Raw genomic sequence first — 144,179 nt, 5'->3', positions numbered from 1 at the left:
TCAGGGTCTGGAATGGAAGCAAACACTTGTTTATGAGTGTGATCTAACCTTTCAGTAAGGGCCTTTATGTATCCTATATCCTATATCTATACTAGAACCTCCTAAAAAAACTGCCAGGGCAGATCTGCTTCTACAAACCGGATTCCAAAAAAGTTGGGACACTAAACAAATTGTGAATAAAAACTGAATGCAATGATGTGGAGATGGCAAATGTCAATATTTTATTTGTAATAGAACGTAGATGACAGATCAAACGTTTAATCCGAGTAAATGTATCATTTTAAAGGAAAAATACGTTGATTCCAATTTTCACGGTGTCAACAAATCCCCAAAAAGTTGGGACAAGTAGCAATAAGAGGCTGGAAAAAGTAAATTTGAGCATAACGAAAAGCTGGAAGACCAATTAACACTAATTAGGTCAATTGGCAACATGATTGGGTATAAAAAGAGCTTCTCAGAGTGGCAGTGTCTCTCAGAAGCCAAGATGGGTAGAGGATCACCAATTCCCACAATGTTGCGCAGAAAGATAGGGGAGCAATATCAGAAAGGTGTTACCCAGCGAAAAATTGCAAAGACTTTGCATCTATCATCATCAACTGTGCATAACATCACCCGAAGATTCAGAGAATCTGGAACAATCTCTGTGCGTAAGGGTCAAGGCCGTAAAACCATACTGGATGCCCGTGATCTCCGGGCCCTTAAACGACACTGCACCACAAACAGGAATGCTACTGTAAAGGAAATCATAGAATGGACTCAGGAATACTTCCAGAAACCATTGTCAGTGAACACAATCCACCGTGCCATCCGCCGTTGCCAGCTGAAACTCTACAGTGCAAAGAAGAAGCCATTTCTAAGCAAGATCCACAAGCTCAGGCGTTTTCACTGGGCCAGGGATCATTTAAAATGGAGTGTGGCAAAATGGAAGACTGTTCTGTGGTCAGACGAGTCACGATTCGAAGTTCTTTTTGGAAATCTGGGACGCCATGTCATCCGGACCAAAGAGGACAAGGACAACCCAAGTTGTTATCAACGCTCAGTTCAGAAGCCTGCATCTCTGATGGTATGGGGTTGCATGAGTGCGTGTGGCATGGGCAGCTTGCATGTCTGGAAAGGCACCATCAATGCAGAAAAATATATTCAGGTTCTAGAACAACATATGCTCCCATCCAGACGTCATCTCTTTCAGGGAAGACCCTGCATTTTTCAACAAGATAATGCCAGACCACATTCTGCATCAATCACAACATCATGGCTGCATAGGAGAAGGATCCGGGTACTGAAATGGCCAGTCTGCAGTCCAGATCTTTCACCTATAGAGAACATTTGGCGCATCATAAAGAGGAAGGTACAACAAAGAAGGCCCAAGACGATTGAACAGTTAGAGGCCTGTATTAGACAAGAATGGGGGAGCATTCCTATTTCTAAACTTGAGAAACTGGTCTCCTCGGTCCCCAGACGTCTGTTGAGTGTTGTAAGAAGAAGGGGAGATGCCACACAGTGGTGAAAATGGCCTTGTCCCAACTTTTTGGGGATTTGTTGATACCATGAAATTCTGATTTAACATATTTTTCCCTTAAAATGGTACATTTTCTCAGTTTAAACTTTTATTCCGTGATTTATGTTCTATTCTGAATAAAATATTAGAAGTTGGCACCTCCACATCATTGCATTCAGTTTTTATTCACGATTTGTATAGTGTCCCAACTTTTTTGGAATCCGGTTTGTATTATGGCACACGAAGCAGCTCATGTAGGCAGACCAGGGTGTAGCTGGCCAGCTAAGACCTGTCCTAGGGTTCTAGTATAGCTTATATGTGTATACAGCTTAACCTGCCAATAGCCTTAATACAGTTCTTATGTTTATGTGTTAAAGACAAAAGAACAGTTATTTACTGTGACATCATGTTTTGGATGTCATATTACTGTTATATTTTGTGTTCACAGAAGCAGAAAAAGATAATATGCCTTTAAGATTAATTTTGTAATGTAAGGTAAACTCAGTGACACAGCAGAAACAACAGAAAGCATAGTGTTAATCTGTTGTTACTGGGCAGAAGTCTAGACCAATCACAGCCAGCTTCTCATACAGCAAGATTTTCACCAATCACAGCCAGCCTCACAGACAGTCTGTCTGGGAATTCCCCCAGCTCCTGCTGCTAGAATCATTATTCACCAGAGACAGGAGCTGAAGAGACATTCACTCCACTGAGAGCTGAGTTTTATGGGAACAAGAGGCCAATATAGGTATTTAAAACAAGTTATATAATGTTCATATTGTTAGTATTGTGTTTAGAACTGTATACTGAACTAGATATATATGTGTTTACTTACAGTTCCACCAATTGCAACCATACAAATTTAATTGCAAAGTACAAATACAAATTGCAAATTGCAAGCTACAGTTGCAAACTGTGAACTACTACAAATACCATACAAACATATTGCAATCCAAATTGCATACAACCATACCAGATCATACTCAACCAATCTGCAAATAGTCACTGATAACTGCATACTGCAAGTGAACTATTAGTTAAACCTCAGATATATCTCTCAAAGAGATCATAAAGTGCTTAAATAACTTAAAGTGAGAGTACAGATACTCAAGAGAGAAATATATCCACCATTTTATGTTGAATGACAAGATTGAACAGTTGAACCACCATCTTATGCATACCATCATTTTATGATACTTTATTCAACACGTGTTTTGTACATGGACTATCTGCTGCGGAGGCGGCAGTGTTATATGAAGAAAAGTTGAAGTTAATAAAGAAGTTATTTCAAGCATTTGGTGTGCTTTTTAAACCTACTGTTTCCATAGAACGGCGCTAGAGGAATTACAGAGTAATAGACAGTATGGTTAGACTAAAAGTCAGAGATACCAAAATTCTTCTAATGCCACAGCGCAAAAGGCACTTCATAGTGCTGCGCCTGCCATACAGGGGGTACCAGAGCAAGGTACCAGAGGTATAGTCGTAATGAACGAGCCAAGTCGTAACCAGGAGCAACAGTGCAGGATCGAAGGATGAGGCAGAGGTGAAGTCGAACAAGCAATGGGTCAGGGCAGGCTGCTCAGGTACAGTTCAGGCAATCTGGGTCAGCAACAGGAAAAATGAGACAGGGCAGATCACCCAAGCATGGAGCCAGGGACCACGGTGGCGAATATGGGAACATCGGTAGTTCTCAACCGCCGTTATAGGGTGTATAAACACAAATGTAGGAACCACAGCTCTATAGCAGTACATGATGCGGCATCACCAGTTACTGTTGAAAAATGTAAGTGGCCACCAGCTAGCGCAACAATCATGTCCTCCTTTTCCAGGTCTCCTTTGCAGCATCCAGACTGCATCCATTTGCAGTACAATGGTTTCATCATCAGTTACTTCTTCTCCCGCTAAAACTCCTCCTCAAGCTTAATTCCCACCTGGCCAAGTTGCTGATGGTGCAGTCACTGCCCCACCACTTAGTGGATTCTGCTGCCTATAGGGATGTGCTTATCCTTGAGAGGAGATACCTAGCCACCATTATTTAAAAAAAAAAATGCTCCCTGCCCTTGTACTGCCAAGTGGCAGAGAACATAGACTGCTTTTTGCAATTCTCACTGTGTGGCAAGGTGCATGCTACTGTGGACTCCAGGAAAAGCTGTTACTGGCAGGGACAGTACATGTCTTTCATGGCCCACTGGGTTAATATTTTTTGTGGCAGTGGCAAGGCAGCATCGGAGCCAAGTCCTTTTGTCACCTCCAGGATTACCACAGCAGGCGCTTATCCTCCTTCTCCATGTCATCCTCCATGGGCATCTTCTTGTCCCCCACAGAAGCAGGGTTGAGACCTCCACATTTGTGTCCATCTGGTTTCCACAGCAGGCGCTTATCGTCCTCCATGGATATCCTCCTGTCCCCAACAGAAGCAGGGCAGAGTGTTGCCCCCCCCCCCTATCATATTTTTAAAGGGAAGCATTACCATGCCTGTTAGAGCTGATTGGCTCAGCGGAGAGTAGTCACACAGCTGATCACTTGCTAAAGTGCATCAAACAGCAAACATACCGCTTGCTGTCTCCCACACCAACTCCAACGGGACAAGGTGGTCAGTGTCAATGGCTGGGATATCATGGCTGTGCCGCAGCTAAGGGGAAATAATACATTCTCCCTGCATGGTGCACATGATAAATTTAGTTATGCAGTGCTTTTTGAAATAATACAATAGCTTGAAGAGGGTGCTGTACATGTCCAGAAGATTTTCCTCAAATTTCAGCCATTCTTATGTGGCAAGGAACGTTCTCCTCGACTTGCAGCAACAGAATTTTCTGACATTGCACTGCTTGATACATGACATTCTAAGTCACTGGAATTCCACCTTGCATATGCTAGAGCATATGTACAAGCAGTGATTTTTTTTCATGCTTCAGACCACTTTAGCAGGGACACGTGTTGTTTAGAGATTAGGCAGTGGCAGCTCATCAGAGATGTCTGTCGCCTACTCAAGCCCTTCGAAGTGGATAACAGATTTGTAAGTAGTCACAACTGCGGTATCAACTACATCATCCCCCTGATTTTTATTTTTGAGCAGATACTTACCCTGATGCAACAAGGGATGGCAGAAAAAGAACAGCTTATGCATCTTCTTGGCCACCATGTAGTTGTTGAGTACCCATGTGGAAAAAGTCCAATGGGGGAGGAGGTGGAGGATGAGGAGCTACCACTGCAACAGGAGGAGCAGGAGGACAAGGCTAATGATGATTTCAACACTGGCCATGATGACCAAACATCTCAGTGGGAGGTGGAGCCAGAAAGAACAGGGTTCCTGGATACACTGGTGAGAATGACAAGCTGTATGCTTCATTTCTTACCTAATGACAGATGTATCCATACCATCAAGCAATCTGATGATTACTAGAAAGCCATGCTTTTAGACTCTCATTATCAAAACAAAATTGTGAATATTTTCCTGTTGCCAAAAGGGAGGCCAAATTGCTTTATTACCAGGATACACTGTGTATGCGGCTTGTCTCATTTTTGCCTGCCGCCCATGTGTCTGACCAGGAGACCCCTCTCCGCCCTCCCCTCAGCTTCCAACATCTCCACTACCACAATCAGCAGAAGCGACAGCAGGCAGTTAAGTATTATCAACATGATGGAGAAATTTTTCCATGTGCTGCGCCAGGCTGACTCAAATCAGCAAATTGAGAACTAACGCCTGAACACCCAGATTCAGTCCTACCTGGACTCTGGCCATTCTCCGGCACATACTATGTTCCTTGACCCCATGGATGTTTGGGCAGTCAGTTTGGAATATAGGCTCTCTCTGTACTGTCTTGCCCAGTCTCCAGTATCATCTCAGAGAGGGTTTTCAGCATGACAGGTGGCATCGTCACACCCAAACGGACAAATTTGTACTCTGCCAGTGATCAAAACATTCCTTCTGTCAAAATTAACGAGGCTCTGTAAGAATCTGTAAGGATTTTCACACACCTCTGGCTGAGGCCGATGAATAGATCTGCGCTTGCTAACGGTGCCCTATCATGCTACTGCCGCTGTCTGCCTGCTTACCATCATGTTCAGTACCATATGGCTTCTGCTGCTATTGTCACCATCATGCCACTACTATTAACGCTACCTACACAGCAATCACCACTACTACTACTCTTATAACAGCCGCATAAACTTCTACTACCTTGTCTGTACCATGCTAGAGCAGAACAATGAAAATAACAGAAGTGCCGTATTTGGCACATAACTAAAACAAACAGATCTGAACAGACTCCATTGTCTACAATGGGGTCCATTCAGTTTCTGTTCGGGATCTGCTTTTTTACTGGACAAAATAGTTCTGCATGTAGGACTTTCTGTCCAGTCTATTTTATTGTACTTGCAACAGAGGCCCCTAACGGAGCCTCCAATGCAGATGTGAACAAGCCCTAATAATTTACACTTCTGCACATTACAATACTACGCTATTCTGTTGAGAATCTTTATAATGTGTCTCCTAATCAGAATCGATAATTGAACACCTTTCTTTCTTCAGCTATCAAACAGTCAATATTTGTAAGTGAATGGAAATGTTCCACTCTTTATCTCTGAAATGGAATCGCCAGTCCTGTAATAAATCTTTTTTTATTTGCATACAGCTTTTCTGTGTTACTTGTCTTTCTGCTGTAGTAACATAACTGCCTATTCTCTCTCATCGTTTTATGGATTCATAAGCCTGGAATTTAAAATTTAAAGGACATGTCTCATCTAATTTCACTAATTAGATGCAAGTCTGTGGACGTGAAATAAGGGCTCACATTTACTAATGTGAGTGCACCTACATTTTGGTGCAGTTTGGTGCATCTAGGTTTACTGTTATCTGTGCCTATTCTGACAAGGGTGTGGTTTAACAGCAAAGGGGGGTGACTTTATTTGGAAAGGGCAATTGCATAATATGCAACATTCTGGATCAAAATTGCACCACAATTCTGCTATAGAATTCTATCTCAAACTAAGCCAATCAATAGTCGATATAAAGTTAGACAAAAGTGCCATGCACCAAGTTTATCTTCCAATCTGAGCCCCTGAGACCCTCTGGTGCAGGTCTAGACAGCCTAAGTTTGCACCATCTATAGGATTAGAAAATCTTCCCCAGTGTAATTGATTTTTTTGTGAATTGTAATACTTATATATGGTTTTAATTTTTTTAATTATTTGCAAAAATTTCCCAGAGGCCTCCATATTGAAGGAACACACTTTCTGTACCGTCTCTATAGACAGTACAGCATGATATGGATGCTTTATGATAGTTAAAATGAATGGGAGCAAATTGACAGAGAAATTACATTGATTATTACAGTCTCCAAGAAGAGATGGACTATAGCCCCCTTCACCAGAGAGTGACAGGTATGCTGCATACAGAACCTTATCTGTATGTATCAGTGGCGGATCCAGAGCCTGGTCTCGGGAGGGGCACTTCCAGATTATTTTCTGTCCGCCGCCACAAAACAATGGTGCTTATAGAACAGACTACACAGTGTAGCGGTATACTGTATATTGTGTGGCACAGTGTAGGCTATATGTGTATAACATAAACATATTTCACATGCAAACTTACAATTACTTGGCTTGGCCCTTGGGGATCTCGGACAACACTTCAACACTTCCGGCTAATAAAAAGCATTTAATCAAATACTGGAGTGCTGTCTAAATTGTTAAATACTTTGAAGTTCCAAGAGGTGGAGCAAGGAACGCACTACACTGCGTGCAGAATTATTAGGCAAATGAGTATTTTGACCACATCATCCTCTTTATGCATATTGTCTTACTCCAAGCTGTATAGGCTCGAAAGCCTACTACCAATTAAGCATATTAGGTGATGTGCATCTCTGTAATCAGAAGGGGTGTGGTCTAATGACATCAACACCCTATATTAGGTGTGCATAATTATTAGGCAACTTCCTTTCCTTTGGCAAAATGGGTCAAAAGAAGGACTTGACAGGCTCAGAAAAGTCAAAAATAGTGAGATATCTTGCAGAGGGATGCAGCACTCTTAAAATGGCAAAGCTTCTGAAGCGTGATCATCGAACAATCAAGCGTTTCATTCAAAATAGTCAACAGGGTCGCAAGAAGCGTGTGGAAAAACCAAGGCGCAAAATAACTGCCCATGAACTGAGAAAAGTCAAGCGTGCAGCTGCCAAGATGCCACTTGCCACCAGTTTGGCCATATTTCAGAGCTGCAACATCACTGGAGTGCCCAAAAGCACAAGGTGTGCAATACTCAGAGACATGGCCAAGGTAAGAAAGGCTGAAAGACGACCACCACTGAACAAGACACACAAGCTGAAACGTCAAGACTGGGCCAAGAAATTTCTCAAGACTGATTTTTATAAGGTTTTATGGACTGATGAAATGAGAGTGAGTCTTGATGGGCCAGATGGATGGGCCCGTGGCTGGATTGGTAAAGGGCAGAGAGCTCCAGTCCGACTCAGACGCCAGCAAGGTGGAGGTGGAGTACTGGTTTGGGCTGGTATCATCAAAGATGAGCTTGTGGGGCCTTTTCGGGTTGAGGATGGAGTCAAGCTCAACTCCCAGTCCTACTGCCAGTTTCTGGAAGACACCTTCTTCAAGCAGTGGTACAGGAAGAAGTCTGCATCCTTCAAGAAAAACATGATTTTCATGCAGGACAATGCTCCATCACACGCGTCCAAGTACTCCACAGCGTGGCTGGCAAGAAAGGGTATAAAAGAAGAAAATCTAATGACATGGCCTCCTTGTTCACCTGATCTGAACCCCATTGAGAACCTGTGGTCCATCATCAAATGTGAGATTTACAAGGGGGGAAAACAGTACACCTCTCTGAACAGTGTCTGGGAGGCTGTGGTTGCTGCTGCACGCAATGTTGATGGTGAACAGATCAAAACACTGACAGAATCCATGGATGGCAGGCTTTTGAGTGTCCTTGCAAAGAAAGGTGGCTATATTGGTCACTGATTTGTTTTTGTTTTGTTTTTGAATGTCAGAAATGTATATTTGTGAATGTTGAGATGTTATATTGGTTTAGCTGGTAAAAATAAATAATTGAAATGGGTATATATTTGTTTTTTGTTAAGTTGCCTAATAATTATGCACAGTAATAGTCACCTGCACACACAGATATCCCCCTAAAATAGCTAAAACTAAAAACAAACTAAAAACTACTTCCAAAAATATTCAGCTTTGATATTAATTAGTTTTTTGGGTTCATTGAGAACATGGTTGTTGTTCAATAATAAAATTAATCCTCAAAAATACAACTTGCCTAATAATTCTGCACTCCCTGTAAGACGTGCACCCAAAACCTGTCAGCTTTAGATAGAGTGCCGTGATCACTACGTGATTCCTATACCACTTCAACACTTTGGCCGGGGGCTCGGCGGAGCTGATGTGTTTTATCCTAATGAGAAAGATTTCATAATAAGGATTTGGAGAAGGGGCAGAGGAATAGCAGAGCAGGGAGAGGATGGTGCCGCTACTAGGGGGTCATACCATGTGGGAGTAATAAAGCCCACCATAATGCCCCCCAGTAGAAATAATTCTGCTTATAATGTGACAGTGCAAAAAATACCCCCTTGTAATGCCCCCAGTTGAGCTAATGTCCCCATAGTGCCCCCATAATGTGCCAGTATAAAATACCCCTATATAGTGCCCCCAGTAAATGCCTCCATAGTGCTCCTCTCCCTCTATCCTCCTAGTGCCCCCCATAATGTACCAGTATAAAATGCCCCAGTAGATGCCCTCAGTGTCCCCCATAATTTGCAAGTATAAAATACCCCTTCTTAGTGCCCCCCGTAGATTACCCCATAGTACTCCTCTCCCCCCTTCCTCATAGTACCCACCATAATGTGTCCCAGTATACAATTCTACTGTACAGAGCCCCCCATATAAAACACCCTTTCTTTGTGGCCTCAGTAGATGCCCCTATAGTGCCCCCAATAATGTGCCAATAATAACAGCCCCCCCCCATCATGTGCCAGTAATAACAGCACCCCCATCATGTGCCAGTAATAACAGCCCCCATCATGCACCAGTAATAACAGCCCCCCCATCATGTGCCAGTAATGACAGCCCCCCCCTTGTGCCAGTAATGAGAGCCCCCATTATGTGCCAGTAATGACAGCCCCCATTATGTGCCAGTAATTACAGCCCATCATTATGTGCCAGTAATGACAGCCCCCCATTATGTGCCAGTAATGACAGCCCCCCATTATGTGCCAGTAATGACAGCCCCCCATTATGTGCCATAATGACAGCGCCCCATTATGTGCCAGTAATGACAGCCCCCCTTGTGCCAGTAATGACAGCCCCCATTATGTGACAGTAATGACAGCCCCCATTATGTGCCAGTAATGACAGCTCCCCATTATGTGCCAGTAATGACAGCCCCCCATTATGTGTCACTAATGACAGCGCCCCCATTATGTGCCAGTAATGACAACCCCCCCATTATGTGCCAGTAATGACAGCCCCCCCATTATGTGTCAGTAATGACAGCCCCCCATTATGTGCCAGTAGCCAGAGCCCCCCCATCATGTGCCAGTAATGACAGCCCCCCCTTGTGCCAGTAATGACAGCCCCCATTATGTGCCAGTAATGACAGCCCCCCATTATGTGCCAGTAATGACAGCCCACCATTTTGTGCCAGTAATGACAGCCCACCATTATGTGCCAGTAATGACAGCCCACCATTATGTGCCAGTAATGACAGCCCCCCATTATGTGACCGTAATGACAGCCCCCCAATTTGTGCCAGAGCCCCCCATTATGTGCCAGTAGACAGAGCCCCCCATTATGTGCCAGTAGCCAGAGCCCCCCATTATGTGCCAGTAGCCAAAACCCCCCATCATGTGCCAGTAACGACAGCCCCCCCTTGTGCCAGTAATGACAGCCCCCATTATGTGCCAGTAATGACAGCCCCCCATTATGTGCCAGTAATGACAGCCCCCCCATTGTGCCAGTAATGACAGCCCCCCCTATTATGTGCCAGTAATGACAGCCCCCCCTATTATGTACCAGTAGCCAGAGCCCCCCATTATGTGCCAGTAGCCAGAGCCCCCCGTCATGTGCCAGTAATGACAGCCCCCCCCTTGTGCCAGTAATGACAGCCCCCATTATGTGCCAGTAATGACAGCCCACCATTATGTGCCTGTAATGACAGCCCCCCATTATGTGCCAGTAATGACAGCCCCCCATTATGTGACAGTAATGACAGCCCCCCAATTCCCTTGTGCCAGTATGACAGCCCCCATTATGTGCCAGTAATGACAGCCCCCCATTATGTGCCAGTAATGACAGCCCATCATTATGTGCCAGTAATGACAGCCCCCCCATTATGTGCCAGTAATGACAGCCCCCCCATTATGTGCCAGTAATGACAGCCCCCCCCCCCCCCCCCATTGTGTGCCAGTATCCAGAGACCCCCATTATGTGCCAGGAGCCAGAGACCCCCATTATGTGCCAGTAATGACAGCCCCCCCTTGTGCCAGTAATGACAGCCCCCATTATGTGCCAGTAATGACAGCCCCCCATTATGTGCCAGTAATGACAGCCCACCATTTTGTGCCAGTAATGACAGCCCACCATTATGTGCCAGTAATGACAGCCCACCATTATGTGCCAGTAATGACAGCCCCCCATTATGTGACAGTAATGACAGCCCCCCAATTTGTGCCAGAGCCCCCCATTATGTGCCAGTAGACAGAGCCCCCCATTATGTGCCAGTAGCCAGAGCCCCCCATTATGTGCCAGTATCCAAAAAACCCCATCATGTGCCAGTAACGACAGCCCCCCCTTGTGCCAGTAATGACAGCCCCCATTATGTGCCAGTAATGACAGCCCCCCATTATGTGCCAGTAATGACAGCCCCCCCATTGTGCCAGTAATGACAGCCCCCCTATTATGTGCCAGTAATGACAGCCCCCCCTATTATGTACCAGTAGCCAGAGCCCCCCATTATGTGCCAGTAGCCAGAGCCCCCCGTCATGTGCCAGTAATGACAGCCCCCCCTTGTGCCAGTAATGACAGCCCCCATTATGTGCCAGTAATGACAGCCCCCCATTATGTGCCTGTAATGACAGCCCCCCATTATGTGCCAGTAATGACAGCCCCCCATTATGTGACAGTAATGACAGCCCCCAATTCCCTTGTGCCAGTATGACAGCCCCCATTATGTGCCAGTAATGACAGCCCCCCATTATGTGCCAGTAATGACAGCCCATCATTATGTGCCAGTAATGACAGCCCCCCAATTATGTGCCAGTAATGACAGCCCCCCCATTATGTGCCAGTAATGACAGCCCCCCCCCATTGTGTGCCAGTATCCAGAGACCCCCATTATGTGCCAGGAGCCAGAGACCCCCATTATGTGCCAGTAGCCACCATTATTGCACACAAAAAAAATAAACACTTATACTTACCTCCTTGGCAGCGATGCGATGCAGGCCTCTTCCGGCCTGTGTCCCGCGCTGTACAGCTCAGGCGGCGCAATGACGTCATCGCGCCGCCTGCGCCGGCCTAGTGCCTGCAGCCTATCAGAGGAAGGGAAAGGGACACGCCTCTCCCTCTTCTGCCTCAGCACAGTCATCTGTATCGCTGTCCTGAGGACGGCGATACAGATGACTATGGAGATGAACGCTTCCACAAAGGAAGCGTTCATCTCCCTGTGCCCCGCCGCCGCCCCCCCCCCTCCACTTCTGAGCAGCTCGGGGGGGGGGGGGGGGCAATTGCCCAGTTGCCCCCCCCCCTGGATCCGCCAGTGGTATGTATAGTGTATAATGTTACTACCCACCTCTCTGCAAGCGTTATGTGTTGAGTGACTATCCTCTGGTTTTCCCTGCCTGACTCACTATGATTGTCAGGTTCCTATTTCTGTAGCCACAATTGTGGAAGCCAGAGTGGAAATGTGCACCAGATGGTGATTGACACTTACCACAGCCTATGATTTTTATGGTTGGTTGCTAAGATCTGCAAATGATAAAATTTTTAAGCATGTAGCTCCAATATGTGGCATATGGGAGAGGCATAAAAGCCAAATTTAATTTATCACTGCGACAGATAGCTACATGCCTAGGCCGAGATGTCAGCACTATTCAAGGTTGCACGTCCTGGTTGTTGGGAGAACAGCGGCAAACTGGAATAACAGCAAGAGGTGCACAGGGGCAAACCTTTGCATGGACCAATCATTTTATTAGGAGTATGGTGCGGATTATGGCAGTGGCATAATGTGCAGTAGTCAGACCCCACTAGGCTATGGTCTAAATTTCAGGTACACTAACAGGGTATTACATTAATTTGGTCATGGAATCACTGGCATGGCCATTTTTCAAAGTGTCCTAAGAGTAGTTTTTCAACAGGCCAATGCCATGTCGCATGTTGCTTGTGCTACTGTAAGCAACCTGTGTGGCCTAAACGTGCTACCATGGCCTGCAGCGTCTCCAGACTTTACAGTTGCAAAGGGAGTTGCCAGCAGCAAAGGTTGCCTCTTCGAGTGGGAACCTACTCTAAATTTGGCGCAGCACTGCGTGGTGACCACCGGCGCCACAGCACCGCACCAGCATACGGCAGAACTCAGCAGCCAAACAGCACTTCTGGTACTGGGCCCCTGCTGGTGCAGTGCTGTGGTGCCAGTGGTCGCCACGCAGTGTTGTGACAAATTTAGAGTAGATTCCCACTCGAGGAGGCAACCTTGTCGTGTTTAGTGAGCTTATGCTTTTTGATCAAAATGTATACTAATTACTCATGTAAGCATGCAACATAGTGGCCTGTATACTAGTTATGGCACTGAGAAGCGATGTTAATTAAGCTGAGAAGCAGTTATTAGATCAAAGCATAACATGAGGAGGTGTGATCCAGGTTCATTCTTGTTTTTGGAGAATTTGGCAGTTAAGGCAACATAAAACTGGTGACAGCTGCCCTTAAGTGGCTTAAAGATGACATCTTCTCTGATTGTAGACCTTCTCTTTCATTTTCTTATCAATCCGGCCCAGACTTCTATAATGACTTCAAATGACAACAAAGTTTACTGCCATGTTATCATTGGTCCTTTCCCTGTGTAGCCAGTTCCAAACTCTGGGCCTTGTACCTTTATTATTTTTACTATGTTATTAGTAAGAACCTATTTTGGGTCTGAAACGCACAAGCCAATCTATTTAGGATATATACAACATGCTTTAATGGTTCAATAAAAAAAACTGTTTTTAAACTTCTACGTCAACTACAAGCACCTCTTATTAACCATGTGGGCGTCTACTAATAATGAAATAGTAGCACAAGCATCCAGGGACACTAACAGCTTAGCAATATGTGCATGGCTTCCTGCGGCCACGTGTGTTGTCTCTCATGGCAGGGCTTTACAGCAGGATAATACTCACCTACACACAGCAAGGATATCCCAGGAATATCTCTGCCAGATTGTAACACTTCCTTGGCCTGCCCAGTCACCAGGTTTATCACCGATCAAGCAATTATGGGACCATCTTGGATGCCAGCTTTGGCAGCTTTACAAGACTGCAGGATCTACAGGCCCAGCTGCAACATCTGCGGGCAAATGTGACGCATGATACCATTCAGAACCTGTATGCCTCTATGCCCAGCCATATCTCATCTTGTATCCAGGCTACAGGTGTCCCAACAGGGTCCTAGAGTCTCCTTTTAATTGTATAGTTTTCCCCAATAAACATATCCTTTTGCTCTAATATTATAGTCACTTACATATATCATCATTACATTCATTCATAGAAAGTTTCATTCCATTACAATAACAACTTACATAGTTAATACGGTTGAAAAAATAAGTTCATCAAGTTCAACCAAGTGATAGGTGGGGACGCGAATCCCAGAAGGAAATGAGACTCAGATTTCTACACGTTTTTATAAGCATTAATGTTGTTTACTTTTAAGAATTAATCTAAACCCTTTTTAAAACTGTCCACTGTTCCTGCTGTGACCACGTCCTGAGGAAGTCTATTCCACAGCTTCACAGTTCTTACAGTAAAGAAGCTTTGACGCTTCCGAAGACTGAACTTTTTCCTCTCCAATTGGAGGCAGTGCCCCCTTGTCTTTTCAGAGCATTTTACACGGAACAGCTTTTCACAGTATTTTTTGTATGACACATTTATATATTTGTATAGGTTAATCATGTCCCCCCTTGGACGTCTCTTCTCAAGACTAAATAAATAAAATTATTTTACTGTTTCTTCATAACTAAGACCCTCCATGCCCCTTATCAGTTTAGTCACTCTCCTCTGTACTTTTTTTTTAGCTGCAGAGTGTCCTTTCTATGGACTGGTGCCCAGAACTGAACTGCATATTCCAGATGAGGCCGCACCAACACTTTGTAAAGTGGTAGTATTACATTCCATGCCTCGTTTAATGCATGACAATATCCTGGTGGCCTTAGAAGCAGCTGATTGACATTGTATGTTGTTATTTAATCTACCATCTACAAGGACACCCAAATCCTTCTCTATAAGTGACTCTCCCAGTGTTACATCACCTAGGACATATGAAGCACGGAGATTATTACTACCAAAATGCATAACTTTACATTGAACTTCATTTGCCAAGTTGATGCCCAGTCACTCAGAGTGTTCTAGTCAGCTTGTAGTATATGGACATCTTCCATAGACTGTAGAGTTCTACATAGCTTAGTATCATCAGCAAAAATAGAAATGGTGCTATTAATCCCATCCTCGATATAATTAATAAATAAATTAATTAATTAATTAATAGAGGGCCCAGCACTGAACCTTGGGGTACACCACTTATAACCTGGGACCATTCTGAATAGGAATCATTGATCGCAACTCTCTGGACACGGTCCTTCAGCCAGTGTTCAATCCAATTGCAAACTATACTTTCCAAGCAGCCCATCTGTCCAGGCTACTACTCACCTACTCATAAAAACAAATCAGGTTAGTCTGGCAACTTCTGACCTTGGTAAACCCATGTTGGCTATCACATAATATTATTTATAGTCACATACTCCTGTATATAGTCCCTTACGAGTACTTCAATTTTTTTCCCCACAACTGAAGTTAAACTAACTGGTCTATAATTACCTGTGAAGGACCTAGATCCTTTTTTGAATATGAGCACCACATTTGCCTTGCGACAATCACTTGGCACTGTACCAGCCCCTAGAGAATCTTAAAAATTATAAACAGGGGCACAGCAATGACTGAACTGAGCTCTTTAAGCACTCTTGGGTGAAATCCATCTGGACCCGGAGCCTTGTTCACATTTACCTTATTTAACTTATCTTGGACCATATCTACAGTTAGCCAATTGAGTATATTACTTGATGTACTAACAGCCCCAGCACCACAGATATCAGATCTTTTCTCTTTCATTTAGTAACTCTGCCTTTTCCTTATCTTCAGTGACTCCCCCCCCCCCCCCCCCCTTCCTCCCCTTTACCATTATTTAGGAGACCTACCTGCTCGGACCTTGGTTTTTTAGCATTTATATATTTAAATAATTTTTGGGGGATTTGTTTTGCTCTTTTTTTGCCACCTGCTGTTCGTTTTGTATTTGTGCTAGTTATCTCCTTTTTACAGATTTTATTAAGCCCTTTGTAATCTTCAAATGCTATTTTTTAAATGCCATTTTTTTGTCTTTTATTGACCTTTTTACAGTAGCTATAAGCCATGGTAGGTTTAATTTTAGCCGTCTATACTTGTTACCTAAAGGAATACATTCTTTAGTGCAATTACTCAATGTGGATTTGAAGCTCTCCCATTTATCCTCAGTATTATTATGAGACAGTAGCTGCTCCCAGTCTATGCCCTTAAATGCTGCCTTCAACCCAGGGAAATTATCCTTTTAAAAATTCTGTGTCTTTCCTCTGCCTGGCAGAGTTTGCTTCTTATAGTTTAGGGGGAATATAAGTATATTGTGGTCACTATTACTTAGTGTTTCTCGAACAGTAAAATTTCCAACAAGCTCTGCATCATTAGAAATTACCAGATCCAACAAAGCATTGCCCCAAGTGGGAGCTTCTACAAACTGGCCCATAAAGTGGTCGTGCAGCAAGTTGAGGAATCTTCTCCCCTTTGTGGTGACTGGGGTCAGAATCATGACCCTAGTCAATGTCTGGGAAGTTAAAATCTCCCATTATGACCACTGTACCAGCCTGTGCAGCCCGCTCTATTTGGTTATACAGTTGCGTTTCTATCTCTTCTGTGATGTTAGGGGGTCTATAGATTACACCAAGTATTATTATTTCAGTGTTTATATCCCTTTGAACTTCTGCCCATAAGGTTTCCACATCCTAACCATCCTATGATCCTCACGCACAATTGCCTCGTTCACAGTTGTCTTCAAATCACTCCTCACATACAGGCAAACACCACCTCTTTTTCTATTGACCCTATCTTTCCTAAATAGTGTAAAACCCTCAATATTTACAGCCCAGTCATGCGAAGAATCCAACCATGTCTCAGCCACACCAACTACATCTATGTGTTCTTCTAATACCAGAGCCTCCAGCTCCCCCATTTTGCTAGCCACACTTCTGGCATTTGTAAAAATACATTTTAAATTACTATTACCTGTAAAGTGAATATTTAGTTTTTTTGGTTACCTTGGTTGATGTTTGTACGTAACAGGTTCTTGTTATCATTAGTTCTATTTTTCATCGGTGTATAGTTCTGCTCAGTCTTCTCCCTACTTTCCTCACTAACCCCAGCCCCCACTAAATCCCCAGTGTGTCCTCCTATATCCCACTCTCTAACTATACTATCTACCCCCTTATTAGTATGACCCCCCATCCTCCAGATCCTAGTTTAAAAGCTCCTCCAGACATTTTACCATTATTTCCCCCAGAGCGTTTGCACCCTCCCGATTAAGTTGCAGCCCGTCCCTACTGTAGAGCCTGTAACCGAGAAGTTGGCCCAGTTCTCCATGAACCCAAACCCTTCCTTCCTGCACAGCTTCTGAGCCACTTATTTAACTCCCTAAGCTCCTGTTGTCTCTCTAGTGACGCTTGTGGCACTGGTAGTATTTCTAAAAACACTACCTTGGAGGTCTTGGACTTGAGCTTCTCTCCAAGTTCCCTCAAATCATTTTTAAGGACCTTCCATCTCCCCCTGACTTTGTCATTGGTGCCAATGTGTGCCATGACCACCGGGTCTTCCCCAGCCCCACCCAGCAATCTATCAATCCGATCCGCAATATACTGATCCTGAGCACCCGGAAGACAACACACTGTTCGGCATTCACGGTCTTGGCGACAGATGACCCTGTCTGTCCTCCTAATAAAGTCCCCTACTACCAGCATCTGTCTAACCTTTGCTGCACTCCTTTTCTCATCCTTCCTGCAGCGGTCATCCTCCTGGTTGCTAGGAGAAATACCCTGCTGCAGTGTTGCTGGTCCTGGGCTTTCATCCCTAATATCAGCCAAACAGGCTTATTTACTACGGCATTCCAGCTCAGGACTAGCCTCCCTGGCACTTTTCCCTGTACTCCTTCTTCCTATATTAACCCAACTGCTGCCCTCCTCCTCCCACCTCTATTTCACTGACCCCAGTAAGTGCCTGCACAGTGAGGTCTAATCCTCTCTCTAAGTATTTCTAGCTGCTTATTTAGATCCAAGATCTGGGCTTCCAAATATGCAACATGATTGCATCTAGTGCAAATGTATTCACCCTTGAATGGCTCTTTAAGGCACAAATACAATGCACAGGACACATTAGTAGCATTGTCCATGGAGCAATGTTTAAATGGGGATGAACAGTAAAGAAAGAAAACAGTAAATATGAGTTAGAATTAGACCCTGTCTGCTGTAGTTGGAGGACTAGCTAGAATCAAGCCAACAACACACAAGGAAAATCTATCAAAACTTAGTTTCTTGCTCTTTGTCTAAGAGGGGTTGTCCGGGTTCAGAGCTGAACGCAAACATTTCCATATTTTCACCCAGCATCAGAGCATCTCTTGTTACGATGCGCTCCCTTGCCCTGCACTAGATCGCGCAGGGCACGGGCTCTTTTGTTTACAATAACACACTGCCAGGCAGAGGCTTCCGCCCGGCAGTGTGTTTAGTGATGTCACCGGCTATGATGGGTGTGCTTTAGCGCTGCCCTAGCCGTTTTACTGGCTAGGGCAGTGCTAAAGCCCGCCCATCAGTGCCGGTGACGTCACTGGGCTTCCTGGCAGCCCCATAGAGAGCCCGGTTCATCACTGGAACTCCTAAAAATGCCTTTGCCCTGCGCAATTTAGCGGAGGGCAAAGGAGAGCCTCAGAGCATTAACTGCTCCGATGCTCAAGTCAGGGAGGCTGCCTGGGTGAAAAGCTAGAAGATAATGATAGGTTAATGAATGCTGTTTATGAAGAGAAATACTACCCACACAAGAGACACACCTTTTCCCAACCTTTTGTACCATTTACCCTTGGGACCTATGCATACACTGGCATAGTAAGTATTGGTTCTCATACAGTATCAACCTGGCCAAACACTACCCAATATCTCTGCCTAAAGGTGCATTCACATGACCGTATGTATTTTGCAGTCCGCAAAACATGGATCAGCAAAAATATGGATGACATCCATGTGAAGTTCATGTTGCATTTGTTTTTTGTTTTTTTGCAGACCCATTGTAATTGTAACAATGCCTATTCTTCTCCGCAAAATGGACAAGACTAGGAAATGTTCTATCTTTTTTGCGGGACTGCAGATCAAACATGGTGTGCTGTTCGCATTTTATGCATGCCCATTGAAATGAATTGGTCTGTATCCAATGTGCCACTGACAAAGGAGTTCTGTAAACATCGAAAAGCGTCTGGAAATATAAACTGGAGCAGCGCTAATACATTATTTAGATTATCTACAATATCCACAACAGGATGAAGGCCTTGCATATTTATTGCAGGTGGGTACAGCTGCTGGACTGGAGTGGAGGATCGTCTGTGGCCGGCAGGGGCGTAGCTATAGGGGGTTCAGAGGTAGCAGACGTTACCGGGCGCAGGAGCCTGAGGGGGCCCAAAGACCCTTGTACCACATAAGAAGACACTGGTATTATAGAATGTGCATGCAGGTCAAGTTACAACTCTTACTGGAGGGAAGGGATTAGGTCAAGAATTTGTCATGGGGGTGTGCCGTTTCTGCTGTTTTTGCCTCAGGCAGCACAAAGCCTATGTGCTTCCCTGCCCCTGGCCACAAAGCACTGAGGGAAGGGGGCCCAAGCTCTTGCACCAGGGCCCATGAGCCTTTAGCTACACCACTGGAGGCCGGCATCACGCTACGTATCTCCTCTATAGAGGAATGTGCAGTGTCGGACTGGGGTTCTTCGGAACCGCCAGAGGAAATTATTCTTGGGGCTCAACCTCTATATCATCAATAAAGTCTAATAGGTTTTGAAACAAAGAAATAGACCCTATTGGCAAGTTATTGGCTCCAAAGATAGCTGCAAATGGGATTTTTCTCCTGAACCTTTGGGGCCCACTATGTTTTAAGACACTGACAAAGATGATTGTTTGTTTTTTATTGTGAAGCAAATAGAAAATAGGACAAAATAACAGAAAAAGTCAATGTGCATAACTATTCAACCCCCTAAAGTCAATACTTTGTAGAGCCACCTTTTGCGGCAATCTCAGCTCCAAATCGCTTTGGATAAGTCTCTATGTGCTTCCACATCTTACCACTGGGCTTTTTGCCAATTCCTCCTTGCAAAACTGCTCCAGCTTCTTTAAGTTGGATGGGTTGAGCTTGTGAACAGCAATCTTTAGGTCTGACCGCAGATTTTCTATTGTTTCCCCTTAAACCACTCAAGTGTTACTTTAGCAGTATGTTTGGGGTCATTGTCCTGCTGGAAGGTGAACCTCCATCCTACCCTCAAATCACACACAGAGTGGTACAGGTTTTGCTGAAGAATATCCCTATATTTAGCACCATCCATCTTTCCCTCAACTCTGACCAGTTTCCCAGTCGCGGCTGCTGAAAAACATCCCTACAGCATGATGCTGCCACCACCATGTTTCACTGTGGGGATGCTGTTCTTTGCGTGATGTGATGTGTTGGGTTTGCTCCAGACATAGCATTTTCTTTGATGGCTGAAAAGTTCAATTTTAGTCTCATCAGAGCACCTTCCTCCATACATTTTGGGAGTCTCCCACATGCCTTTCCGCAAACTCACAACGTGCCTTTTTGTTTTTTGCTGAAAGTAATGGCTTTCTTCTGGCCACTCTGCCATAAAGCCCAACTCTATGGAGCGTACGCCTTATTGTCCTCCTATGTACAGATACTCCAGTCTCTGCTGTGGAACTCTGCAGCTCCTCCAGGGTTACCTTAGGTCTTTGTGCTGCCTCTCTGATTAATGCCCTCCTTGCCTGGTCCATGAATTTTGGTGGGCGGCCGTCTCTTGGCAGGTTTGCTGTTGTGCCATGTTCTTTCCATTTGGTTATGATAGATTTGATGGTGCTCCTGGGCATCAAAGATTTGGATATTTTTTTATAACCTAACCCTGACTTATACTTCTCAACAACATTGTCCCTTACTTGTTTAGAGAGTTCCTTGGTCTTCATGGCAGTGTTTGGTTAGTGATGCCTCTTTCTTAGGTGTTTCAGCCTCTGGGGCCTTTCAAAAAAAGGTGTGTATATGTAATGACAGATCATGTGACACTTAGATTGCACATAGGTGGACATCATTTCACTAATTATGTGACTTCTGAAGGTAATTGGTTGTACCAGAGCTTTTTATGGACTGTCTAAAAAAGGGGGTGAATACATACGCACATGCCAATTTTCTGTTTTCTATTTCTAAACAATAGTTTTATTTATATATTTTTCTTATTTTTCTTCACCAATTTAAACTATTATGTTTTGATCCATCACATAAAATTCAGATTAACAAAACATTAAACTTAAGGCTTTGATTTAACAAAATACTTAAAAAGTCAAGGGGGGTGAATACTTTTGCAAGGCACTGTATATATATATATATATATATATATATATATATATATATATACATACACACACACACACACACACCGTATTTTTCGTCTATAAGACACAACTAGGTTTTGGAGGAGGAAAATAAGAATTTTTTTTTTCATCAGACCTCCTCTCAGACAACTAATCAGACTCCCAATTAGAGATGAGCGAATCGAAGTTGACGAAAAATGGCTGCTGCACATGTGAGGATATGGATAAAAAAAAAACTCTGGTAAGGCAGGATCACCCATAATGCCATGCATGCAGCCAATCAGCAGCCAGCCAGCCCTGTGATGTCACAGCCCTATAAATAGCGTCAGCCATCTTAGATTCTGCCATTTACCAGTGTACTTAGTGCAGAGAGAGAGACGTCAGCAGGCGCTAGGGACAGTGTTGGAAAGAACTTCATTGTGCTGAAAAAGCGATTTACAAGTGCAGGGAAAGATTATTCAAGGTGTAGGGAAAGGATAGGGAGGAATCATTCCACAGTATTGAAGCAGAACAGGGTTTAGTTAGTAGGGGAGGTTACAGCCTGGGTAATAGGAACAATCCTAGTACACCTTGCTGCACTGACTGGGGATTCAAATTACCATTATATAGCTCTGTAATTTCAGCAAACCGTTTTTGTTATTGGGGTGCAAGTGCTGTTTGATACAGTCATTAACAGGGTTTATTACAAGGAAATATTTATACGTCTTATTTGCCCTTGTGCGGCAAAAAAGGGGAAAGTGGGAAAAAAGGGCTTATTAGCCGTTGTGTGGTGAAGTGAGAAAATTACAGCCCTTTTTGTCGTGTATTAGTGGCAAAACAAAAATATATTTGCCGTTCAGCGGTGCAGTTATATGTTTTAAAGCCTTTTCTGGCATGTATTAGTGAAAAAATATATATAGATTTGCCGGTCAGCGGTGTAGTTATGTGTTCTAAAGCCATTTTTGGCGTGTATTAGCGGAAAAAGAAAATATATATTTGCCGGTCAGCAGTGCAGTTATATGTTCTAAAGCCTTTTGTGGCATGTATTAGTGGAAAAATAAAAAATATATTTGCCAGTCAGCGGTGCAGTTATAAGTTTTAAAACCATTTTTGCTGTGTATTAGTGGCAAAACAAAAATATATTTGCCATTCAGCGGTGTAATTATATGTTCTAAAGCCATTTTTGCTGTAGTGGCAAAACTAAAATATATTTGCCATTCAGTGGTGCAGTTATATGTTCTAAAGCCATTTTTGCAGTGTATTAGTGGCAAAATAAAAATATATTTGCCGTTCAGCGGTGCAGTTATATGTTCTAAAGCCCTTTTTTGCGTGTAATAGTGGCACAAAAAAGTATTTGCCGTTGTGTGGTGAAGTAAGAAAATGACTGACTTTTTTAGGGTGTTTTAATTTGCGTTTTATATATTTTTTTTATCTAACAACACGACCGTGGTTTTGTTCCGTATCGGAGCCGCATATTTTGCGGCTCAGGTGCGGACCCATTCACTTCAATGGGGCTGCAAAAGATGCATATAGCACTCCGTGTGCTGTCTGCATCCATTGCTCAGTCATGTCCTATTCTTGTCCATTTTGCGGACAAGAATAGGCATTTCTATAATAGGCCTCCTGTTCCGTTCTGCAAATTGCGGAAGGCACACGGGCGGCATCCGAATTTTGCGGATCCGCAATTTGCGGACCGCAAAACACGACACGGTCGTGTGAGCAAGCCCTATGTCAGGCAGAGAAGTGCAAGTCCCAGCACAGGGGATTGGCAGAGGCCTAAATGTTTCTGGCACAGGCACAGGTCGCAGCAGAGTAAGGGGCCGAAGCAGCAGGAGTCGCAGCGAGAGGCCTTACCTCCCTGTGTCATCTAGAGGTCGTGTCTTGACCAGCAACCCAGCAGTTCTTGAATGGTTGACTCAGTCATCCACTTTGACCAAAGTGACATCAGACACCCCCAGCCAAGAGTCGGTGGGTTCGTCAGACACAACCCTTAGTTGGCATTGCCCGGGAGCAGGACCTGTGCCTTCACCTGTCCTCAACCTGCCTCTGTACTTTTCTGTTCCCTCAGCCAGAGAAGTATTATATGCTGTGGGCTCAGCTCCGCTATACAGCGAGGACAAGCTACTAGAGGACAGTCAGCAGCTACTGGCCAGCCAAGATGTGGAGGAAACATCCGCCGCTTCCTCCGATAGGGGGGCAAGTAGTGATGAGGAGAGTGGCGTAGGAGCTGGTGTTGTGAGCGGTCAGGCTCCTGACGGTTGAGGCGGACATCAGTGACGTGCAGACAGTACTCGATGATTATGATGTAGCTGATCGCACTTGGGAGCTGGGTGACGAAGGGGCTTCATTTTTTTTTTCTTTATATAATAATTTAATATTATAAAATCCGGTGTCTCCATGATAAATCTGCAGCGTGGGGGCCCCGTGTGGCTTCTACACACTTTCAAAATAATCCTTCAGCGGGGCGAATAGATGCCAGATGACCAGGACGCTCTATGACCTTCCCAGGAGCTTCTGTTGGGAGCAGCGGTTCATTTCTGAGACGTCCGTATAGTGCGGGGGGGAATCCGAAGACCATCTCCGTGCACCACAGGATGTCCTCCTTCCCATCCATAATGACTGGGAACCCTTGATGTTTTCCCCGATGAAGAGACCAGGGGCTGGTAGTTATGGTTTGAATCTTGATGAACTTCGCAACTCTCCAACCTCCAAGCAATCTTGCAACTTTGTCTTCTCATAGTCTGAAGCTACTATTTTACTATGCATTCTGTATTCAGAATACTATTATTTTCCCTTATAACCATGTTATAAGGGAAAATAATAATGATCGGGTCCCCATCCCGAGCGTCTCCTAGCAACCGTGGGTGAAAATCGCACTGCATCTGCACTTGCTTGCGGATGCTTGCGATTTTCACGCAACCCCATTCATTTCTATGGGGCCTGCGTTCCGTGAAAAACACACAAAGAGGAGCATGCTGTGATTTTCACGCAACGCACAAGTGATGTGTGAAAATCACCGCTCGTGTGCACAGCCCCATAGAAATGAATGGGTCAGGATTCAGTGCGGGTGCAATGCGTTCAACTCACTTGCACCCGCGCGGAATACTCGCCTGTGTGAAAGGGGCCTTAGAAGTATCTGACTTGATGAGCATCTAATACCACACCTGCATCAATCTTGACAGTATTCGTCTCCAGGTGGAAAAAACTTTTTTTTTTTTTATTCTCCAAAACTTGATTAAAATTATACTAAAATTAACTAAACTAAACTCGAAACTAAATTTAAATTTGCAAATATATTATCCCAATCTGCCAAGCCTTTTTTCCGGAAGAACGTGTATTACAGGTTCTTCTCAAAAAATTAGCATTTTGTGATAAAGTTCATTATTTGCAGTAATGTACCGATAAACATTAGACTTTCATATATTTTAGATTCATTACACACAACTGAAGTAGTTCAAGCCTTTTCTTGTTTTAATATTGATGATTTTGGCATACAGCTCATGAAAACCCCAAATTCCTATCTCAAAAAATTAGCATATTTCATCCGACCAATAAAAGAAAAGTGTTTTTAATACAAAAAAAGTCAACCTTCAAATAATTAAGTTCAGTTATGCACTCAATACTTGGTCGGGAATCCTTTTGCAGAAATGACTGCTTCAATGCGGCGTGGCAGGGAGGCAATCAGCCTGTGGCACTGCTGAGGTGTTATGGAGGCCCAGGATGCTTCGATAGCGGCCTTAAGCTCATCCAGAGTGTTGGTCTTGCGTCTCTCAACTTACTCTTCCCAATATCCCACAGATTCTCTATGGGGTTCAGGTCAGGAGAGTTGGCAGGCCAATTGAGCACAGTAATACCATGGTCAGTAAACCATTTACCAGTGGTTTTGGCACTGTGAGCAGGTGCCAGGTTGTGCTGAAAAATGAAATCTTCATCTCCATTAAAGCTTTTCAGCAGATGGAAGCATGAAGTGCTCCAAAATCTCCTGATAGCTAGCTGCATTGACCTTGCCCTTGATAAAACACAGTGGACCAACACCAGCAGCTGACATGGCACCCCAGACCATCACTGACTGTGGGTACTTGACACTGGACTTCAGGCATTTTGGCATTTCCCTCTCCCCAGTCTTCCTCCAGACTCTGGCACCTTGATTTCCGAATGACATGCAAAATTTGCTTTCATCCGAAAAAAGTACTTTGGACCACTGAGCAACAGTCCAGTGCTGCTTCTCTGTAGCCCAGGTCAGGCGCTTCTGCCGCTGTTTCTGGTTCAAAAGTGGCTTGACCTGGGGAATGTGGCACCTGTAGCCCATTTCCTGCACACGCCTGTACACGGTGGCTCTGGATGTTTCTACTCCAGACTCAGTCCACTGCTTTCGCAGGTCCCCCAAGGTTTGGAATCGGTCCTCCTCCACAATCTTCCTCAGGGTCCGGTCACCTCTTCTCGTTGTGCAGCGTTTTCTGCCACGCTTTTTCCTTCCCACAGACTTCCCACTGAGGTGCCTTGATACAGCACTCTGGGAACAGCCTATTCGTTCAGAAATTTCTTTCTGTGTCTTACCCTCTTGCTTGAGGGTGTCAATGATGGCCTTCTGGACAGCAGTCAGGTCGGCAGTCTTACCCATGATTGCGGTTTTGAGTAATGAACTAGGCTGGGAGTTTTTAAAAGCCTTTAGGAATCTTTTGCAGGTGTTTAGAGTTAATTAGTTGATTCAGATGATTAGGTTAATAGCTCGTTTAGAGAACCTTTTCATGATATGCAAATTTTTTTAGCTAGGAATTTTGGGTTTTCATGAGCTGTATGCCAAAATCATCAATATTAAAACAAGAAAAGGCTTGAACTACTTCAGTTGTGTGTAATGAATCTAAAATATATGAAAGTCTAATGTTTATCAGTACATTACAGAAAATAATGAACTTTATCACAATATGCTAATTTTTTGAGAAGAACCTGTATTATTAAATCGTTTTAAGCAGCATTTTATAAAGTTGAGAAATTTTTACCTTCTGTCCCATATTCGTTATAAATAAATAGACGAAGCGGGGAGATCGAGAAAACGATTACACAGGGCATAGGGGAGGACGGGTCAAAATGGAGGCAGAGGAGGACACGAAGCAACATATATTCGATACTTCAAACTTCAAGCGGAGACCGAATCATCTGAAGGAGGGCGACTGCCCCGTCTCGAGTGAGGCAGCAAGCAGACACCACCAGACAAGGCGGACAAACACAGGGGATCTGCTGAGAGTCTGGTCCAGCAGAACGCAAAGTGCCCAGAGGTGGGGAAGTCCCGTGGTTCAGATAGAGAGGCTCGAGTCTTGCATAGAGCAGCGGGATAGTGCATACGGCCGCAGGAAGGAGCGACATAGCAAACCTACGTCATCACGTCTTCACCCCCTCTGACGAAGGGGCTTAATCATCAGGTGAAGAGGGTGACAGTTTGCCCATGAGGCAGCGGCGGAGCCAGCAAGTCGCTAGGGTGGCAGCAGTGGTCGGTAGCCAAACGTGCCCGGGGTAGACCACCTGCTTCAAAGGAGCCTACCTTCCCGGGAAGTAGCACTGCACGGGTTCACAGAGGCAAAGGGGGTAGCAGTCAGTCAGTGCGTAGTGTTGGGTCTGTATTTTGGGGGTTATTGTTCTGACGGATCCGTTTTTTGGGGGTTATTGTTCTGACAGATCAGAGGAAGGGTACATCATACAAAATAATCAGTGACGTCAACACAAACCTACTGCTGACACCCTCTCTACTCTGTTGGGGTGCTCTACTTGTATAAGCATTTAATACAGGGTGGGCCATTTATATGGATACACCTTAATAAAATGGGAATGGTTGGTGATATTAACTTCCTGTTTGTGGCACATTAGTATATGTGAGGGGGGAAACTTTTCAAGATGGGTGGTGACCATGCCGGCCATTTTGAAATCGGCCATTTTGAATCCAACTTTTGTTTTTTCAATAGGAAGAGGGTCATTTGACACATCAAACTTATTGGGAATTTCACAAGAAAAACAATGGTGTGCTTGGTTTTAACGTAACTTTATTTTTTCATGAGTTATTTACAAGTTTCTGACCACTTATAAAATGTGTTCAATGTGCTGCACATTGTGTTGGATTGTCAATGCAACCCTCTTCTCCCACTCTTCACACACTGATAGCAACACCACAGGAGAAATGCTAGCACAGGCTTCCAGTATCCGTAGTTTCAGGTGCTGCACATCTCGTATCTTCACAGCATAGACGATTGCCTTCAGATGATACGAGATGTGCAGCACCTGAAACTACGGATACTGGAAGCCTGTGCTAGCATTTCTCCTGCGGTGTTGCTATCAGTGTGTGAAGAGTGGGAGAAAAGGGTTGCATTGACAATCCAACACAATGGGCAGCACATTGAACACATTTTGTAAGTGGTCAGAAACTTGTAAATAACTCATGAAAGAATAAAGTTACGTTAAAACCAAGCACACCATTGTTTTTCTTGTGAAATTCACAATACGTTTGATGTGTAAAATGACCCTCTTCCTATTGAAAAAACAAAAGTTGGATTCAAAATGGCCGACTTCAAAATGGCCGCCATGGTCACCACCCATCCTGAAAAGTTTCCCCCCTCACATATACTAATGTGCCACAAACAGGAAGTTAATATCACCAACCATTCCCATTTTATTAAGGTGTATCCATATAAATGGCCCACCCTGTAGAACAGGTTCTGTAGACATCTATGTGGAATCAGCTGACGACGGTGTAAAAGGAGTGCGCTTCTTCTTGGCGCTAACATCGACCTGTAAGGCTGAGTTCATACTTGAGTTATTTGGTCTGTTTTCGCCCTGTGACTGCCATAATAAGTGAAGTGTGCAGTGATTCTAAGAGTGACGCCTATCATCTGCATGTCATACTGACTCACAGTATTATTTCACTACCACAGCAGACTCTCTATGCGTGTTACTGCAAGGCACAAAGTTCTACACCACTATAATGGCTCTCTGCAGCCAGGAAATAGCCTTTTTTTTAAGTGATTCGCTGTGAATAAATTCGGATCAAACCGAATTGTTTCAAAAAATTCGACGAACCGGCTGAATCTAATTTTAAAAAAATTCGCTCATCTCTACTCCCACTGTTAATAAGGCCCCTATTCAGACCTCAGATCAGACTCCCAATCAAACCTTACATCAGATGCCCAATTTTAATAAGACTCCCAGTCAGACCTCAGATCAAATGGCCAAGAGAGGAGAGAAGGCGCTCATAGGTGAGGGTAAACAAATTGATGTCCCTTCCCCCTACCCAGGGTGAGTGAAGTTACTCACCTGGTTTGGTTTGCACTGATTGTGGTGCAACCTTAGTGGAGGGAGGTTCGAATGGTGGAGGTTGTCTGGGTTGGTACTGCCGGATGGTGTCTGAGACGACCCTGGGCGGGGGCCAAACCGCCACTTGGGTGGATATTTGGATATATAAAAAAGGTCTCGTCTGCACTGCATTCGTGCGGCGAGCCGATGGACTTAAGGCGCAAATCACAACCCGAGCTTGGATACGAGATTTATTTTTTTGGAAAGACGACTCGTTTCAGGGTACTCAGGACCCCTTTATCAAGTCTGAAAAAACATAGTTATTACAGTAGTTTGGGCAGTGTAAATGATCAAAAGTTCATAGTAGCTGGAAGACAGTAGTTAAAATAGTGTGTATACATATGTATACATATACATCAATGAATAAAGACAAAAACATGAACATAATATATAACCATAAGTAGTTGGTTGCTTCAGTATTTTAGCTGGATGATTGATTGATTGATTGATTGATTGATTGATTGATTAGACAAATGTTTAAATAGAGGGTGGAAGTAAAAAAGAGAGATAAAATGGCTGAAGGATGTAGATAAAATTTATTATATATTAAAAAGTTAAAAACTAAGGAAGACAACTAAAAAGCCCTGTTGGGGGTATATATAATCGCATCGAACGGTTTTGTGATTGTATACAGGTGTGAATATACAGATAGGTAAAAGTACATGGTCTGGGGTGCAAAAAAGGGAGTCCCTTACATGGAGGAGAATGATAATAATAATAATAATTCTCCCTCATTACGGAACGATTCTTTGAGATTTTATACCCAAAGTAGAATGCTATCAACTGGACAGGAGTGCTAGACCTTGCTATTCTTTTGTTTAAAAACTGGAAGTTGTACCATACATAGGTGTTTTGTAATGAGAGAGTAAACTTGCAGTACCTGTATCCTCGGCACCGTGAGCCCGCTGGTGCACTCTCCTGGAGGGTCCCTTTCAGAAGGAATACTAGTCAGGCTAGTGTGGTCAATGAACGGGCCGGCCGCTGGTGCCGGAGGCTGGGGAGCCCGGCTGATGTGAACAATATGTGTTTCGCTGTTGTTGGGGTTAGTATGGCAGGGGAGGTGTTATCACAGGGGTTGCTGGTGTTGTGATGGAAAGGGTATGATCGTGGCTGAACCCCAAGGTATCCCAGAGCGGGAGGGGACCCAGTTCAGTGACCCCAGCGTCCCCCGTGCTGGCTGGCGAGGTGGAGGTGGCGGGAGTTCTTACGCCGCTATCCCAGAAGAGCTGGGAGCAGGACCGCCTCAACCCTACCGTCCCATGCCGCCGATTCATGGGATTATAGAAAGGTGGTGGAGAACTGGGTCGTCCGATTGTTAGACCGACCTCTGCCCGGTGACCTGGAATTGGAAAGGAGGATTGGGACTGTGTTGTGGTCCAATGTTGAACGGAGCAGCAGCTTCATTTAGGACGACAGGTCCGGAACGCAACTTTTTGTAAACCGGAGCTCTGTTAAGCGGCCGTATCTGGCCCAAGCACAGCACAACTTATATCAAGGAGAGCAGGTGGTGTACACCCCTATGTGGTCTTCCAAAAGGCCCCTTTGCCACCGGGGTGAACCTACTACCCTACGTCGGCCCCGGAGGTCTGGCAGGAGGAGACAGTTGCGGTGGGGAAGGTCGGATCCTTACAGGAGACCAAAGATGGCGTGCTCCGCTATTGCGAAAGATCGCAACCAGAGCCGGAGCCCCTCATTCTTGAACTGCCGCCACCACGAGCATGTCAGGTGGGCTGTGCGTCTACGACTATTATGTCATTCAAGCCCAAGACAATTTACTAACTGCCCTGGAAGATGGCTACAGCCCCAGTAGATGTACTACCAGCGCCCCTACAGCCTGAGGTCCTGGACCCATTTCAGATGGCCGGAGCACCCGCTCCTACTAGACAAAAAGTTGCGTCCCGGGTCCAGAGCGTTACCACCAGATCAGTACCTGACTCTGCCGGAGGGCAGTGGCGCTCCACCACTCAGTCAAGGTTGGACTACCGGAGACAGGACCGTCCCCTCATGACCTTTTCAAGCTCAAGTAGCGAAGAGGACATCCAGTCCCTCCTCTAAGGAGCTGGGCCACCTCTACTTTAAAATATCGTACTGACTTTAGGAGCCACACCGTGGACTGATCCTGACCGGTGGGTGCCTATTGGCATTATTTTAATGTTTCTTTTACAGGTTGCCCCCGTTCTGCCCTGACCCTGATGGTCATGTTTTGTTAGGACTCCCCCCATCATCATTTAATCCCAGTTGCACTGGATAGTGCCAAAATTTCCTTTCCCCCCTTTTCAGGTTATTTGGGAGCCTTTGTCAATGGTTCTCATGGCCTGTGCTGCTGTGTGACATTTCTTGCCCATGTTGATTACAAGTACTTTTATTACCCATGTGGATTACAACAAATGACATTTACTATTTACCTTGGATTACAAATGGCATTACTATTGTCCTATGGATTACAAAAGACTATGTTATCTACAAGAGACTTTGTTGCACTGTTCCGTGCACTTTACCTTCAAGTACTGAAGAAAAAGAGACTCTAAAGTGAATTTATTGCCCTATTTACTATTTACTTGCATTAATAAAAGTGTGCCCTAAATGTTTTGCACTAACCGTTTTACATTTTAAGCAACGTTCAAAAATACTGTACCTATTGTATACATTCATTTACAGGTGCCACAATATGTTTATTTATGCACTATTATATCACCTATGCCTTTTACCATCTTAGCCATATGGTCAGCACCTTACTTTATTTCTCACAGTGGACTGCCTCTGAGTGTGTCTGGTACGTTCCAAGCACGTCCTAATTTCCTATTGCTCAATAATGTTTGCCTCTGAGTACAATTTGAGACAGTACATGTAGAACTAATGGTCTTGAGCCAAGTGGTTATGTTCCAAGCAAACTTAACACCATCAAGGGTAACCCACTGCTACTATAAAGTTTGGAGTTGTAGGAGAAAGTGTTCCTGCTCCAGAAGTATTGGAGAGTTTTGAGTATGACTAGTCCTCCATGTCCTAAGGCCTAGTGCACTAGGCTTAGGAAAAATATTTAGCTACCTGTTGTAATCATTAAGGTGACAAAGCGTAAAGCATAACTAGACCTTGTTGCCATAAGGGAACACAGGATAATGCCACCCTTCTATTTGCTGGAGTTTCATTGCATAGTGGTGGGACTACAAAATAAAGACACCCCCTTGCTTTCTTTGGTACTAGGGCCCAGTACACCCAGGAAATCCAGGAATGAGCGCTTAGTGCACACTTGTTTGGTTCTCTTGTTACAACTGAAAGGGAAACTGTTCTTAGACACCTTACTAATACGGGCAGAGAGACCTTGTGGTAGCTGTTACTATACCAGTTTAGTAACTGTATATATAGTCTAATGCAGCACTTTAACTTCCCTTGGGTACCCTTGGAACTTACCCTAAGCACAAACCGAGGGTGGCTTGCCTCTTAAGTAAGGGGGAATGTAACGCCCCCAAGTGGCATTCCCACTCCTATACCCTGCTTCTGTCTGTATATGCAATAACCATGTCATCTTATGCCTTTATTCCAGGTCCTCCAAGTAGTGTGCATTTACTCTAATGCATTTGTATTGTTCATGTAATAACCGGGTTCACCAGCGGGTGGCAGCAGACTTGGCAGTGCTAATATACAGAGGGTGGAACCTGGCTTTCCAGCTCTCTTATATTCTTCTCCGAGGAGCAAGTACAATCGTAGTAGAACCAGTTAGTTCCTGTTCTCCATGCTATAGGGAAATAAAGCAGATGCTCGTCCCTCTAGGACTGAGCTCTCCCTCAAAGCCAACCAGGACAAGAAGTTCCTAGGATCATAGTGGGAGACAGACTTAGAACAACAGCATCCAGCAGAAAGGAAAGCATTCCTATTTAATATTGCTGACATAGTAGAGCTAAGAGAGTACACTACAGATTCAGCAGAGAGAAGTTTGTTTTGCAGAAGTAATTTGCCTGCCAAAGTCCTGCTAAAACCTGTTGGGAACCAAGACAAGTTCTGTGGATTGTTTTGATTATCGTTTATGCAAAGTAAAGCAACTGTTGAACTTCCATATACCCAAGTCTGGACTCAACTTTATTTCTACACTATCCAAGTTAACAACCCTTTTCAGCTGCTTCGAACGGCCATGTCTGGGATCCAACCGTATCCAGGTAAGGAGCACCATGACAAAGTGCTACACAACATCTCCAGGGATATTGTGGCCTATTTAACACCACTCTTGCCTTCCTACACTGGGTACCAACACTACCATCTACAAAAGGGACTCCATGTCCTCGTTGTTAACTGCAACTGGCGTTACGTTTACTTGCTCTATACGAGGGACATATTTTGTAGAAACCTCCCAAGTTGCAAAGGATCCCCAGACGCTGAACCCAGCCGTTGCAGTCCTTCAATCAGACCTCCATGTTAATAAGTCCATCTGAATCAGACCTCAGATCACAGAAAAAAATAAATCAACCTGCCTTATGATCCGGACGCTGCTGCTGCTCCTGAGATTCAGCACTCTTCCTGGTCTTCCTCCCACGTTGTGCTGGCACCCGATGCTACACAGAGTGAGGTCATTGAGCGCACCAACATCCTCACGCTGTGTGCAGGACACAGCACAGTGAGCGGTCGAGGAAGATCAAGAAGTGGTGAGTACATAGCCTGCACGAGCAGTGCTGCATTCACTGCGCCCCAAGATCTGATATATAGTGCCTTTGAGTGAAATTTTAAAATGATTGATGCATGTTGTATGACAATAACCACAAGGGACCCGCAGACTAATAATATATGTGAAATGCGCACTAAGTGCTCATGCACACGACCATATGCCCTCCGAGACATACGGTCTGTGAGCGGACCATATGTCCCGGAGCGGCATACATCGTGAGCACGGGAGTGCACAGCAACATACAGTCAGGTCCATAAATATTGGGACATTGACACAATTCTAACATTTTTGGCTCTATACACCACCACAATGGATTTAAAATAAAACGAACAAGATCTGCTTTAACTGCAGACTGTCAGCTTTAATTTGAGGGTATTTTCATCCAAATCAGGTAAACGGTGTAGGAATAACAACAGTTTGCATATGTGCCTCCCACTTGTTGAAGAACCAAAAGTAATGGGGCCGAATAATAATCATAAATCAAACTTTCACTTTTTAATACTTGGTTGCAAATCCTTTGCAGTCAATTACACCCTGAAGTCTGGAATGCATAGACATCACCAGACGCTGGGTTTCATCCCTGGAGATGCTCTGCCAGGCCTCTACTGCAACTGTCTTCAGTTCCTGCTTGTTCTTGGGGCATTTTCCCTTCAGTTTTGTCTTCAGCAAGTGAAATGCACGCTCAATCAGATTCAGGTCAGGTGATTGACTTGGCCATTGCATAACATTTTACTTCTTTCCCTTAAAGGGTTTCTGTCACCCCGCAAAACTCTTTTTTTTTTTTTTGGATAGTTAGATTCTTTATAGTGCGATATAGGAGAATATAATGCTCTTACTTACTTTCATGCGGCCGATTCTTTATAAAACGAACTTTTATAATATGTAAATGAGGGCTCTACCAGCAAGTAGGGCGTCTACTTGCTGGTAGCTGCTGCAGAAATCCGCCCCCTCGCCGTGTTGATTGACAGGGCCAGCCGTGATCTCCTCCTCCAGCTGGCCCTGTCAGTAATTCAAAAATCGCGCGCCTCGCGTCATTCGGCGCAGGCGCTCTGAGATGAGGAGGCTCGTATCCTCAGCACTCCCTCAGTGCGCCTGCGCCGATGACATCACCGAAAGAGAAGACGTCATCGGCGCAGGCGCACTGAGGGAGTGCTGAGGAGACGAGCCTCCTCATCTCAGAGCGCCTGCGCCGAATGACGCGAGGCGCGCGATTTTTGAATTACTGACAGGGCTGGAGGGAGGAGGAGATCACGGCTGGCCCTGTCAATCAACACGGCGAGGGGGCGGATTTCTGCAGCAGCTACCAGCAAGTAGACGCCCTACTTGCTGGTAGAGCCCTCATTTACATATTATAAAAGTTTGTTTTATAAAGAATCGGCCGCATGAAAGTAAGTAAGAGCATTATATTCTCCTATATCGCACTATGAGGAATCTAACTATCCAAAAAAAAAATAATTAGTTTTGCGGGGTGACAGAAACCCTTTAAAAAACTCTTTGGTTGTTTTTGCAGTATGCTTTGGGCCATTGTCCATCTGCACTGTGAAGCTCCGTCCAATGAGTTCTGAAGAATTTGGCAGAATATGAGCAGATAATATTGCCCAAAACACTTCAGAATTCATCCTGCTGCTTTTGTCAGCAGTCACATCATCAATAAATACAAGAGAACCAGTTCCATTGGCAGCCACACATACCCACGCCAAGACACTACCACCACCATGCTTCACTGATGAGGTGGTATGCTTAGGATTATGAGCAGTTCCTTTCCTTCTCCATACTCTTCTCTTCCCATCACTCTGGTACAAGTTGATCTTCGTCTCATCTGCCCATAGGATGTTGTTCCAGAACTGTGAAGGCTTTTTTAGATGTTGTTTGGCAAACTCTAATCTAGCCTTCCTGTTTTTGAGGCTCACCAATGGTTTACATCTTGTGGTGAACCCTCTGAACCACTCTGGTGAAGTCTTCTCTTGATTGTTGACTTTGACACACATACACCTACCTCCTAGAGCGTGTTTTTGATCTGGCCAACTGTTGTGAATGGTGTTTTCTTCACCAGGGAAAGAATTCTTCGGTCATCCACCACAGTTGTTTTCCGTGGTCTTCCGGGTCTTTTGGTGTTGCTGAGCTCACTGGTGCATTCTTTCTTTTTAAGAATGTTCCAACAGTTGTTTTGGCCACTCCTAATGTTTTTGCTATCTCTCTGATGGGTTTGTTTTGTTTTTTCAGCCTAATGATGGCTTGCTTCACTGATAGTGACAGCTCTTTGGATCTCATCTTGAGAGTTGACAGCAACAGATTCCAAATGCAGATAGCACACTTGAAATGAACTCTGGACCTTTTATCTGCTCATTGTAATTGGGATAATGAGGGAATAACACACACCTGGCCATGGAACAGCTGAGAAGCCAATTGTCCCATTACTTTTGGTCCCTTAACAAGTGGCAGACACATATGCAAACGGTTGTAATTTCTACACAGTTCACCTGATTTGGATGTAAATACCCTCAAATTAAAGCTGTCAGTCTGCAGTTAAAGCACATCTTGTTTGTGTCATTTTAAATCCATTGTGGTGGTGTATAGAGCCAAAAATGTTAGAATTGTGTCAATGTCCCAATATTTATGGACCTGACTGTAGATTACAATGATGCTGTGCACGCCGGGCCGCCCGCAGGACTATTGTCCCGCACTAATATGATCTTTTGAGTGCGGGACAATAGTCCTGCGGTCGGCCCGTCATGCACAGCATCATTGTAATCTATGATGCTGTGCACTCCCGTGCGCACAATGTATGCCGCTCCGGGACATATGGCCCTCTCACGGACCATATGTCTTGGAGGGCATACGGTCATGTGCATGAGCCCTAAGACTCATTTTAGGAAGATCGTGATATACATTATGAATAGAGATGAGCGAAGTTTTAAAACATGTGTCAGCTTCGACAAATTTTGACAAGAAATTTGTTCTGTTACGTATTGATTTATTATGAATCCTTAAAACCCTATTCAGCCTATCAAACAATGGGACTGTTTTTAACAGCCGCTTAGACAGAAGTGCACCCATCTAACAGCTGTTAAAAACTGTAATAAGCTAGTGCAATGTGGCCTTTTGGGTCTAAAAAAATTTAAAATTACTCACCTCATCCACTTGCTCACGCAGAGGCAGTCTGCTCCTCTCTTGAGTAGAAAAGATCTGCGCTGAGCATGTGCAGTGGAGAGCGATGATGAGAGTCACGCTCCTGCTCTAATCGCCTGAACTGGCAGGAGCACTGATCTGGGCCGTTTAATAGTTTAATCACTTCCATGGCATAGACGATAGTTCTTGCGGCATGTATGCAGTTACAGGGAGCAGACTCCCTCTGCGTCCCATCGTCACCCTGCAAATGAGATTGTGGGGTGCCAATGTGTGTATACACAGGCTAGGGCCTAGTACAGGCCCCAAGCCTGCTTCCAGTGTACACCAGCAGGCTGTGCCTCTCTGGCGCAGCCTTCTGATCAATGTCAGTATAGAACTGACATTAACCCCTTCCTTCTGGGCATTTAAAAATGTCTCCTGGTCGTGCAAATCTGCGCATATGCAACCGTAAATAGTGCGATTAGAAAGTGCATCTTGTCCCACAAAAAACAAGCCAACTATGTGAATGAAAAAATGTACCATATTTTTCACCCCATAAGACGCACTTTTTCCCCCCCAAAAGTGGGGGGAAAATGCCCCTGCGTCTTATGGGGCGAATGCTTCCATTTTACATCGCAGTCTGCGACGCTGCAGCATCGCGGACTGTGATGTATGAGCCGGGAGAGAGGAGGGGCTGGAGTCCGGAACTAGGGGCGGGGCCCGGTGCAGTCACTGTACTCTTACAGCGGCCCCGCCGCTCACCGCAGTATTTATAAACATGAATCCTCATCCTGTAACTAACGCCGCGCTCTCCCATGTTCCCATGTTCCCATGTCCTCTGTATCCCCACAGCACTTACGAACAAGCTCCCATAGCAGGCAGAGCGGACGGCAGCAGTAACGTCACTCACTGACGTTAAGCGTCTGCTCCGCCCACTTTATGAATGAAGCAGGCGGAGCAGACGCGCGACGTCAGTGAGTGACGTAACGCTGCCAGCCGCTCTGCCTGCTATGGGAGCTTGTTCGTAAGTGCTGTGGGGATACAGGGGACATGGGAACATGGGAGAGTGCAGCGTTAGTTACAGGATGAGGATTCATGTTTATAAATACTGCGGTGAGCGGAGGGCCGGTGTATTTTGGGGTACACTGTTAGGAGGGGGATCTGAGGATGACATATAGCAGTGTCATCCACAGATCCCCCCATAACAGTTCCATCCACAGATCCCCCACCCCATTCAATGCCATCCACAGATCCCCCACGGCCCACCCCATAACAATGCCATCCACAGATCCCCCCACCCCATAACAATGCCATCCACAGATCCCCCCACCCCATAACAATGCCATCCACAGATCCCACACCCCATAACAATGCCATCCACAGATCCCCCACTCCATAACAATGCCATCCACAGATCCCCCACCCCATAACAATGCCATCCACAGATCTCCCACCCCATAGCAGTACCATCCAGAGATCCCCCATAACAGCGCCATCCACAGATCCCCATAACAGTGCCATCCAGAGATCCCCCTTAACAGTGCCATCCACAAGTCCCCCATAACAGTGCCATCCACAGATCCCCCACATGACAGTATGTCATCCACAGATCCCCCATAATAGTGTCATGCACAGACCACCATTAATTCAAAACCCACCAAAAGCACACCTTTTGGTTAAAAATATTTTTTTTCTTATTTTTGTCCTCAAAAAACTAGGTGCGTCTTAAAGGCCGGTGCGTCTTATAGGGTGAAAAATACGGTATGTCTTTGGGAGGGCTGGGAGTAGAAAACTAAAAAATGGAAAATCACACGGTCTTGAAAGGGTTAAAATACAATAGGAATAGTGGGGGAGATTTGTCAAACTGGAGTAAAGTAGAACTGGCTTAGTTGCCCATAGCAACCAATAGATTCCACCTTTCTTTTGTCAAAGAAGCTGTGAAAAATGAAATGTGGAATCTGGTAGGTTGCTATGGGCAACTAAGCCAGTTCTACTTTACACCAGTTTGATAAATCTCCCCCAGTGTATTGTATTTTGGAGACGATTAAAAAAATTTATTAAAAAAATTCATTGAAAAAAAGAAAAAAAGGACAAGCAGAGGGCGAAGCATTGAAGAGATGGTCCGCCCCCTTCCTACTGAAATAATTGCCAATTTATAGCAATGCCCCGGAAGTTAAAAGTGCTAAGGTCATAGTATGAACCATATTTAGTGTTTAAGAAATAATAATGATTTTTTTCAACACGGAATATGGTTCATGGGTTAGGATGGTTTCAGTGGAAAACATTGCAAAAATAAAATCTCCTACACATATTTAGTATTGCTGCATCTGTAACGACCCACACTACGCAAATATTATGTAAATTATCCCTTATGGTAAATGCTGTAAAAAAAAAAAAAAAGTCATTGCTGCTTTTTGCTTAACCACCTCCCGTCCGCCCATAGGATATAAACGTCCGGGAGGTGGTTCTCTATTTCTGAATGGACGTTCCTGAATGTCCGTTCAGAAACTGCAGCTGCACGCTAATCGTGCAGCTGCTGATCGGGTTGCCCGCTGTCAGTGACAGCAGGGCAACCCAGAGAGAAGGCAGGGACAGTGCCCAGGTGTCCCTGCCTTCTGGATCGCTGCATACACAGCGCTCACCGAGCGCTGTGTATGCAGAGCAGGAAGCGCTATGCACTTCCTGTTCCGGCCCGGCGGTCACGTGACCGCCGTGACCGGAGAGTGCAGGAGCTGTGTGAGGTCATCCACAGACCTCGATCAGCCCCTGCACTGAGGCTGTACAGCGTTGTTTTCTGCTGTACAGCCTCTCTGGGGGGTGTATTTCTTCTGTAACTGGGGCTACTATGTCAGCCCCAGTTACAGGAGAAATCAACAGTGAAAAGTGAAGTAAATGTCCCCCAGAGGTCTTGTATGACCTTATGGGGGACGAAAAGTGTAAAATAAAAAAAATAAAAATAAAGGGTTGAAAAAATAAAATAAAAAAAAGGTTTCACATGTAAAAAAGAAAATTCCCCAAGTAAGGAATAAAAAAAAATGTTAAAAATAGAAAAAATAAAATAGACATATTTGGTATTGCCGCGTCCGTAAAAACCAGCTCTATAAAAATATCACATGACCTAACTCCTCGGGTGAACACTGTAAAAAAAAAAAAAAAAACTGTGTCAAAACAAGCAATTTTTGTCACCTTACATCACAAAAACTGCAACATCAAGTGATCAAAAACGCTTATGTCCCACAAAATGGTACCAATAAAACCGTCACCTCATCCCGCAAAAAATTAGCCCCTACATAAGAAAATCTCTCAAAAAAAACTATAGCTCTCAGAACATGGACATATTAAAACATAATTTTTTTGTTTCAAAAATGCTATTATTGTGTAAAACTTTAATAAATAAGAAAAAGTATACATATTAGGTATCGCCACGTCCGTAACAATCTGCTCTATAAAAATGTCACTTGACTGAACCCCTCAGGTGAACGCTGTAAAAATAAATAAATAGAAGCTGTGCCAAAACAACCAATTTTTTGGTCACCTTGCCCCATAAAGTGTTATAATGAATGATCAAAAAATCATATGTACCCAAAAATAGTAGCAATTAAACTGGCACCTTATCCCCTAGTTTCCAAAATGTGATCACTTCTTGGGAGTTTCTACTGTAAGGGTGCATCAGGGGGCTTCAAATGGGACATGGCATCTAAAAACCATGTGGAGTTCCTTTTCTTCTGTGCCCTGCCGTGTGCCCATACAGCAGTTTATGACCACATGTGGGGTGTTTCTGTAAACCGCAGAATCTGGGTAATAAATATTGAGTTTTGTTTGGCTGTTAATCGATGTGTTAAAGAAAAAACAAAGTTTGTAAAATCGGTTTTAAGTAACTTGAGGGGTGTAGTTTCTACAATGGGGTCATTTATGGGGGTATCCACTATGTAGGCCCCACAAAGTGACTTCAGACCTGAACTGGTCCTTAAAAAGTGGGTTTTTGCAATTTTCTTAAAAATTTGAAGAATTGCTTCTAAACTTCTAAGCCTTCTAACGTCCTAAAAAAATAAAATGACATTTCCAAAATGATGCCAACATAAAGTAGACATATGGGGAATGTTAAGTAATAAATATTTTATGAGGTATCACTTTCTGTTTTAAAAGCAGAGAAATTGAAATTTAGAAAATTGCGAATTTTTCAAAATTTTTGGTAAATTTGGGATTTTTTCATAAATAAAGGTGAAATATTTTGACTCAAATTTATGACTATCATGAAGTACAATGTGTCACGAGAAAACAATCTCAGAATGACTTGGATAAGTAAAAGCGTTCTAAAGTTATTACCACATAAAGTGAGATATGTCAGTTTTGCCAAATTAAGCCTGGTCAGGAAGGGGGCAAATGGCCCAGATGGCAAGTGGTTAATCACCACCAAAAAAATGAATAAAAAGCGATCAAAAAGTGTAATGTAAATATGTACCCCAAAATGATACTAATGAAAACTACAAGTCGTCCCAGAAAACTCAAGCCCTCACACAGCCTCATAGAAAGAAAAATAAAAAAATAAAAAAATTATGAGTCTTGGGATGTGGCAATGCACAAAACCTGATAACCCAAAAATACCACAAATAATACTGTGTGGCAACACTCTACACCTCACCAAAATTAGAAAGCCACACATCAAATCTAAATACATACGTTATCAGTTAATATAGTAAAGACATACAATAAATTCATAAAATGACATACAATGCCGTATAGACCAGTCCCATGGAGAAAAGTCCACCCCAAAGGCTCAGGGTAACTATCAGCCCAACAGGCATATGTGTGTCTGTAGAAATAGAACGGGCGATGACTCTGCACGTAAGCAGGAAGTCCCCAATAGTTAATATACAGTGCCTTGCAAAAGTATTCACCCCCACCCACTCGTATTTTGTTACATTACAGCCTTAAAGGGAACCTGTCACCAGTTTTATGGTGTCCTAACTAAGGGCAACATAAATAAGTGACTGATTCTCTTAGCAAAATGCTGGGTCACTTTCTTTAATTGACCCAGTCAATCTGCCAACATCTTGTATTGAAAAGCTCCAGCTGATAATGATGAGTCCTGAATATTCATGAGATCCTGACTCTCCCCGCCTACCTGCTGCTGATTGACAGTTATTTTCCATATGAATCAGCAGCAGGTGGGCAGGGGAGTGGCTATAGCTCTGAATTAAATAAACGCTGGACTCACTGACATCACGCTGGACTCAAAACAGCTCATTAGCATACGGCATGTTGCATCTTTGTGTGTATATTATGAGGTAACCATCTGTCACACCAGTAAGTGAATACATCTAAGGTACTTTTTAGTAGTTAATGATTGTATATAATTAGTTAGATTATAATCAAATATCCACATGACAGGTTCACTTTAAGTGAAATGTTTTATTAATCTGAATTTTATTTGATGGATCAGAACACAATAGTCTAAGTTGGGGAAGTGAAATGAGAAAAATATATAAATAAAACTATTGTTTGGAAATAGAAAACAGAAAATTGGCATGTGCGTCTGTATTCATCCCCTTTGTTAGGCAGCCCATAAAAAGCTCTGGTGCAACCAATTACCTTCAGAAGTCACATAATTAGTGAAATGATGTCTACCTGTCTACCTGTTTGCAATCTAAGTGTCACATGATCTGTTATTACATATACACACTTTTTTGAAAGGCCCCAGAGGCTGAAACATCTAAGCAAGAGGCAACACTAACCAAACACAGCCATGAAGACCAAGGAACTCTCCAAACAAGTAAGGGACAATGTTGTTGAGAAGTACAAGTCAGGGTTAGGTTATAAAAAAAAAATATCCAAATCTTTGATTATCCCCAGGATCACCATCAAATCTATCATAACTAAATGGAAAGAACATGGCACAACAGCAAACCTGCCAAGAGACGGCCGCCCACCAGCAGCACAGAGACCTAAGGTAACCCTGGAGGAGCTGCAGAGTTCCACAGCAGAGACTGGAGTATCTGTACATAGGACGACAATAAGGCGTACGCTCCATAGAGTTGGGCTTTATGGCAGAGTGGCCAGAAGAAAGACATTACTTTCAGCTAGAAACAAAAAGGCAAGTTGTGAGTTTGCAAAAAGGCATGTGGGAGACTCCCAAAATGTATGGAGGAAGGTGCTCTGGTCTGAAGAGACTAAAATTGAACTTTTCAGCCATCAAAGAAAATGCTATGTCTGGCGAAAACCCAACACATCACATTACCCAAAGAACACCATCCCCACAGTGAAACATGGTGGTGGCAGCATCATGCTGTAGGGATGTTTTTCAGCAGCCACGACTGGGAAACTGGTCAGAGTTGAGGGAAAGATGGATGGTGCTAAATACAGGGATATTCTTAAGCAAAATCTGTACCCCTCTGTGTGTGATTTAAGGCTAGGACGGAGGTTCACCTTCCAGCAGGACAATGACCCCAAACACACTGCTAAAGCAACAGTTGAGTGGTTTAAGGGGAAACATGTAAATGTGTTGGAATGGCCTAGTCAAAGGCCAGATGTCAATCCAATAGAAAATCTGTGGTCAGACTTAAAGATTGCTGTTCACAAGCGCAAACCATCCAACCTGAAGGACCTAGAGCAGGAGGAATGGGCAAAAATCCCAGTGGTAAGATGTGACAAGCTCATAGCGACTTATCCAAAGCGACTTGGAGCTGTGATTGCCGCAAAAGGTGGCTCTACAAAGTATTGACTTTAGGGGGGTGAATAGTTATGTACATTGACTTTTTCTGTTATTTTGTCCTATTTGTTGTTTGCTTCACAATAAAAAAATTAAAATCATTTTCAAAGTTGTGGGCATGTTCTGTAAATTAAATTATGCAAATCCTCAAACAATCCATGTTAATTCCAGGTTGTGAGGCATCAAAATACAAAAAAATTCAAGGGGGATGAATACTTTTGAAAGGCACTGTACATGTCTATCACATTTGATTATATTGCCTGTTGTGATGTCCTAGATCAGTGGTCGGCAAGCCGCGGCTCGCGAGCCACATGCGGCTCTTTACACACTTTAATGCGGCTCTTCTGCAGGGCTCCAGATGCCATTTGCGACTGGACCCGCCGCCGCAGCTCTGCTCAATACAGCGGCGGGCACAGGAGATGATCGTTCTCAGCAGCGCAGGAGGAGTCTCTCCCTCCCCCCTGTGCTGCTGCTGCCCCCGCCGCTGCCAATAAGAAGAGACGGGAGGAGGAGGAGGGGCTGTGGCCACTGCGCCACCAATGAAGAAAACTGACCTGTTAATACAAATACAGGAGGCGGGTGCCGGAATCAAATAGCCGGCACCCGACCTCTGTGACAGGGAGCTGCGATCCGCTGCAGTTGAGTTAACCCTTCAGGTGCGGTACCTGAGGGGTTAACTGCCGCTGATCGCAGCTCCCTGTCACAAAGGTCGGGTGCCGGCTATTTGATTCCGGCACCCGCCTCCTGTATTTGTATAAGAAACGTTGGTGGCACAGTGCCCCCCCCCCCCCCCCCAGTGAAATAAACGTTGGTGGCACAGTGCGCCCCCCCCCCAGTATAATAAACGTTGGTGGCACAGTGCCCCCCCCCCCTAGTATAATAAACGTTGGTGGCACAGTGCGCCCCCCCCCCAGTATAATAAACGTTGGTGGCACAGTGCGCCCCCCCCCCCCCAGTATAATAAACGTTGGTGGCACAGTGCCCCCCCCCCAGTATAATAAACGTTGGTGGCACAGTGCGCCCCCCCCCCCAGTATAATAAACGTTGGTGGCACAGTGCGCCCCCCCCCAGTATAATAAACGTTGGTGGCACAGTGCCCCCCCCCCCCCCCCTAGTATAATAAACGTTGGTGGCACAGTGGGAAGTGCCAATGAGGGTTAAAAATAATAAAAGAAAATTAACTCACCTCCTCCAGTTGATCAGGTAGCTGCCGGTCTCCTGTTCTTACTTCTTTCTAGTTTCTTCAGGACCTGTGGTGACGTCACTGAGCTCATCACATGGCCCATTACCATGGTGATGGATCATGTGATGAGCACAGTGATGTCACCACAGGTCCTGCGTCCTGAAGAAACTAGAAAGAAGTAAGAACAGAAGACGATCAATTGGAGGAGGTGAGTTAATTATTTTTTTATTTTTTAACCCTCATTGGCACTGCCCACTGCGCCACCAATGTTTATTATATTGAGGGGGGGTGCACTGCGCCACCAATGTTTATTATATTGGGGTGATGGGGGGGCGCACTGCGCCACCAATGTTTATTATACTGGGGTGTTGGGGGGGCGCACTGCGCCACCAATGTTTATTATATTGGGGTGATGGGGGGGCGCACTGCGCCACCAATGTTTATTATATTGGGGTGATTATATTGGGGGTATAAGGGAAAATAATACAGTGAATAGACTTTCATCCTAGGAACCATGCGTGAAAATCGCACTTGCTTGCGATTTTCACACAGCCCCATTAACTTCTATGGGGCCTGCGTTGCGCGAAAAACGCACAACAGAGCATGCTGCGATTTTCACGCAACGCACAAGTGATGTGTGAAAATCACCGCTCATGTGCACAGCCCCATAGAAGTGAATGGGTCCGGATTTAGTGCGGGTGCATTCCAGTATTTTGAATGCCGGATCCAGCACTAATACATTCCTATGGGGAAAAATGCCGGAGCCGGCATTCAGGCAAATCTTCATTTTTTTTCGCCGGAGATAAAACCGTAGCATGCCACGGTTTTATCTTTTGCCTGATCAGTCAAAATGACTGAACTGAAGACATCCTGATGCATCCTGAACAGATTACTCTCCATTCAGAATGCATGGGGATAAAACTGATCAGTTATTTTCCGGTATAGAGCCCCTGTGACGGAACTCAGTGCCGGAAATGAAAAACGCTAATGTGAAAGTACTTTAAAATATTAAGTTTAAATCCCCCCTTTCCCAATTTTACATATAAAATATATAAACAATAAATAAATAAACATATTACATAGCCTTTTTAGTCACCTTGTCACCCCAAAAAATAGGATAGGACTGTTCTATTATGGGCCGAATGTTTCATAAAATGCGAAATGCACGCAGCTTTTTTTGGTGTTTTTTTTTTTTTGCACGGTATTGAGTATCACAATACTTTTTTATGGTGACGAAAGCGAATCAAAATTTTGGTTTCAAAACAACCCTACGCCGATCTGATCGGCTTAGCGTTGTCACGATACCAAAATTTTGATTCAGTTTCGATTTGGCGACTAAAAATTTGATTTGGCTCCTAAATTTTTCAGTTCAGGAGCCAATGGCTACTAGGAATTTTTTTTAGTCTGGAGCACTGTTCTGTGTGCCGGGCGCCCGCTCCCCTCCCTCCTCTCGGGGGCGGCAGCCTGCGGCTGTCCTGCCTACATGTGTGCCGTGCGACGCTCAGGCCAAAGAAGGCGTCACTGACTGTCAGTGGGGCCGCGGCGGAGGGAGGCGAGGAGGCGGAGCTGCTCTGTCTGCTATGGCCTGTAAAAGCTGCCCCTCCAGGCTGGCAGCAGAAGAACACAGTCACAGAGTAACACTGAGGCACGACTTGTTGGAACTTGGCCGACCCTGCTGGACTCTAGTCTGGACTCTGGAGAAGACACCTTAAGGCAGAGCCAGCTGAGATTGGAGCCAGGACCAGCCCGACCCCACTCCAGCCAGACCCCAGTGATATATCAGGTACCGACTCCAACATTGTCCCTCATCATGTCACCCCCCCGATGGTGCAGACTCCAACATTGTCCCCCATTAGGGAGCATAATGGATGGGGGCTGACGGCTGTCATGGGGGGCATGATGGCTGACATGGGAGTAATGATGGATGGGTGCTGACGGCTGACATGGGCATGATGGATGGGGTGCTGACGGCTGACATGGGCATGATGGATGGGGTGCTGACATGGGGGGCTGACGGCTGACATAAGGTCATGATGGCTGACATGGGGGGCATGATGGATGGGGGCTGACGGCTGACATGGACATGATGGATGGAGTGCTGACATGGGGGGCTGACGGCTGACATGGGGTGCTGACGGCCGACATAGGGGCATGACGGCTGACATGGGGGGCATGATGGATGGGGGCTGACAGCTGACATGGGCATGATGGATGGGGTGCTGACGGCTGACATGGGGGGCATGATGGCTGACATGGGGGGCTGATGGCTGACATGGGGGGTAATGATGGATGGGGGCTGACATGGGCATGATGGGGTGCTGATGGCTGACATGGGCATGATAGATGGGGTGCTGACGGCTGACATGGGCATGATGGATGGGGTGCTGACATGGGGGGCTGACGGCTGACATAAGGTCATGATGGCTGACATGGGGGGCATGATGGATGGGGGCTGACGGCTGACATGGACATGATGGATGGAGTGCTGACATGGGGGGCTGATGGCTGACGGCTGACATGGGGTGCTGACGGCTGACATAGGGGCATGACGGCTGACATGGGGGGCATGATGGATGGGGGCTGACAGCTGACATGGGCATGATGGATGGGGTGCTGACGGCTGACATGGGGGGCATGATGGCTGACATGGGGGGCTGATGGCTGACATGGGGGGTAATGATGGATGGGGGCTGACATGGGCATGATGGGGTGCTGACGGCTGACATGGGCATGATGGATGGGGTGCTGACGGCTGACATGGGCATGATGGATGGGGTGCTGACGGCTGACATGGGCATGATGGATGGGGTGCTGACATGGAGGGCTGACGGCTGACATAGGGGCATGACGGCTGACATGGGGGCATGATGGATGGGGGCTGACGGCTGACATGGGCATGATGGATGGGGTGCTGACGGCTGATATGGGGGGCTGATCTGAGGTATGATTAACATTGGGGGTCTGATTGGTGGTCTGACCTGAGGTATAATGGAAAATATTGTTTCTTATTATACTCCTCTAAAACCTATGTGCATCTTATAGGGCGAAAAGTACAGTCCTCAAACCAGATTGAAGCAGAGCGAAGATATCAGGACCACACAGAGGAGAAGCCAGCTGCTGCAGACAGAACCAGGACCAGGTGAGCTGCGGGCGGGGCGGGGGGAGGGGGGGGTCACCGAGATGTAGCTTCGCTTGTGTTGCCAAAAAATCCTTGCACAGGCTCTGGTCACGTCCACGTGACAGGGCCGGTGCAAAGAGTCCCACAGTACCCGACCTATGTGGATACTTGCATACACAATATTCTCAATAAAAACTTATTGAAACTAAAAACAGTGTACCATCCTATGTATTTTAAAAATGTGGCTCTCAAAATAAATTTCAATCGTGGTTTTGGCGAGATTTGGCTCAGTTGAAAAAAAAGGTTGCCCACCACTGTCCTAGATTAAAGAGCATACCCCTACACAAATATATGTAATTGTCAGATAATACAGGCATTCTGCAGTGTGGAGACACTCATACACAGTAAATTTGTAGAAAACAACAAGCAAAGAGAAAAATCAACAGGTGGGGACAATGTTACCGACCCAAAGCTTGAGGGGTGAGCAACCCAACGTATGTTTTGCATCACTTCCTCCTGGGGACCCCTTCCTGCTTACGTGCAGAGTCATTGCCCTTTCTAATTCTACAGACACACTTATGCTTGTTGGGCTACTAGTTACCCTGAGCCTTTGGGGTGGACTTTTGTCCATGGGACTGGTCTATACTGCATCTTCTGCATAATTTTATGAATTTATTGTATGTCTTTTCTATATTAAATAATAAAAAATGAAAAGTAGTAAACCGTAAAAAAATTATATATGTGTTTGGTTAATGTAATCGTAATGACCCAGATAATAAAGTTATTGTGTTATTTATTCCAAAAAATTAACACAGCAAAATTTCTACATAAAAACATTAAGTTATGTGTACACCAAAATGGCACCATCAAAAACTACAACTTGTCCCGCAACAAAGCAAGCCCTAATACTGCTACATAGATGGAAAAATAAAACAGTGGATATTTAGAGAAGCTCCACCAGCAAACTACTGGAGCCCAGCCTTTCAGTTACCAGCTGAAAAACAAGTAATTAATTAATGGGGAGAACGAGTCGAGGGACTACTCCGCAAGAGGAGGTAGTAAATTAACACCGGTGGAAGGCGGTATAATTATCATCAGGAAGCAGTGTTTGAGCGCAAAGGTTTTCTTACCAGCAACCGCAGAGAGGACATCCTTTAAACCATTCAGTTTCCAACTACCGGTAAAACAGTATATAACTATACGAATATCCGAGTGATTTATTCGTACGATTTCTGCAGACAGATGGCAATATTGCAAACTAAGAGGTCTCATCCATTTGGAGTACTCCTGTTATATAGATGTATGCGTGAGCTCCGCATTGTATGTATCTATATATATATTCATGCTGATATGTTGACATGTAATTAGGTTATGTTTAATATTTTAACATTTTAGTGGGTAAATACATTTTATATATGCAAAAATACTGTGAGCCAGCCTGATTGATTCATTGGAAAAATAAAACAGTTATAGCTTTTGGAAAGCGACAATGAAAAAAATCGTTTGGTCAGTAAGGCCCAAAAGAGGCTGGTCACTAAGGGGTTAAATTTCGCATAAGGCAGTGTAGGTCTTGTAGCTATAAATACCTTCTTAAAGGGTCATTGCTTTTGATAAATAGATAGATTAGATATACAATAGATAGATAGATGAGTGAGTGTGATAGTGAGTGTTCCTACAAAGGTACTCTATGTTATATCAAGAGCGAATCTATGTATAAAATGTAAAATGATCTTTGAAATGAATTTAACATTTAAAGGTCAAACATCTCAGATGAAATGGTGACAAGCTGTACCTTTAAGGCAGGATTAATGCACTTTCAAAAATAATTAAAAAAACTTTAACCGTGAGTCACCCAACTCCAAAAACACCCTGACAGTATTGATCCTCTGCTATGTACAGATGTCTTAGTGCCATAGGCGGTAACATTGAAAAATTAACAGAATGATGTATAAATGTCCGTCACACTTAGTGTAGATACTGGTTAAAATATGAAACTTAAAATACTTTAAAAAATCTTTTGTTTAAGAAAACGTAAGAAGAACTCCACCTAAACCAGTTCTCATCGATGCAACCCTAAGCGTTATCTCAGGCGGTCTAGAGGAAATCATCCATTAATGGATTGTTCCCTTACGTCCTACCAGCAGCACAGATGGGGTTAACTGCCCCTGTGGACTGGTAGGACCGGCGGAATTTTTAATGAGCCCAAGAACCAATAAACGATCTTCAGCTCCCTGAAAGGGAGGAGATCACCCCCCAGCCCACCGTGTTTTTTTCTGTCCGGTACCTCTCCTCGCCGCAGGTGTGCGGCGCCGTGGGCGCCGCCATCTTCCGGAAGTGACCCTGTGCGCTACGTCACTTCCGGTTTTTCGTCCGATGCGGTGGGGTTTAGTATAAATCTCACCGCTCGGTTTTTTGCTCTCCTTATAAACGTCTCTAAGGTTCAGGATAGCCTGGGGAGACACATAGGGTTGATTTGAGCCTGGTATAGGCTCTATTTTCTTCTCTGGGCTGGTTCCGATTGAGGCCCCGCCCAGCCTGTCATTCAGTGCTCTGGTTGCACCGCTTTCACAAGCTAGCTCCAGAGTTCCTTGTGCTTCATATATTCTAGTGATATATTGCTTGCCTTGGGTTTTTTTCTTCACAGCTCTAGTTTCTTCTGTGCTGGTGGGCGCCCATATGGTCTTGTTTCACCTCCACTTTGTGTTTGTAGGTGTTATGACCTGTTTCTTCTTTCTTACAGTTATGGCTTCCCCTAAAGATGCGGATCAGCGGAAGTCCGGGGCCAAAATGAAACATTTGGCCTGTTACGAGTGTAACACACCTTTGGACGACAACTGCCCTTACTCGAGGTGCGAGAGTTGCTGCACACAGGCATCCACGGAACCCACGATGCAAGAGATGTTTCAGTGGACAAAGACTTACGTGGATGATTCCATTAAGGGAGTGGTGTGCCTGCTTAATGAGAGGCTACCAGGATCCTCTCAGACTCCCATGGAAGTAGCTGCACCGGTCGAGAGACCTACTCCGTGTTCAGTGGGGTCTTCTTCCGAGGAAGAAAAATTAACTTCTTGCTTTTTTCCCCCAGAGAAAACGCAGAAGTTGCTGAAGTCCATCAGGTCGGGGGACCAGGATGTTGACTTGGGGGAGTCCTCCGATCCCGCCGGACGGACACAGCGTGTCTTTAGAGCAGATGAGACCCTTCTCTCTGTAATGCGTACAGAGTGGAGAAAGCCTGAGAAAGGCCCAGTCCTTACCAGGAAGTTTAAGCTCATTTACCCGATGGCTAAACCCTTGGTGGAATCGTGGGGTTCCGTTCCCAAGGTGGACATGGCTATAGCCAAGTTGTCCAGGCGCACTCTGGTCCCTGCAGACGATGGGTCTAGTCTGCAGGACCCTCTAGACTGGAGGGCAGAGTGCACCCTTAGAAGGGGTTACGCAGCGGCTGCTGCTGCCTCCGGATCAACATCAATTGCGGCCACTGAAGTAGCCTCCTTTCTACGCTCCAAACTCAACCAGATCCAGACGGCCGTGGACCAGAGCGTTTCTAGAGACGACATCTTGGCAGCCTTTAAATCAGCCAATCTGGCTATGGATTTCTTGGTCGATTCCACCCAGGTGCAGCTGAAACTGGCCGCCAAAACTATGGCTCTAGTTTCAGCTGCCCGCAGACCGCTTTGGCTGAAGCCGTGGATCGCGGACAACGCGTCCAAATTCAACCTTTGTGGGCTCCCCTTCGAGCCGGATAGGCTGTTCGGGTCCGAATTGGACAGAATCATGGAGGGACTCTCCGACAAGAAAGGGAAGAGTCTCCCCCAGCAGCCCTTTCGGGGACGCCCCAGACAGGATAAGAAAGGCGGAGGCCGTCCAGGGCAGCAGGCTAGGCGCAGAGATTGGGGGGGGCCGTCTCGTAAATTTTCGAGACGCTCCCGCAAACCCACCAGGGAGGCAAAACCCTCCTGACTATGGGCCTCTTCGAGGCTCTTGGATAAGCCCTGCTGCCCCTGCAGTATCTCCTCTAGACTTTCCCGTACCCCTCCCCCAGATTCCCGTGGGGGGCCGTCTCTCCCATTTCAAAGACCCTTGGGCCCAGTTGATCGCAGACCCCTGGGTTCAGGACATAATTTCTGCCGGGTACCGGGTAGATCTTATCTCTCTCCCCCCAGAGAGATTCATTGCCACGCGAAACTTCGGGTCTGCCAAACAAAAGATCCTAGAATCTTATATTCAGGACTCTATCTCCAAGGGAGCCCTAGAGGAGGTGCCGGCAGGGGAGAGAGGCCTAGGGATTTATTCTCCAGTGTTCCTGGTTCCCAAGAAGACGGGAGTTCTCCGGATGATTATCGACTTGAGTTTTCTCAATCAATTTATAAGGAAAGCCAGGTTTCGGATGGAAACCATAAGGTCAGTCAGCCATATCCTCAACCCTGGGGATGTCATGGCTACTCTGGACCTCAAGGATGCGTATCTTCACATCCCGATCCATTCCGCCTCCCGGAAATTCCTCAGGATCGAGGTCCAGATGTTAGGGGTTCGCAGGCACTTTCAGTTCACCGCGCTTCCCTTTGGAATCTCTTCCGCCCCCCTTATCTTCACCAAGGTGGTGGTGTCGGTGGTGGCAGCTTTGAGACTTCAAGGACTGACTATTATCCCTTATCTGGACGATTGGCTCTTCATAGCCTCTTCAGTTCCGGTTCTTACCCACCATCTTCAGATCGCAATCTCCTTTCTCCTCCGCCTGGGCTGGATTATCAACTGGCAGAAGTCGAATGTGAGCCCATCGACTTCAATCCATTATTTAGGATTCGTGGTCGACTCTGTGGAGATGTCCCTCCGGTTGACTCTAGAAAGGAGAGCGCGGATTCAGGACCTAGCAAGAGTCCTTTTTGTCCCTCGTCGAGTCTCTATCCGGACTCTCATGAAGATGCTGGGGTTCATGTCAGCGGCTGCGGACGCAGTCTCTTGGGCGCTATGGCACCTCCGTCCTCTTCAGTCGGAGGTCTTACACTTATGGAACGGCAGCCCTGCGGGGCTAGATTCCCTGTGCTCCCTGTCCGGTCAAACCCGGAATTCCCTCAGATGGTGGTTTCAGCTACCAGCAGGGAAGTCTATGACCCAACCAGCTTGGGTCATATTGACTACAGACGCGTCCCTTGTAGGCTGGGGCGCTCACCTGGACGGATCCCCAGTACAGGGATCTTGGTCTCCTCTGGAGCGGCGTCTTTCTTCCAACCTTCGCGAGATGCGAGCTATCCGGCTAGCCCTCCTTCACTTCGCCCCTCAGATCCGGGGCAAAGCAGTGAAAGTCCAGTCAGACAATATGACTGCGGTTCTCTATATAAACAAGCAGGGAGGCACAAGATCATTGCCCCTTCTGTCAGAGACCGGGGTAATTCTTCGGTGGGCAGAGACGAACCTTTCCCATCCATCTGCCACTCATATTCGAGGTTCCCTCAATATGATAGCGGACTGCTTAAGTCGAGGATTACCGACCATGGAGTGGTCTCTGCATCCGGAGATCTTCAGGCAGTTAGTTCACAGATGGGGTATGCCAGAGGTGGATCTCATGGCAACCAGGTTCAACGCCAAGGTGCTGAGGTTCTGTTCCCTGTACAGGGAAGACAACCCCCTGGTGATAGATGCTCTGTCGATACCGTGGAGGTTCAGGCTGGCTTACATCTTCCCTCCATTTCCATGATACCGAGGGTATTGATGAAAATCCATCAGGATCAGGCCTCGGTAATAGCCATCATACTGTTCTGGCCCAGGAGATCCTGGTTTACCCAGCTCATTCAGATGATTCGGGGACAATACTCGAGACTCCCCCCGGAGCAGACCCTGGTGTCGTGGGACACTCACCTCTGCCCAGATCTGCACAGGTTCAACCTGACAGCCTGGAGGTTGATCAGTCCCTTCCCAACATAGAAGGGCTTTCCGAGTCGGTCCTGAGAACTTTGTCGCATTCCAGAGCAGAGTCTACAAAGAAGGCCTACTCCAGGATCATGAGAATCTTCGTGGCATGGTGTGATTCCAAACAGGTGGCGTCCGCAGATCCGCCCCTTCCTGCGATACTACAATTCCTTCAAGATAGATTAGATAGAGGCCTATCTCCAGCTACCTTGAAGGTACAGATTTGTGCCATCTCGGCCTGTCTCAACAGGCCAAATTCTCGGGACCCACTCATCAAACGCTTCCTGAAGGGAGCTGAAAGACTAAAGCCTACTATACTGAAACCTATCCCCCAGTGGGATCTTTCAGTAGTGCTCAGGGGGCTAGCATCTCCCCCCTTCGAGCCTTTGGAGGAGGTGGAATTCAAATTTTTGACTTTAAAGATGGTTTTTCTTCTGGCTGTAGCTTTAGCCAAAAGAATCTCTGAATTGCAGGCTTTCTCTGCAATTCACCCGTATATTATCTTCTTACAGGACAGAGTACTCCTGAAGTTTTTACCCTACTTCAGGCCTAAGGTGCCTACCTTCCAAAATATCAACCAGGTAATCTTGATCCACCATTAGTCGCTGGATCAAGGAGGCCATTAGGGAAGCTTTCGTCTCCCAATCCCTAGATCCTCCGGAGTTTGTGAGAGCCCATTCTACTAGGGCTGTCTCCACCTCTGTTGCGGAGAGAAGACTTCTCCCCTTAGAGTTGATCTGTAAGGCGGCCTCCTGGAGCTCTGAGTCAACCTTCATCTCCCATTATAGGATAGATGCTAGGATGGCAGAGTTTTCGGCTTTTGGGCAGACAGTTCTTAGTTCTGCCAGGCATGAGGACCCTCCCTAGGGGATTCTTCTTGCTATCTCCCCATCTGTGCTGCTGGTAGGACGTAAGGGAATCGTTAATTTCTAACGATAATTTGTTTTCCCTTAGTCCTAACAGCAGCACACAAATATCCCACCCTAAATACATTATGCTTGTTAAAAACACGGTGGGCTGGGGGGTGATCTCCTCCCTTTCAGGGAGCTGAAGATCGTTTATTAGTTCTTGGGCTCATTAAAAATTCCGCCGGTCCTACCAGTCCACAGTGGCAGTTAACCCCATCTGTGCTGCTGTTAGGACTAAGGGAAAACAAATTATCGTTAGAAATTAACGATTCTTTCAGCTTGAATAAGAGACCTGTTCTCCCTATGTGAAAGCAAAAGGGGACTGGAGCAAATAGCATAGGTTGTCACTGGTAACTACACCCCTGGTGACCCCTATCGTGGTGGGCTATCCAGTCCTGTGGCATTATACTGTATATCATGACTACATGTAGAAAGGCACAGGTTTCACTAGTTTCTCTTCAGCCCCCTCCTGACAGGCGGCAGTTTCAGAGAATGCAGAGCCTCTAGGCGTAAGGGCAACACCCCATTGCTAGAGGCTCATTTGAATATATTAAAACTTCATTTTTTTCAGCAGTGCGGGCACATATGATCATGGGACCAACACAGATGCCTTCAGCTGCCAAGTGCTCATGCAGCAGGTCAGCCAGTTTCATAGGTACAAATCTGCTGTTTAATATTTTTTATTTATTTATTTTTTGCTAATGTGTACGGACAGTGACAGGAAACATTTTTGTAATATACTTTATTTAGGGAAAATGTTTATTTGTGGTAGAAAACTGGGGCTGAAATGTTGGGCATTGCTAAGGGACATCCGTCTTCTATCAGCATAGGAGAGATGGGCTGTGCGGGAGCTGCAGGCCTCTGCCTGCCCTGCTCCCTCACAGCCTTGTGGAGAAAAGAGTCTTATGTGTTTATAAATTAAATCTACTTATCTACAGGGTGGGCCATTTATATGGATACACCTTAATAAAAATGGGAATGGTTGGTGATATTAACTTCCTGTTTGTGGCACATTAGTATATGTGAGGGGGGAAACTTTTCAAGATGGGTGGTGACCATGGCGGCCATTTTGAAGTCGGCCATTTTGAATCCAACTTTTGTTTTTTCAATAGGAAGAGGGTCATGTGACACATCAAACTTATTGGGAATTTCACACGAAAAACAATGGTGTGCTTGGTTTTAACGTAACTTTATTCTTTCACGAGTTATTTACAAGTTTCTGACCACTTATAAAATGTGTTCAATGTGCTGCCCATTGTGTTGGATTATCAATGCAACCCTCTTCTCCCACTCTTCACACACTGCCGCCAGGAGCAATGTCTGACTGAGTGGTAAGTGCTCACTACAGGCAGTGCAGGGAGGCAGGGGGAATCTGCTATACAGTACAGTAAACATAGCAACATAGAATGTGTCGGCAGATAAGAACCATTTGGCCCATCTAGTCTGCCCAATAAATGATGCTAGATTCTGGCCCCATAAACATAGAAACATATGTCCCCATTTATTGGGCAGACTAGAGGGGGACATTTGTGTGAATGTAGCCTATGGATACATTAATCCGACAGTGAAAATAAAAATAGATTACTTTTTTTGAAACATCCCAAACCTTGCAGTATACATAATGCTCCCCATTGTAATTCCCTGGACATCCAATGGCCCCCATAGTGCCCCCAGTATCTATAATTGCCCCCATAATGACCCTAGTATGCCCCCTTAGTGCATCCAGTATAAATATTGCCCTCTTAGTGCCCCTAGTATCTAAAATTCTGCCCTTAGTGCCCCCCATTCTGCTGGTGCTGAAAAAAAACTCACCTCACCAGCGGCACATGAGCAACACTCTTTCCTCATTGGTTGTATCTCCTCTCTATTTAGCAAGCCAGGGATTTTACATTTTTCACTAGTTTCGGGGGTCCATGTGCTTGTTTTTGGTTTGGCAATGACAGACTCACAAGGGTCCAAACAGTGGCTTGCAAGTTCATTAGTCACTTTTACGCATCAACATGTGCGTAACATACAAAAAATTATCACCTTGCCTGTCTGGGCACTAACTATATATCAGGTTAGGGCTCTTTCACACTTGCGTTGTTTTGTTCCGGCATAGAGTTCCGTCGTCGGGGCTCTATGCCGGAAGAATCCTGATCAGCATTATCCCCATGCATTCTGAATGGAGAGAAATCTGTTCAGGATGCATCAGGATGTCTTCAGTTCAGGACCGGAACGTTTTTTGGCCGGAGAAAATACCGCAGCATGCTGCGCTTTTTGCTCCGGCCAAAAATCCTGAACAGTTGCCGCAAGGCCGGATCCGGAATTAATGCCCATTGAAAGGCATTAATCCGGATCCGGCCTTAAGCTAAATGGCGCATTACCAGATCCGACGTTTAGCTTTTTCTGAATGGTTACCATGGCTGCCAGGACGCTAAAGTCCTGTTTGCCATGGTAAAGTGTAGTGGGGAGCGGGGGAGCAGTATACTTACCGTCCGTGCGGCTCCCGAGGCGCTTCAGAGTGACGTCAGGGCGCCCCATTCGCATGGATGACGTGATCGCGCATGGATGACGTGATCGCATGGATCACGTCATCCATGCGCATGGGGCGCTCTGACGTCATTCTGGAGCGCCCCGGGAGCTGCACGGACGGTAAGTATACTGCTCCCCCGCTCCCCACTACTACTACGGCAACCAGGACTTTAATAGCGTCCTGGCTGCCATAGTAACACTGAACGCATTTTGAAGACGGATCCGTCTTCAAATGCTTTTAATTCACTTGCGTTGTTACGGATCCGGCGGGCACCTCCGGCAAATGGAGTACACGACGGATCCGGACAACGCAAGTGTGAAAGAGGCCATACATAGCCTCCAGAGGTCATGCAGCTTCCAGACACTGAATGATGCTCTGAGCCCTGTCTCTATCCCCACAGCAATGAGCTCAGTAGCTACACCTGTGTTCATCTCAGACTAGGGGAAAATGCCATAATGGAGTGGGAAGAAATGGCAGATCTCTCTACCTACCCATCATTCCATAAAAATCCATGCTCATGAAATACCAGATTTTTCGGACTGTAAGACACAGCTGACTATAGGACACAGACAGATTTTCGAAAATAGTAAAAAAAACACATTTCCTACTGATTAAAACTTACCTGATTTTTCAAGGCAGTGGTACTTTTACACAGGTGATACGCGGCTCCATTAGAGTTCATAAGCGCGCTTGTTTGTGATCATATGTAAATGTGGCAGCATTTGTAGGCTGGACACCTCTTTTATACTGGCCTAAAAAACACTTTTGCCAGCAGCACATCTCCTGTTTAAACTAAATAGAGGGTGAACGATTCTGGCCCCATAAAGCACTGTCTATGACAATAATTCTTCAGACTGGTAATGTTCTCACATGAGGTTTGCTCCCAGAAAATAAGCTCTTCTCTACCATACTTCTCTACAAATACTGAATTGTAGAGCTGTTGTCACTAGTGATGAGCGAGCATGCTCACCTGAATACCTGTTCGGCTGGAGCATCGCCATGCTTGGCACATGGCGGTACTCGGCCGAGTACCACTTGTGCTCGAGCGGCATGCTCGAGTCTCCTCCCCGCACGTTTTGCGGCTGCTAAGCAGCCAATAAACGTGCAGGTAAGTACTGCCATCACTGTAGTGCCAGTAGCCATGTTGGCTGCTGGTATTACAGTGATTGGCTGGCTGGAACGCGTCATCGGGTGCTATATAGCACCAATTGACGTGGGTTCGGCTCATTGCGAGTCAGAGAGAGCTGCGCTTAGGAAGGGACAGATAGTGTAGGGAGTTTGTGATCGCAATTTATTCAATTTTAAAACGTTTCAAAGACCCAAAAGTCCTTTTAAGGACTATTGTGTGTGGTGGCAGCAATTTAATTGTGCAAAGTTGTCCTCAATATTTTTTTTTTTATACTTTGCGAAATAGCGATTATTTTGCTATATGGAAGGTGTCTGCAGTGACTTGTGACATCTGTGCAGCAACACCTTCTGTGTGTCAGGGGCAGAAATAGAAAAAATATTAGTGAAAACAATTTTTTCCCCATAATCCACATTTTTGCTGTCAACGGTGTAATCTGTGAATTGTGTGATCTGCGCTTTAATACCTTGTGTGGTTATCAGGCCTAGATATAGGGAAAAAATGATAATACAGAAAACACAATTTTTTCCCCCATAATCTATCCACATTTTTGCTGTCAATGGTGTAATCCGTGAATTGTGTGATCTGCGCTTTAATACCTTGTGTGGTTATCAGGCCTAGATATAGGGAAAAAATTATAATACAGAAAACACAATTTTTTCCCCCATAATCTATCCACATTTTTGCTGTCAATGGTGTAATCCGTGAATTGTTTGATCTGCGCTTCAACACCTTGTGTGGTTGTCAGGCATAGATATAGGGAAAAAATGTAAAATATAGAAAACAATTTTTCTCCCATAATCTATCCACATTTTTGCTGTCAACAGTGTAACCCGTGAATTGTGTGATCAATACCTTGTGTGGTTGTCAGGCCTAAATATAAGGAAAAAAATTTAAATACAGAAAACTATTTTTCTCCCATAATCTTTCCACATTTTTGCTGTCAACGGTGTAATCCGTAAATTGTGTGATCTGCGCTTCAATACCTTGTATGGTTGTCAGGTCCAGATATAGGGAAAAAAATTTAAATACAGAAAACTATTTTTCTCCCATAATCTTTCCACATTTTTGCTGTCAATAGTGTAATCCGTGAATTGTGTGATCTGCGCTTTAATACCTTGTGTGGTTATCAGGCCTAGATATAGGGAAAAAATGTAAAATGCAGAAAACTATTTTTCTCCCATAATCTTTCCCCATTTTTGCTGTCAACGGTGTAATCCGTGAATTGTGTGATCTGTGCTTCAATACCTTGTGTGGTTGTCTGGCCCAGATATAGTGAAAAATATAAATATATACTACATCAGAAAACAGTGTCTGTACCGCAGATTTCAATAATCTGGGCCTAAAGTAGTGTCCATATTCTGTGGTGTTCTGTGACATATACAGTACGCCATCCGAAAACTATTTCTTTAGGGCAAATTCCAAAAATCTGGGCCTAATATAGTGTCCATATTCTGTGTGTTTCTGTGACATATACAGTACACCATCCGAAAACTGTTTCTTTAGGGCAAATTCCAATAATCAGGGCCTAATATAGTGTCCATATTCTGTGTGTTTCTGTGATATATACTGTCCTGCATACGAAAACTCTTTCTTTAGGGCAAATTCTAATAATCAGGGCCTAATATAGTGTCCATATTCTGTGTGTTTCTGTGACATATACTGTCCTGCATACGAAAACTCTTTCTTTAGGCCAAATTCCAATAATCTGGGCCTAATATAGTCTCCATATTCTGTGTGTTTCTGTGACATATACTGTCCTGCATACGAAAACTCTTTCTTTAGGCCAAATTCCAATAATCTGGGCCTAATATAGTGTCCATATTCTGTGTGTTTCTGTGACATACAGTTGCAAGAAAAAGTATGTGAACCCTTTGGAATGATATGGATTTCTGCACAAATTGGTCATAAAATGTGATCTGATCTTCATCTAAGTCACAACAATAGACAATCACAGTCTGCTTAACCGCCTCACGTCCGCCCATAGACTATAAACGTCCTATGGGTGGACGTCTATTTCTGACAGCACGTTTTAAAACGTCCTGTCAGAAATAGCAGCTGCACGCTAATCGTGCAGCTGCTGATCGGGTTGCCCGCTGTCAGTGACAGCAGGGCAACCCTAAGACAAGGCAGGGACAGTTCCCAGGTGTCCCTGCCTTCACGATCGCTGTGTCTGCAGGGCAGGAAGCGCTGTGCGCTTCCTGTTCCGGCCCGGTGGTCATGTGACCGCCGGGACCGGAGAGTGCAGGGGCTGTGTGAGGTCTCTCACAGACCTCGATCAGCCCTGCTCTGAGGCTGTACAGCGCTGGATTGCTGCTGTACAGCCTCTATAGGGGTGCATTTGTCCTGTAACTGGGGCTACTATGTCAGCCCCAGTTACAGGAGAAATCAACTGTGAAAAAAAAAAGAAAAAGTGAAGCAAATGTCCCCCAGAGGTCTTGTATGACCTTATGGGGGACGAAAAGTGTAAAAAAAAAAAAAAAAAATAAAGGGTTGAAAAAATAAAATAAAATAAAGTTTCACATGTAAAAAAAAAAAATTAAAAATAGAAAAAATAAAATAAAATAGACATATTTGGCATTGCCGCGTCCGTAAAAACCAGCTCTATAAAAATATCACATGACCTAACCCCTCGGGTGAACACCGTAAAAAAAAAAAACAAAACTGTGTCAAAACAAGCAATTTTTGTCACCTTGCATCACAAAAGGTGCAACACCAAGTGATCAAAAATGCGTATGTCCCACAAAATAGTACCAATAAAACCGTCACCTCATCCCGCAAAAAATGAGCCCCTACATAAGAAAATCTCTCAAAAAATAAAGAAACTATAGCTCTCAGAACATGGACACATTAAAACATAATTTTTTTGTTTCAAAAATGCTATTATTGTGTAAAACTTTAATAAATATACATATTAGGTATCGCCACATCCGTAACAATCTGCTCTATAAAAATGTCACTTGACTGAACCCCTCAGGTGAACGCTGTAAAAATAAATAAATAGAAACTGTGCTAAAACAACCAATTTTTTGGTCACCTTGCCCCATAAAGTGTTATAATGAATGATCAAAAAATCATATGTACCCAAAAATAGTACTAATAAAACTGGCACCTTATCCCCTAGTTTCCAAAATGGGGTCACTTCTTGGGAGTTTCTACTGTAAGGGTGCATCAGGGGGCTTCAAATGGGACATGGCATCTAAAAACCATGTGGAGTTCCTTTTCTTCTGCGCCCTGCCGTGTGCCCATACAGCAGTTTATGACCACATGTGGGGTGTTTCTGTAAACCGCAGAATCTGGGTAATAAATATTGAGTTTTGTTTGGCTGTTAACCATCGATGTGTTAAAGAAAAAAATTGATTAAAATGGAAAATCTGCCAAAAAAGTGAAATTTAAAAATTTGATCTCCATTTTCCTTTAATTCTTGTGGAACGCCTAAAGGGTTAACAAAGTTTGTAAAATCGGTTTTGAATACCTTGAGGGGTGTAGTTTCTACAATGGGGTCATTTATGGGGGTATCCACTATGTAGGCCCCACAAAGTGACTTCAGACATGAACTGGTCCTTATAAAGGGGGTTTTGGCAATTTTCTTATAAATTTGAAGAATTGCTTCTAAACTTCTAAGCCTTCTAACGTCCTAAAAAAATAAAATGACATTTCCAAAATGATGCCAACATAAAGTAGACATATGGGGAATGTTAAATAATAAATATTTTATGAGGTATCACTTTCTGTTTTAAAAGCAGAGAAATTGAAATTTAGAAAATTGCGAATTTTTTAAATTTTTGGGTAAATTTGGGATTTTTTCATAAATAAAGGTGAAATATTTTGACTCAAATTTATGACTATCGTGAAGTACAATGTGTCACGAGAAAACAATCTCTTAATGACTTGGATAAATAAAGGCGTTGCAAAGTTATTACCATATAAAGTGAGATATGTCAGTTTTGCAAAATTTGGCCTGGTCAGGAAGGGGGCAAATGGCCCAGATGGGAAGTGGTTAAACTAATAACACACAAATAATTAAATGTTACCATGTTTTTTTTGAACACACCATGTAAACATTCACAGTGCAGGTGGAAAAAGTATGTTAACCCCTAGACTAATGACATCTCCAAGAGCTAATTGGAGTGAGGTGTCAGCCAACTGAAGTCCAATCAATGAGATGAGATTGGAGGTGTTGGTTACAGCTGCCTTGCCCTATAAAAAACACACATCAGTTCTGGGTTTGCTTTTCACAAGAAGCATTGCCTGATGTGAATGATGCCTCGCACAAAAGAGCTCTCAGAAGACCTACGATTAAGAATTGTTGACTGGCATAAAGCTGGAAAGGGTTATAAAAGTATCTCCAAAAGCCTTGCTGTTCATCAGTCCACGGTAAGACAAATTGTCTATAAATGGAGAAAATTCAGCACTGCTGCTACTCTCCCTAGGAGTGGCCGTCCTGTAAAGATGACTGCAAGAGCAGAGCGCAGACTGCTCAATGAGGTGAATAAGAATCCTAGAGTGTCAGCTAAAGGCTTGCAAAAGTCTCTGGCATATGCTAACATCCCTGTTAGTGAATCTACGATACGTAAAACAATAAACAAGAATGGATTTCATGGAAGGATACCACAGAAGAAGCCACTGCTGTCCCAAAAAAAAAAACATTGCTGCACGTTTACAGTTTGCACAAGAGCACCTGGATGTTCCACAGCAGTACTGGCAAAATATTCTGTGGACAGATGAAACCAAAGTTGAGTTGTTTGGAAGAAACACACAATATTATGTGGAGAAAAAGAGGCACATCACACCAACATCAAAACCTCATCCCAACTGTGAAGTATGGTGGTGGGGGCATCATGGTTTGGGGCTGCTTTTCTGCTTCAGGGCCTGGACGGATTGCTATCATCGAAGGAAAAATGAATTCCCAAGTTTATCAAGACATTTTGCAGGAAAACTTAAGGCCATCTGTCCACCAGCTGAAGCTCAACAGAAGATGGGTGTTGCAACAGGACAACGACCCAAAGCATAGAAGTAAATCAACAACAGAATGGCTTAAACAGAAGAAAATACGTCTTCTGGAGTGGCCCAGTCAGAGTCCTGACCTCAACCCAATTGAGATGCTGTGGCAGGACCTCAAGAAAACGATTCATACCAGACATCCCAAGAATATTGCTGAACTGAAACAGTTCTGTAAAGAGGAATGGTCAAGAATTACCCCTGACCTTTGTGCAAGTCTGATCTGCAACTACAGGAAACGTTTGGTTGAAGTTATTGCTGCCAAAGGAGGTTCAACCAGTTATTAAATCCAAGGGTTCACATATTTTTCCCACCTGCACTGTGAATGTTTACATGGTGTGTTCAATAAAAACATGGTAACATTAAATTCTTTGTGTGTTATTAGTTTAAGCAGACTGTGATTGTCTATTGTTGTGACTTAGATGAAGATCAGATCACATTTTATGACCAATTTGTGCAGAAATCCATATCATTCCAAAGGGTTCACATACTTTTTCTTGCAACTGTATATGCTACTGCTGCTGATTTTATATTTTTGTATTTGATGTAAAACTAAAGTGTATATTCTGATTAATTATATGCTGTGTACCTATAATTTTGGTGTAGAGCTGTTGGACATACTGTACAGTAACTAACTGTATATGTAAAATAAGTTGTTCAGTGTCAATGTGGACACCCCAATAACAGTAGAACAAGACAGGTTATTCATCCCAATCTGAGAATCTAGGCCTAATGGAATTGTTTATCTATGAAACAATTTAGACGCCCCAATAAAAGTAAAATTAGACAGGTTATTCACGCCGATATTGGAATCAGGGCCCAATAGAATTGTTTTGCTATTAATCACTGTGGACACCGTTCTATTAGATAGCTCTGTGCCCTACACCACGATCAATTCAAACTGTGCTGTATCCTATGGATCACTTCAGCTTCAGATTATAGTCCATGCAATTCGATCCCTTTTACTCTGGAAATTCGGTATTCTCTTTTTCTACAGATTGTCAGCACTACGATCCCTAGCACAACAGCGCTTTCATGTCTCTCCCTATGCTCAGCTCACAGTGAAATGGCAGAGACTGCGCAGGATGAGGCTTTTAAAGGGCTGTGACATCACATGGGATGGCTAGCTGCGGATTTGCTGTCTGCACGGCATTATGGGTGATCTTGCATTCCCAAGCTTCTTACTTTCACTTTGTAACACGTGTTTTAGGAAAAAAAACTAATCATTACCACGCAACGCGAGGAAATTCGGATTCATTGCGAATCAAATTTTTTCAAAACTTCAGATCAAATTCCACTTCAGATATTTTGATTTGCTCAGCACTAGTTGACAGGAACAAGATTTAGGAGTGGGAGTTTCTAATTGAGCTATAGAGAGGAAGCACATGTCTGGGCTCCAGCTCCTGCTACAAATTCTCTAGAGAAATCAACTATATCCTAAGCCTCGAGTGAATCCTTGACAAGAGATATGGCAGATTAAACGGCTAAATTTGAAGGCACTTCTCTGTTGTAAGGGATTATGGCTAAGAGACCCATTATCAAGAACTTTACTAGGCCAGTATGACCTAAGTGCTAAATTACAGCCATCCAAACTGCCTCTATAATCCTTAATGGTGCCAGAGAAGATTGCTCTCAAAATCTGCTGTTATTGAATGTATTTATGTTGTTCTATGTTCTTGTTACATTTCAATCTATCAATCCCATTCTCTGCACTGGCTCCTCCGGGGCTTGCTGCAAAGTGATGGAACAGATAACTAACTCGGTGCCATGTGAAGTACAGTGCCAGCTGGTATGCTGTCGGAGTGCAGAGAGGTAGGTTTATCACAGCAATAAACTGTTGCTAGAGGAAGGTAGCAATGTCATGAGGGGAGGGCAAAGTGAAGGACTGAACGTAAAAGACAAAAAAAGGAGGAAAAAAATATGTAGAATTTAGATGCTACAAGAGTTAGCAAAAAGACTAAATACTTTTATCTTAAACCTTTAACTACAGGTGACACACACATTTGCGGCCTTTGTTATAACATTAGACACTTACAATTCCCTTAAGGGTACATTCACACGACCGTGTAATGTAATGTGGAAACACGGATGCGGACAACATACTGAACGTTGTCCGCACATTTTATTCACCCATAGGAATAAAAGGATCCGCATTTATGCCTCAAAATGTGGAACGGATGCGGATAAAATTATACGGTCGTGTGAATGTACCCTAAGGCCTCTTGCGCACAAACTTTTTTTTTTTTTCATTTACGTTCCGTTTTTTGCATTCCGTATACGGACCGTATAAGGAACCGTTCATTTCAATGGATCCACAAAAAAAAACGGAAGGTACTCCGTATGCCTTCCGTTTCCGTATTTTCGTTCCATCCAAAGATAGAACATGTCCTATTATTGTCCTCATAGCGGACAAGTATAGTACTGTTCTATCAGGGGCCAGCTGTTCCGTTCCGCAAAAAACGGAATGCACACGGACGTCATCCGTATTTTTTGCGGATCCATTTTTTGCGGACCGCAAAATACTGAAAAAGCCATGCGGTTGTGTGGAAGAGGCCTAAAGCAACTGTTGACGCTATGTTGTTGGCAGTGTGTCTGGATGTCAACTTTGAACTGCACCTTTCGCCTGCTGTCTTTGACTGTCAGACCATGCTAGATGAAGATTAGATAAGATCTTTACAGGATAACTGCTTTCAAAACCTGGTGGAGGTGATTTAGATCTTCTCGTCACTGATAAAAATCAAATTCTTGTATGAAATGCATCTCTGACATCTTGAAAGCTAAACATGCATAAAGGGATTGTACAGCTACAGTACCTAAAAAAAACAACAACCACATTTGAATGTGGGAAAATAATACATGAAGTAAGGATATGGACACCTTTGTAAAAAAAAATTGAACACTAATTTATTTATTTTGTGGAGAAAATCATTTCTCCAATTGGTTCTATTTATCTATGTTTTTTCATTTTTGTTCCAGGCTGCTCTCAGTGAGTTTACAGAGAATCCGTCATCTGACGGATTTTCTGTTAATCCTCCTGTTCACAGGGGAGCACGCACTGTCTCCCTCTCCCTCCTCTAAACCCCCCCACATCAGCAGGGCCGAAACACACAAAGCCCCGCCCCTCTCCAGAGAAGCCCCACCTCTCATTGACATCTCTCTCACCAGGAGCAGCTCCTGGACTAAACACTACATTGTGGTTACAGGACCTGTGGTGATGTCAGTCATGTGTGTGGGAGGAGTTAGGGGAACACAGGCTCGTGTAGGACTGTGCTGGTGGAGAATGCAGAGGTACTTTATGTATGTATAAAGCAGGGCTATGTCAGTGTAACCAGTCTATCGTACAGTTTTCTGTGTGTAATGTGCAAACAGTAGTTCTATCCATGTAATGGACACGTAGCAGAGCTGTGTGTGCAATGTGTATATAGTAAACTATCTGTGTAATGGGCACGTGGTAGAGCTGTGTATGTAATATGTATATAGTAGTGTCATGTGGGTGCTGTGTATGGCAGCGTCACGTGGGCGCTGGGCATGGCAGTGTCAGGTGGGCACTGTGCATGGCAACATCAGGTGGGCTCTGTGTATGGCAGCGTCAGGTTGGCACTGTGTATGGCAGTGTCAGATGGGTGCTGTGTATGGCAGTGTCAGGTGGGTGCTGTGTATGGCAGTGTCAGATGGGTGCTGTGTATGGCAGTGTCAGGTGGGTGCTGTGTATGGCAGTGTCAGGTGGGCGATGTGTATGGCAGTGTCAGGTGGGCGCTGTGTATGGCAATGTCAGGTGGGTGCTGTTTATGGCAGTGTCCGGTGGGTGCTGTGTATGGCAGCGTCAAGTGGGCGCTGTGGATGGCAGCATCAGGTGGGCGCTGTGTATGGCAATGTCAGGTGGGCGCTGTTTATGGCAGTGTTAGGTGGGTGCTGTGTATGGCAGCGTCACGTGGGCGCTGGGCATGGCAGTGTCAGGTGGGCACTGTGCATGGCAACATCAGGTGGGCTCTGTGTATGGCAGCGTCAGGTTGGCACTGTGTATGGCAGTGTCAGATGGGTGCTGTGTATGGCAGTGTCAGGTGGGTGCTGTGTATGGCAGTGTCAGGTGGGCGATGTGTATGGCAGTGTCAGGTGGGCGCTGTGTATGGCAATGTCAGGTGGGTGCTGTTTATGGCAGTGTCCGGTGGGTGCTGTGTATGGCAGCGTCAAGTGGGCGCTGTGGATGGCAGCATCAGGTTGGCGCTGTGTATGGCAATGTCAGGTGGGCGCTGTTTATGGCAGTGTTAGGTGGGTGCTGTGTATGGCAGTGTCAGGTGGGCGCTGTGTATGGCAGTGTCAGGTGGGCGCTGTGTATGGCAGTGTCAGGTGGGCGCTGTGTATGGCAGTGTCAGGTGGGCGCTGTGTATGGCAGCGTCAAGTGGGCGCTGTGTATGGCAGCATCAGGTGGGCGCTGTGTATGGCAATGTCAGGTGGGCGTTGTTTATGGCAGTGTTAGGTGGGTGCTGTGTATGGCAGTGTCAGGTGGGTGCTGTGTATGGCAGCAGTGGTCTTATGTTTAGTGTAAAATTGTCTACATTTATTTCTGCATGGGAGACTAGCAATGGTTTCCCTGCAGAAATATCAGCCTCATAACGTTATGTGGGCCTATGCATTATATAGCAACAAGCCCCGCCGCCCCCCCCTCCCTTCAGGATGGCCGGCGACTCAACAAGCCCCCCTCGCCCCCCACCAAGTCAAGGTTTGCAGAGCGGCAGCGGGGTAGAGTGTTAGCTGTAAAATGCAGCTGACACTCTGCTTGAAATGGCCGACATCGGTGCTGGCCCATGATGTTGGCTGCTTAACCCCTTCTGCGGTATGCCAGACCTTGCAGGGGGATTATGTGTGAGGATACCCAATTTGTGGACCACAAAACAGTTGCGGACGTGTGAATGGACCCTTAGGCCCCTTTCACACGGGCGAGAATTCCGTGCGGGTGCAATGAGTGAGGTGAACGCATTGCACCCGCACTGAATCCAGACCCATTCACTCCAATGGGGCTGTGCACATGAGCAGTGATTTTCACGCATCACTGGTGCGTTGCGTAAAAATCGCAGCAAGCTCTATATTGTGCGTTTTTCACGCAACGCAGGCCCCATAGAAGTGACTGGGGCTGCGCGAAAATCGCAAGCAAGTATGGATGCGGTGCGATTTTCACGCATGGTTGCTAGTAGATGATCGGGACCCGATCTTTATTATTTTCTCTTATAACATGGTTATAAGGGAAAATAATAGCATTCTTAATGCAGAATGCTAAGTAAATTAGGGATGGAGGGGTTAAAAAAAATTACAAATATTTAAGCTCTCCTCATCGACTTGTTTGTGCAGCCCGGCTTGTCTTCTTTCTTCTTCTTTGAGGACCTGGGAGGAAAAGAACCTTTGGTGACGTCACTGCGCTCATCACATGGTCCATCACCATGGTGATGGACCATGTGATGAGCGCAGTGATGTCACCAAAGGTCCTCTTCCTCCCAGGTCCTCAAAGAAGAAGAAAGAAGACGAACCGGGCTTTGCGAACAAGTGGATGAGGTGAGTTTAATTTTTTATTTTATTTTGTAACCCCTCCATCCCTAATTTGCTTAGCATTCTGTATTCAGAATGCTATTATTTTCCCTTAAAACCATGTTATAGGGGAAAATCTACACAACACCGATCCCAAACCCGAACTTCTGTGAAGAAGTCCTGGTCTGGGTACCAAACATGCTGATTTTTCTCCCGCGCGTGCAAAACGCATTAAAACGCTTTGCACTCGCGCGGAAAAATCGCGCGTTTTCCCGCAACGCACCCGCATCTTGTCCGGCCCTCACACGCGACACCCTTGTGAAAGAGGCCTTATGGTACATGGTAGCGAAATCCATAACGGAATTCTTAGATAACCTGAACCTTGTATGCCAAACTTAAAAGGTAACTCAACACTAGCCGCAATGTTTTAGCTCATAGCTTGAAAAGAGTCTCTGTGAATGAGCTGAAAACAGTACGACCACAGGGGTGAGTAAAGTGTTTTAGAGTGCTGTAATTTTTTATATATATATATATATACACATGTCATTTATCAAACTGGTGTAAAGTAGAACTGACTTAGTTGCCCATAGCAACCAATCAGATTCCTCCTTTCATTTTTCACAGCTTCATTGGAAAATGAAAGGAGGAATCTGGTTGCTAAGGGTATTTTCACACTTGCGGCAGGACGGATCCGACAGGCTGTTCACCATGTCGGATCCGTCCTGCGGCTGTTTCGCCGTGCCCCCGGGCCGCCGCTCCGTCCCCATTGACTATAATGGGGATGGGGGCGGAGCTCCGGCGCAGCACGGCGGTGCACGGCTTAAGGCCGCCGGACTAAAATTACTGCATGTCAGGTTTTTTAGTCCGGCGGCTTTCTCCGTGCACCGCCGTGCTGCGCCGGAGCTCTGCCCCCATCCCTATTATAGTCAATGGGGACGGAGCGGGGGCACGGCGAACAGCCACAGGACGGATCCGACATGCTAAACAGCATGTCGGATCCGTCCTGCCGCAAGTGTGAAACTAGCCTAAGCCGGTTCTACTTTACACCAGTTTTGATAAATCTCCCCACTGTGTACTTCGATGTGTACATAGCGTTGTGTGTCCTCACACTGTTCTAATCTGTTTGGGAAAAGTGACTGCTCTCTATCAACAGGAACGCCCACAGATTCTCACAGCAGAAGACAGCACTAAGCAAAACTGTTAGAAGACCATTTCTGAGAGTATGTGAAGAAAAGCTGATACCAGTAAACAAACAAGTGCAAATTTATTATGTGCTGCATTACGGTAAGATATGGGGTTATTGATTTTGACAATTACCGGTCCACTGGCGATCTCTGTATAGCGGGCTCCATATTCTGACCCAGACATGTGACCACTGTATTCAGCAACTAGCTGTAGCAGTGACCTGTCAACACCAATGAGGTTTCGCCTTTGTGTTCAGTGATTGGCTGCAGCAGTCCTATCCATGTCAAGATGTCATCTCTGATGCAGGAGATCTGAGAAGCTTTGGGGTATCAATAAGGAAAGTATTCCATTTTAAAATAATATTCTCTAGCATTCTGTGTGGTTGTAAACATTTTAGGAGGCTGAACAAGCCCTCGTGCTGTGTGTGCCCGGTTTATATCTTTCAGCCCGTCCTCCAGTGTGCAGCACGCATGTCTCTGAGACAACTATTCAGGAATGTGGCCTTATCAGCACAATGGGGGTTGGGGTGTTTGTATATGTACCTAATTCACCATGTTACAAGGAATATCATTATACAGAATATTAAAGTGGACAGAACCAATCAGTACTTAAAAATAGCCTTACAACACAACAGCATAAGATAAAGATAACATAACATAGCATATAGTAATAGTAAACTCAACCCACAGTATGTACAGCATGTATAGCAAAATAAATGAGGGTGACTCTCTACCCCCTGTAAGAAGGTACCTGGAATCATCGTGGATGAAAGGTATGTGTCACCGAGGTTCCTGGCCTCGGTAAAGTAAGAGCCCATATTTTATGTGTCAGCAGCAGCTATTGCTAATTGACACCTAAAGATTTAGCATGGCTGTTATAGCTGATCCGGGACGGCTCTTACTAAGGGTAGTCAAAGTGCTGGGTGGGTGACTACTCCCCATGTTCCAGGCGGGGTTTTGCCAGGCATAAAAACCAGCCAGCACTGCCAGGTGTGGTGGATTTACCTCCCTCTGACAGTGGAGCTCAGGAGTCTGTGTGCTGTGAACTGAGGGCTGTGCTGGGATTTGAGGTTTGAGACGGGCTGGAGGACTCAGGCCCTTCTAAGGCTAGGTCTACACGACGACATTTGTCGTGCGATAATAAGTCGACAGATAGGGAACAACTACACTGCAACATTTGTCGTGCAACGATTTTTATAATGGCAGTCTATGGTGTCGCACTGCAACATGCAACGTGCTGCGACTGCGACGCGACAGTCGCAAAAAAAATCCATCTCGAATGGATTATCTGCGACTGTTGCGTCGCAGCATGTTGCATGTTACAGTGCGACACCATAGACTGACATTATAAAAATTGTTGCGCGACATTGGTGCAATAAAATGTCGCTCGACAAATGTCGTCTTGTAGACCTAGCCTTAAGGCGAACAGGCCGCCTATGGACTTGAAGGGCTGAACGGCTAACAGGGTGTGAATTAACACCCAGGAGATAAGGTGACTTTTATTGTTTATGGACTTTCCTTGTGTGTGAACAAACTAAGCCACCTGCGTTTTGTGATACACCTTATCTGCATTTTGTTATACACCAATGTGTGAATAAACACTGCTATTTAATTCAAGAACTGTGTACTTTGCCACTATACTGCATCTGCTAGTCCTAACTACCAGAGCGAATCCCCACACCCCTTATATGAGACCTTGTAGATCTGGCATAATGTATATTTGTACCTACCGCAATTTGGGCATTATTTACACATTAAAGAGAATCTGTCATTAGGCAGACCTCTTTAAAGGGGTTGTCCCATTGAAATAAATGGGAGGGCTTGGGTGTAATTACACCTGCTCACCACTGCAGATGCAACGGCGAGAAGGTAAACAGTGAAGAGGAGGCAGCCCTGGCACGGCGCGTGCCTTCTCTTCAAACAGCTGATCGGCAGGGATGCCGGGTGTCGGACCCCCGCCGATCTGATATTGATGACCTATCCTGAGGATAGGTCATCAATAAATATAACTTGGACAACCCCGTTAAGTCCAACCCGAGACCCTTAAATTTATTCATAACCAAGACTAGATGCTACAATACTTCAGGCTCCAAACCAGACCCCAGATAAGACCACATAATTAATTCAGACCAGACCCTTAATCACTATCCAGACCAGACCACTGATCAGACCTTATAGTAGATCCCATTAAATCAGGTCCCAGTCTACTAAATCAGACCGCAAAATTAATTATAGGCCCTATTAGACTTCATGATTTTCAGGTCAATTATCGGGAATAAGAGTTATTGAGAGCACTTGTTCCTGATAACTGGTCTGTGGCTAATTGTAATGACCGGCGTCATGCAAAGGGAGGGAAATGGGAAGGCCCTGTCCAAGGGAGAGGGAAAGGTGGTGACCCCTGACTCACCTTGCGGCTGGCACCTGACTGCCCTGACGTCCCTAGACGGGTTCCTCACCCGTACGCCGATCACGTGCCTAAACCCTGGCTTTCCCCAAGATGAGCCCTATGTAGTGAACGGGGCGGTGGGATCACTAGTCCGCACCACTGACACTAAAAGGAAAATACCAAGGAGAGGACAGACAATACAGACAAACATATAATCCCAGGTGGGCGACAACAGCAGACCACAAAGGCCCAACAGGGATCCGGAGGGTAACGTTCTGGAACAACAACCAGGGAACACAGCTACACAGCTCCAGTGGGTCAGTATAGAAGTCCAGGCAGGAAGCTCTATATCTGGCAACCAGAGAAGTGAGAGAGGGAAATATAAGGAGGTTAGGAGTGCTGGACAAGAAACAGCTGAGGAGAAGAAGCTACGGATCCCTGAGTGAGCCAAAAAGGGTTGCAAGGCAAACCCAGAAAGCTACCATTAAGAAACAGCACTCTCTTTATACATAGAACGCGCAGCCACCCACTGCGACTTCCTGACCCCGGGTATAACTGAGTCAGACGTGGCTCTTGACACCCTTGTGACAGTACCCCCCCTTCCACGAGGGGCCTCCGGACACTCAGGACTAGGTCTCTCAGGATGAGAGGCATGAAAAACCCGAACTAACCTGTCGGCGTTTACCTCAGACGCTGGAACCCACATTCTTTCCTCGGGACCGTAACCCCTCCAATGCACCAGATATTGAAGAGAACGGCGGACCCGACGAGTAGCAACAATTTTGGATATTTGAAACTCTAGATTACCATCCACAATAACAGGAGGGGGTGGCAGCGGTGATGGTTCTAGAGGTGGAACATACTTTTTGAGTAACGACTTATGGAAAACGTAGCTCCAGGCGAAAAGCCACGGGGTTAATGATGGCTACTATTTTGTAAGGACCAATAAACCTAGGACCCAGTTTCCAAGAGGGAACCTTTAAAGGGTTTCTGTCACCCCACTAAAGTGATTTTTTTTTTTTGGGCTAGTTAAATTAGTTATATAGCGATATCTGAAAATATAATAGTGTTCCTTACTTTGATCCAGCAGTTTAGTCAAAAAACGAAGTTTTATCATATGCAAATTCGGTCTCTACCAGCAAGTAGGGCGTCTAGACCATTTAGAAAAATCAGTCCCCTTCCTAGTCATGTCAGTAAGGGGTTTTACAATCACCGAATAATTTTTAATGAACTTTCTATAGAAATTTGCGAAGCCCAAGAACTGTTGCAGTGCTTTGAGGTTCTCAGGAAGATCCCAATCTAAAATTGCCTGGACCTTCCTAGGATCCATACAGAAACCTGAAGCAGATAATAAATACCCTAGGAACTGTATTACCTGAACGGCGAAGACACACTTTTCAATTTTAGAATAGAATTTATTCGTCCGTAGGACCTGCAGTACCTGTCTGACATGCACCTCATGTGTTTTCAGATCAGACGAATAAATTAAAATATCATCTAGGTATATCACCACAAACCTGCCGATAAGATGACTAAAAATGTCATTAACGAAATGTTGGAAGACAGCAGGAGCATTGGTCAGACCCTTCCTTGATACGAATCAGATTGTAGCCCCCCCTAAGATCAAGTTTGGAGAACCACCTAGCACCCGCAATCTGATTAAACAGGTCAGGAATGAGAGGAAGAGGGTATGGGTCTCAGATGGTTATCCGGTTTAATTTGCGAAAATCTAGGCAAGGACGCAGGCCCCCATCTTTCTTTTTAATGAAGAAAAACCCTGCAGCCACGGATGAAGAAGAGGGTCTGATGTGTCCCTTAGCCAAGCTCTCGAAGATATAATCTTTCATGGCTTGTCTCTCCTGATTATATAACCTGGTCTTGGGTAATTTTGCACCGGGAATCAGGTTAACCGGGCAATCATAAGGACAGTGAGGTGGTAACTTCTGGCAACCCTTTTCAGAAAAAACGTCCTCAAAGTCCGAAACAAATGTAGGTAGGGTAGCTATGGAGGCGACTAAGCAATTGCTATTTAAGCAATTTTCTCTGCAATGCTCACTCCACTCCAATATCTCCCTGGCCTGCCAATCCACCACTGGATTGTGCGCTACCAACCAGGGAAGACCCAACACCACAGGAGTGGGAAGCCCCTCCAGAACATAACATGAAAGCAACTCGTTATGGTGGTCCCCTACCCGAAGGTGTAAGTTATGGACAATGTGAGTGAGGTTTCTCTGAGACAGAGGAGCAGAATCAATAGCGAATATGGGAATAGGTCTCTGTAGCATACAGAGAGACAAACCCATAGTGTGGGCAAAATGGGCATCTATCAAATTTACTCCTGCTCCACTGTCTAGAAAAAAAGAAATAATCTCCGTCTTAACACCAAAAACAACAACCGCTGGCAACACAAATTGCGATGTTCGTATGGAGGAAACGTATACCCCCCGGCTGACATCCTCCACACAGCCTGGGGTTAGTAGTTTTCCGACGGTCTTTTGTTTTTGAGAAAGGAAGGACAGACATTAATAAAATGACCCCTCTCCCCACAGAAAAAACAAACCCCACGCCTACGGCGAGCCTCAGGAGGATGGACCTGACGAGTAGTTCCTCCTAGCTGCATAGGCCTGTCTAAGTCCGTACAGACTAACTGCTGTTTGGGAGAGGTTACTAATTGCTCTGGATTTTTCAATCTGTCCCTAAGACGTCTATCTATTCTGATAGAAAGGGACATAACCGCATCAAGGGAAAAGGGAGTCTCATACAGCGCAAGCGCATCCTTAATTCTTTTGGATAACCTAGAGCAGAACTGACTCCTGAGAGCCGGGTCGTTCCACTGGGTATCCGTAGCCCACCTACGGAACTCTGAGCAATACTCCTCTACTGGCCGCTCTCCCTGTAGGAGTCTCCGTAATTTTGATTCAGCCAGTGCGACTCGGTCAGGGTCATCATATATGAGACCCAAGGCCCCAAAAAATTCATCCACTGACCGGAGAGCCTGGGAATCAGTGGGTAAAGAGAACGCCCAGGATTGCGGGTCCCCCTGCAGCAGGGAAATAACAACCCCCACCCGCTGTTCTTCATTACCAGAGGAGTAAGGACGCAGCTTAAAATATAATTTACAGGCCTCACGGAACGTCACAAATTTGTCCCTTCCCCCAGAAAATCTGTCAGGAAGAGCAACCTTGGGTTCCGCAACAACCTGGTTACCTGTAGCAACCGCTGGGCTTGCGGTCTGTTGCAATTGCTGCTGTTGCTGGAGGACCGACCCCTTCAATCCTGCCACCTCCAAAGACACGCCTAATGGATTCTAAGTAGGTAGAAAGAAAAAGTAGTTTTTTTTTTTTGTTTTGTTTTTACCTACACAAAATAAGGGCCAGATATAATGTAATGACCGGCGTCACGCAAAGGGAGGGAAATGGGAAGGCCCTGTCCAAGGGAGAGGGAAAGGTGGTGACCCCTGACTCACCTTGCGGCTGGCACCTGACTGCCCTGACGTCCCTAGACGGGTTCCTCACCCGTACGCCGATCACGTGCCTAAACCCTGGCTTTCCCTAAGATGAGCCCTATGTAGTGAACGGGGCGGTGGGATCACTAGTCTGCACCACTGACACTAAGAGGAAAACACCAAGGAGAGGACAGACAATACAGACAGACATATAATCCCAGGTGGGCGACAACAGCAGACCACAAAGGCCCAACAGGGATCCGGAGGGTAACGTTCTGGAACAACAACCAGGGAACACAGCTACACAGCTCCAGTGGGTCAGTATAGAAGTCCAGGCAGGAAGCTCTATATCTGGCAACCAGAGAAGTGAGAGAGGGAAATATAAGGAGGTTAGGAGTGCTGGACAAGAAACAGCTGAGGAGAAGAAGCTACGGATCCCTGAGTGAGCCAAAAAGGGTTGCAAGGCAAACCCAGAAAGCTACCATTAAGAAACAGCACTCTCTTTATACATAGAACGCGCAGCCACCCGCTGCGACTTCCTGACCCCGGGTATAACGGAGTCAGACGTGGCTCTTGACACCCTCGTGACACTAATGGGCATCTTTCATGAAGGATGCACTCAGGGATGCGCTGCCTGTTATCAATAGAACTGAATTTAGGAGGAATGATTGTGGTAGTAAAAGAAAAAACAATCCTGTATTTTGACAATATGTGAGGCCTCTTTTACATGGTCAGTATTTGCTCAGTATTTTTCATCAGCATGTGATCAGTATTTGTAAGCCCAAACCAGGAATGGAACCTAAAGAGATAACATATAATGGGAATATTTGCATAGCTTCTGTGTTTTGGACCCACTGAGCAAATACTGATTCAAAATACTGGCCAAATACTGACATGCAGGTCTTTTTTCAGTGAAAAAAAATAAAAATAAAACGATTTCAGACGTAAATGGCAAAAACAGATACAATTGAGCAAAAGGCCTCTTTCACACGGTCAGTATTTGGTCAGTATTTTGCATCATTATTTCATCAGTATTTGTAAGCCAAAACCAGGAGTGGAACCTAAAGAGATAAAATATAATGGAAATATTTACATCTCTTATGTGTTTTGGACCCGATCCTGCTTTTGGCTTACAAATACTGAAGCAAAACACTGACTAAATACTGACCGTGTGAAAGAGGCCTTACGGATGCTCAAAATACAGGATTGTTTTTTCTTCTTCTGTTCTTCTGATGGATCAGAAGGACGGAAAAATAAACCGTGATGTGAACATGGCCAAACAGTGACAATAGTGGCAGGGGAGGGGAGGAGGCAGCAGCAGTGGCATACAGCACAAGATGGTGGCAGATCACAGTAGTAGCAGACCCCAACAACAGCAGTATAATAAAAGTCCCAGTGGCATGCATATCCTTGTAAAAATGTAACAAGTACATATCAGTAGGCCAAGAAGCCCCACTGTAAGAATGGCAGTATAGGCAGCAGCGGGCGGGTGGCAGCACACTACAGTATGATCATTGGTGGCAGAATGATCTATTCTGTTTCATCTGGAAATCCTGGTTGATCCATGCCTGATTAATCTTTATGAAGGTTAGTCTCAACATTTTGTGAGGAAAGGCGAGTTCTCTTAGGGGTAACTATGCCCCCCGCCGCACTGAACACCCACTCTGGTGCCACACTACTGGTCAGGCAAAATAGCATGCCCATGGCAAACTCGGCCAGTTGCTGCCACACTTCAAGTATGCATGCCCAGTAGTCCAGGGGATCTTGGATCATGGGTGACATGCCACCACCTGCTGTTTGAGGTTCTGCTGCATGTCCCACTGCTGCTACTACTGAGTGGTTTCTTCAGAAGGCGGCTGAAGAAAACTGGTCATCACTGCCTCCAGACAAAAAGACTGTACACATTCAGGGGTAATTTTTTTATGATTGCATTTTACTCATTTTGGCCTAAAAATTTTATTTTTTTAATTGGTCCTATTAAAAATATTGATCCGTTCTGTCACAATGGGTTAACTGTTTTTCTAGCTGTATGAATCTTACTGTCGATTGCTAAGAGGTCATAAACACTTATTTAAGCCACATTCTTATGAGCAAGATAAAGATTGAGCTTTGATCAGTGTTTATAAGGTCAGAGAGCAGAGATAAGGAGCCCATCAGATCTCTGTCTGATGGAAGAGAGAGAAAATTCAGATCCTGCTAATAGAGCATCTCTGCTATGTACAGAGAAAAGGACTCCATATTTTTAATAAAGACCAATAAAAAAATAAGTGCATAATAAATACAATGCAATAATTAAAAAAATTGCCCCAAAAGGGGTACATAGCCTTTAAGTTGCTGCTTTTGGAGCTGGTGCTGCTCCTACCTCCCCCAGTCATGGCAGTGGAATGTGAGCACAGAAGGTCCCCCTGGTCAGACCTTCCTGAAGACAGGAAATGGCGCTGGCAGGCAGCACCCAACCTACTACACAGCATGTCTCTATAGTAGTCCATTTTTGCATCCCTCTCAGTGAGGGTCTAACAATGTGCATAGTCAGTAGTCAGCCCTTTGCTGAATCCTGACAATGTGGCTGTCACTACTCAAACATTACAGAATGCATCTGGCCATTTGCACAAGGGACAGAGGGCCTCCCTGCCTCCATCTCCATTGGATACTGCCATGGTCTGTCAAGGTCATCTGCGTTGTCTTTGCTGTCGACCTCCAGCTCCTCACTCTCCTCCTGTTTTTCTCCTGTCCCTTGGGCAGATGGACCACCTAGTTGTGTATAATATTCCTGGGCATTTATGACCTCCTTCTCATCATCATCCCCCTCCTCTGCCAGTTCATCCTCCTCAGGGTTCAGGTGGCCATGAGATGTAGGCGCCACGTCTTTTGTCCCCTCACTAATCATATTTCTCAGCATCCCCTCCAGGATGTGAAGGAGTGGAATGACATCTTTCATCCCATAGTTCTGCCGACTGACATATAAAATGGCTTCCTCAATTGGCCTGAGCAAACAGCACATGTCACGCATGAGCTGCCACTGTCTAATGTGGAAATTACACCGGGTTGTAAACCTTTCTGTCTGCTGCATTTGGAAATTGTTGTCTGCTTTCCTTTGCTTGTACAGGTGGTCTAACATATGGAGTGTAGAGTTCTAACGTGTAGAAATGTCGCATATCAGGTGATGCTGGGGAAGAGCATTTTGCCTCTGAAGCTCAAAGAGGTTTTCTGGACATTTTTAAACAGCTCTTACAGTTCAGTCGATCACTTGAGGGTTGACAACAAGATTGAAGACGTGCGCCATGCAGGGTGCATGGGTTAGCCCTCCCTGATGCAGCGCGGACAAAATGTTCTTCCCATTATTGGTAACCATGGTTTCAATCTCCAGTTGATGAGGAGACAGCCAGTGTTCAATTTTTTTAAATTAATGACGGGGAACAGTTCCTCCTTGGTGTGGCTCAGTTTACCCAGGCAGATGAGGTGCAGAACCGCATGACAATGTCTATCTTTGCATAAATGATGCTGGAGGACCACTGTGAACTGTGCCTAGAGCAGAGGGTCAGGACAAGGTGGGAGTTGAGGAGGCAGAGGAGGACATTGGTGCAGAAATCCCACGATTATAATGCAGAGGAGGCATTACCATCACCTGGCCAAGTTGCTGGTGTGCCTGGGCTGGAATGACATTTACCCAGGGGGCTGCATATATTTTCCTTAACCATAGTTACAACTCCATATGTCAGGGCTGGCATGAACTCTACCAGACACCTAGAGGCTATGAACTGGCCCACCTTCTGCTCAACATACGTGTGCAGGGCTGATACAGCTTTTTTGGAAAAGTAATGTCGGCTTGGGACTCTCCACCTTGGCTGGGCACAAGGCATCAGTTCTCTGAAATGGGCAGAGTCAACTACATGGAAAGGGAGGGACTGTAGTATCAGAAACTTGGCCAGGTGCATGTACAGTTTCTACGCCACTGGATAAGTGCATGCATATTGTTGTCTTTTTGCAATTGCCTTGGTGATCGTTGGCTGTCGAAACAAGTGATGAGGATAAGGAGGAGGAGGAGCATCAAGAGCAATAGACGGCATTGAAGTTGATAGGAAGGCACAACAGCTTGCCAACATTACCACCCTGGCCACGCCTCACCTTCTGCCCACACATCCTGCATACTGCCACACTAGCGACCCTCATTGATTTTGTGAAAAATTCCCACACTGCCGAGTGTCGCATTTTACCTCCACCACTGTGTGATGCCTGTTTGCCGCTGCTTTTATGAACCCCTGAACTGCTAGTGTGTTCCTTACAGGTAGTCTCCCGAGTAGCAGACAGTATACCCCTCCCACGTGTGGCTGCACCCTGCTGTCTCACAGCATGCCACCTTCGCCCCCCTGATGATTATAGTGCCCCCTCTTCACCTGGCCCCTTTGTGCGGTCGGCCACATCATCATCTACATATGTTTGCTCGTTACTTGTGTCACCCTCACCTGTCTCTTGCGCAGCAACTACAACATCAGGCGTGTGAGAAGAAGAGGGCCTTCAGAGCGCTGCAGCGGGAGTTGCGGTCCCTGCAAGACCTTCACCAGTGCGGCTGGAACGAGAGGAGCTGGAGGTGGCCAAAAAGAGCCTGAAAAGGCACTTTGAGGAGGAATCCAGGCGGATCGTCTTCCGTTCCAAAGTGGAAAACCTGGAGAAGGGTAAGAAGTGTAACTCGTTCTTTTTCAGGAAACTCCACACCGGCCACACGCCCCTGAACGAATTTCGAGACAAAGACTGCAACATGCATTCGGGGAAGGAGGAAGAAATGGGAGTCGTCACAGACTACTACAGCGACCTCTACTCCCTGAAAAACACCGACCAGACAGCCGCCGATAAATTCCTGTCAGGTATCACTAACCACCTTGACCCTGCAGGTACGGAGGCAATGGATGACCCTCTGATGGTGGGGGAGGTGCTCTCTGCCGCTAGATCCTTTAGGTCCCGCAGGACAACGGGCAGTGACGGCCTCCCAGCGGAGCTCTATGTAGCGCTGGGGGATCTGATCTGTCCGGACCTGCTGGAACTCTATGAGGAGATGGTGGTGGAGGGTAGAATGCCCCCATCGTTGAGGGAAGGAATGATCACGATCCTGTATAAGCGGAAGGGGGACAGATGTGATTTGAAAAACTGGCGTCCCATCTCTCTCCTGAACGTGAACTACAAGATCCTCGCCAAGGTGCTAGCCAACCGGCTGAAGGTTGTCATCGGCACAATCATCCACCCGGATCAGACCTGCGGCATACCCGGCCGCAGGATCGCAAACAGCCTCGCTCTCATGAGAGACATGGTACAATATATCAAAGACCGCCGTGTACATGCGGCCCTGGTCAGCCTTGCCAAGGAGAAGGCCTTTGACCGAGTGTCTCATGAATTCATGGGCAGGGCTTTGCGCATGTTCTGTCCCCACATGCAGGCGAATGAAGGTGTAAATGATAATGACTTTGTGACTGGCCTACCTTCGTATCCAAGCAGTGGAGCAGACCGGACCGGCAGATGCTCAGGTTAGATGGATCCAGACGTAGACATGAGGATGCAATCAAACGTGGGTTTATTGATCCAGAGCAGTGACATATGGTGATGGAATACAGTAGATGCTGTCATGTGGATGTCTTTCCTGAGGCTAACTGCTGAGGCAACTGCTGGTCAAAAACTGATGCCTTCACAAGCCAAGGTGTGTGTCTCCAGCCACAAAGAATGCAGCACTAAAAAAGGCTACAGGAAGTGACCAGGCCCAAGGCTGCTAAAACCACGCCCAGAGATAAAACTTTATTTAACAAGAACGAAGGCGTGCAGCATACAAATTCCGGCCAGCAGATGGCAGCAGAGAACAATAGACTTAAACAACATAGGTAAAACAAGAAATAATACAGTGCAGAAATTAAATATGAAAGGAACAGCACACTCCCCGTCTGAAATTCACTTAGGGGATTTCACTATGACGAATGTCCATAAAATATAAACAACCTGTAAAAGAAAACATGTTAGAATGCAAACATAGATAGTTCTGTTTTCCAACTTGGAATGGAGAAGATCTGCGAAGCTAGATACAGTCCTGTTCACCCATCAGGGACGTTCTCGATGGGTCTCATCCAACTGGAGAAACGTTCAAAGCGCTGACAACTGAAGCTGGCGGTTTGCTTTGTTCCAGTGACTAATGCATTAACTTCAGTGCGGATTTCTGGATCATTATCCGGATCCTGGATGCTGAAAACTTCCTGTACACATTCGTCCGCCTCTCCAAGCAGAAACTCTGGACCAAAGACGAATCCAACGTGATTTTGGTTGTTGGGTTCTGTCACCTTCAGATAGGCGACCGCTGCGATGGCCTCCGTGGAGGCATCCGAGAACACGTGGAGTTCTTTCTTTATGCTAGAGGAAAGTGAGGTTTTAATATAGCATCTCGGGATGTGGATCTCATCCAAGGCACACAAAGATCGCTTCCAGGCTTCCCATTTTTGCTCTTTCTCGGAGGGAAGTGGGGTATCCCAATCCTTGACTGTTTCAGAAAACTGTCTCAGTAGAGATTTACCTTGTATGGTGATGGGCGCTACAAATCCCAGCGGATCAAATAGGCTGTTTACTACTGATAGGACGCCTCGCTTTGTGAATGGCTTGTCTGCACAACTTATCTGAAAACCGAAGGAGTCAGCCGAGAGATCCCATCTGAGGCCCAAGCTCCTCTGCACAGGTGGACTGTCCAGTCCCAAGTTAATGTCCTTGAATCCTGGTGCATGATCGCCTGATTCGAAGGCCCTCATAACGGCCAGGCTGTTTGAAGCAATTTTGTGTAGTCTAAGTTTAGCTTGGTACAACATACTTTGAGTCCTTTTGAGCAGATCGATAGCCGCTTCTTCAGTCGGTAGTGATTTGAGTCCATCGTCTACGTAGAAGTCCTTTTCTACAAAGTCTTTGGCGTCTTTACCGTACTCGGATTCTCCCTCTAATGCAGTTCGCCGAAGGCCGTAAGTTGCCACGGCAGGTGAAGGGCTGTTTCCAAATACGTGTACCCTCATTCGATATTCTGCCATCTCGGCGTTGGTGTCGTTATTCTTGTACCACAGAAACCTGAGGAAATTCCGGTGGTCCTCTCTGACTACGAAACAGTGGAACATCTGTTCAATGTCAGCGGTGATGGCAACGAGCTCTTTTCTGAACCTCATCAGCACTCCAACTAGGTTATTCGTCAGATTAGGACATCATTAAGAGATACACCTTGATGTTTGGCACTTGAGTCGAAAACAACCCTAATTTGATTAGGTTTCCGTGGGTGATACACTCCAAATGAAGGCAAGTACCAGCACTCGTCGTTCTTCCCTAAGGATGGAGCTGGTTCTGCATGGTTGTTGCGGAATATTTTGTCGATAAAGGCAACGATGTGTTCTCTCATCTCAGGCTTACTGTTCATGGTACGCTGAAGAGAGTTAAATCTAGACAGAGCTTGTTCCCTATTGTTTGGGAGTCTCACCCTGGTAGCTCGGAAGGGTAATGGAGAAACCCAGTGATTGGTTTCATCTTTAAGGAACTCATTGTCCATTATCTTGATAAATTCTCTGTCCTCTACTGACAAAGCTACTTTATCATCGTCCTTGCTGGTATGAAAGACTAATCTTCCCAAGTTGTCGGCAAAGGGAGGAATGTCGTCAGGTGGTTGTATGAGGTCTGGAGGCTTCTCTTTCACCTCATAGTGATGAGGGCAAGGCTTAATGCAAGTTGTGCGTCCATCTCCACGCACGTACGTTTTGAATGAGCGGATTTTTGGTTGATCCAAGCATACATTTCCTATGACTACCCATCCCAGGTCCAGTCTCTGGGCGTATGGTGCATAGTCGGGACCATTACACTGTTGACGCACCTTGTGTACCCTTAGATTGTCTCTGCCAAGCAGGAGTAGAATCCCGGCGTTGTTGTCCATAGGTGGGATAACGTTGGCTAGGTGCCTTAGGTGTGGATGGTGAAATGCAGCTTCCGGGGTAGGAATTTCATCCCTATGGTTGGGTATTTGATCGCATTCGATCAGCGTCGGTAGAGGTATTTCCGTATTTCCACTGACGGAACAAGCGATGAATCCTTGTGCCCTCCTGCCGCTAGTCTCTATGCGACCCGAGCAGGTGTTTAAGATGTAGGGTTCTGACGGTCCCTTTATACCAAAGGCTTCAAAGAATTTAGGTCCTGCTAGGGAGCGGTTGCTTTGGTCGTCAATGATGGCATACATTTTTACTGCCTTTTCTGGTAGCCCCTCCGGGTAGACCTTGATTAGGCATATGCGGGCACAACATTTCTCACTCTGGCCCTCCCCACATACATCCAAGCATGAGCAGGAAACAGCAGTGGTTGTGTTAGCGTTGTTCTGGGGCTCCCCGCCATGACTTTGAGCAGGACTGGTGGTGACAGCAGCCGGTGAATCCCTTGTGAGTGGAGTTGGGTGCATAGCTGAGGCATGTCTTTCACTATGACACTCCTCACACTTGATAATGGATTTACAGTCCTTAGCCATGTGCTCCAATGAAGCGCAGCACCTGAAGCATACCCCAAGCTCGGTCAGGACTTTCTTGCGCTCCTGTATTGTTTTGGATCTAAATCCTCTGCATTTGTTCAGTGAGTGTGGTTTTTTATGAATGGGACATTCACGATTGAAGGCCTTGTCTCCTGATGAGGTAGTGTACTGTCTACCAGTGGGTACTGCAGATGATGGTAGGTTAGTCTTTCTAACATTCACGCTGCTCTTAAAGTCTCTGTGTTTATGTACAATACTTTCATACCTTGATGATGGTGTCACTGAGGCTGTAGTATTGAACTCCAGGAAGTCAAGGCTGGGGTCATTCCTCATCTGGGACTGTTCATCGATGAATCTGCAGAAATGAATAAATGGGGGAAAAGTGACGTCATGCGCTCTTTTGTACCTTGAGACTGATGCCGCCCACTTCTCTTGCAGGCTGTATGGTAACTTCACGACGATTGGGTTCACCCCATGGGCTGTATCCAGGTAGCACAGCCCGGACAGACGAGGGTCTCTTTTGGCGAGCTCCAGTTCCATGAGCAAATCACTTAAATCCTGAAGCTTGTGGACATCCTTGAGACTGATCTTGGGGACGTTCTGCAGTCTCCTGAATAGTGCCTTCTCTATTGCTTCTGCACTGCCAAAGGTGCGTTCGAGTCTCTGCCAGGCTGCAGCGAGACCTGCTTCTGCTTGTCCCACATAGACAGTTCTAAGGCTCTTGATGCGATTTGTGGAGCCTGGGCCCAGCCAGTTGATCAAGAGGTCGAGCTCCTGCTCTGCGGTTAGGTTGAGGTTGGCGATGGCAGCTTTGAAGGTTGCCTTCCAGGCTCTGTAGCTCTCCGCATGGTCATCAAATTTTGAGAGACTGGTGTTAATTAGCTCTCTGCTCACCATAAACCTGGCAAACTCAGACATATCTGATTTCTCACTGCTTGTTGCAATGACAACTTGTGATGCCCCTGGGGCGTATATGTTGTGTGGCGTGAAAGGGTGAGATGCTTCCGGGTAGAATGATGTTGCTGCAGGGTTGAGCTGTGGTCTAGCCTCTGTAGATTCTGATGACTGCTGCTTGAGCTGTGGAGGTAGGCCAGGAAACACATGGTAGCCATCTTGCTGTAATAACTGTCCTTGAGAGGGCGCGTCTGGGCAACTGTTATTGGATTGCTCGGGTGCTGTGGGTATCGCTGGCACTGCAGGTAGAGCTGACTTGGAGGTTTCAGTGTTGTTGGCTTGGACAGTACTGCACACTGGGGGTGGTGCAGATAACTGTTTCAGTATGTAGTCGCTGGTGCGATCAGCTGGATTGTCTATCTCCTCTGGTGGTAAGCAGACTGAATCAAGGCCTTGGCTCAATGCTTGCTCAAGTAGTCTTACTTTTGCTAATGCAATTTCCTCTTCCCTCTCTGATTCAAGGATCTTTATTCGAGCCTCTGCTTCTGCCCTCTTGGCTTCTGCCTCTGCTTCTGCCCTCTTGGCTTCTGCCTCCGCTTCAGCCCTCTTGGCCGCCGCCTCTGCTTCTGCCCTCTTGGCCGCCGCCTCTGCTTCTGCCCTCTTGGCTTCTGCCTCCGCTTCAGCCCTCTTGGCCGCCGTCTGTGCTTCTGCCCTCGCAAGGACTTCTTTTTCGGTGAAGGAACGCCTCACTTTGGATTGCTCTGCATTTATGCGGGCCTCTAGTAATCTTTCGCTCAGGGTGGAGCTTCTAGAGCATGATGATCTGTAGGACCGCGAGGAATGTTTGGATGAATGCGATCTGTGTGATCTAGTTTCTTGCAAATGAGAGATACGGAGTTCCACTTTATCTTTAGCATCCAGTACCATGGAGTCTCTTTGTCTGTCTATTGATTCTGCCTTGCACAATTCTGACGGGGCTTCTTCAATATTAGAGTCTTTTAGAAAGGTTATATACCTTGTGGACAGTTTCTTGTACCTTTCATGGGCTGCGTCCAGCCGCCCGACGGCAACTTGTAAACTGGTGGCATCGCCTGAGGAGGACTTAAGTCCTGATATGAGGGAGGAAACTCGTTCCCATAGCTCTTCCAGGTTGTCACATAGCTCATCTTTCCTGGTGTGATAATTTTCTGTGATCTTTATAGTTGGTTTGAGAGAGCGCCTTGGTCGCGTGACTTGGTCTGCTGGAAGTGTGGGTTCTACCTCCAGCTCTTCATAATGATCAGTATCAGGTAGCATTTGCTTTGTTTCATCACTAGGGAACTGTACGAGGTCCTTTTTGGCCATTTTGATTTAAGGTGCGCTGTCTCTTTAAGAAATCGAACTTTTGAATTGGGGGCTGAAAATTGCAGTGCGGCTCAGATGAGGCACCCCGATGAGTTTCCCAAAGTCCTTTTAGTGAATTGCGGGGTTTGGGTTTGAGCGAGGCCCCGCGTGCGTGAACAGTTCTTATATCATGCGAGCAAGGGTTAATATAGGATGTAGAAAGTGGCTTGGCGAGTAGTGGAGGACTTCCAGGCGAGAGTATATCTACTGCGGACACGCCGCGCTTCTCCTTAGGCTTATGGGACATGCACTGTTGCTGGGCAGATTTGCTGGGAGTGGGCCTGTTGCAGGGGAGGTTCCTGAGTGTGGCACTGGGCTCTGAGGGAACCTGTAGCCGGGCATTTGACATTCAGACGGATATTGACTGGGGTATAAGGCTTTAAGGCAGTTTTTGACTGTTCTGTCCCCACATGAAGGCGAATGAAGGTGTAAATGATAATGACTTTGTGACTGGCCTACCTTCGTATCCAAGCAGTGGAGCAGACCGGACCGGCAGATGCTCAGGTTAGATGGATCCAGACGTAGACATGAGGATGCAATCAAACGTGGGTTTATTGATCCAGAGCAGTGTCATACAGTGATGGAATACAGTAGATGCTGTCATGTGGATGTCTTTCCTGAGGCTAACTGCTGAGGCAACTGCTGGTCAAAAACTGATGCCTTCACAAGCCAAGGTGTGTGTCTCCAGCCACAAAGAATGCAGCACTGAAAAAGGCTACAGGAAGTGACCAGGCCCAAGGCTGCTAAAACCACGCCCAGAGATAAAACTTTATTTAACAAGAACGAAGGCGTGCAGCATACAAATTCCGGCCAGCAGATGGCAGCAGAGAACAATAGACTTAAACAACATAGGTAAAACAAGAAATAATACAGTGCAGAAATTCAATATGAAAGGAACAGCACAGCGCAGGCTGGGTCTAGGCAGGAGGTTCTGTTCGTTTGTTGACCTGATGTATCTTGACATTTGCAGAACGCTGTTGGTGAACGGCTGGAAGACTGACCTCTTTTCGGTCTGCTCCGGGGTCAGACAAGGCTGCCCTCTTTCATCTCTCCTTTTTGTTTGTGTTATAGAATCCTTCGCGGAGTCTGTCCCGCAGAATGTAGAGATCAGAGGGATCACTGCACCAGGACCTGGACACTACGAGGTCAAGTGCTCGCTGTACATGGACGACGTGACCGTCTTCTGCGCTGACCGGCGTTCCGTGACTGCACTCGTCCAGACCTGCGAGGAGTTCGGACAAGCTTCAGGAGCCAAAGTCAACTGCGGCAAGTCAGAAGCCATGCTCTTCGGGGACTGGCAACTGTCCTCTTCTGCCCCCTTCCCATTTACCTTAAAATCGGGCTTCATCAAAATTCTGGGAGTCTGGTTCGGGAAGGAAGGTGCAGCCCTCAAGTCTTGGGAAGAACGCTTGGCCAAAGTCAATCAAAGAATCGGACTGTGGAGCCTCAGACACCTCACGATGGAAGGCAAAGCACTCGTCCTGCATAATGAAGTTTTGCCTGTGCTCCAATACACCGCACAGGCATGGCCCCCTCTTGCCACCGTTTCCAGGGCCATCACCAGGACAGTGTTTTGCTTCTTCTGGGGATCTAAGATGGACAGAGTGAAGCGAGCCATCATGTACAAAGAGCCCCGCAAGGGCGGAAAGGGCATATCGGACCTGCCCACTTTACTGTGGATCGCCTTTGTTTGTGACAGCGTTCGTCGGACTCTGAGAACAGCCAACGGCTCTGCGGGCAAGGCTATGTCTCGCTTTTTCCTCCTGCCCCTGGAGGGTACTGGGCTGGGACAAGTAGGACAGCTCCATCCCTTACAACTGGCACACTCCCTGGTTCTACGGGGAGGTCGTCAGGTTTGTGAGGGAACATCAGCTGGAGGGACTCAAGCCCGACTTGTGGAAGCCAAAAACTATCCACAAACTCATCAGAGCAAAGGATGCGGTGGAGTCAATTCCAGGGATCCATGACGACACCGCAGAGACAGTTTGGACTAAGGCTACTTTCACACCTGCGTTCAGGTGTCCGCTCGTGAGCTCCGTTTGAAGGGGCTCACGAGCGGTCCTGAACGCAGCCGTCCGGCCCCAATGCATTCTCAGTGGAGGCGGATCCACTGAGAATGCATCCGCCTGCCAGCGCTCAGCCTCCGCTCCGCTCAGTGAGCGGACACCTGAACGCTGCTTGCAGCGTTCGGGTGTCCGCCTGGCCGTGCGGAGGCGAGCGGATCCGTCCAGACTTATAATGGAAGTCAATGGGGACGGATCCGCTTGAAGATGACACCATATGGCTCAATCTTCAAGCGGATCCGTTCCCCATTGACTTTCAATGTAAAGTCTGAACGGATCCGCTCAGGCTACTTTCAGACTTCTAAAATTTTCTAAGTAATAATGCAGACGGATCCGTTCTGAACGGATGCAAACGTCTGCATTATCGGAGCGGATCCGTCTGATGAAACATCAGACGGATCCGCTCCGAACGCTAGTGTGAAAGTAGCCTAATGTGTCGTCAGACAGGTTAAGCAACGGGCATAAGGACTTGTCATGCATGGCCATACAGGGAGAACTGCCAATTTGGTAATTTATGCACGCCCGCAACCTGTGCAAAACCCGGTACTGCCCCAGGTGCCCCTTCGTGGAGGAAACATCGTACCACATGTTTTGGGAGTGCCCCTTTGTGCAGGGCCTGTTGGATGCCCTGGAACATGAACTCAAAGACTCTGTGCCCAGGAACAGCCTGCAATACACTTCGGTGCTGTACGGACTATTTCCTGGGACTCATACTGTTGGAGCCATCCAGGAGGCCTGGCGCCTTATGAACTGTTTTAAGGACGCTATTTGGTTTGCTAGGAATCGGCTCATTCTCAGAAGGGAGAACTTGGACGACGAAGAAGAGGACTAAACCCCTTTCCTTCCTCCTCTACACCCCCCCCCCTCTGTTTTTGTTTCTGTCTTCTCAATAAAGCTGAGGGCATGTGGTTTCCCCTCCTTATCCCCTCCTTCCCACCTCCCCTTCCCTCATCACTGTCTAAATGCTTTGTTGGAAGGTTTTTGTGATTGAATAGGTATGCTAGTGTAGCATTCATTGCGATGTATAGCGTAGGTTAGCCTGTGTGTTACATAACAATGCCATGCTTGCAAAGACGACTAAGTAATTTATTAAGTGCTGACTCGTGGCCTGTGCTGCGTCACAGTACTAAAGTATGTATGTATGACGATCGATTGTAATAAAGGTGTTTCAATCAAAAACCTGTCTCTTGCTGCGGTTGCTACCACCCCCTTGTTCTGCTGATACTTGTCCCGGCTACAGCATCATTTTTGCCACTAGCTTTGGAGGACCCAGGCAACTGTCTGTAGGTCATACTGTATAACAACTGTATCGCTAACAGAACAGATTAGCTCTGAATGTTGGTTCAATGCACAGTGATGCACACGGCCAGGGGCGTAGTTAGAATTGACTTGGCCCCACAGCAAACTTTTTTACGGGGGCCCCCCACCCCTTCCTCCATGACTATCGTGGTATCACATGTGTGCATACAGTCAGGTCCATAAATATTGGGACATCAACACAATTCTAACATTTTTGGCTCTATACACCACCGCAATGGTTTTGAAAGGAAACTAACAAGATGTGCTTTAACTGCAGACTGTCAGCTTTAATTTCAGGGTATTTACATCCAAATCAGGTAAACGGTATAGGAATTACAACAGTTTGCATATGTGCCTCCCACTTGTTAAGGCACCAAAAGTAATGGGACAATTGGCTTCTCGGCTGTTCCATGGCCAGGTGTGTGTTATTCCCTCATTATCCCAATTACAATGAGCAGATAAAAGGTCCAGAGTTCATTTCAAGTGTGCTATTTGCATTTGGAATCTGTTGCTGTCAACTCTCAAGATGAGATCCAAAGGGCTGTCACTATCAGTGAAGCAAGCCATCATTAGGCTGAAAAAACACAACAAACCCATCAGAGAGATAGCAAAAACATTAGGTGCGGCCAAAACAACTGTTTGGAACATTCTTAAAAAGAAGGAACGCATCGGTGAGCTCAGCAACACCAAAAGACCCGGAAGACCACAGAAAACAACTGTGGTGGCTGACCGAAGAATTCTTTCACTGGTGAAGAAAACACCCTTCACAACAGTTGGCCAGATCAAAAACACTCTCCAGGAGGTAGGTCTATGTGTGTCAAAGTCAACAATCAAGAGAAGACTTCACCAGAGTGAATACAGAGGGTTCACCACAAGATGGAAACCATTGGTGAGCCTCAAAAACAGGAAGGCCAGATTAGAGTTTGCCAAACGACATCTAAAAAAGCCTTCACAGTTCTGGAACAACATCATATGGACAGATGAGACCAAGATCAACTTGGACCAAAGTGATGGAAAGAGAAGAGTATGGAGAAGGAAAGGAACTGCTCATGATCCTAAGCATACCAACTCATCAGTGAAGCATGGTGGTGGTAGTGTCATGGCGTGGGCATGTATGGCTGCCAATTGAACTGGTTCTCTTTTATTTATTGATGATGTGACTGCTGACAAAAGCAGCAGGATGAATTCTGAAGTGTTTCAGGCAATATTATCTGCTCATATTCAGCCAAATGCTTCAGAACTCATTGGACGGAGCTTCACAGTGCAGATGGACAATGACCCAAAGCATACTGCAAAAGCAACCAAAGAGTTTTTTAAGGGAAAGAAGTGGAATGTTATGCAATGGCCAAGTCAATCACCTGACCTGTATCCGATTGAGCCTGCATTTCACTTGCTGAAGACAAAACTGAAGGGAAAATGCCCCAAGAACAAGCAGGAACTGAAGACAGTGGCAGTAGAGGCCTGGCAGAGCATCACCAGGGATGAAACCCAGCGTCTGGTGATGTCTATGCGTTCCAGACTTCAGGTTGTAATTGACTGCAAAGGATTTGCAACCAAGTATTAAAAAGTGAAAGTTTGATTTATGATTATTATTCGGTCCCATTACTTTTGGTGCCTTAACAAGTGGGAGGCACATATGCAAACTGTTGTAATTCCTGCACCGTTCACCTGATTTGGATGTGAATACCCTCAAATTAAAGCTGACAGTCTGCAGGTAAAGCACATCTTGTTTGTTTCATTTCAAATCCATTGTGGTGGTGTATAGAGCCAAAAATGTTAGAATTGTGTCGATGTCCCAATATTTATGGACCTGACTGTATGTAAGGGTGGTTCCACATTATGTTTTTGCCATCCGTTTGACATATTCATTGGAAAAAAAAGGATACCAAAGTCCTGCAAAGTCGGTTAAAAAAAACGTATATGTTAATTTATATATATACATTTTTTTTACAACAGGGCTCTATGGCGACAGATGGTATCAGATTGAGGCATCCGTTAACGTATACGTTTTTTGTATATGTTAGACGGATGGCAAAACGTGATGTCAACCCAGCATTAGTGTGCCATAATAGTGCCAAGTGCCAAGCACTAGTACACAGCGAAGTGGCGTGGCAGAGAAGGGAGGCTGCCATGTACTGGATGCTAGTACAGAAGCCTGGTCCTGGTGATCAGTGGTGAGGACTGTGTTCTACAAGGCTCATTTACTCTATTGGTAACTCCACAGTATCATATACTGGAATCTACAGTGTATACTGTAAAGATATTAGTCCTACCCCTAATATATTTATAGAGCCGGTCGTTACGGATGCGGCGATACCTAATATGTGCGTTTTTTCTATTTCTTTCTATTTTTTATTATAAAATCAGGGGAAAGGGGTGTTTTTTCTTTTTTTAACTTGAAATGTTTTTTTTTTATTCAAAACACTTTTTTTTAACTTTATTTCTGTCCCACTCTGGGACTTCAACTTTTGGGGGTCTGATTCCCTCTGCAATGCATTACAATATATCTGTATTGTAATGCATTGCCTGTTAGTGTATGACACTGAGTTATACACTAACAAGTTGCCTAGGAGACCCATCCTGAGGCTGGATCTCCTTGGCACCGTAGAAGGCAGGTCCCGATGCCATGCAAGGCATTGGGCAGCCTCTGCCCGGCATCAGGCTCCCTTCTGACACATTGAGTCCCCGCCACAGCAGTGCGAGGACTTGATGCGCTCACTCATCCGCCGGAAACAACTTCTATGTCGCGGCCAGCACGGACCATGGCATAAAAGGGGTTAATCCGCCGGCATCGCTGTAAACAGCAATGTTGGCGGATACAGCAGGGGCCCGGCTACCAGGGACTGCCAGACCTCTACAGTGATCAGGCGCGCACCGCTCCGGTGCCCGCCTTATCAGCCCGCCGTGCATGTATGGCGGAATGCATTCTGGCAATGCATCCCCCGCCGTACATGCATGGCGGTTTGCGTTAAGGGGTTAATACTGAAGCACAATAACTGTTTTGCTAACAGAACGGATTAACTTTGAATGTCAGTGCACTGCACAGTTATGCACACTGTGATACACTCTCCCTGCACTCTCCATTTGCACTTTCCCTAGCACATGAGCCTCTAGTCTCGTATCTACCTATGCTCAGCTCACAGGACAATGGTGACAACCGCTTGGAATCGGGGTTTTACAGGGCTCTGCCTAGCTGTGACAGGGGATAGCTACCTGCGGATTGGCTGGGATCATGGCATGATGGGTGATGGCGCAGGGCTTGTGTCCTGTACACTTACTTTCACTTTCTAACAAGTGCAGCCGCCATTTTAGGAAAAATTATTTGTTACTATGAAGCGTGAGCAAATTCTGATTAGTTTTTGAATTCCGCTTTGAATGCTTCACTTCGCTCCACACTAGCCACTGTGATAAATCTGGTGCATTTTAAACCTTCTAGTCTAAGGTTACACTGTGTGTAAAGAAGTCATACAGTGTACATTTTATTACTACCTAGAACAGGACCTTTGTGAAATACCATGATAAGGGTTCACATTATTGCTTGTTATATAACCTGAACTTCTGGATAATTGAGTAATGCCTATAGAATGTCTTGTGATTTCAGATTACCCACCCATCTTCTGTAATCATTTACCGGCTCCTGTAAATCAGATGAAATGTTTCTTCTGAGAAATATTCCAAAACTTCTCAAACTCCAACTCTGGTGACCAAAATTGGAAAATAGATAAACAGGCAAAGTTTTAGCTATAAGTATTCTTACGTGATTGCCCTGAAAAACAGTATCCTGGGTATACTGTATTGTCACAAACAAAGTAGTAGATTGGTCATTCATTTGATTACTATGGAGGAATGAGGGGCGATTGAGGATCAAAATAAAACTTCAACATTGGTTCAGTGAAATGATGACTTGAACATTACCGAGATGTTAAGATGGGCTTCAAAATAACAGCTATTGAAAAAAATAATATTTGTCCCCTTAGGCTCCTTTCACACAAGTGAGTTTTCTGAATGGGTGCAATGCGTGACGTGAACTCATTGCACCCGCACTGAATCCTGACTCATTCATTTCAATGGGTCTGTGTACATGAGTGGTTTTTTTCACACATCAGTTCTGCGTTTCGTGAAAAGCGCAGCATGTTCTATATTCTGTGTTTTTCACGCTTCCCCGGCCCCATAGAAGTGAATGGGGCTTCAGTGAAAAACGCATTGCATCCGCAAGCAAGTGCGAGTGCGATGCGTTTTTCACTGATGGTTGCTAAGAGATGTTACTTGTGAATCTTCCGGTTGTTATCACGCGTGTGAAAAACGTATCAAAACGCATTGCACCCGCGTGGAAAAAACTGAACAACTGAACGCAATCGCAGACAAAGCTGACTGAACTTGCTTGCAAAATGGTTCGAGTTTCAATAAAGGCACCCGGAGGCAACAATCTGTCACACTCTTGTGAAAGAGGCCCTAGAGAATGAGCTAAATAAAAACCCGGAAATATGGACAGGTAAAAACATAATTTCCCAGAAGCATGCAAAAAATGCAGAAATGCAGGTATTTTCTGTCTACCAGTTTTTCCCCACACTACCAGAAAATAAAAGCATTGCTATGTACTGCAGGATTAAATAAGCCATGAGCATTCAAACACAAAAGTAGGCACCACAGCTCTAGTTCCTGGACCGTGTATTGATGGAAGGGCACACTTTTCTTCCCTTCGGGTCACACTCTGGTTCTGGGGGTTCTCCTGCCTGATGGTGGTTTGGGGTGCCTGTGATAATGATGAATTGTGAGGTGCAAGGCAGGCTTTCCCTGCAGTGTGAAGACAGAGATGAGTTAGGCCCCTTTCACACGGGCGAGTATTCCGCGCGGATGCGATGCGTGAGTTGAACGCATTGCATCCGCACTGAATCCCGACCCATTCATTTCTATGGGGCTGTTCACATGAGCGGTGATTTTCAAGCATCACTTGTGCGTTGTGTGAAAATCACAGCATGCTCTATTTTGTGCGTTTTTCACGTAACGCAGGCCCCATAGAAATGTATGGGGTTGCGTAAAAATCGCAAGCATCCGCAAGCAAGTGCGGATGCGGTGCGATTTTCACGCACAGGTTGCTAGGAGACGATCGGGATGGAGACCCGATCATTATTATTTTCCCTTATAACATGGTTAGGGAAAATAAGGGAAAATAATAGCATTCTGAATACAGAATGCATAGTAAAATAGCGCTGGAGGGGTTAAAAAAATAAATAAAAAAATTTAACTCACCCTAATCCACTTGATCGCGCATCTCTTCTGACTTCTTTCTTTGCTGTGTGCAGCAACAGGACCTGTGGTGACGTCACTCCAGTCATCACATGATCCATTACATGATCTTTTACCATGGTGATGGATCATGTGATGGACCATGTGATGACCGGAGTGACGTCACCACAGGTCCTGTTGCTGCACACAGCAAAGAAAGAAGTCAGAAGAGATGCCGGCTGCGCGATCAAGTGGATTAAGGTGAGGTAAATTTTTTTATTATTTTTTTTAACCCCTCCAGCGCTATTTTACTATGCATTCTGTATTTAGAATGCTATTATTTTACCTTATAACCATGTTATAAGGGAAAATAATACAATCTACAGAACAGCGATCCCAAGCCCGAACTTCTGTAAAGAAGTTCGGGTTTGGGTATCAAACATGCGCGATTTTTCTCACGCGAGTGCAAAATGCATTACAATGTTTTGCACTCGCGCGGAAATATCGCGCATGTTCCTGCAACGTACCCGCACCTTTTCCCGCAACGCCCGTCTGAAAGAGGCCTTAGTGTTCAAAAATAGATCAAGTTCTCAGATCAAGTTCAAGCATATCAGTTGCGGTCCCCAATGCATGGGCAACATCCGTGCAGCGAGTCGGACCCATTCAACTTGAATGCGTCCGTGGTATGTCCGCACCGCTTATATATTGACACACTATTGTCTCACTCCCTTTTGTCACAGTTTGTCACAGTTTAATAAAGACCATATCCGGCCGAAACGTTACAGTTATGGCCGGACTGGGGGCAGAGCCTTTAGGGGAGGCCATCATGACGGGGGGTTTGGTTCAGGGAGACCCCAGGTAGTGGATGATAGGCTGGGTTAAAGGGGGGTGGGTTTTGAGGGGCTTTGAAAAGGGGTGTTTGGGTGCTTTAAGTTTAAGGGGAGTGGTCAAGGGGTTAAATAGTTGGAGCCAAGAGAGGAAAGGGGCCATTTTGAGTTGTGGGAAAAGAGCTAAGTGGTACCTGAGATGGAGCTGCTTGAGGCGACCATTAGCCAGCTGAGGGCAGCAGCGGAGGTCTGCGGTGCGGGATGGATCCAGGAGCAAGTGCAGCAGATGCTTCGGGGGGCGGCTGAGGCTCCAGCCGTGCCTCAGCCCATATTAAACCGGCCGCGGCAGGCCAGGCCGCCGGCGCGCTACAGCCCACAGTCCACACAGCCCCCCGGGGTCAGCGCCGCAAACGGAGCCCCTCTAGGGACCCTCCACGCCGGGGGTCGGCAGGGACCGCTTCCTCCAGTACTCCCCGGCGTGGGAGGAATCCAAACTGTAGGCGGAGCCTGCGAGGTGGCCGGGCCCGGTCACCTCGGTCTTCTGGGACGGACGGCGTGGGATCGGGACCGGGTGCGGGGGTCGCCAGCCCAGGACCGGAGGTAGAGGCCCCCCAGCGTGTGCAGGACGTCGGGAGGAACGGGGCTGCTGCAGCTCCAGCGGTATCCGGCAGCAGGCCCCTGTCTTCAGCATCCACGCTGCAGGGAGGAAGAAGCTCCGCCCCTTCTGAGCAAGCACGGGAAGAGGGAAGATCTTATGTCTCTAGCCTGGGCCTGGCTAGGGGACTGGATGAAGAGGCGACGACGCGGAGGATTGGTCTGCTGGAGTCAGGATCTGCGGCTGATGGGGACACAGCACCCAGGCAGCCAGGTGAGGCCTCATGGGGGACGTTAGCGCAGGTAGTGGGGGGGGCTGGAGGTGTTGGGGGGCCTGGAGGTGTTGGGGGGCCCCCGTTAGATCTTAGCAGGGGTTTAGGTCAATTATTGGGGGGGCTGGCGGGCTTGCTAGCAGGCTGGGGAATGGGGGGGACGTCCCCGTTGCCTGCGTGGGGGTGTCGGGGCCCTCGGGTGGATCAGACATGGTTGGGGGGGCCAGTTCGGGGGTCGGCCCCGCGGTGTCGTCGGTGCACACGCAGGCGGGAGGGCACGGCAGAGGAGCAGACGGTACGACTGGACGATAGGGCGAGAGGAGAGGTCTATGTATGTTTTAAAGGCCCGTTGGGGGCGCATTTAAAACAGGAGGTGAGGGAAAAGATTTGAAGGGGGGAATATATTGAAATTTTCTCGTTGCTCCCTCTGGATAAATTTAACCTGGACAGGGTAAGACGGGATGAGGGTAAGAAGAAAGAGGAGGAGAAGCGGAGGTATCGCTTGATACCGCGGACCTGTGCAAACTGGTTGCAGGCATTCGCGATACTGGCAAGCGTGATAGGGGAAAAAGCACCGAAGTGCTGTTCGGCGCTGTTCTGCTATTTAGATGCAATCGGCGAGGTATATAGGGTATATGGGGGGATAGCGTGGTTGCGGTACGACAAACAGTTCAGGCAGCGGAAGGCGGTGCGTCCTGAGATAAAGTGGGATCATAAGGATATAGACTTGTGGTTGAAGGTTACTGCGCCGGTTAGACAGGGCCAGTCCTTTCGGGTGGATTCAGGAGGTGGAGGGCAGACCAGCGTTGCATCAGCCTCAGCGAAGGGCCTTTGCTTCGCATTTAATGACGGAACCTGTAAATTCGGAGCTAAGTGTAAATTTAAACACGAGTGCTCGGTTTGTGGGGGGTCACACAGAGCTGCGCGGTGCTTTAAGGGCAGCAGACAAAGGGGGGGGACTTCAATAGCAAAGGGGGAGGTACATCTGGGAAGGATGGGCCGTTTCTAGACAGATATCCGGATAGGGAAGAGGCAGCGTTATTAAGGGAAGGGTTTTCGGTGGGGTTTAGAATCCCGTTTGTTCAGGGTGAGGCGATGTTGTCTAGAAGAAATTTGAGGTCGGCGTTGGAGCATCCAGAGGTAATGGCAGAGAAACTTAGTAAGGAAGTCAGTCTAGGCAGGATGGAGGGCCCATTTTTGAACCCGCCATTGCCGAATTTGCGGGTGTCACCTTTGGGGGTGGTTCCAAAGAAGGAGATGAATAAGTTTCGGCTTATTCATCATCTGTCTTTTCCAAAGGGCTCGTCGGTCAATGACGGTATAGACCCGGCCTTGTATTCGGTGGTTTATACCTCGTTTGACGCGGAAGTGCAGTGGGTTAAGAAGTTTGGGAGAGGGGCGCTGCTGGCAAAGACTGACATTGAGGCAGCGTTTAGGTTACTGCCGGTACATCCGGATTGTTTACATCTGTTGGGGTATTTTTGGGAGGGGGGATTTTTCGAAGAAAGGTGTTTGCCTATGGGTTGTTCCCTGTCATGTGCATACTTCGAGGCGTTTAGCTTGTTTTTGGAGTGAGCGGTGGCGGATTCGTCAGGTTGTGAATCTATCATTAATTACCTGGACGATTTCCTGTGTATTGGTCCCCCAGGTTCTAGAGTGTGCGCATTGTTGTTACATACGTTGGAGTCGCTGTTTGGGGGTTTTGGGATCCCGTTGGCTACAGATAAGACGGTTGGGCCGGTTACGGAGTTGAGTTTTTTAGGAATAGTGATTGACACAGACAGGATGGAATGTAGATTACCCTTAGATAAATTAGTTGACTTGAAAGGAGAGGTAGCGAGGGCGTGTCGTTTAAAAAAATTACAGTTGCGGGAGCTTTAGTCACTTCTTGGAAAGCTCAACTTCGCGTGCCGGATTATGCCGATGGGGAGGGTATTTTGTAGAAGGTTGGCAATGGCAACGGCGGGAGTGGTTTCACCACATCATTACATTCGTTTAGGGAAGGAATTGAGGGCGGACTTGAAAGTGTGGAGTTCTTTTCTGGAAAATTACAACGGTCGCTTTCTATTCATGCGGGATGTGGTGAACTCTTTTGATTTTGAGTTGTTTTCAGACGTGGCGGGGAGCGGGGGTTTTGGGGTTTACTGCGGGGGGCAATGGTGTGCGGGAAGGTGGCCGGATAGCTGGGTTGAAAGAGGTTGGATAAAAAATGTGGCATTGTTGGAACTTTTTCCCATAGTAGTGGTGGTGATATTGTGGGGAGAGGTTTTTCGGGACAAAAGGTGCGGTTCCATTGTGATAACCTGGGGGATGGTGCAGGAGATAAATGGGTTGGCAGCCTCATCGGTTTTGGTGGTGCGGTTGCTGCAACGGCTGGTGTTGGAGTGTCTGTTGCTCAATGCATGGGTGGTGGCGGTTCATGTGCCAGGGGTTGACAACGGCATAGCTGATGCTCTTTCTCGTTCACAGTGGGACCGTTTCCAGCAGTTGGCCCCAGACGGGGAGGAATTTGGGAGGGAGTGCCCGAGTTGTCTATGGGCGGTACTGGAAGAACCGTAACGGGTCTCATTCAGGCATCGCTGGTGCCCGGCACGTGGGCGACGTACTTGAAAGCGTGGCAGTACTGGGAGGATTGGTGCAGTAAGTTGGGGGGGTTGGGGACGGTGAGTTGGAGGTTCCGATGCTATTGTTTGTGGGCCACTGTAGAGAGGAGGGTTGGTCGATGGCGAAGATGAACAGTTGCATGGCCGGGCTGGCTTTTGGGTTTAAGTGTAGGAAGTGGCCAGATGTGACGAAGTCCTTTTTGGTGGTGCGGGCGCTGAAGGGGTGGCGTCAGGCGCGGGCCGGGGAAGATAGCAGGAGACCCGTGTCCTTTGGGTTATTGTTGAAGCTGGGGGAGCAGTTGGGGGAGTTGTAGTTCCGCCTCGGAGGAGCGGTTATTTAGGTTGGCTTTTTCCTTGTTGTTTTTTGGGGCTTTACGTTTGGGGGAGTTGGTTTGCCCGACGGTCCAGCGAGTGGGGGGGTTACAAAAGGGGGATGTGGAGTTGTTCCACGACAGGTTGGTATTCCTCATTCGCCGCTCTAAGACAGATGCGGAGGGAAGGGGGCGGAGAGTAGTGCTGTTTTGCGTTCCGGGTTGTGCTATGTGCCCGGTACAGTGTCTGCGGGATTACTGGGGGGATAGGAGGAGCGGGGTATTGCCGTTGTTAGTACATAGGGACGACTCTTTTTTGTCGCGTTTTCAGTTTTCGGCAGTTTTTTCAAAATGTTTGGTTCAGCTGGGGTTGGGTCATGAAAGGTACTCGAGTCATTCCTTTAGAATCAGGCGGCGACGGAGGCAGCGAGGTGGGGGTTGGGCGAGGAGATCATAAAAAGGATTGGGCGATGGGAGTCTATTCATTTTAAATCCTACATTCGCTCGAATAGTTTGTAAGGGAACGGTCGGGGGTCAAATAGAAAGGCGGTTTGTCGGGGGCATCTGAGTTGTTATTGCTGGTTTGTTCTTGGTTTTGTTTTCTCGTTACAGATGCGGTGACGGCCCTAGTGTGGATCCTCGGACATTCTTATGTCTTCTGGGGGCTGTCCGGGCAGCGGTTCGGCCGGACTGTCAGCAGTTGGGGTTTTCAAGGTCCGTGGCGGTGGTAAGATGGCTGGGGCGCAGGGGCATGGTTTGGGCAGGGGTGTTGCCATAGATTCACCGGTTTGTGAGGCAGGATAGGGCACCCGAGGTGTTAGTACTGCATGTGGGCGGTAATGACCTGGCAGCACGGCCGTTCCGTGAGTTATTGCAGGGCATTAAATTTGACCTGTTGAGGATATGGGCATTGTTCCCGCGGATGGTAACAGTCTGGTCCGACATAGTCCCGAGGATGGTGTGGAGGGGTGCACGTTCAGTGGAGGGTGTGAACAGGGCGAGAGTCAAGGTGAACCGGGTCATGGGTCGATTCATGGCCAGCAATTGAGCAGTGCCGGTGAGACACATGGAACTTGAGAAGGGTGTGTTTTTTTTTTGGAGGGCTCACGGTGTGCACTTAAATGCAGTCGGTTTGGACATATGGAACCTAGCAATTCAGGAGGGTATTGAAGTGGCTTTGAGGTTATGGAGGGACGCACAGACTTAAGGTGGTCAAGTCTTCGCGTCAGTGGCGGGGGAGGTCCTTGAAGTTGGTTATATTCACAGAGGAGGATGCTGGGAGGGCTCCATGGTTGGGGCTGGACTCCCAGTGGTGGCGGATTTAAAAGGGGCCATTCAGTGGTGCTTCTGAGCTGGTGGGCAACGGCTGGAGGCAAGATGGCTCACCCGGTGGGGTATTTGCAGTTGTTTGGGGCTTCAAGGACCTCCCCTCGGAGGGAATTGTTATTTAATATATTATGTTTTGTATGTTAATAAAAAACGGCTGCTGTGGCCGATTTATTCTAAACCCGGTGTCTGAGTTTTTATTAAGGAATGTTGGGGATAGAACACTGGGGGGAGGTAATTTGTCGGGGGAATGGGGGAAAGGGAGTAAGTTGAGGAATAGGGGAGGATTACAGGGGTCGGACGGTAAGTAACCAATACCACCATCAAGTTATGGCCGGACTGGGGGGGGCAGAGCCTTTAGGGGAGGCTATCATGACGGGGGGTTTGGTTCAGGAAGACCCCAGGTAGTGGGTGATAGGCTGGGTTAAAGGGGGGTGGGTTTTGAGGAGCTTTGAAAAGGGGGGATTGGGTGATTTAAGTTTAAGGGGAGTGGTCAAGGGGTTAAATAGTTGGAGCCAAGAGAGGAAAGGGGCCATTTTGAGTTGTGGGAAAAGAGATCCCGCCCACCCTCCCTATAATCCCTTTAAGGAGATAGAGGGGGAGAGGTCCGGGGAGAGAGGGTGCACAGGGAGGCTTAAGGTTGTCACGGTAGCTGTGGCCGGGGGAGGTCCTTGAAGTTGGTTATATTCACAGGGGAGGATGCTGGGAGGGCTCCATGGTTGGGGCTGGACTCCCAGTGGTGGCGGATTTAAAAGGGGCCATTCAGTGGTGCTTCTGAGCTGGTGGGCAACGGCTGGAGGCAAGATGGATCACCCGGTGGGGTATTTGCAGTTGTTTGGGGCTTCAAGGACCTCCCCTCGGAGGGAATTGTTATTTAATATATTATGTTTTGTATGTTAATAAAAAACGGCTGCTGTGGCCGATTTATTCCAAACCCGGTGTCTGAGTTTTCATTAAGGAATGTTGGGGATAGAACACTGGGGGGAGGTAATTTGTCAGGGGAATGGGGGAAAGGGGGTAAGTTGAGGAATAGGGGAGGATTACAGGGGTCGGACGGTAAGTAACCAATACCACCGTCATGTATGTTAAGGCTGCACTTCAAATAAACGATTCACCTGTTTGCAACATAACTACTGGAGTTTTCTTCATTATTATACGAGGGGTGGGAACCCGACTCCAAGCGTATATTGGCAGAGTGCATATATTTTTGCAGTGCGGAACCACGGAAAGAAACACCACGGAAGCACTCCGTACTGCTTCCGGTGTTCCGTTCCCTGACTCCGTTCCGCATATCCGGAATTGCGGACCCATTCAAGTGAATGGGTCCGCATCCGTGATGGATTGCCGACCAGCCGTTTGGGGGCCGCAATACAGCCACGGCCGCCCAACGGCCGTGTGTATGAGGCCTTACAGTTCTCAGCATGCATGGACTGGCAGCTCTTACACAATGTTTGGTTTCCACAGTTTTTACAGGATACACGGCGGCAGTAACAGTTAGTAGGCCACGATGTCTCCTTAACCCTTAGAGGATTGGGCGATTTTCTGTTTTGGCGTTTTCGTTTTTCACTTTCTGTTTTCCCAGAGTCATAACTTTTTTATTTTTCTGTTCTAATAGCCTCTTCTAATTATGAGGGCTTATTTTTTGTGGGACAAGTTGTAATTTCTAATGGCACCATGTACAATTGCATACCATGTACAGTGTTGGGCGCAAATATTCGAATCACGAATATTAATTGTGAATATCGGCACTTCGAGAATTCGCAAATATTTAGAATATAGTGATATATATTCGTATTTTCGAATATTCTAGATTTTTTTTCATCTGAACCCATGATCCCTCCCTGCTTCTTGCTTGGGGCCAATGAGAAGGCAGCAATGTCTTTGTCTGAGCTTAGCAACATCCCTAGCAACCAATAGGAAAGTTGCCTGCCCCTTACTGTATAAGATCCTCCCCAGCAGCCATTTTCTACAGTTTTTTAAAGTTCTGAGAGAGAGAGCAGTGTCATTGCTGCGCTCTGTGCTTTCCACTCATTACATTAGTTAGATAGCTTATATATATAATACAGATAGTCAGGAGATAGTCAGTGTAGGTTATATCCTGATCTAGTGTAGCTGTTGCAATGCAGTGTGTCAGGTAGTGTGATAGGTTCTGCTGTCCATACATACATGCAGACCTGCTAAAATGTGAAGTTTCACGTATTGCGCCAAAATATTTGCATCATTAGTGCCGATTAGCGCAATCGCGAATATATTAGAGCACTCTAGCTGCATATAAAGCCATTTTTAATGTTCTGCCGTGCCAACCATTTTCCCCAATCTCAGGAAACTTCTAGCAGCTTGGAAAATGTAGCAAAACTGATCCAGGCCTGTATTGCCAGCGCATTACGCGAATATTACAATGACGATTTTCGCAATCAAGAAAATAATCGCAAATTTTCAAATTCGTGAATATATGACGAATATTCTACTAAATATTCGCAAAATGTTGCGGATTGAAATATTGCCCCTGCTGCTCATCACTAACCATGTAGTGGGAAGCAGGAAAAAAAATGGGGTGGAATTGGAAAAAAAAAAGCAATTCTGCCACTTTCTTTTTTTTTCTTTTTACATCGTTCACTATGCAGTAACATTGAGCTGATAACTTCATTCTCCAAGTCAGTACGACTACAACGATACCACACTTGTATAGTTTTTCGTGCGTTTTAATACTGAAAAGAAAAAGAAAAACATTGAAAAAATCTTTATGCTTTTGATCACCATATTCTGACCCCTCGGCTACTTCAACAGTAGTATCAGAGATGTGTTACAGAGATGCCAAGATGCAGACATAATGACGAAAGTGAAGAAGAAGAAAATGTTTTACAGGTAGGAGATGTGTAGTAAAATATATGTTGGGGCTCATTCACACAGTCGTTGTTCGGCTGTTCCGTGCATTGGGGGCCGCAATGCACCCGCATCATCATGCGCTGCTTGGGTGGCTTGAAGATTTAATGTTTAACATCGTAAAATCTGTTTTTCTACTTTAAAATTTTTGATCATTAAATGGGTGCAATAAACACATAAAAGGTCGTGCATCCTGCTATAGACTGCACATTTTATTTTTCCAAATCACTTATCCTACATCATGCACAAACAATATTTTAAGCCCATCCCTCCCTGTAAATCCAGGCCAATAATACCAATAATCCACCAATATAGCAGCATAGAACAGTAAGCGCATAAAACCTGCAAAACCGGAAATGTAATGTTTCTTCTGTTTTCATAATTCTGAAAGTTTTGCAATAAAAATACAATGACAAAACACATTTGCATTAATAATCACTGCTTATTAGGAAAAAATAAGGCGTGTATGTATACAAGTTATATAACAGAAAGGCGGCTCTCCACTGGTTTTCTGGAAATAGGTGCTCTTGCCCAATATGACTCACCCTAGTCAATTATGTTAAATTTAGAAAATATAGTAATGAAGGGCAGGCACTGAATTTATGGGTTCATGAGAAAGTGAGATTTTATTTAGAGAACAATTTAAAATACTAAACATTCATAAAATTCATAAAACAATGATAACAGTCTTATAAAAATGGCAATCATTTTTTAAAAATTGATCGCAATAACTATGTCACTTTTATAGCAGCACCTACGTAATTTTGTAACAGCAATTAAGTAGCAGCACTTGTTCACAGTAACAAAGATACAAAGAGATACCCACGGTAAACTGACCTACTTCTATATAAGCGGAACACCGGCAGCTGATTATAAAAGCGAACCGAATACTGGAGGGGCGAACCTGAACCAAGCAGAGACGCCGCCATACCACGAGGGACGCTGACTTCTCACTACAGCTGCGATTGGAGTTTTTCTAAAGGATCAATATAAAGTGTATGTATACAAGTAAGGCTACTTTCACACTCGCTTTTTGGCTTTCCGTTTGAGATCCGTCATGGGCTCTCACAAGCGGTCCAAAACGGATCAGTTTTGCCCTAATGCATTCTGAATGGAATAGGATCCGCTCAGAATGCATCAGTTTGCCTCCGATCAGTCTCCATTCCGCTCTGGAGGCGGACACCAAAACGCTGCCTGGATGGCAGGATACAGAGATGGATGGAGCACTGAGCAAGTGCTACTACAGGAGTGACAGGGGATTGCTAAGGTGAATATACAGGTTTTTTTTATTGCAAAAAGCTGCAATATTTGGTGCAGATTTCCCTGCAGATTTTGTTGGATTTGCTGAAGAAAATTTCTGTAGCAAATCCGACCCATGTGAAAGTACCCTAAAGTGTTGTGAAATATGTTGGGGCTATAAAAATGAAGGCAACTATTGTCTTACTTGGTACAATAATTCTTCAGTGTGGAAAAACCTTGACAAAGCCATTCTTTAAAAGAATTTTCCAAGATTTTTTAACCGATGACCTATCCTCAGGATAGGCCATCAGTATCTGATCTGAGGGGGACCCAACACCCAGGACCCCTGCCGATCATCTGTTTGAAAAGGCACCAGCGCTCCTGTGAGCATCGGAGGCTTTTCCATGTTAACCAAGTGCAGCGTCATACATTGTATAGCGGTTGTGCTTGGTATCGCGTTCAGCCCCATTCACTTCTATAGGGCTGAGCTGCACCTAGGCCGCGTGACCGATGACTGTGTCATTACTGGAAAAGCTAAGAAAAGACTGCGGCGCTACTGCCTTCTCAAACAGCTGATCGGCGGGGGTCCCGGGTGTCGGACCTCCACCAATCAGATACTAATGGCCTATCCTGAGGATAGGTCATTAGTTATAAAACCCCTTTAGATTGTCAAAATACAAATGTTAACTAAGCACCAGAGATGTGAAGGAAAAGGTCAGCTGTACATAAAAGCTATAACAAATGACTTCTCACCAGAAGAGTTGAATACATAGAAAAATGTACAAAAAAGACATGCCACACCTAATGCAGGTTATGACGAAGGAAATGCACAACGCCATAGAAAGACACTGATGACTTATCAAACTAAAATGCATTGTGTAATCAACATGTACATTTTCCATTTGCTCAAAACTAACATTTGGATGCTGAATTTTTCCTCTATAAAATGCAGTTAAAGGGGTTGGCCAGTTTCCAATATTGATGATCTATATTCATGATAGGTCATCAGTATCAGATAAGCGGTGGTCCGACTGCCGGCAACCCCCACCAATCAGTGGTTTGAAGAGAATGCATTGCCTTCTCTTCACTATTTACTTGCTCGCGGTGAGCAGGTGTAATTACCGCTCCTGCATCCCCATTCACTTCAATCGTAAGGAGCAGTCGCACTCCATCTGCCGCTGCGATGCAGATGGCGAGCAAGTAAACAGTGAAGAGAAGGTAGTGCTCGTACAAGCGCTGCGTTCTCTTCAAACAGCTGATCATGGGGGATGTCAGGAGTCGGACCACCGGGGATCTTATATTAATGACCTATCCTGAGGATAGGTCATCAATATTGGAAACCGGCCAACCCCTTTAAGAAAGTTTTAGCAAACACTGGCTTAAAGGCCCCTTTACAGCAGGCAATTATTGGGAATGATCTCTTAATTCCTGACAATTGCCCGAGGAAGAGAGTGATGCACTTACATGCAGCAATCATCTCAGTTGTATGGTAATGAGGGATCACCACTGGAATCGCTCGTCCCCATAGAGAATAATCTTTTCTGGGCAGCAGATCCTTGTTTCCACAGCACGATCTGCTGCCAGAATTGATGATTTAAATGTTTAAACCAGTGATGCTTTCACCAGATATATGAGCGTTTGCACGACCATCCGGGGGATCATTGTCACCTTTACACAGAGCAATCTGATTGTTGGTTGGAGTAAGATGGCCTTAAAGCGATTGTCTGTTTCTTTAGCTCCTGTCGCAGTGAATGGTAGTTACACAAATGGCGTAGCACAGAAAGCTATGCTGCTTCCATAACTACAGGAGTTACATAAGCTACATAGCTATAAGCGTATTTCCCATTCATTGTAATGGGAGTTAAGGAAACAGTACAGCGCTGGCCTGTTTGCCTGTTTCCATAAGTCCTTCTTCCCTCACAGTGAGAAACAGTGAGATGGGACAAACCTTTTAAACGAGAGGAAATAATTACATATTAATATTAATATGTCTACAAAATGAGTGTTGAGCAGAGTGGTGATATCAGTAGCAATATCGATATCTCCATACTGGAACAACCTATTGGTCAACCTAAGGCTCAACAGGGAAGGGCCTAGAGGTTTCCTATGTTGCAGTAAATAAGGTAAATGTATATTAGGTAAACTGTGACATTTCCAAGTATAAAATTCTATGGCAGAAGTCATTGATGACTTCTCCAGTTAGGATTGAAAAGGGGGTGTGTGATATCTGCTGGTCAGAAGAATAACGCTGAAAACGCTGAGCTACGGTAGCGGGTGCAGCCACCTGTATGGATATGCCACTGTGTATGGTACAACAGTAAGGATTTAGTCACTCCTAGTGTATTGCATCAGTATTATCCAAAAACAGGAGCAGGTCAAAAACTCCTGATTTTGAAAAACAAAGGCCTCATGAACACGACCGTTGTTCTGGTTTGCATCCGAGCCGCAGTTTTGGCGGCTCGGGTGCGGACCCATTCACTTCAATGGGGCCGCAAAAGATGTGGACAGCACTCCGTGTGCTGTCCGCGTCCGTTTCTCCATTCCGTCTCCCCGCAAAAAAAAAAAAAAACATGTCCTATTCTTGTCCATTTTGTGGACAAGAATAGGCATTTCTACAATGGGCCGCCTGTTCCGTTCTGCAAATTGCGGCAGGCACACGGCGGCTTCAGTGTTTTGCGGATCAGCAATTTGTGGACCGCAGAAAACGGAACTGTCGTGTGCATGAGGCCAAACACTGATGCAAAACACTGATCAAACACTGATGTGTGAATGAGGCCAAAAGGGACTAGAGGGCCGATGGTAACAAAATATAACTAGGAAGTAATAGAATCCGCCCGCCAGCACAAGGCACACAGAGAGCTGGTTAGCAGGTAATCTAGAACCAGGTCTCCAGCAGTAGCACAGTAAGACAAATTGGTCCCACTTTATATAACACTACTTATTGCTCATGCATTTTGCGGAACGGAACGTCCTGCCCTCTGTAGAACTGTCCTGTCCTTGTCCGAAAAAAGTTATCCCCTACTCACAGGATAAGGGATAAATATCAGATCAGTGGGGGTTCTACCACTGGGACCTCCACTAATCATAAGAACGGGGACCCCGTGCCTCCTGCAGCTCCCCTGAAATGAACGGAGCAGCTGGCCGGGCATGCGTGTGGTGACTCCATCCATTTCTATGGGAATTCCTGAGATGGCTAAGCGCATGTGCGACTGGCCACTCTGTTCATTTCAGGGGGGTTGCAGAAGGTACGGGGTCGCCGTCCTTGTGACCAGTGGGAGTCCCAGCTGTAGGCCTCCCACTAATCTAATAGTTATCCTCCATCCTGTGGATAGGGGATAACTTCAAACTACTGGAACACCCCTTTAACAATGTCCTAAAGCTGGACAGCTACTGTAAAACAAAGGATTGCGCCCTTTATGTTCTGAATGACAGTGGAGGTGAGGGAACTATCCACCTGACTTTACACTCCTAGTAGTAAGAATATCTATCTATTCAATATCATATCTGGTGACCAATGTCCACTATACTTCAATAGTATTGAATTAAAGGAAATCTGTCACCCCCCTAGAGCATTTTTAACTGCTTTTATGGTACTGTAGGTCTGCTAGAGTCATTTCTAAATATACCTTTATGTGTGAAAAGAGCCAGAATGGCAGCACTTATAGGTGGTGGAGCCCAGTGGCGCCCATCAGCAGTGAGCCCTGCTCCTCGTCTCCTCCTCTTCTTCTCTCCTCCGAGTTGCAGCAATGTCACCATGCTGCTGCGAAATCTTGCACATCATCACCCTCCCTGTAGGTGATCGCCCACGCGGTCTGAAGTCATCTACTGCCAGCAGCCTCATTAACTAAACTGCGCATGCGCCAACTGTATGTGCAGTTCAGTTAATGAAGCTGCTGGCAGAAGATGACCCAAACTCTTGCAGCCATGGTGGGGTTGAGTCCAAATATCTGCAGGCTTAGTAACATTTGGAAGGGTAACGATGATGGAAACGGCAGTTGCACAGTAAGGAATTCCCTGTGATTAGTAACCACGTTAATTACATAAAGCATGAGAGTTCCTCTTCTCTCCCAGGTGTATCTCTGCTTGTTGACACTCGAGGAGCTTACACTTAGCTGCTATCCAGTAATGAAGAGATGAAACCATTGTACCTAATCCTCCAAGGGAGCACAGCCTACAGAAAGCACACAATATTAACCCTTCCAAAACTGGGAAGAAATGAAGTGACACCATTAGTTGTTTATTAGCTCAGTAAATATAGTTTGCTACGTGCATATTATTCTCCATAGAGATGTGAGAAAGAAGCCTCATGGGACAAGGTAAAGCACTGTGTGTTGTCTGACTGCATTTCTCGTTCTGTTCTCCTACATGCAAAGTACAGTATATTCAGCTGCCTCTATGGTCTATGGCTCTGCGGCTGCTGTAAGATCCCGCATGTCATGAGAGCTGTAGGTTATCATCACATGCCAGGAATCGCAGGCAAACAGTCTACAAAATGCTGCATTTTAATGTTTCTCCTCAAGGGGCTACAATAAAGCATAATTTAGGTGGTATATCAGGGGAGGAGGCCCATGCCTAGCACCATATACTCGACAGAATTGTCTTAAAAGCTTAATTTAATATCACAACAAGTCGAATATGACAAATAATAAGAAAATAAGTGTGCCCACCCAAAGGTCCATCTGACAAAGCTGTATCTGTTGGCGGTGATACGCAAGGGGTTGCCAGCTGCAGCACCAGGGGGCACGTAAATCTCTTTATTTTTGTCTCCTACCCACTTGATTATTTGGGGCAGGTACTTTTATGTGGATATCACACACACACACTTTTCTTGCAGCATTTCTTGGGGGCTTTTAAAATACCATGAATTTCCTGTATTTTTAGTGGCTTTTTTTTGGTGTCACTTTTTTTTTTTTTTTGTCACACATGCTTTTTTTTATGCTTTTGTTTTCCTATAGAGAATTTTATAAAAATGGCCAAAATACAGTAATGCCATAGCTAAAGCACGCTGTGTTAAAATACACGTTTGTGTAAAATGCTCAAATGTAACAAAAGAACATCACAAAAAACAGCAAACCCCTGGCCCAAGCTTTTTTTTTTACCCAAATGAAAAATGGCATGAAAAAAATGCTGCATATCTCTTAAAAATGTGTGAAAATGTGGCCCTGGAAAAAAACACTAAAAGTTGCCCCATGTTGTAGGTGGGTCCAAATTGACAGAAGACTGGACAAAACAAAGGGCCTGCAATACTGTAGTGCATCACAGAATACCACCCCAGCAGAACCAAATACCACAGGGCAGCACAAAATACTGCTTCCCCAACCACAGGATTCAACTGTACCACCGTTGAGCTCAGGAGGGCACCTGTGGCTGTTGAGCATCAGATCATTATCTACCTGGCCCGCAGCCAACAAGAGGGCCTGAGTGCCCACTGGTAAATTTCCCTGTAGGGTCTATGGCCAATCTGCCCCTGGAAACCACCCTAAGGCCTTTTTCATATGTCAGTGAATCACGTGTGCTGGCTGTGTTCTCCATGGACCGCTCACGTACGGGTCCACTAAAACCACAGACACAACAGAGATGCCATCCATGGTTTTTCTGTTTATTCACAGCCCATTTGTAGGAGATAAATCACAGGAAAAAAAATGCACCAAACGGATATGCCCCTGACTATACTGGTTAGTCATACAAGCAGATATTAAAAGCTGAGACTTTTGCCAATATATTCCTGTCAGGAACACATCGGAGCCCATCATGCACCACGTCACGGTCTCTCAGCATGGCAAGGGTCCTACCACTACGCTAACTATGGTGTGAACAAGGTCTGAAGGTGATGAAATCCAGCTCACAGCCAAGCTTCCACACAACCGCCTAGCAGGACAACTAGTGCAATGTGAACAAAGCCAGACTGCAAGCCACACCCATATCAGACCATGTGATGGAAGCTACCAGGTGCAAAAGAGAGTGTTTGAATGCCAGGTAAAGGCACATACACTACATATAAAACAAAATCACAGAAATATAGTGGCAAATATGGGGGAACTGCTCAGACCCCAAACACTGTAGCGTGTTTCTCATTGGGGGAGCAGTCCCACCGCATGTGGACCGCAGGATGATGTTCCGGAAATAAATTTTCAGCCTAGTAGTGTCCGTAGAATATGAATTATACACGGAGGGCAAAAAAACGATTCTTCACGGACATCGTCAAGGATGAACCATTGATCATCTTGTCACAGATGTCACCATGGACGTGTGAAAGAGTCCTTAGGATGTAGGTTTTAGTTGTGTTTCAGCCATGAAAATTTTTACATTACAAAAATACTTTAGATATGTCAACTGTAGAAAACATGAACATCAGTACTTTATATAGACTTGACTCTATAGGCTGGGGTTTTTGTATGTGTTGCAATAATTATTTTTTTTTTTGTTCTTTTTTGCCCGCATGGTCTAAAATAATTGGAAAAATGAATGAAATGACACATCTGACCATTTGAGTTAAATTCTATAAAATGTGACAATGCTCGGACGCTTGGCTCTGTAGTAAGGCTCTGCCATGTACAGTACATGAGCCCTCTGTACCTACACACAGGTGTGGGTTTTAAAACAGAAATTCCAAGTGGATTTTTTTATGTGGAATTCTCTGCGTTTCTACATGGGTTACCTGTGGGTTTTTCATGTAGTTTTGCCCCGATCTCTGAAATCCGCACAAAAAAAGCTGCACAAGCAATTGACATGCTGCAGATTTCTAAATACACATGGCAGGTCAATTTCCGCATGGAAAATAAAGCACAGTGTAGATGAGATTTGTCAAATGTCACTCACTTTGCTTGTACTGAATTATGCTGCATTTTTTTCTGTGCATAATCCATGTGTGCAGTTAGCTTTATTTTGACATGCTTGAGAACGGCATAAATGGAAAAGGAAGCAATTTTTTTTAATTCTTTTTTTTCCAGCTATTTGGGGGCAGTTTATTGTTTGCATTGCTGTTTTTCTCCATTGTAATTAATGGAAAAAGAGCAGCAGCATCACACAAACTGTGCAGCATGCACCAAGACTGTATTTTTGGTCTTTGTTAAATACTAACACTTCCTTTTTAGGGGTGGATCACGTCAGAGGAAAGCTGTCATACCTGTTCTGAAATTACTATATTCCTCTAATGGGATCTCCTTCTGTTTTGGCAAGAAAAGCATGGCTCTGTGAATGCACCCTTAAAGGGGTTGTCTGGTGGGGGTCTGACACCCCACCCCCACCAATTTGCAGTAGCTCTGTCTCTAGTGCAGTGGAAGGAGCTGGTTACGGCAGCACTGTTAACATTGATGTGAATGCCACAGAACAGCTGATCAGTGGAGCTGCATGGTGTCAGACCACCACCGATCAGATCCTTAGGATAGACCATCACTTGTAAAGGGGTGAACAACCCCTTTAAAGTATAAGCTTGGATTTGGAGAAATAAGACAACTAGGATACATGTTCTTTCCTAGCTATATTATGCTGAAAATACAAATTTTTTTATTGTTAGATGTAGTACAGTTGAGTTTGTGATTTGACATAACACGTCATGAATTTATGAAGTTGCCTTGGTTTTTACATAAGGAGTGCAATAAAAAAAAAAGTATATACAGTATCTCACAAAAGTGAGTACACCCTTCACATTTTTGTAAATATTTTATTATATCTTTTCATGGGACAACACTGGAGATAAGTCACTTTCATACAATGTAAAGTAGTCAGTGTACAACTTGTATAACAGTGTGAATTTGGTGTGCGCTAAAAATAACTCAACACCAAGCCATTAATGTCTAAACTGCTGGCAAAAAAAGTGAGCACACCCCTGAAAATGGCCAAATTGTGCCCAAAGTGTCAATATTTTGTGTGGCCACCATTATTTTACAGCACTGCCTTAAAGGGGTATTCCCACTTCGCCTTTTCATACTTACCTGCTGCCAGCGCGCCGTTCACTTCCTGGATTCTGGCTGGGGGCGGGCTTCATCTTGATTGAAGTGTTCTCCCGGCCGAGCCTCGCGCTGGACTCAACGCGCACGCCGCCGCGCATGCGTCATGGTGACTTCTTCCTGGCCAGTATAGTACAGAGCCAGCGTGCGTGTTCGCGTTCAGGACAGCGAGCAGCCTGGCCGGGAGAAAGGGATTCCAGAGAAGAGCGGTGGCAGTAACCAGGGGAGACGGAATGACAACAATGAGGTAAGTGGGGATGAATTTTAACCTAAACGGTGGGAATTTGTTAATCAAATATATTTACAAAAATGATCACTGTCAAATCAGTAACAGATTTAACAGTGATCATTATGATGGGATAACCCCTTTAACTTTCTTGGTCATGGAGTTCACTAAAGCTTCACAGGTTGCCACTGGAATCCTCTTCCACGCCTCAATAATGACATCACAGAGCTGGTGAATGTTAGAGACCTTGCTCTCCTCCACCTTCCGTTTGAGGATACCCCATGGATGCATTCTGTGGATATGTTATTATTATGAAAACACCCTTTACACATTGAGACTTGGGGACAAATAAATTAAGTAGCTTATTTAATTTTGCTGCCTCTACATTCATCATTAAATGATAATCCAGATTTCCGACCACATTTACTATAGAAGTGTAATAAAGCTAAAAAGCAACCAACAAGGAAAAAGATACAAGTAAAAATATATACCTGTCGGAATAGGATGTGATGGCGGTAATATAATACCGATCTGAATAACACTGAACAATGCACTTGTTCTCTGTAAATCTCGGCCTCCAGATTTCATTATTAACCTTGGTGTAACAGCGGCTGCTGTGCGCCACTGCTCCCCTGCTAACCGCAGCAGTCCCGGGCGTCATGTTCAGCGGTGAGCTGCGGCCAGTGTTTCCCATTCACCGCTGCAGTCCTGGGCTCTGTCTGTGTAGGTACTGTTGTTCTGGGATCCGCTCCACAGTCTCCTCTCAGCCCTGGCCACAGCATGCTTGCTGCTTTGCTTCCTGCAGCACTTCCTTAAAGGGATTCTGTCACCAGGTTTCACCCCTGTCAGCTAAACATATGCTGATGTTCAGGGCCTCATCAGGATTCCTAATGTGGGCTTCTAAATGTGATCCGTAGCCTTATTTTGCTAAAAAACAGGTTTTACTAACCTGTCACTCAAAGAAATAAGGTGCCCAAGGGGATGTCAAGGGATGCAAGGTGCCGGCCGCACCCACCGCCGTTCGTGCCCAACGCCGCCTTTCCGGACTTCTGCACCGCCTCCTAATCCTCTGTGCCGCCTCTCGCTCTCCCTCCTCCTGCTGTAAGATCTCGCGCGTGCGCACAGGGCTCTGAGAGGCTGGCGCCAGAGTGCAGGTCATACCTGGGTTGAGCGAAGTGCCGGCGCATGCGCACTTCGCTTTAAGAAGCCAAATTGAGAAGTCCACACGGGCGCATCAGGCAGAGCCCTGTGCGCACGCGCGAGATCTTACAGCAGGAGGAGGGAGGATGGAGGGAGAGCGAGAGGCGGCACAGAGGATTAAGAGGCGGTACAGAAGTCTGGAAAGGCGGCGCTGGGCACGAACGACGGTGGGTGCGGCCGGCACCTTGCAACCCTTGACATCCCCTTGGGCACCTTATTTCTTTGAGTGACAGGTTAGTAAAACCTGTTTTTTAGCAAAATAAGGCTACGGATCACATTTAGAAGCCCACATTAGGAATCCTGATGAGGCCCTGAACATCAGCATATGTTTAGCTGACAGGGGTGAAACCTGGTGACAGAATCCCTTTAAGGGCCAGCGTGTGTCACTTCCTGGGCTTTATGGTTTAGGTTATGTGACCTCCCTGACCGTTCCTAGCCCCCCTGTGCATATATAAGTGGCTCAGCCCCCTTCCCAGATGCCTCAGTGTCAAGGTCCTTGTGTCCTGCTAAGGTTCCTGATTTCTGCTTGTGTTCCTGTGTTCCTCTGCTACCTGTTAGATCCCTGCCTGCTTGCCTTGACTCTCCTGTTGCCGATCCGGATTGTCTAACCTGTACCTGTGCCACCTGCCCTGACCTTTTGCCTGTCTGACTACGCCTCTGCCTCATCCCTCGGTCCTGCACCTCTGGTACCTTTCTCGGGTACCTCCTGGTCCCTCTGGACCAGCTGCCTCGTGTGCCTATCCTCCTCAAGAGGTAGCGACCTGGTGTTCCCCTCGGGAAAGTCTATCCCCACCATCAGGGGTACTGTGAAGATCGAGGGGTTCACTTAGACTACCCCCCTTAGAGGAGGTAGGACCTGTGGCACAGTGGGTTCACCTCCACTGGTTCATGACACTTGGTAATATAATCCTGTTAACTTCATTTTCTCTATCGTGTACCTATAAAGAAAGAAAGTAACACACCCTTATCTGCTTGCTTCATTGTGACACATGTCACTGCTAGGTGTGTCATTGAATTTCTAGGGGAGGGAAGACAGCAGGTGCGTGCTTTAAGGCCATGCTGAGAATCAGTAGCATCTCTGCTTCTCTTTCAAAACAAGTAAGGCTGGTTAGCAACGAAATTTCCCAGTCTCACACAACCAGTCAATCAGGGCCTCAGAGACTGCTTTCATCTGGAATCGTCTTCAGTGCAATCTACCATGTAAAGTCAGCATGAGAAGCTGCAGCAAGACTTCAATTTTTAGCAATTTTCTTTTATCGCAATTTATTTATAACTTTGTATTTTAAATTAACTTGGGGGAATAATGGCTTCATTTCTACATCAATTGAAGGTGCTACTATGGAAAAACTGGTTAGGTGTCTACAGGCAGCCGGTAAGTGCCCTCTCCTATTACTGAAGATGAAGTTGTAAAATTGCATTGGTATATGTTGAATTAGTTAATGAGAAAATAATCAGGTTTTAGTCAATAAGGCCATTAGTTACGGATTTTGTTTAATGAGTTTTGTAAGTTCATTTAATAGTTATATAAAAAAAAGTATTTTATTCATCACTTTCATCTAAATGACTATTTGTAAAAAATGTTGTTGCATCCAAATCTGAATTTTAGATAGATAGATAGATATTAGATAAATAGAGATGATATAGATAGATACAGAGAGAAAATAGATATTAGAAGATAGATAGATAGATAGATAGATAGCTACAGAGAAAAAATAGATAGATAGACAGAGATGAGATAGGTAGATACAGAGAGAAAATATAGAGATAGATAGATAGATAGACATTAGATAGATACATATTAGAAATATAGAAATAGAAATATAGAAATAGAAATATAGATATAGATATTAGATAGATAGAGATGTTATAGACGCTACAGGTGTTTTGCAAAAATTAATGCATAGCAGATCAATATATTGTGCTAGAGTCCTATAGTATCGGGTGTCAATTCATTGATACAAAACTGTGGAATTTATATAGACCGGGTTTTAAGACAGTTTGTTCTTTCCCTCCCTTCATATACGAGAGATACTATGGATTTTTTAAATAAAATAGACACCTTGAACATCGACCCCTCTTGTCTACTTGCCAGCATTGACGTTGAATCACTTTATAGTGCAATCCCACATGAGAAAGGATTACTAGCAGTGGCCTACTATCTACGTACCAGGGGCACGCACTGTAAGGCTGGAACAAAAAATTGATACAAAACCAAAATATATTAATCTTACCTATGGGGAAAAACAGGGTTTAAAGTCTTTAGAAGCCAATAAAAAAAATTGTTGTAAAACCAGCAGATAAATGGGGGGGGGGGGGATTGTTATTTTGGACAAAGAAAAGTATGAGGAGACAATGCAAAGTATGCTACAGGATGAGGGAACATATAAAAAATTGAAAAAAGACAAGACCGCTGACTTTAAGAGGGATCTAAGCGTGCTTTTAAGTGAGGGAAAAGAAAAAGGAATTTTAAATAAAAAAGAACATGAATATTTGAATATTAAATATGCAGTTATTCCCGTTATATACTACCTCCCAAAAATTCATAAAAGTATTACAAATCCCCCCGGAAGACCGATTGTCTCCGGTATCAATTCCCTCACCAATCGTGTATCAGAATATATTGACTTCTATTTACAAAAATATGTGGCAAGGGTCCCATCGTACTTGAAAGATACAGGGGACACTATTAAGCACCTGGAAAGTTTTGGGTTTTTAGAAGGTGACATTCTTTTGGCAACTGTCGATGTGACATCATTGTATACAGTAATCCCAATTGAAAAAGGGATTGCTGCAGTAGATTGTGTGCTGGAAAAAGATGTGGAAATGTCAGAGGAGCAAAGGAAGTTTTTAATACAGTGTTTGAAGTTCTGTTTAATGCATAATTATTTTTGGTTTGACGGCAGCTATTACTTACAATGCACCGGGTCGGTGATGGGGGCGAAATTCGCCCCCAGTTTCGCCAACCTGTATATGGCCATATGGGAGGAGTACTTTATTGCCCCTAAAATACAGAAAAATACAACAGAGGATGGCCTATTGTCATGGAAAAGATATATAGACGACTGCTTGCTTGTATGGAGAGGAAATGCACATGATTTGGGAAACTTTCTGCTTTATTTAAATGACAACAGCTGGAATCTCCAGTTTACCAGTAATGTAAGTGCAACCTCTGTTGATGACTTCTTAGACCTCACGATCTCCCTAGAGGGGGGTAGTTTTAAGACCACTACCTATTTTAAGCCCACAGATGTTAACACCTATATTAAGACCACGAGTTGCCATTATAAACCTTGGCTGACCAATATTCCTAAAAGTCAGTTTAAAAGAGTACATCGTAATTGTACAAAAATTGATGACTACTATAAAAAAAAGTGAACTGATTGAGAAGAGATTTTTTGAAAAAGGCTATAAAGAAAGTTGCTTGAGAGAGTGTAAAGATGCAGTTGCAAAAGAAAGTAGACAAAAGATAAAAGAAGAGGAAGATGACAACGTTACCTCCAAGAAAAATAATGAGAAAATGAGGCTAGCGTTTATCACTCAGTTTAGTGATAGTGCTGGCTTGATAAAAAATGCAGTGAGAAAAAACTGGGCGGTTTTAAAGAACGACCCGGTTCTTGGAGGGTTAATTCCAGATAAGCCAACTGTAATATATAAGAAAGCACCAAATATTAAAGACAAATTGGCTCACAGCTGCCTATACATCAATAAAAAAGTAAAAACCATTGATTCACTTGGTGCGGTTTCTGTGCGGTTTGCAAGGTGCGCACAAGAGAAAACAGACAAATTAGAACTGAAGAGGTGACCTCAAACAGCAAGGGAGTAACCTACACTGTGCAAGGAGAATTAACTTGTGAAAGTATGGGGGTCATCTACATGCTGGAGTGCCCATGTGGCCTCCAGTTTGTTGGACGGACTTTTTGGAAGTTGAAAGCTCGCTTACAGGAGATTTAAGAAACATCAAAAAAGGAGTTGACACATATAGTGTTTCAGCTCACTTCAAGAAAGCACATAATAAAAACCCACAGGGGTTAAAGTTTGTGGGGTTGGAAAGGGTTCAAATGAATTGGAGAGGGGAGGATCTGATTAAAAAAATTCATAAAAAGGAGGTCGAATGGATTTACTGTCTGGGTACACTGCAACCCGATGGGTTAAATATAGAATTTGATATCAAGACATGCCTGAAAGGGTGATGAAAGATACCCAAAACAACTACGGTTCCATCAACATGGTTGTAAAGTATGTGTGCTTTTCATGTGAATAATGCTGGAGAAGAGAAATGCGGATATATCCGTATTGCAAGCTAATATCAAGATATGTCTGAAGGGGTTTGCCTTATTAGAAAATGTGTTGATTGAGGATGATTTTATAGAAGACTTGTTTGTATTGCCGATTTTATGGAGTTTTTTGGAGTTGCACTTTTGGGATTGTTTAAATGGTCTATTTAATTAGTACTCACCTGAATATAAAAGGGTGGGGAGAATAAGTGCATTCAGAGCAGCCCCTGACGAAGCAAGCGAAGGCGAAACCCGTGTCGGGCATGCGATTCTGAGCATCATTTTATACTTTTATATGCATGAGACTTTTTATCTATCTGAGTATAATAAAAACTCAGTGGCCTGAGGAAGCGCGTCTTAGCGCGCGAAACGGCCGTCGCTGCTTGCAACTATGTGTCCGCCCCGGATCCTTTCTGCTACCTGTTGAGGAAGCCACAATAAAAGACACCTTTGATACATTTCGGTGAGTGCCGCAACTTTATTTCTATTCCTCTCCTCAAGTAATAAAACCAATTGTTTAATGAATTGTTGCGGTACCTCACTATATTCAGTCCTCTAATTTAACATCCAGGAGGTGAGAAATCTGAATGTGAAGGGAACCTTAAAACCAGTGATCGAGTGCATCTAAAGATACCATCCACCTACCTTATTCATCCACGCTCCGATGGAAAGCATTTGAGCTTCGCGGTCTTTTTTTGTACAAAGTACCAGGGGCACACACTGTACTTAGACTTTTGGAGTTCACTCTCACCCATAATTTTTTTCTATTTGACAGACGTTTCTTCCACCAGCTCAGGGGGATGGCAATGGGCAGCCCTTGTGCACCCACTTATGCCAATCTCTTCCTGGGCTGGTGGGAGGACACTATTGTGTTTCCTGATCAAGACGCTTGGTGGAGTGAAAAGATATCATTTTGGACAAGATATATCGATGAATGGAAGTAGGGACGGGTTTGTCGACATGGTTGATATCCTGAATGTTAATGAGGTTGGTCTCAAATTTGCCTATGAGATTCAAAATAAATGTATCAGATTCCTTGATGTGAAAGTATGTAAGCAAGGAGATAAACTGACATCTACAATATTCAGGAAGTCAACGGCGACAAACACTATCCTGCACTGGGATAGCTACCATCCCCTGGCCTTAAAAAGAGGCATTCCAAGGGGGCAATACCTGTGAGTTCGGAGGAATTGCTCAGATTCCGAGGAATTTCACCTTGAGTCTAGAAAGCTCTATAAGAGATTTGTGAATAGGGACTATCCACAAAAACACTGCGGGATGCCTTTAAACATGCCATGACACAGGACAGGACTGTACTTCTCACCCCTAAAAGATCACTAGAATGTGGAGATCAAAACAATCTTGAACAAATATTGGCCCATTCTCTTAATGGACCCTGATCTGTCGAATGCTGTCTTCTCCTACGAGATTGTCTGGTACATAGCCATTATGTGGCCCTGGGTGGGACCGGTACATGGCTGAGCCGTAGACCAAGGGGGATGTTTAGCTGCATGGCATGCAAAGCATGTGAGTTTATATGTGTATCAAAAACAATTACTTGCTCTGCAACAAATTGTACTTTTGCAATACGTGACTTCATAAACTGAGTAGAGGTGTAGTCTATATCTGTCAATCTTCCTGTCCAAAAGATTATGTTGGAAAGACAATAAGGGAGTTGGGAAGAAGGATATATGAACATATCAATAATGTCCATAAAAATAATATCCTCAAATTTCCAGTGTTGGAAGTAATTCCCCCATCGCCAAGAAAATGGGACTGGGACAAAAAAAATCCTTCAGAGAAAATCCAAGTGGATTTATAGATTTAGATCGCAGTCCACGACGGGGTTAAATGAGAGACTGACCTTTGGTTGTTAGTATTTGTATTATTTTTCCTTGTTTCTTTTTCAGAATATATGTTTCAGCTTTCAGTAATTGTAAGTATCTAATTAGCCAGTGATGCAAGAAGCATCCAAAATAAAAAGATCACGTAGGTATTCATTATGCCATGTAGATAATTGATTTTTGCTTTTTTGTGGGATCCTTATACATATAATGTGGGTCCTCAGTAGGTTAGTTGTATTTTGTTAAGGTGATACATGAGAAATGTTCTGCAGATATATGGAGGTACTGGATGGAGTCACCCATTTCTGGGCAAAAATATCCCTGCTTGTATCTATGAGACATAAGAGTCTTTATTGGAGCGATTAATAAACTATCCTATTATTGGAGTCATCATCTATGCCTTAACTTTATCAAGTTAGGTGTATTATATATATATACTATATGTCAGGGATTTATTTATATGAGAGGAGGCGCTGATTATTTTATAGAAAGCATAGTAAATAGAAGGTGGTGCTTTTAAGTCCTCGATCTGGGGTGTTAATATGAAGGATTTGTGGCATTTGGGCCCCCCTATTTAGTAATCAGAGGGTTGCACACCTTACTATAACAAATTTGCAAGTGTTTGTGCACTTGCGTTCTCCGCCTCGGTGCCTCCTGAACAGCGCTCCGTTATCTGGCTGTGGAGGCAGTGTATGCGTTCCACGGATTTGCAGCACTGCGCTCCACTAGCCCGCAAGGAATGTCTGCGTTCCACTTACCCGGAAGTGGTCGGACGTCGATGCTTTCCACCCGCCGGAAATGCTTAATAAGCCAGTCTCCATTTCTTTTCTTTGTCTATCATGATTTATCCTTTTTGAGTATTGTAATTTTATCCCCTTTTTTCTCTCTTATATGTACCCCCTGATGAACCCGATTTGGGGGAAACGCGTCGGGATAATAGGGAGTAATTTTATTAACTAGGGCCTATCAGGGCGAACTAGGATAGGTACGCGGACGGAGAGGCTCCACCATAAGGGGTTGTCTCCGGGCTGAGGGTGAGGATAGGTTCTCTGTAGGGAAAATCATTCCGCTGAAAAGCCTCACTATTCCTCCCACCCCCTTCCTCTCCTTTACTATCCATAATTTTTGGTTTTCTTTTCATCTATTGTAAGATTTTTTCAGTATCTTTTTATTTTCACTATGCACTTACCTACTGACCAGGGCTGCGATAGCTAGCAGTGAGACTTACCTGGTCTAATTTTTAAACGATTATAATAAATAGTGTTTTTAAGGGTCTTTTTTGATTTTTGGGGGGTTTGGTTATTTTCTCAATATATTGTGCCTATTGTGAGCCAGTGTGAAAAGTCAGCCCTCTTATTATTATACTGTGTTTCCTGGTTTTATAAACACCCTACGAGTGACCCTAATGTTTTACCCCATGGCTCAGGAATAAAAGAGCACCATGTGCATTTGAGGTCCAATGTGGTGATTTACGCAGCTTGTGCCGACAATTGTAGAGACTCTGGGGTGAAAAAATAAATGAAACCCTGAGAAGTAAAACCATTTTGGAAATTATACACCTCAAGATGTTAAGGGGTGGAATGAGCATTTTGACAGCACAGATGTTTTGTAGAAATTAATGCATAGAAGATCGTACAAAGTAATAAAAGTATTTCAGTGCCTAATATGTTGTACTCAGCTTGTGCCATCTGAGACTCATCCCACACTTCTTAAATTATTAGGCAGGTTCTACTGGGTATGACCACACTGATGCAGATTTCTGATGTATCAGTGTGCAGATTTCCTCCACTTTGCTGGTACTGTAAGTTGCTGCAGATCTTCCACATGGAAATCCGTAGAGGGAAACCCACAGTATATCCACTACATATGAACATATCCTCAGGGTTAGGTTTGGGCACTGCCTATATTTCTTTACATAATAGCTCGGGTATAATTAACATACTACGTCCATAGGCTGTATCTGATATTGCATCTTTGTCTCATTGACAATGACAAGTGGGATTATCATTGACAATTCTTGCTTACACCCATTTCATTATGCTTAAAATAGGCTTTGTTCATATTTCTGTAGAAGCTTTCATTTGAAGCCTCCTTCGGAAATTCTATTATGTGTAATTGGAAATATAGCGTAACATGCTTTGCTAGTTTTCCCACTGAAATGAAGGACACCATGATGGAAACTTATCGAACCCAATATAAGTCAATGTAGTCCCGTTGGTGTCCCCCACAGGACATATCCATCACTCCATAATTTCATTTTTCTGCTTCTTTGTGCAGAAAAACGGAAATGTTACTGGAAGTCTGAACAGACCCCCTGGTATCCCCCTTCAAACATCTAATTAGGGAAGTTAGGGGATGCCAAAAGCTGAACCCCCACCAATCTAATATTGATGACTTATGGTAAGGATAGAACATCTATTTAAAAGAACCATAAAACAACTTTAAAGGAGTTTTGCGAGACTTTAATACTGATGACCTATCTATCCTCTTGATATGTCATCAGTATCTGATGGGTGGGGGTCCGACACCTGAGATCCCCACCGATCAGTGGCACTCACAGTAGCACGTTGGCCTTCTCCAGCTTTAACTAGGCCGTATGACATCACATTCATTGGTCACATGGCCTAGACTCATTAAAGTCTACAATGTACGGCACTGTGCTTGGTGAGTAGAGAGAAGACAACGCTACTGCTGGCGCCTTCTTAAACATATGATCGTGGGGGGTCTGGGATGTTAGACCCCCACTAATTAGACACCAGTGATCCATCCAGAGGTAATTATAATGCTCATGGTGAGCAGATAAGCAGTGAAGAGAATGCAGTGCTCACAGGAGAGCTGATCGGTGGTGGTGCCGAAGAAGTGGTAATTTGGGCTGGATTCGTTTACAAGCTGAAACACATTCGATTTACAGATTAGATTCTATTAGCCCTACAGGTCTTAATGAAGCTTTTTCGGTTTAGAGCATTTATATGATTTTGTTATTCAGCCCTATCCCCTTTGCTTCTCAGTACATCCATCCATATTTTATGTAACAATACAACTTGTTATAACAATAATATAATATATTTAGGGAGGATAATTACTGTTTTCACTCACCAGTGATGCAATTTACAATGATATGCTTGTCACCTGGAATGGGTGTTCTTATTTGGTGTATTTAGCATCTCAATGGCATCTGTTCGAGTCCTTATCAGACTGGAACGGATTACATGGAGTCCAGGAGAAATGGGACTACTTAAAATGTGCATTATTGAAGGCAACAGAAAATTGCATTAGACTTGTCAGTAAAAGCAAAAAAAGGAAGAGACCACTGTGGTACTCAGTAGAAGTGGCCCAAATCATTAAAAATAAAAAGCTAGCATTTTGTAATTATAAAAAAAACCAGAGCAATGAAGATAAGGAAATCTACAAGATTAGGCAGAAAGAGGCCAAGCAAGTTATAAGAACTTCTAAAGCGCAGGCAGAAGAAAAACTAGCTCAGTCTATGAAAAAAGGGGATAAGACATTCTTCAGATATATAAATGAAAAAAGGAAATTAAAACAAGGAATAACTAAATTAAAAACAAAGGACGGAAGGTATGTAGAAGAGAATAAAGGGCTAGCCGACTGCCTTAATGAATACTTCTGTTCAGTTTTTACAAAAGAAAAAGGAGAAGGACCTCCACTAGAAAGGATGACTAATAAATCGTTTGATGCATGTGTCTTTACAGAGGAAGATGTTCTAAGTTTGCTGTCTAAAGTGAAGACAAATAAGTCACAGGGGCCTTATGAGATACACCCAAAATTATTAAAAGAGCTTAGTGGTGAGCTGGCAAAACCGTTAACAGATTTATTTAACCAATCATTAGTAACAGGAGTCGTCCCGGAAGATTGGAAATTGGCAAATGTCGTGCCCATTCACAAGAAAGGTAGTAGGGAGGAATCGAGCAACTATAGACCAGTGAGTCTGACATCAATAGTAGGCAAATTAATGGAAACCCTATTAAAGGATAGGATTGTGGAACATCTAAAATCCCATGGATTGCAAGATGAAAAACAACATGGGTTTACTTCAGGGAGATCATGTCAAACAAATCTTATAGATTTTTTTGACTGGGTGACTAAAATAATAGACGGTGGAGGTGCAGTAGACATCGCATATCTAGATTTTAGTAAGGCTTTTGACACTGTCCCACATAGAAGACTTATCAATAAACTGCAGTCATTGAGCATGGACTCCCATATTGTTGAGTGGATTAGGCAGTGGCTGAGTGACAGACAACAGAGGGTTGTAGTCAATGGAGAACATTCAAAACAAGGTCATGTTACCAGTGGGGTTCCACAGGGATCTGTACTGGGACCGATTTTGTTTAATATCTTCATAAGTGATATTGCAAAAGGCCTCGATGGTAAGGTTTGTCTTTTTGCTGATGACACAAAGATATGTAACAGGGTTGATGTTCCTGGAGGGAAACGCCAAATGGAAAAGGATTTAGGAAAACTAGAAGAATGGTCAGAACTCTGGAAACTGAAATTTAATGTGGATAAGTGCAAGATAATGCACCTGGGGTGTAAAAACCCAAGGGCAGAATATAGAATATTTGACACAGTCCTGACCTCAGTATCTGAGGAAAGGTATTTAGGAGTAATTATTTCAGAAGACTTAAAGGTGGGAAGATAATGTAATAGAGCAGCACGAAATGCCAGCAGAATGCTTGGATGTATAGGGAGAGGTATAAGCAGTAGAAAGAGTGAAGTGCTTATGCCGCTGTACAGAACACTGGTGAGACCTCACTTGGAGTATTGTGCGCAGTACTGGAGGCCATATCTCCAGAAGGATATAGATACTCTAGAGAGAGTTCAGAGAAGAGCTACTAAACTAGTACATGGATTGCAGGATAAAACTTACCAGGAAAGGTTAAAGGACCTTAATATGTATAGCTTGGAAGAAAGAAGAGACAGAGGGGATATGATAGAAACTTTTAAATACATAAAGGAAATCAACTCGGTAAAGGAAGAGAGCATATTTAAAAGAAGAAAAACTACCACAAGAGGACACAGTTTTAAATTAGAGGGGCAAAGGTTTAAAAGTAATATAAGGAAGTATTACTTTACTGAGAGAGTAGTGGATGCATGGAATAGCCTTCCTGCAGAAGTGGTAGCTGCAAATACAGTGAAGGAGTTTAAGCATGCATGGGATAGGCATAAGGCTATCCTTCATATAAGATAGGGCCAGGGACTATTCATAGGATTCAGATATATTGGGCAGACTAGATGGGCCAAATGGTTCTTATCTGCCGACACATTCTATGTTTCTATGTTTCTATGTTTGTCCTCAATGCTAGAAAACCCAGGCAGATACTTATCCATCATGCAGTAACATTAGACAGGCATCTGATGTATTCAGCAGCAGGACAACGGCCTGAAACGTGCAGCCAATGTCATTGAGAACTATCTTCAGCAGGAAACAATGGGGGACATTTACTAATGCTTTGTGCCAGAAAAATGGTGCAAAATGCACCAAAAATAACAATGAATTGATTTGCGCCATGTATAATAAGTATTTACACCCGTTTTTAGTCTTGAAAGAATGAATCACAGCAGAATTCTTATCATTATTAAAAAGTGGGCAGGGATAGCAAACTGGCGTGACTCCTCATTTATCAAGTAGCGATAATCAAAAAGGAGAAAATACTAACCTATATTTAAAGGGGTTATCCAACTCCTATAATGCCCCCCCACCTGGGCCCCTAATATAGGTTCTACTTACCACACTCCCAGGCACCCGTGTGGCTTTGATCCCCGCCAGGCCGCTGCTGTATCTCCCCATTGTGCAGATCAAAACATCCGGTCGACAGGGGATGGGGTGGTTGGTCAATAGCAGGCCACGACGTGGATGAGCCTCCCTGCAATTACAAGCTGTGAAGCTGATGACCACAGCCACAGGAGTGTTTCTGATGCACAGGCGCGGGACAGCATTTCACAGAGGTGGATGAATCGCATTGCAGGGAGGAGTGACTGCTCTATTTATCGCAAATTAACAAAAATATTGGGTTACAACCACCTTGCAATCCAGTAGCGGTGGCCATGCTTGTATACTATAGGAAAAAGTGACGGCCTCTCTGGTGCCCAAGATTGTGGGAGTGCACATAGGCACGCATGCGCAGCAACACCTGTCCCACCCACATAATATCTGCTCTGCAGAAGTGGTCGTAACCCCTGGATATGAGCAATGTATAATACGATGGAAAAATGAATCAAGCCAGCAAAGGAAGCAATATGGAGAATCACAATCCATTAGTAAGTGCCACATAGTAACTTTCTCTACATGATGAATGCCATTTGCTGAAGTGACACAACACGTCTATTTTTGAAAGCATTCTTAATCTGCAGCAATTTTTCCACACTTGACTAAAACGTCTGCACAGTACTGTATAAGAGGTGGCCACGATGGCTGTTCTCTTCCATCATGTTACCAATTGCAGGAAGCAAACAGTGATACCAGTATACGAGAGGAGGAATGCCCATGATACTGTGGCATTAGACTTTAAAGGGGTTGTCCACCTCTTTACAAGTGATGGCCACCCCTCAGGGTGTCTGACACCCCGCACACCCACCGATCAGCTGTCCTGCAGTAGCTCCATCCTTTGTGGTGTTGGATGGAGATGGTTACGGCAGGGCTGCTCCCTTTCATTTAAATCAATGGGAGATGAGGTGGGCAATGTGTTGTACTGCTGCCCGAGCATATGTCTAGTTTGCCTGTATGGAATGTGAAGCCCTGCAGACTACCAAACAATAACCTGTCAGGCTGTCAATCCATAAACTATATATAGCTTTTAACCACATTTTTGGTTGCGATTTTCACTCACTATGACGCATTTAAAGTACTGAAATTCCTTCCTTCTATTCTTCTTTGCATATTGTAATAACAGAAACTTCAACTGTTCAAACCAAAGACTGACATTCCAGACCGGTTCACGGTTTAGTGCAGGGATCAGCAACCTTCGTCACTCCAGCTGTTGTGAAACTATAACTCCCAGCATGCTCTTTCCACTTGTGTGGGAGTTTAGAAAGCAGCCAAGCAAGTGTGCATGAGGGGAGATGAAGTTTCACAACACCTGGAGTGCCGGAGGTTGCTGACCCCTGGTTTAGTGGGTGAATTTCTATGCAAGCTAAGTATAGCGGTTTTATGTTCTATGGAATGTTAACACCTCAGCAATATTAAATATTATATGTGATGTTTGGGTTAAGACTTATTTTGCCTACAGAGGGCAACAAGGAAATGTTGGTATCTGATATTCCAGAGAGAACGTCATGTAAAATTTTTCCCAGTGGTTTGTGAAAACAACATTTTTATAGGGGTTTTCAGTACTTTTATATTGATCATTATCTGAATGGCTGATTCCAACATCCCGCACCCCAAGCTGCTCTGCAGTAGTTCCAACACTGACCCACTTTCACTTAAATTTGGTCATTTCTGTAGTAACAAGCCCGCTATACAATGGATGGAGAGATGTTTTTTTCAGGAGCCTACTTTCACCATCGGAACTACTATAGAACAGCTAATCGGTGGGGGCAGGGTTGTATCTATAGGGGGAGCAGAGGTAGACGTTTCTACCGGGGCCTGAGGGGCTGAAAGACCCTTGTGCCACATAGGAAGATATCGGTATTATAGAAAGTGCATGCTGGGAGGGCTCTGTTATAGATTTTGTACTGGGGCCAAGAATAATCAAGTTAGTCCTCTGGCTGGAGGGAAGGGGTTAGGTCAAGAATTTGGCATGGAGGGGGGCTCTTTAAATTTTTGCCTCAGGCAGCAGAAAGGCTATGTGCTCTCCTGTCCCTTGCTGCAAAACACTGAAGGAAAGGGGCCCAAGCTGAACTCTTACATCAGGGCCCATGATCCTTTAGCTACACCCCTGGTGGGGTGTTAGACCCCTCTGATCAAAAATTGGTGGTCTATATGGGGTTGAATTAGTAGTAAAAATGCAAGAGAATTTTGGTGACCCACATTTACAAAATGTTTCAGGCACTTTTTGCACCTTGCTCGGCAAGCGGATGTAGTTTAACAATAAATAGCAATGGCTTCAATAGGAAAGTTGATGGGAAATTGGTGACACTATGTGCCAAAAGTGCAGCAGAATTTTGGCACAAAATGCAGCTGTGAAGTAAGTATCTGATATGTGGTATAAGCATAGGGGGGGGGGGAATTTCGGCGCTTTTGGGGTGTCAAAATGTTGCAAATCCTGACACCTGTACAAAACTTTTACAATATGATTTCACTGAAGACATGCACATCAGTGTATTGTAACAGATCACAAATGGTGAGCAATTTCTTTCTTATTATCAGCCTATGACATCCAAGCAAACATCCAGTCGGTGTTCTTTGTGTGCATTTTAATATGGTTGTATTGTATTCAGTGCATTATCACTTTGTACAGACGTTGTACTAAATGTCTTTATTCCTTTGTATTTTAGGTGTGGTCTATGGTCCTCATCATCTGGCCTGTTGTCATCTTTATTATCTTGGCCATTACACGGTCTTGTTTTCCTCCCACACAATCATCAAATTGTGAGTATCAAATATTTATTTTTACTTTTATTAGAAGCTTAAAGAGTTTGTGAAAGAATAGGGGTAGTGGTTTGTCAACCCCCCCTCCCCCCCCCCATTTCACTGGACCTGTAAAGGAAAGATTACCTTCCTGCCTCCAGGTGTTGACTCTTTCTCCTCCAGGCCTATGATGCTCTGGTGGGCTCCCTTTATGTCCACATCCAGTTTGACATTGCTGCAGCCAATCACCGGCTGTGACCTGCGGCTCCCCTTATGTCATGGCAAATTGTCACATGACACAAGGGGATCTAGTCTCCGCCGCAGCCAAACATTGGCTCAAGTGAGCCTAGAAGAGAAGGAGAGGGAGCCGGCTATGGGAAGCAGGTAAATAATCCTTCCTTTAAAGGTCTAGCCATATGGGAAGGGGGGGGACCAAACCCGCCTCCCCCCCCCCCCCACACATTTTTGCTAAACCACAAGTTAAAATTGTGATGAAAGGATGTTTGTCTCCGTAATCTTTTTTTTTATAATTAGGCTTGGTCATGTCAGGACCAGGAAAACCTGGCAGATGCTGGGTTTGAGGGGCTCATGGAGATTGAGTTGTCACCGGGTGCAGACCTCTTTGAATTTATGGGTGTAGCAAGTTTAAAGGGGTTTGAGGGGCTACAGATATTGATAACCTATCCTCAGGATAAGTCATCAGTATCAGATCAGTGATTGATAAGCTGTTTTCAGAGGCCGCTGCGCCCGAAACTAACAGTTTATGGAGCTGAAGCAGAATGCTCTGTACACTGTGTAGTTTCCAGCTCCAGTGTACTGAAACTCAGAGGGTCTTTGATTAATCTTAAATACGCCTAAATTGGGCATACGTCAGGAGCAGATTGCAGCGCAGCGGTTAGTTGCGCCAGAATCTGCGACTTCTCCCCGCTCACGCCAGGTCTAAAATTGTGGGCATGGCATGGGCGGGGAAGGGGACAGGCCGGCAGGCCCATCTCATTTACCATTTTTTATGCCTGTTTTAAAAAATAGGAAGCTGTCTTACATGAAGAGGTATCTTACAGCACCTCCTTATTAAGACCGAGGTCTAAAATGCCAGTCTTAATAAATGTGCCGCTCTATTCGTATTCACTTGATTGGGAGCCTAGCTGCAGAATCCTGGCCGCTACACTGTGTTCGCCTCCAGCTCCATACACTATATAGTTTCCGTTGCTGTGGCCGCCCAAAACTGTTGGATCTCTGAACCCCTTCCAATCTAATATTGAGATAGGTCATTAAAATTTGTAGTCTGGAGAACTCCTTCAAGGCTATACAGGGAGTGCAGAATTATTAGGCAAGTTGTATTTTTGAGGATTAATTTTATTATTGAACAACAACCATGTTCTCAATGAACCCAAAAAACTCATTAATATCAAAGCTGAATATTTTTGGAAGTAGTTTTTAGTTTGTTTTTAGTTTTAGCTATTTTAGGGGGATATCTGTGTGTGCAGGTGACTATTACTGTGCATAATTATTAGGCAACTTAACAAAAAACAAATATATACCCATTTCAATTATTTATTTTTACCAGTGAAACCAATATAACATCTCAACATTCACAAATATACATTTCTGACATTCAAAAACAAAACAAAAACAAATCAGTGACCAATATAGCCACCTTTCTTTGTAAGGACACTCAAAAGCCTGCCATCCATGGATTCTGTCAGTGTTTTGATCTGTTCACCATCAACATTGCGTGCAGCAGCAACCACAGCCTCCCAGACACTGTTCAGAGAGGTGTACTGTTTTCCCTCCTTGTAAATCTCACATTTGATGATGGACCACAGGTTCTCAATGGGGTTCAGATCAGGTGAACAAGGAGGCCATGTCATTAGATTTTCTTCTTTTATACCCTTTCTTGCCAGCCACGCTGTGGAGTACTTGGACGCGTGTGATGGAGCATTGTCCTGCATGAAAATCATGTTTTTCTTGAAGGATGCCGACTTCTTCCTGTACCACTGCTTGAAGAAGGTGTCTTCCAGAAACTGGCAGTAGGACTGGGAGTTGAGCTTGACTCCATCCTCAACCCGAAAAGGCCCCACAAGCTCATCTTTGATGATACCAGCCCAAACCAGTACTCCACCTCCACCTTGCTGGCGTCTGAGTCGGACTGGAGCTCTCTGCCCTTTACCAATCCAGCCACGGGCCCATCCATCTGGCCCATCAAGACTCACTCTCATTTCATCAGTCCATAAAACCTTAGAAAAATCAGTCTTGAGATATTTCTTGGCCCAGTCTTGACGTTTCAGCTTGTGTGTCTTGTTCAGTGGTGGTCGTCTTTCAGCCTTTCTTACCTTGGCCATGTCTGTGAGTATTGCACACCTTGTGCTTTTGGGCACTCCAGTGATGTTGCAGCTCTGAAATATGGCCAAACTGGTGGCAAGTGGCATCTTGGCAGCTGCACGCTTGACTTTTCTCAGTTCATGGGCAGTTATTTTGCGCCTTGGTTTTTCCACACGCTTCTTGCGACCCTGTTGACTATTTTGAATGAAACGCTTGATTGTTCGATGATCACGCTTCAGAAGCTTTGCAATTTTAAGAGTGCTGCATCCCTCTGCAAGATATCTCACTATTTTTGACTTTTCTGAGCCTGTCAAGTCCTTCTTTTGACCCATTTTGCCAAAGGAAAGGAAGTTGCCTAATAATTATGCACACCTAATATAGGGTGTTGATGTCATTAGACCACACCCCTTCTCATTACAGAGATGCACATCACCTAATATGCTTAATTGGTAGTAGGCTTTCGAACCTATACAGCTTGGAGTAAGACAACATGCATAAAGAGGATGATGTGGTCAAAATACTCATTTGCCTAATAATTCTGCACGCAGTGTATATTTGGGAAATACCATTAGTCATTTTAATAGATAGATGGTTACAGATGTAGCAAACTCAAAAAATACAGTAACATTGCTGACCTTCTGATGAAACATCCTGATTTTAGTAATGGTTAAATAAAATGGGATGACAATTAGACTTTTTATTAGGGCACAGTCACACCGTCAGGTTTCTGGATGCAGTTTTGAAAGCCAAAAATCAGGAGTGGATCATAAAAGGAAGATAAAGTATTAAGGACAGATACGACTTCTTCTCTTTTTTAGATTCACTCCTGGTTTTGGCTTTCAAAACTGCATCCAGAAACCTGACAGTGTGGTCATATCCTTAGGCTAAGTTCACACGAACGTGTGTGATCCGTGGCCGTATTGCGGCCCGAAAATCGCGGGCCGCAATACACGGCCACAGTTCCGTGTGAATTCTGCATCACGGATGCGGACCCATTCACTTCAATGGGTCCGCAAATCCGGAATTGCGGAACGGCCGCACGGGACCCCTCGGAAGCACTACGGAGTGCCGTACTTCCGTTTCCGCAAAAAGATAGAACAAGTCCTATCTTTTAGCGGAACGGCCGGATTCACTTTAATGGGTCCGCGATCCGATGCGGCAGACCTACGGCCGGCGATCGTGCATTGCGGCCCGCTATTTGCGGGCCGCAGCACAGGCACGGGTCACACACGTTCGTGTGAACTCGGCCTTACTGTGAAAAACAATACTGTAGAACTTGTGTATGCAAAGGTGGACCAGATGGAATTGTTGTGTCCTACTAAGAAGACTCTTTCATATGCATAAGTGGAAGCAGAGCCTCATGACGTGCCGTTTCCATCCCTAAGCGACTGTGCTTATTTTGAATCCGATAGTTTGCTCAGTAAAAAATAGCTCTAAGCTGGTTTGGAAAACCAACATTTGCATGGCAGGCTCAAACAATCCTCCCTGCAGAGCTGTGATGGATCTCTGCATATATCTCAACATTTCTGGTGCAATCATGCTGACACCAGTGCACAGTCAGCTGTCTTCGTTGAAGACTATTCAGCAGAGGCATCTGAATTAGGAAATATAGCAATATCCATAAAGCTAATAGGGATGATGTGCTGGTTATTTCTCTAGAGGAGGTCTTGTATTTTTAATTGCTCCCTATGGATAGTAAAGCATCCCTCTGCTGCTCAATGTACAGCTTACATATGGTCTGTGAACAGCCACTGTACCTTAGTTGCCTAGGACATGAGCCCTGATAAATTAGCAATTCATCATGAGATATTATTAATAACAATCTAACTTGTATATGAAGAGAGATATGCCAAGCTAGGCTTCCTCTACATTTGGTTCTCAGGCCATCTGTCAGCAGATTTGTACCTATGACACTGGCTGACCTGTTACATGTGCACTTGGCCGCTGAAGGCATCTGTGTTGGTCCCATGTTCATATGTTTCCGCATTGCTGAGAAAAATTAAGTTTTAATATATGTAAATGAGCCTCTAGGAGCAACGGGGGCATTACCATTACACCTAGGGGCTCTGCTCTCTCTGCAATTGACGCGCTTTCTGTAATTTAATTGACAGGGCCAGGAGTGATGACATCATGATGCCTGGTCTTGTCAATCAAAATGCAGAGGGCGCGTCAACTCCAGAGATAGCAGAGCCTCTAGGTGTAACGCCAACACCCCCATTGCTCCTAGAGGCTCATTTACATATAATAAAACATAATTTTTCTCAGCAAAGCAGGCACCTATGAACATGGGACCAACACAGATGTCTTCAGCTTCCAAGTGCACATGTAACAGGTCAGCCAGCTTCCAGGCACAAATCTGCTGACTGATGCCCTTTAACCCCTTAGAGACCGGGCTAATTTTCACCTTAAGGACCAGGCTATTTTTTGCAAATCTGTCGTTTCATGTGGTAATAACTTTAAAACGCTTAGATTTTTCCAGGCCATTCTGAGATAGTTTTTTCGTCACATATTGTACTTCATGACACTGGTAAAATGGAGTCCAAAAATTTCATTTTTATTTATAAAAAAAATACCAAATTTATCCAAAATTTTGAAAAATTGCTTTTTTGACACTTTTTTTTTACGGTATTCACCTGAGGGGTTAGATAATGTGATATTTTTATAGAGCATGTTATTAAGGATGCGTAGATACCTAATATGTATACTTTTTTTTATTTATGTAAGTTTTACACAATGATTTCACTTTTGAAACAAAAAAAATCATGTTTTAGTGTTTTCATAGTCTGAGAGCCATAGTTTTTTCAGTTTTTGGGCGATTATCTTGGGTAGGGTCTCATTTTTTGTGGGATGAGATGACGGTTTGATTGGCACTATCTTGGGGTGGATATGACTTTTTGATCGCTTGCTATTACACTTTTTGTGATGCAAGGTGACAAAAAAATTTTTTTTTTACCGTTTTTTTTTTTTTTTTTACGGTGTTCATCTGAGGGGTTAGGTCATGTGATATTTTTATAGAGCAGGTTATTATGGACGCGGCGATACCTAATATGTATACTTTGTTTTATTTACTCAAGTTTTACACAATAACAGTTTAAAAAAGAATAATGATGTTTTAGTGTCTACATATTCTGAGCCATAGTTTTTGTATTTTTTGGGCGACTGTCTTAGGTAGGGGCCCAATTTTTGTGGGATCAGGTAACAGTTAGATTGGTACTGTTTTGGTGGGCATACGCCTTTTTGATCGCTTACTGTTGTACTTTTTGTGATGTAATTGTTTATTTAGCACAGTTTTTATTTTTTACGGTGTTCATCTGAGGGGCTAGGTCATGTGATATGTTTATAGAGCCGGTTGATACGGACGCAGCGATACCTAATATGTCCAATTTTTTTTACTTTATTTGGGGGAAATTACGTTTTTGTTTTCTTTTTACTTGAAACTTTAAATTTTTGGGGGGGAAAACTTAATTTTTTCAACTTTTTTTTCACTTTATTTTTTGTCCCACTTTGGGACTTCAACTTTTGGGGACTGATCCCCTTTACAATGCATTCCAATACTTCTGTATTGGAATGCATTGGCTGTATGACTAATACAGTGAGTATTACTCATACAGCTTCTGATCCAGAGGGCTGGATCTCACAGGCTCGTCACAGGAATGCATCGCGCTGCCTTTCATGCCATCGGGTCCCCTCTACAGCCCCACTGGGACCCGATGGCACCGCTGCCGCACCATGTAAAAGCCGCAAACCGCAGGTCTGAATTGACCTACGGTTTGCGGCGATCGACGACACGGGGGGGTCACGGGACCCCCCTGCGCATTGTCCGCGGATGCCTGCTCAATGATTTGAGCAGGCACCCAGTTCCGATCACCGCCCACTGCGCGGCGGTGATCGGAAATACATAGGACGTACAGGTACACCCTTTGTCCTTAAGTACCAGGACATCAGGGCGTACCTGTATGCCCTATGTCCCAAACAGGTTAAAGGGGTAGTACAGCTTCAAGCAAACAAATGTTATACATTGCATCAGGAAAAGTTATAAATTTTTCCAGTATACTCTCTGCATCAATTGATTGCAATTTTTTTTTAAAGATCTCTTCTTGCTGTCATTTAACAGGAAACCTTCATGTTTCACTTCCTGTGGATAAAAAGCAGTCCTGATCATGTGATGGACACACAGATGCTCGGCTCTTACAAGACGGTACAGTAAGGAGCCAAGCACCTTTGTGTCCATCACACAACCAGGACCACTGCACGTAAACAAAGAATGAACGACACTTGTCTGCAGAGATTGGAATACCCCTTTAAGTGGTTACTACATTGACAAGGATTTTTCATATTAGGACATACGATCAATTGTCTATTACTGGTCATGCATGGATAATTGGCCATGGAAATTTCTCAACATGGATGCTGCCATCCTTCCATTATGGGCTCATGCACACAAACGTATTTTGTTTCGGTTTTTTTGTGGCTCATATGCGGAATCATTCACTTCGATGGGGCCACAAAAAAACCTGAAATGACTCCGTGTGCATTCCGTGTCCGTATGTCCACGTGTTCATTCCACATAACGGACAAGGAGAGGACTGTTCTATTATGGCCAGGCTGTTTTTCCACTCCACAGAATGTGGAATGCACACGGAAGTCATCCTTATTTTTTGTGGGTCTGCAAAATACATACCGTCATTAGTGTTGCGCGTGAATATTCGAATTGTGAATTATAATCGCGAATATCGCCACTTCGAGAATTCGTGAAGATTTAGAATATAGTGCTATATATTCGTATTCTCAAATATTCTAGATTTTTTTCATCAGTAACCTCACTTCTTGCTTGTGGGCCAATGAGAAGGCTGCAATGTCTTTGTCGGAGCTTAGCAACATCTCTAGCAACCAATAGGAAAGTTGCCTACCCCTTTAGTATATAAGAACCTCCCCAGCAGCCATTTTCTGTAGTTTTATGGAGTTTTTAGAGAGAGAGCAGTGTTATTGCTGTGCTCTGTGCTTTCCTGTCATTACATTAGATAGTTAGATAGCTTATATATATAATACAGATAGTTAGTGGGAGATAGTCAGTATAGGTTATATCCTGATATAGTGTAGCTGATAGGTTCCAGTGCAGGGTGTTAGGTAGTGTGACAATACTTAGTGCACCAATCACTAAATATGTAGTCAGACCTGCTGAAATGTGAAGTTGCACGTATTGTGCAAAAATATGCGCATAATTAATTGCCCATTAGCGCAATCGCGAATTTATTGGAGCATTCTATCTGCATATGAAGCTATTGTAATGTTCTGCCGAGCCAACCATTTTCTCCAGTCTCAGGAAACTTCTAGCAGCTTGAAAAATGTAGCAACAGTCACCCACGTCTGTATTGTGCGCGCAATACGCGCATATTACATTGCCGATTTTCGCAATCAAGAAAATAATGGCGAATTCTCGAATATATGATGAATATTCGCCCAAATATTCGCGAAATAAAGCGAATTCGAATATTGCCCCTGCCGCTCATCACTAACTGTCATGTGCATGAGCCCTGTCTGAAAAGCAAAGGATCAGATCTCCGTTGCTACGCTGCCAGCTTTTAAGGGCATAAATATTGTGACATCTCACCATGTAGCACTAGCCTAGATACGGAAGCACCTACACAAGTCAACAAATGTTGTGAAGTATAATATGTGCATTTATATAAAACTTGACACATGTCATACATAATAGGGGCTCATTTCTCTGAATGTTTGGAACAAAAAGACAACAGAAACTTGCATGCTTGCTTTTATTTCTTTTTGCTAAGTATTGTTCATGGCAGACCAGGGGCGGATTGGCATCAGACCCTATAGGGAAACTTCCCAGTGGCCCGATGCCCAGGGGGCCGCGGGGGCCCTCCTTATGGCTGCTGGCTCTGTACTAAATGATCTCAGCATTACTTAATTTATGAGCATTAAGTACTTATGCACCTGACCGGTAGCGTTATGTTACTTAGTCCTGCTGAGGCAGTATCTTGTGCTGCACTGTGGTATTTGGTTATGCTGGGGCGGTATCTTGTGCTACACTATGGTATTGTAGGCCCCACTTCCTTGTGTTGGCTCTGCCTACCTGTTTTGACCCACCTTCTGCCAATTTGGACCTGCCTACAACATGGGGCCACATTTAGGTTTTTCTCCAGTGCCTCTTTAAGTTCCCAGTCCACCTGTGTGGCAGACACTTTGATAATATGATCCTAAGAGAATACGTGCTTGTTACTTACTCATTTGAGAAATGCAATTTAAAAGACATTTTATTACAGTGGTTTGTGCTACTGTTGTTAATTGTGGGTGGTGTTAATGTTTAATCCTGACCGTCTATGAAAACCCTTTATGGTTGAAGGAAATGACGTTCAATGCAGACCGAAAAGGGAGATAAACTGGATATATTTGAATGGCACACATGCCTGTTTATATCTGGAGCGTTTACTGTGATCACACAGCTCACTTTCAAACGACATTGGTAACTGGGAGAGAAATCTATTCTGGAGTCTAATCTTACCCATTTTCCAGAAATCTATTCCAACCTGCATAATTAAGGACAAAGGTGCGCAGTGAAATAACCAGGAAGAGGACACTACAAAGCAGGGAGTGGGGCAACAGTCACATATTCTTGTCAACATATCTTATACTGGTACAAACATAAAAGGAGCTTAGGTAGGGTACTGTCTCCCCTTGAAGAGTGATCACGTGTAAAACAAACAAAAAACAAAGGAGGTTATCCGAGAGCTTCAAAGGACTAGGCTTTGTCCTTGGAGGAAAAGGATACACACAGAGGCGCCAACAGGACCGTATAGTGGAGAAAATGACAGGGATGATTATGATAGGCTAGAGAAGGCTGCTCTAGTGTAGGCGAGGCAATGCACCATAAAAAAGCAACAAAGGATCAGCGACCAGGTGGACCACAAGGGGAAGGTACCCACCCCGAGTGTCACACCGTTGGCACTAAAGAAGTGGGGAGGTGAGCGCCAGTCTCGAAAATATCAGATATGAAATGCAGGTACAGTTTAGGATTACAACACCCAATAATACATGGAGCTCGCATGTGGGGTTAAATATAGGTTATGAAAGGAAGTGCAATTTTATTATAAAATATATTGAAATAAAGTAATAAAACAGTGGATGAACCAATGTATGGAACACCAATTGAAATCAATATATAAATATAAGGAAATAATATTAATATTAGTTGATAATATTATTCTTATTGATCCACTCACTTCACTGGGGGGGTCGCCACCAGGATAAACTCAAGACACCTGGCAGGGATCGCATGTAGAATGGTGGAGGTCGATCTCAACGCGCTGGATGTGTAGCCCGGATGTAAATCAGCACACGAATCCAAGAATACGTCTTCAATCCTCTTTAATAATAAAATATACGGCTCAACGTGTTTTAGGGGTCACAGTACCCCCTTCATCAGGAGCAGAATACAGAATGGGCATAGTATATTATTTTAAATACATGTGGAGGCGCTAGTTTGGCGCCAAAAAAAGGTGGACGGGGTTACCGGAAATTACATCATCCATTGACTAGAACTAAATCTGTCATAGGGTGCCGGCACATTGTGATTAGTACATAAATACATGAAAGACATACATATATATAACCGATGGCAAACTGTCCAAACGGGGCCTATCAGCCAAATGTTATCATGAGTAAGATCTTATATACGGTCACAAACAGCGCGACCGGAAGTAGTTTATTTCGGGTTAGTGGAATGCAGTTTGCGTTCCACCAGGTCAATATCTGGTCAAACGTCACCGGAAGTGACTATGACCGGCATGTGGAACGCATAAGGAACGCATTAAGCGCTCACAGAGTCCGCATTATGGCTTGCGTCACCAGGAAGTGACGTGGACCGGGGAGGAGCTCGCTACTGTGGAACGCATGTGACAGAGCATCATGCATTCCACTGAGTACACTATGCAGGCGGAATTGTTTTACAAGAGTTCACATACTAAATAGATGGAAACATACTAAATAGATGGATGGGTTATCCACAAGTAACAATCAGGAATTGACATAATATAAATACCAACGATCCATTCAGAATGTACAGAAATAAATAAATAAAACGAATAAAAACCTGAATATATCACAATACATCGACCCCAATGTTGGTACATGGGAAGGGGAAATAAATAGGTCAATGGATAGATAATTCATAAATAGAGCGATAAGAGATCACGGTAATCATAACATAATAAATATCACACTAAAACACGTGGGAAAAGTTACGTGTAGAAAATCCATAGTATTAAATAAATAATTAATCAGTGGTACTAGATAAGTGATTATAAAAAATGTTTATAAAAATGTGTGATGGCAATGTCGTACAATGTCCACCGGATCCGACAATTCGGATAAGACCAAAGTTAATACATAGTAGATAATGAGTCCATATATATATATATATATATAAAAGTCGGTGTACTCATTTACAGGGAATAGAAGAAACTATTATAATAAAAGGGATGGTATGTTTAAAATGTATAGAAGCCTTATAAAAGATGTTGGATGTTTGACATATATGAGGGTTTATATACTCAATTAAAAAGGTTAGTCATAGCACAGACATAAAACTAAACGACGGTTAATATGTGGTGTGGTTGGTGCTTAATAGATATATATAGAGATTTTTTGGTCCAGCCAGTATAGAGAGATCAACGTGGCTAGATGTTTAATAGTTCGTATATTCAAGAGATTCATCGAGACCGAAGGGAATGAGGGTATTTAATTTAAAAATCCAGAACATTTCTTTTCTACACAATGTTTGGAAGGAAAAAGGGACCCATTCTAGTGGCGTGACTAATAATGATGTGGGGGTCCCCCTCATGATAGAGCGCATAGTGCCTGGATACACTGTGTGTGCACACTTTACGTCGTATATTGGAACATTCATGCGTTCTTTAAGAGATTGAGTAGTACGTCCCACATACAAAAGATTGCAAGGACATTGTAACAAATAAACCACGTTTGTAGTACTGCAATTCATTGTGTGGTGTAATGTTATTGGTTCCCTAAGGTGAGGTAGGGTAACTCGCTTGCCACAGCAATTAATAATATCAAGCACATGCATCTTTTTACCCCACATTTGTGTGAGCCTAAACCGCGTACACTCTTATTGGATCCAGATGGAAGGCCTCGTGGATCAATTCCAAGCTTAGGACATGAAGGAGCCAGAATGTTCTTAAGGGTCTGTGCTCGTTTAAAGGTTAGGTTGGAAATTCTTAGGATTATGTCTCCTATAATGGGGTCTTTTAATAAAACCTTCCAGTGTTTATTCATGATTTTCCTGATGTCTATGTGTCTGGAATTATATTGTGTGATAAAGCGAGAATTGGGTTGTATACTGTCAGTATGGGTATTTTCTTTTGGCTAGTGAGGCTCTCTTTTTGGGATTCTCTGAGGGCTTTCTTTTCAGAATCGCGTACAAGTTTATTAGGGTAACCTTTGTCATGGAAACATTTCTTAAGAATAGACAGTTGTTCTCTACAGACATTGTCATTCGAACAATTTCTGCGAATTCTGTGCATCTGATTATATGGTATATTGCTTATTTGTTATGATGGCAGCTCTTAAAGTCTAGGTAGCTGTTAGTGTCCACTTTTTTTAAATGTGTTCTGGTGGTTATTTGGTTGTAATGACTTTAAGATCTAGGTCTAAAAAGGTTGCTTCTGTTGGGTGTTGCTCAAGTGTAAAATTAATATTCCAACTGTTGTCATTAATGTGATTAAAAAACAAGTTAAAACCTCAAGATTCCCTTCCCAGATTAAAATAATGTCTTCTCTTATAAAATCTCTTAGCAGACCATGGAGTTCTTCAAAGGCCCCCATGAACAAGTTAGCATAAGCTGGGCGAATTTAGTCCCCATGGCTGTACCTTTACATTGTTGGTAAATTTTGTCCTGAAACTTAAAATAATTGTGATGATGGATAAAATGGATGGCATTAACAATGAAGGTTCGCTGTGTATCGGACATATGAGGGTCTAAATGTAGGGTATTGTCTATTGCTAATAAACCAAGGGAATGATTAATATTACTATAGAGAGAGGTGACATCCAGTGTCACCCAATGGTAGGTATCTCTCCATTCAAACGTGTCCAAAGAACTAATAAGATGAGAGGTGTCACGTAAATAAGAGGGTAGTTGTAAAACGTATTTTTGTAAAATGCTGTCCACATAATCGGACAGGTTGGAAGTGGGGGATCCAATGCTGGAAATGATGGGTCTTCCTGGGGGGTTGGTAAGTGATTTATGCACTTTAGGCAGAAAATAGAAACGTGCTATAGACGGGTGTGGTGTTTTAAGAAAAGTTCTTTCTTTTTTACTAATGATGCCTAGCTTGAACCTGTCATCAATTAGGGATATCATATTCTTCTTGTATACATTTGTAGGGTCGGATGGTAGGACTTAATAATAATCTTTGTACGAAAGGATCTGTAGAGCTTCTGCTAAATAATATGCCGAGTCCATAATAACAATCCCCCCTCACTCTTGATAACGATATCTCTATTATTGGTGAGGGTTATTTTTCCCTTGAAAACTTGATAGGCGAGAAAAGTGGTCTCTAAAATCCGACATCACTATATTAAAAAAGCTCTCAATATGAATGCCCTTGCTTTCAAGGGGATAGAAACCTGATTTGATCTTAACATTTGATAGAATCAGTTTTGGGTGTGGGGAGGCAATCGAAATTACTGTGGATTCAGATGAAGTATGAACTTCTGATGTAGATATCTCCGTTTTACCTAACTCAGGGAGCTTTGTTAAACAATCCTTAGTGGCATTGTTACCTGTCCCCTTGAAGAGACCAGTCCTGTATGGAGACTTACTGGAAGAGCTCCATGGTATGGTGAGTTATGGGCAGTGCTCCATGGAAAAACAATATGCAAAGACGTATCTCCCAAGGGAAGGGAACCATCTTGCTAGAATCACCTTGTGGAAGGGACTAACAAGATGTTTCTCTTTCCATGGGAGATACCTCTTGTTTTCCTATAAAGCATTGCCAATAAGTCTCCATACCATGGATCACTGCCAATAAGTCTCCATACCATGGAGCACATCCAGTAAGTCTCCATAGAAGGCTGGTCTCGTTAAGGAGAGCCAGTACCCTACATAAACTGTATCTAAGGCATTGCACTCAGCCAGCCAGAATCTGATGATGGGCAAGCACCCCAAAAGAGCTGTCTACAGATGGATATCTGGCTTGGCTACTTTCTCTTGTCATGTCCCAAGGCTTGTTAAAGTCATATTTTGACTCATAGGGAGCCACTTCCTTAAGGTGGTGCTAGCGAGATGGTTCTCTTTACCATAAACTGAAAAAGAAAAAACTAAAGAAAATCTGTCACCACAATTCTGGACTATTATCTCCATTAGTATTGAACATAAGGAGTCCAGATGCCATTTTTACTTTCCTTCTGATCCCCGTTACCTCTTTGTCGGCACACAGTATTTCTGAGCTTTCATTTCCTTTACACTTTGTGTATTATAGACTCCTGCGTCTACTGCCAGTATGTATTCTCCATCCTCATCTTATATATCTATAATGTAAAACACAAAAATTAAGGGTGTCATTTATTAAACAGAAATGCACCGGGCCAGGTCTAAAAAAGTGGGCATGGCATAGGCGGGGAAGGGGATGGGCCGGCAGGCCCGTCTCATTTACCATTTTCTATGCTGGTTTTAGTCGTAGAAAATGGTCTAGATGTAAGACGGAAGCTGTCTTACATTTAGAAGCAGCAGTGAATCTGCCGAAGTTATGCAGAGGCTGGCGTCTCTTCATAACTCTAGCGGATCCACCTCCAGGTATAGGGGTTAATAAGACTGGCATCTAAAATATGAGTCTTAATAAATGTGACCTTAGGAGTTACAAGAAATATTAGCAGAAGTTAAATATAAAAGTCTCAAAGGTACCTAACAATGAACCAATACAATCAATTGCCTTTTATTACCATGAAGCATATTATACTCTACAGTCTAATTTATAGTCAAGCCATATACAATGGGATCCAACTTTGCAGAGCTTACTAATGCAATTAAAACTGTTTTTTGGGTAAATGCATTGGAAAGAATGGTGTTTGGACCTTGTGCACGTTTCCTAATAAAACAGCAATCTCCATTTTTGTCATTAACCCCTTCCTGACTGCCCACTAGCTATAAACGTCCTATCTGAACATACACCGTGCAGATAGCACGGCCAGGCAGGTGATCAGTCGGGTCCTGGCTGTCAGACACAGCGGGGACCCTGAGGAGAAGACAGGACCAGTTTATTACTGCTTCTACCTTCTCCTATGCCAGCAGGAGATTGTGGAGGAGTGCAGGGAGAGAGCTGCTTCCTCTGTTAGACCCAGCGGTCGCGTGACCACCGGGTGTCACGGGGCTGGAGCAGAGCTGCAGGGTCTAAGACCCTGATCAGCTCTGTCTGTATGTATTGCCACCACTGTGGATGCCCCAGTTACGGTGGAAACAGTGGGAAAAAAAACAGTGTCCTCCAGAGGTCTTTTAATTACCTCCTGGGGGACATATTATGTGCCAAAAATAAATTAAAATATAAGTAAAAAAAAAGTAAAAAAAAATTACAAATGTTGTCGCTAACAGAAACCATAGTCACCCCATTAACTGAAACCTACACATGTTATATATCAAAACGATTCTCACAAAATAGGGCACCCATTGCAATTATTCACTTTTGTGTCAGTTTTAATATTTAAGAAATAAAAAGCTAAAATAAAAAAATGACTTTTTAATAAGAATTAGCGTTTATTCCCCAAATTAAACCTAAAAAAGGAAACAAATCTAAAAAAAAACATGGTAATAAAATGTCCTAAGTGAAAAGTAAAAAACAGCGCAAAAATGATTTTGGTAGTCAA

The sequence above is a fragment of the Bufo bufo genome, chromosome 7 (genome assembly GCF_905171765.1).
Source record: "Bufo bufo chromosome 7, aBufBuf1.1, whole genome shotgun sequence".
Classification (NCBI taxonomy): domain Eukaryota; kingdom Metazoa; phylum Chordata; class Amphibia; order Anura; family Bufonidae; genus Bufo; species Bufo bufo.
The sequence above is the reverse complement of the archived record's forward strand: the minus strand, read 5'-3'. Positions refer to the sequence as shown.